The sequence below is a fragment of the Cibotium barometz genome, chromosome 37, assembly GCF_041138505.1.
Source record: "Cibotium barometz isolate CiBa-2024 chromosome 37, ASM4113850v1, whole genome shotgun sequence".
Classification (NCBI taxonomy): domain Eukaryota; kingdom Viridiplantae; phylum Streptophyta; class Polypodiopsida; order Cyatheales; family Cibotiaceae; genus Cibotium; species Cibotium barometz.
In genome coordinates, this window is record NC_141082.1 from 38,383,870 (window position 1) to 38,528,048 (window position 144,179).

The window sequence follows — 144,179 nt, forward strand, 5'->3', positions numbered from 1 at the left end:
ATATCATCTTCCACTTCAATGCTATCAAATTTATATAATGTGGGAGAAAAAGATCATGAAGATTTGTACATGGAACACTTTGTAGCATGTGCTTGCTCCCATCCTTACAAATCTCTTTAGTAGAGCTCTTTGTGTGAAGGCTTTCCACTATCCTAGACTAAAAACACCATTGTGCTCATCTATAAAGCAGGAGACCCCATGGATCTGAATAACTATAGGACTATCATGATGATTGGCCACAATGGCCAAAATCTATGGAGCAATGACTCCCATGTAGACTTTTATCCATCAGTGGTGGTAGAAGGAGCTCTTTTTTAAAAAATTCTAGTTAGGTTAATGGCCCCATGGAGAGAGATGAACCTACAAGATCAATGGCCCCATGGAGAGAGATGAACCTACAAGATCAAATGAGTTCATAAAACTCTCTTTCTTTGCAAGAATGGAAAAAACAAAGCCTTAGCAGAAGCTAAAAAGGAAGCTAAGTGTGCCTTGCAAGAGAGCACTTGTGCTAAAGACTTTAAACAAGTGCCTGAATATTTCAAAACAGAAAATGTGGGTGATCTCTTTGTACACTTTAAGAAGGCAAAGAAAACCCTTGATGGGAAATTTACTGACATCAACCTAGCAGGACCTAATGAGGATCCCAACCCTGTATACATTGGGAAGGACCTATCGCTAGAAGAAGAAAAAGACCTCATTGACCTACTCACACTAAATTCCAAGACTGATTTTCTTGGAAATATATAAACATGAAGGGCGTTGGAAGGTGCACCACCATCAAGGCATATAGGGCCTACCAAATGAGTCCCTTCAAGTACTCCAAAATGGTTAAGGACAAGATTGAAAAACTCATCAAAGCTAGATTCATTTATGAGATAGAGCACTCAGAATGGCTATCCCCCGTAGTCATAGTCATAGTGTCTAAGAAAAATGGGAAGATCTATGTTTGCATTAACCTCAAAAAGGTTAATATGGTGAAGGACCATTACCTTTTACCATTCACTGCTGAGAATGTGTTAGAATGAGTAGAGACAAGGAGACCTACATCTTCCTTGATGAGTTCTCGAGCTATATCCAAGTGGAAGAAGACTCAAATGATCAATATAAGACTGTATTTGCCATAGAGTGAGGCACTTATGCATATGGAGTTATGCCTTTTGTCCTATCCAACACCTTAGGAACTTTCTAAAGGCTTATGCGTACAACATACAATGAATACCTTAGGGAGTTCCTTGAGGTTTTTATGGATGACCTTTGTATCAATTCCAAATGGAAAGCACATCTCTAGTGCCTTAGAAGGTACTCAAAAAATGTATATTATTATATCAAATATCCTTAACCCACTCAAATGCCAATTTGGATGAGGCATACAGTCATACTAGGCCACATCGTTTATGAACACAACATCTCCATTGAGACGACATGTGAAGCTGATTCTTAAGCTTTTGCCACCCACTAACTTCAACGGTGTCTATCATTTCATGGGACATTGGATACTATAGAAGATTTATAATCCTATATGATGACATAGCAAGACTCTTTTATAGGCTACTTGTATTCTTTAAGTCAATAGATGAGTGTTAAAAGGCCTATGAAATCCTCAAGAAAGCTCTAGCAACAAGTACACCAATTCTAAGATCTCCCAATTGGGATAGTGTTTTCTATGTGCACATAGATGGCTTGGCTTTCGCAAATGGTTGCATTTGGGCATAGCATAACATGGATTTCCTTGTTAGATTTGATAGCCGCCCCACTGCTAGTTGAATAATGCCAAACAAAACTACACCATCCCCATGGAAAGAGGACTCTCAATGGTCTACGCTATAAAGAAGTACCACCACTATCTGTGCAAACAAATTCTATCTTCATTAGACCATCAAGAACTTCTCTACTTAGTCAGTGTTGCCATATATATAGGCAGTGATGTGTGTGAACACACTTAGGACCGCCGGGGCACTTTTTCCCTCTTTAGGAGGTTTTTTCCCCCGGCTTGTACATACGCCCATCCTTCTAGGGCTAACTTATCTTTGTACATTGACACAATCTAATACACTTTGTGTTGTGTGCATTCTTGCTTCTTCTTCTCCAAGCTTTGTGTGCTTTCCTGCAACCCTAATTCCAACAATTGGTATCAGAGCAGGGATCGGCTCCCAGGGCAACACCGCCAGCACCCTCCGACTCACGTTCTCCGATTGAGGTGAGTTTTCACGAGCACTTGCAGGTCCCTATACTCTGCAAAAAAGCCCGTAGGGCCTATGTGTTAACCCATGGCGGACATGGCGACGTACTATATTTTACGTCATTAATTTAAATATTCTGAGTCATGGGCCGGGCTTGTCGGCACCATATGTTAAGGATGAAGGGATTGGGTGATCGCCGATGAGAGGCGCACCTTGGATATCAGTAGGATAAGGGTTAGGGTCGGCCGGCCATGTATGGGCGCCCAAGTGTGAACGGCCAAGTCACCTATATGAGTCAAATGTAACCCTAAAATCCTCATTCTCATGTGTTGTGAATAGAAGAGTGCTCTTGCCTTATCTCCTTGTTTTCCTTCTCCTGCGTGTGTGAGAGAGAGAGAGAGAGAGAGTGAGAGAGCGATCGAGCGCACTGTGTAGCGGCACGGCGAGGCGGCGGAGAGGCGGTAGAGCGGCGACGGCGGCTCCTCCTTCACGGCTGCGACGCGGGAATCCTTCAAGGCAGCAGTTAAGCGGTGAGTGACACACCCTTTGGCATTCTGTTTGAGCTTCCTTCCCTGGTTGTATGCTTGTAGCCATTCGTGGCTCGCATACGGTGTCTGGCAAGTCCCCAGCTACGACCTGTGCGGCAAAAGCGCACATTTTTGGCGCCGCTGTCGGGGAGTTGCCCTGCACCAAGCTCCAGTTTGCAGCTCGGCTGCTGCGTGAAGTTTAATCTACACTATAGGAAAGGCGTCTGTGTTGCTGTTGAGGTGTTTCTGTGGTTTTCAATCTCTGTTTCTGCAATTTGTCTTCTGTATTCCTGTTTCTTTTGTTATATTTTCACTCCGCGTGTGGGCGTACGTTCTGTTATCTGGTTTCTGCGTGTGAGAGGGATTTCTGAATCCCCAGATCTGTGCTGTGTGTGCGAACTGCGACGCGGCCAAGGTTGAACCGTAAGGAAACCCTAGAAAACTTATCCCACAAAAAAAAAACAGAAAATAAAAAATAAGAAAATTATAAAAAAGAAAAAAGAAAAAATTAAATTTTATTTTCAAAGAAAGAACCAAACGTGTGGAGAGGAAAGCTTTTCTAATTGGAGAAAAAATTTTTGAAAAGAAAGAACCCCAATTGACCTACGACCCACGACCCACGACCCACGACCCCGACCCCGGCCCCGGTCTCGGTCTCGGTCTTTTGATATATATATATAGGAGAGTGAGCCTCCATAGCTTTCTCTCAAGTGAGAGCTTATGGGAAGTCGTGCCCTATATGTAGCCCACTCCCCAAGGAGTAAAGTGAGCATGTGGGATAAAGCCCTCACCCTTTCCTCCACAAGCAAATAGGCTTTTGCCCCTTTCCCCCAAAGGAAACGGACTGTTTTGAGGACTACAAGAGCTCTGGATAGGCAAACACGGTGCTGTAAAGCATACTAGGACCCTTTAAACGATACGCTCGTTTCGAGCTATCACACGCCCTAGTCCAAGTTCGACCGTAAGTAAGGGGGTCAAAAACGGGTTAAAAACAACACAAAAACAAGTAAAAACGGGGTGCGAAACACCTAAGAAACTACTTGTGTGAGTTTCAAGGGTAGTTACCAACGCACGTAGGGTACCCACGTCACATGCATCTACGCTCTGGTCGGGTGCTAGAGCCTGAACCACTAGAAAGCGTTTCAGTCTACGCAGGCTCACACCATCCCTCCACGTTGGCATCTTGGCCTTCGGCTGGAACCCAAGGGAGTGCAACCCAAGATCCACGAATAGTGGATAGTGACTCGTCCTCTGACTCAGAAGCCATGGAAGGACACCCTACCAAGAACCCTGAGGAGACAAGCCAAAACATGCCAGTGTGGGCCCCACAACCCGGATCTAGCATGTTTAGTCGTCTAATAGAGACCTTTAGTAGAGCTACACGCTCTGAACATGCGACAAGCGAAGTAAATGAGGAAGGAGGGGTAGTAGATTCGCCATTCACATCTTATGTAGACCCTACCCTCCCAAAGAGTGTCCATGTGGATATTCTACCCACTTCGTTTAATGAGGGCCCTACTGAGCTACCACATTCCGATGCTCTTCCTAAAGTAGAGGTCCCTAGAAGCCAATCCATAAGAAGTGACATTGCGTCCACTTCAAGAGAACCGTTTGGCACACCAAGTCTAGATGGGACATTTCTCAATGAAAATTGGGAATATGATCTACACACAGAGACTCTAACGGACCTATACACGGGTTACACATACCATGTAGGTTGGTTAGAAGTCCTACGATCTACATCTAGCGCCACTAATCTAGAGGAGCAACAACACATGATATGTGAGGTGATTCATAGAATTATCCAAATTGAGAGGAAAAATAGGGGAGTGAACCTAGGTTCCACTGGCCCTATGAGATTTTTGGATACGGGCAAGGCCAAACAACCAACCCTATCACAATTGGAGACTCCCTCCGTGAGTCCCATAGACCCTTCATATGTTGTTTCGCCTGGAGTCTCAATGCAGGTTGAGCCCACGAGTAGTAACTTTAGCTTTCCAACCTTGGCTCAACTTTCCATTAGGGAATCCGCAATGCCTACCCCAATGATGAGCATGACAGAAAGTGCACCTGTTACCACTGTAGTTAGTACGACACCACTACCTAGTGGAACAGTACCTACAACAGTGCATGGTAGTGCCTATCGGCCTTATGTACCTATTGCTACTCATGCCCATGTAGCTCCTACGCCTCCTAGTATGCCAATGGCGTATGCTCCACGACCGCCTTATCACCACCCTTATCCAAGAGGAGCTAGGCCTAGCCACATATCATATCCTACGTCATTTGCCAACCTACTCAGACCAACGCCAACTCCTATCAGCCAGGCTATCCCAGAAGTGCCTCCACCAACTATGCCTGCTCACTTAGGTGATCTCGCAGCATTTGCTCAGACGATCGGACGATCCATTGCGGAAAACATGCGGGGCATGCCTGAGAGAGAACCTAGAAGCAAGGCAGTACAAGTGGCTAAGCTCACTCAAAACTTCAGTGGTAACGAGGATGTTAGGAAGCACATTGAAGTCTTTGAACACGTGTGTGATTCCTTGGAAGAGCACAATGAGCTCCATAAGTGTAAAGCCTTAGGCTTAACCTTAAGTGGGAAGGCCGGAGATTGGTATCGAACCTTAAGGGTTGAAGAGCGCACTCACTACCCCACTCTCAAGAGATTGTTCTTGAAAGAATACATACGCGAGGGTGTGCTTTGGGGGGTAGCATCTCAACTCCAAAAAGCTGAACGCGAGGAAGGGGAGTCAGTGAGAGACTTTATAAGTCGATTGAAGCATCTAAATTCTCGCTGCACTCCCGATGAACGCTTCAATAACAACCAACTCCTCGATAGATTCATCCGAGGATTGCGCCACGAGGACATTTACAATGGCCTAGTCATTAGAGGTCTTACAACGTGGGAAGCAGTCACTGCCAATGCAATCCAGTTAGAAGACAACTTGATGATTGCAGGTAAAAAGGTGTCTTCAGAAACAAAATCCGTTAGTTCGCAAGTATCTGGGCACGAGCCAATGACGGTAAAACCAATTGCCAAGGAGCCCAAGATATCTGAAATGTCTGTGACCGACCTTACTAAGGCTCTCCAAGAATACTTCAGGGGTAATCGAGCTCCTCAGAATAGCCATATGTACCCAAGGAGAGAGCAACAATGGTGTTCGGTGTGCTTAGGACCACATAGCACGAGTGAATGTCCCACATTCAGAGTCAAATTCAATGGGAATTGCAATGCATGTGGTAAGTATGGCCATCAATCTAAAGATTGCCTAACACTTAAGCGAATGTTGGCAAACCAGGCACCACTAGCTTGGTCAAACACACCTCAAGTACCCGCGCTAATGCCTGCACAACCTATCGAGCAACCATCACAGCACATAGTTCCAAGGAATCCGAATGTAGTCCAGTCTGTGCCGTTACCACCGCCAGTGCTAGGACCACAACCTCCACATCCAAGGATTACCCCAATAAACCAGGTGGGTTGTGAGTCACATAGTGCATGTGGGGATTATGAAGAGGAGATAGACCCTACTGCTCCATATGGGATTGATACGTTTGAAATGATTCCCCAGTACTACATGGAGGATCATTTCGGGCAAGTCAAGCCTGTATATCAAGCGGCTGCTCTTGCCACAAGAGGGCAAAACCTTAATACCTTGGCAAGGAGACCACCTCTTCAATGTTACGAGTGTGGTGGACCGCATCGTGTAGCAGAGTGCCCTAATAGGCTACAGAAGATCTCTACTCAGATGCAACCAAATCAAGCGAGCACATCGGGAATGCCGGTACTTACATGCAATCGTTGTGGCATAGATCATTTGATCGCACAATGTCCACATAATCCTAATGCACCCAAGATTACGCCATTGAATTTGGTTGAGGTCACCAACCAAGCACGAAGAACCACACCCGTTGTACCCGCGAATGTAGTTACACGGTCAATGCTTCAAAATCAAAACTACATTCTTGAAGAGAGGGATACTGCATCAATCGCTCAGGCAAAGAAAAAGAAAACACGGCGAAAGAGATCGCTTAATGCCACAAGCTCCAAGCCCAGTTCAAAGACTAACATAGGGACAGGAGACGACCCCGTGTATATGAATGATCCTGAAGACGATTCTGATTCAATAGAAACCATGGGGACCAAAGCCACTACCTTAAGGGAGGAACCCACACGAGAGCTCAATGAAGGAGAATCAAGCGAGTACATAAATAAGGAAAAACAGAAGGAAACTTCCTCGGCCCCACAACCAAGTCAGTTAATGCCCTCTCGACCACCCAAACTGACTGAGACTCCCCAAGACAAGCCACGTGGGCCAAAAACCCTCAAGAAAAAGATTGGAACTTACCCAAACCCAGTTGAGGAGATTGAACAAGTACAACACTTAAGGGGTTTGGTGGAAGAAACACAAAGAGAACTAGAGCCAAACCCGAGAAAAGTCAAAATTTCAGACACAGTGTTTCCTACGCAAGTTCAGCCTCACCGGAACCATAAACCGTTAGCTATACCGAGTATCATTCGGGAAGAAAGTGAGGATAGGACATCCGGAAGTGGGCAAACACCCTTCTTGCTGGAAAGAATGTTTAGTGAGGGAATGCCTGACCCCATCGAAGAGGAAGTGATTCCATCTTCACCAGTCCCTAGTCAAGGGGCGATGTCTCGAAAAGTACCATTGAATGTGTCCAAGCTAATGGATTTCATGTCCTCTGAGATCAGAACCACGATCATATCCAAATTATACGGAGATCCTGAGCTATTCTTAGCTCTTCGGGCATTTCTCAATGGAGAACTAAAGGCGGGACTACCACAATTTGCAAATATGGATAGACCCGACACGCTTCAAGATGAAGGAGAACATTGGGATCTACAACCCAACTTTGATGAAGATTCGGTCGTGGAAATACCTGTGAACAAGTTGGGACAGTACTTTGAAGGTGACGAATCTAATGCCACCCTCCCCATTACTACCAAGGGATTAACTCTAAAGGGAATCCTTGATGGTGGTGCTGGAGTGAGCATCGTGACTAAAAACTGTTGGGAATCTATGGGAAGGCCTCACCTCGAAGTCACAAACATAGTGGTTAAGATGGCAAACGGAACCATAGCTAAACCTATTGGAATGTTAAGGGACCTTAAGATCAAGGTCCTGGGATACAAGGTAAAACATACCTTCATTGTAATGGATTTCTCCAAGCATCCTATGTCATATCAAATGATCTTAGGACGTCCTTTCATGAGGGAAGCACAAATGGTGCATGACTGGTCGAAAAACCATGTCTACCTACAATTCCAGGACTCTGTCATTCGAGTTGATCTTGAGAATGGTCGTGCACATCCTTTAGGAAGCAAGGTTATCATTGATAATCGATCGGATACCACTATTCACTCCGCCCCATTAAGGTATTGCTATACATGCAAAAAAGAGACTGATGATGGGAAAGATTCTCCTTATATGGATGTCCTACCGGGTATGACTGAGTCGGATATCGTGGATTGGGTACACCTAGCGGCAACCATAGACACATGGGGAAATAGAGGCACAAGTTGGGTAACACCTGAGGGGCAAGATATGCCACCGTTAGTGCCAATAAACATGATAGGTGTTATGCACTTGACTCCTGATGGCGAGAACGTGGCAAACTCCACCGACACTGAAAGTAGCGAAGACTCTGACCAATGCAACTCTGAGTATGAATCTCAAGAAGAAACTGACCCTGAGCCTGATGGGGAAAATGAATCAAATATTCACCCAAAGGTTGAAGCAAGGTGCTCAAGGCCTAGGACAGTGACCTCTTGCAGTTCATCCGAAAGTGAAGATCGACCAAGTGAGTTTGAATCTGATAGAAACAAAAATCAAAAACTTGGTAAGAAGAAAACGAGACATAAGCGTCAACGCTATCGAGCTAAGGTACGAACTGCAATAAACAAGGAGCGATCCACTGCAGAATGGCTTAGTTATGTAGGAGCCATTGATGCTCATCGGAAGATAGCGGATAATTGGGGACAATACCTCCAAAGTGTCATGTGGTGTATTCCGCAACCTCATGACGTCGCCCAATTAGAAATCGAAGAGAAGCCAAAACTAAGTCGTACTGCAAGAAGGCGACAAAACCAAGAGTTGGCTCAGCAGCAAAAGGAAGCGGAATTGAAAGAAAAAAGTCTGGCACAACAGGAACCAGTAGACTTACACCCCGCACCCGAGCATTTCAAATCATTCACCACAGGGGAACGTAAAGTAGTCTACACAAAAGCCCAACGAACGCCTACCAATGGGAGTAGCGGTGTCTACGATGGCCCTGCGGTAGTTAAGGAGATAGACTTAGCAGATCCGGGTGAGGAGTCTAAACCAGTTTATATTGCTCAAGACCTCACCAAGGCGGAAGAAGCTGCACTTACGAAGCTTCTTAAAGAATTCAAGGACATATTTGCTTGGACATATCATGATATGAAGGGTGTTCCACCCTCGGTGGTGCAACACACGATTCCAATGATTAGCACTGCTAAACCAGTCCAGCAACGTCCCTACCCAATGAATCCTAAGTACGCAAAGATTGTACAAGAGGAAATTGAAAAGCTGGTAAAATGTGGATTCATATATCCTATTGAGCACTCAGAATGGGTTTCTCCGATAGTCATCGTACCAAAGAAGAATGGGAAACTCAGAGTGTGCGTTGATCTCAAAAAGGTTAATGCAGCCACCAGAAGGGATCATTACCCCTTGCCGTATTCTGAACATGTGCTTGAAAGAGTGGCCGGCAAGGAGGCATATAGCTTTTTAGATGGGTACTCGGGTTACAATCAGATCACAATTGCAGTCGAGGACCAAGCTAAAACAGCATTTATCACGGAGTTTGGAGTGTTTGCCTTTCGCGTCATGGCTTTTGGCTTGACCAATGCACCTGCAACATTCCAACGATTGATAAACACGGCCTTTAAGGAATATCTAAGGGACTTCTGTGAAGCTTTCTTAGATGATCTTTGTGTTCATTCCTCTTGGGACGAGCACTTGATGTGTTTACGAAAAATATTTGAAAGGTGTAGATTATATCGCATCTCCTTGAATCCTTTCAAATGCCAATTCTGGGTTAAACACGGAGTTATCTTAGGGCATATAGTGTCCAAAAATGGGATTTCCACTGACGAGAGTAAAATCAAGGTCATTCTGGAATTACCCCCACCCACCAACTACAAGGGAGTCCAACGCTTTATGGGCCACGTTGGTTATTATCGAAGGTTTATTCTCTTCTTCGCCGAGATAGCTCGACCATTGTATAAGCTTCTCATCGAGTTTATTTGGACCGAAGAATGTGACCGTGCCTATGAGCTATTAAAGAAGGCCTTGGCGAGTGCTCCAATCTTGAGAATGCCTAACTGGGATTTACTCTTCCATGTGCATATTGATGCATCAAACTTTGCTATTGGGTGTGTGTTAACTCAACCTGGAGAACACAAGCTAGACTACCCCATTAGCTTTGCCAGTCGCCAGTTGAACGATGCTGAGATGAACTACACCACTACGGAGCGAGAAGGGTTGGCAATGATATATGCAGTAAGGAAATTTCGTTATTACCTCCTTGCCACCAAGTTTGTTTTCTATGTGGATCATCAAGCATTGTTGTATCTGGTAAACAAACCATGCTCCACAGGAAGAATCACACGATGGCTATTGATTCTTCTTGAATTTGATTTCACGGTTGTTGTGAGACCTGGCAAGAAACATGTTATGGCTGATCATTTGTCTCGCATACCTAATGGTGAAGCTCCTACGGGGGTTGATGATGACTTACCGGACACTTCCTTGTTTATGGTGGAGACAATGCCTGAATGGAGTGAGAAGATTGTTAACTTTTTGGTTAATGGCTTTCCACCCAAGGAGCTTCGTAAAGATCTAGCTCGAAAGCTAATCAAAGAATGCGAACCCTATTGCCTGATAGCAGGGACTCTTTATAAAAGAGGAAAGGATGATGTTCTTAGGCGTTGTGCCCGAGAGGATGAATATCTATACATTTTGCAAGAGGCACATATGGGCGTAGCCGGTGGTCACTTCTCAGGAGACTTAACTGCGCGAAAGATCTTACAATCAGGGTATTGGTGGCCCACTATGTTCCAAGATGCATCACTCTTTGTGAAGGGTTGCGATGAATGCCAACGATATAAGAAACCCCAGAGGAAAGATCAGATGCCCCTACATCCGATCAAAGTAAACCAACCATTTGAAAAGTGGGGTTTAGACTTTGTAGGTCCAATTAGTCCAGCGGCCCGAAACACACAATCTCGCTATATTATTGTGGCCACTGACTATATGACCAAATGGGCTGAAGCGAAAGCAACACGTAAGGCAGATGCGAGGACAACAGCCAAGTTCCTCTTTGAAAATATAATCACACGATTCGGTTGTCCTTTTGAACTTGTGAGCGACAATGGTACGCATTTTATAAATGAAGTGATTAAGGAGCTCACAACAAATTTCATGATATCCCATCGTAAATCTACTCCTTATTATCCGCAAGCGAATGGCCAAGCCGAGAGTACCAACAAGACTTTAATCTCTATTTTGACAAAGACAGTTGAAGCTCATCGCACGGATTGGGATCTAAAGCTTACGACAGCTTTATGGGCCTATCGTACTGCGTACAAAGTGGCTATTAATTGCACACCATTCAAAATGGTATATGGCCAAGAAGCAGTCATGCCGTGGGAATTTGTCATTCCTAGTCTTCGTGTTGCTACTCAAGAGGGATGGGATGGTAATCCTTTAGCAGAGCGTCTGTATATCCTTGAGCGGCTAAACGAAGAAAGACAATTGGCTGTATACAATGCCCTTGTGGAGAAGGATAGAAGGAAAAAATGGTTTGATCGCCATTTAAAGGACAAGGACATCAAGGTTGGGGATAAAGTCCTGATGTATGGAGTGCGAAACGAAAAGAAGAAGCTCAAATATGCTGGTAAGGGACCGTATAGAGTATGTGAAATTACACCGCAAGGTACCATCAGAGTGGAGACTCTCGACGGAGTTGAAACCATTGGATTCCTTAATGGGAGTAAATTCAAAAGATACTATGACCCCCTGAGCCAGGAGGAGTTACACGCAATCCATCAAAAGAAGGCAGCTAAAGAACATGCTGAGCTTAAAAAGATACAAGCAAGAGTCGAAGCCAAAGAACGTCAACAGCGTGCTAGGAGACAACGAGAAGCCAACTTGGGAATTACGCAAGTATTTTTCGAGGAAGCAGAGGAGGATGCACTGGAATCTGACCCACCTCTAAGATACCCAATTGAGTTACAGAGTCCTTACGGGGAGGTGCTGTATAATGCATTATTGGATACAGGAGCTCAACACAATTTGCTATCATATGGCGTGTGGTGTCAACTGGGAAAACCACCTTTAACCAAGAGTTCTATCCAAGTCCAAGGAATCAGCAAGAAGAAAACCCCTGTCTCAGGAATTCTGCACACTCCGGTTGCTTATGACAAGGGAACCATAATTCAAAGCTTTTTGGTTATGCCTGCTGGTACCATGGAAGGGACTGTAATCTTAGGGCGTAAATGGATGATGGCCACCAAGTGCAATATCGATTGGGCAACCAGACAAGTCACAACGCAAGAACCAACACTAGGTCTGACCGCTCAAAATCCCGCACCTAAGTCATCCACTCAAATATTAGATAACGAAAAATCACAAAGTCCAGTGGCAAAACCATCTTCGATTGTTGACCACCCCTCTAACGCTTCAACGCCAAGAGTGGAAACAGGCAAGGTGGTCCCTAAAGCTTCGCTTACTATGCCAAAGAGTACATATAAATGGGTCCCCAAAGCTTCGTTAACAGCTACTTCCCCTGCTCAATCTCGTTCAGCCACCAAGAAGCCTCGTAAAAGGAAAGTAGCTACCCACCCGAGAAAGGGCAATGTAACATTGCGGTGGATCCCTAAAAAATTATTAGTAGCCCAAGGGTACTACGAGGGGAATGACCAGATTTGGGTTCCTAAACATAAGGTGAATCCCTCTACATCACCTATAAAACCTTGCAAACCAATTGTTGCCACCCCAATGACAATTCAAGACCGTGGTAAGGGAAAGGTAACAGAGTGCTCCGCACCACTTCCAGAGTTAGTTTGGATTCCCAAACGATATCGATCATTACCACCTAGCTCAGGAAGGGGAGAGCCACATGAAGCTTCTAGCTCCTCATGCCAGGCACACAATCATATAGAAGTTTCTACATGCTCTACATCTACTCTTGTCAACACCCAACAAAAAACCGATGAGTCTACGTCTCCCCTTGTAATAGTATCGTCGGAAACCATTTCCTCCATTCGTCAATGGGAGCGTACACTACCATCTCTACAATTGGATGTGGCCACAAGGGTCATAAAAAGCTATTTGCCCACATCACAACCTATGACCCGCTGGACAAATTGGTTCCAAGAGGCTGCAACATCATTGCAAATAATATGATCTACCCAAGGAAAGGGGGAGCATGTACTCACGCTCGACATTCTAATGCTTCCTCCTTAACCTTCTCCCCTGACCATGTAATTGCCAAATTCAAGGGGATGTATATATATAGCTTCATACATTTTTAAAAAATAAAAAAAAAACAAAAACAAAGAAAAGAAAAACAAAAAATAGTAAAAAGAGCAAGAGCACAAAAAGAGGATAAATATCTGTATACAATCAAGAACTAGATTGACCTGTCTCACAAACCTACTGATGCTATATCTGTGTTTGCAGATATGGCAGATGCACGATCATCATACACTTCATCCACTCCCGCCTTTGATGAGAGGTATCATCTGTACCTTTCTCAGATATTTCACATGTGCTATCCTGTTATTGAAACTGAATGGGATCATATAGATGTACTGGCCAGAGAGAAAAATGTTGAAGAATTAGAATGGCTAATTCGCCTATTGACCATGACTGACCCCTACTCCGTAGAGGAAATATCCCCGATAGCCCAATGCTTTCCTTTTCCACAAGATGACTATCCTCGCATGGTTATATTCTTGATGAGTTTATGTGGATGGGAAAATGAAAAGGAAATATCTGACAATGATGAATGGACGGATGAAACTCATGGCACTACTGAGGTTGACTTTATTTGTTTGGATGATGCGGATAGAGGCTTAGCCTTAGGACTAGAGCCAGGACTCTACAACATCCTCTTACCGTATTCTCAGTAGTAGTGTGGTGACTGGTAGGTAGGTTAGTGTTTTCAAGTTTTTTCTAGTTTAGATTCCTTAAACGAGTCTTGAAATTTTCACACTGATGTGCCTCTCGAGGTATAGTGCTTGTTAGTTGATTGTACAGGTTAAAAAGTTTGAGGTGGGTTCGCTTCCATATCTTGAGACTGCCGCAACGATCATCAAAATATATCTACATCACATTGCAAGCTGTCTCATCAAATCAAGGAGATCTCCAATTTCAGGTGTAATTCTTCCATACCCACTCTCTTTCGTTTTTTCTGTTCAATTAATTTCATAAACTATACGGCATGACCACATGGAAATTGTCATTGTACTACTTAGTTTTTGAAGTTGCTTGCATGCTAGTGTAAAATATTAATGAGCTTAACTTTATTGGAAATATTCCTAGGCAGCATGATGTCTTTAGTTAACCTTGGAATACGATTGTCTTAGGTCTAGGGTCAAACCATCTTAATGTTTGACACCTGGCCATGTGTGTGTTGACCTCTAGGACATAGCTTTTACCCCTTGTCGAAAGGATGTAAGAACACATTTTAGTTCAGGAGCAAAGATCAAAAGAAATAGATTAAAAAAAAAAAGCCTACAATAAATGGCAATACAAGGGTTAGTGTGCTTTAATGTTGGCCTATCGCCTTATTGATACTTGGTAGGCGAGGAGTATTCTACTCCAGACCGATGCCTTGGTTGGTAGGGGGTAGCCTTGCCTAAAGTGAGCTAATAGATTCCTGGATAATGCCTTGTGTTAAACATGGTACCAGGATCGATGTTAGTTTTGCCTTAGGAAGGTCGCCATTGTGTGTAAAAATTGTCACGTGCATTTAAAAAAAAAAAAAAAAAGAGGCAAAAGGCTCCTGTAACTGTGATGTTTCTTGTGTCCCTAGACGTGTGGTATTAACTTGTTCTTAGAGTAGACACAGTGTGGTCATCTGTTTATTTATTAAGCTTGGTTATTTTCCTTGACTTAGGCCAGTTATAAACCTTGATTAACCTGTGACACCTTGCTAACTCTTGAATTCCTTTCAATAATTTTAAACTCCTATTAATTTGCTACACTAGCTCACTCATGTGACTTTTAAACTAAGTTCTCATAGCAACATCCATTGTGGTCTCACATGCTTGAATTTATACACTTTATATCTTTTGAATTCTAGCATACCTTCACTCTATTTCCCTGTTTTGCAGACGGTCTACCACAACAACCCTCTTGAGCTTACCATACCATAGCTTCCGAGGACGGAATCTACATCAGGAAGGGGGGCATGTTAACCCATGGCGGACATGGCGACGTACTATATTTTACGTCATTAATTTAAATATTCTGAGTCATGGGCCGGGCTTGTCGGCACCATATGTTAAGGATGAAGGGATTGGGTGATCGCCGATGAGAGGCGCACCTTGGATATCAGTAGGATAAGGGTTAGGGTCGGCCGGCCATGTATGGGCGCCCAAGTGTGAACGGCCAAGTCACCTATATGAGTCAAATGTAACCCTAAAATCCTCATTCTCATGTGTTGTGAATAGAAGAGTGCTCTTGCCTTATCTCCTTGTTTTCCTTCTCCTGCGTGTGTGAGAGAGAGAGAGAGAGAGAGTGAGAGAGCGATCGAGCGCACTGTGTAGCGGCACGGCGAGGCGGCGGAGAGGCGGTAGAGCGGCGACGGCGGCTCCTCCTTCACGGCTGCGACGCGGGAATCCTTCAAGGCAGCAGTTAAGCGGTGAGTGACACACCCTTTGGCATTCTGTTTGAGCTTCCTTCCCTGGTTGTATGCTTGTAGCCATTCGTGGCTCGCATACGGTGTCTGGCAAGTCCCCAGCTACGACCTGTGCGGCAAAAGCGCACACTATGCGTTCTCAGAATTTGCATTTGAGGTCGTTTCGGGCTCCGTTTTTGCATTTCAAGTTCTGCACAGGTGTTTTCGTCATTTTCTGCAGAAATTTCGACAGTGCAGTTTTCTGCAAAACAGGCATACGTACTCTATTGTGGACCGTGCTACATAGCACGAGTTGTTTTCTGTTCAATCTTTGCTTCATTACAGGCAGCTTTTGCATCAGTTTCAGTCAGTGGCCATGGCTGATAACAGCAATGATGTATTTCGCATGTTGTCTGCTGAAGACAAACTGGATGGAGATAGCAACTACCCACTTTGGGCATACATGATGCAGCATGTTTTGGTTGCAAAAGGAGTGTGGAACATTGTGCAGGGTATAGATGTACGTCCAGGTTCTGTGGATGTAGGATCTGTTGAGGATGTTGCAGGTTCTAGCAGCTCTACTGTTGCTGCTGTTTTACCCACTGCTGAACAAGCTCGTTGGGATGGTAAAGATGCGCAGGCTCATGCCTTGATTGCACTTTCTGTCAAACGTAACATCACCCCACATATTCGTTCAGCTAAAACAGCAAAACAGGCTTGGGATATTCTAGCTGGTTTGTATGCAAGTCGTAACGAGGCAAAAATCGCTTACCTGCGTAAAGAGCTAGAATTGAAGATTATGCAAGAAGATGATGACATGAATGTTTTTCTTGCTGAGATTAAAGATCTCAAAGAGCAGTTGATTTCTGCAGGTGAGATTATTCCTGATCATTCTCTTGTGCAGACTGTTCTTGATGCTTTACCTGAGACATATCAGACTTTTGCTTCCACGTGGAGACTTCTTAATGAGGACAGACCTGATGCTGTCAAGTATGATACTTTAGTCAACAAGCTCTTGCAAGAAGCGCAGTCCAGGCAAAATAGGGCCAGGCAGCGTGCAGTTGATCAAGCATTTATTGCTGCCCAGCAACAGAGAAGAAGTGGTAAGGCAGCCCCTTCCACTGTTTCTTCTCCTATTAGTAGGTCTGCAACTTCTTCTCCTTCCACAGGTAGCAACAATAAGTCTGAGAAGGCTCTTGATAAAGGCAAGAAAAAGACCAGGTGCAACTATTGTAAGGCAAATGATCATGTCATTAAGAATTGCCCTAAGCTAAAGGCTAAAGAGGCAAAGAAGAAAGAGTCAAATGCAGCCACAATAGCAAATGCTTCTACAAATGCAGATTCTGCAAATGTTGTGCAGGATACAGAATGGGCGTTTAGCGTGTATTGCCAGTATGACCCATCTGTACATGATGCATGTTTGGCAGTTTCTGTTGACTCTCATGTTTGGTATTTTGACAGTGGTGCTACAAAGCACATTACCTCGCATCGTGATATGTTCACTTCTCTTGAGGCTGTCCCTAATGGGAATACTGTCACATGTGCCAATAATGCTTCTTACCCAGTGAAGGGCATTGGTAAAATTATGCTTACTGCTGCAAATGGCAGCGCTTTCACACTTTCAGATGCTTTGTATGTGCCAGGGATAAAGAAGAATCTATTGTCTGTCTCTGCGCTTGCTAGACTTGGATTTGTAATCAAATTTGTGGATGACAGATGTACTGTTCATGATTTGTCTTCTGGTGATACGATTATTGTATCTGGCACCTTGTTTCGTGGGCTGTATAGGCTCAATTCTTATGACAAGTGTGTGGAAGATTCAGCAAATGCAGTTTCTGATAGATTTTGATTTCACAATGACCATGCCGAAAGGCTCACAACATGTGCATGTCGATTACTTGTTTCCTATCCCCAATGGAGAACTGTTGATCAGAGTAGAGGATGAACTATTGATGCCTCGCTCTTCAAACTATGTGTGGTTCTATAATGGGCCAAAGAGATAGCCCATTATTATACAATGGCTTTTCCCATGAGAGATCCCTCAATCACGATAAAGATGACACCTTATCAAAAAGTTAGCCCTTACCAAACTGATTGTGGGGCAATTATACAAGGTAGGCCAAGATGGGATCATGAGGCATTGTCCTCATGAATTCAAATACATCGATATCCTTGATCAAGCCCACTCTGGTGTAGTTGGAGAACATTTCTTAGTAGGACACCACTATCAAAAAAAAATTAACTATATCAGGCCTATGGTGGCCCACTTTATTGGGAGATGCAGCATAATTATTTGTTAAAGGTTACACGATGAATGTCAACAATTCAATGGTGTTCATAACCGTGATAAATACTTCTACACTTTGTAGTGTCTCTTCAACCGTTTGAGAAGTGGGATGTTAACTTTGTTGGACCAATTAGTTTAGGAACTCAAGGGACTCAAGCACAATTTATCACTGCTGCACAATGAATGCATTGACTTTGTTGGATTAATTAGTCTAGTAGCTTAAGGGACTCAAGCATGATTTATAATCGTGCCACAAACTATTATACCAAATGGGTTGATGTGCATGCGACCAAAAAGGCTGATGCAAGGGCAATGCTAAATTCTTTTAATTATAAAAATATAATCACTAGATTTGGGTGTCCTCTTGAACTACTAAGCGACACAAGAACCCACTTCATCAATGATGTAATCAAGTTTTTGTTGAGCAAATTCATGGTCGTGTATTGCAAATACTCACCCTGCTACCCCCAAGCCAATGTTCACGTAAAAGCACCAATAAGATGATTTGTGCTATCCTGACCAAGACTATGAAAGCCTCATGCAATGATTGGGAAAAGAAGTTACCCGGTGCTCTTTGCGCTTACAGAATGACCTACAAAGTAGCCATCCACATGACACACTTTTTAACTTGATTATACGAAACAAACACTATCATGCCCATGGAATTCTTAGTATACCAAGCAACTTAAGAATTGTAGTCAAGGAAAGGTTAACAGGGAACGTACTAACTAATCAATTGTTTGAACTTAAATGCTTGGATAAAGCCAAACTACATGTCGTCTATGGAATGATAGTCAAAAAGCTAAGGTGCAATGAATGGCTCGATGAAAATCTCAAGGACAAAGATATCAAAATTGGGGACATGGTTCTCATGCACAAAAAACCAAAAGCCCAAGCTAAAGTATAAAGGGATGGCACCATTCTTTATGTGCGAACTCACCCACCAAGGATCTGCACGCATTGAAACACTTAGTAGTGTTGAAATGCAAGGATTCTTTATTGGTAGAAAACTAAGATAATACTATGGCATTTAATGCCATTCATTAAAAAAGAATAAAAAATAAAACAAGATGCAATAAAACGAGAAGCTAAGGCTAGACAAAAAAGTTGCACAACCACCACATTTCAGTTATTAACATGGCCCAAGTTGTTGACCTAGAAGAGGAGGGCTAGGAGGTGAAGCCCACCAGACTTTGGCTAGGCATGATTACAAAGACTGGTCTCAAAAACAAGCCCACACTCGTTTTGACACAGGTGCCAGCCATAACCTCATGTCTCACATAACTTAGTGTACACTAATAACCATTGTTGACACCCACAAATGCACAAGCTGAAGGAGTAGATATATTCAAAACCTCATGCATAGGTTGTTCACTACTATGTTTAACATTGGGAATAACCCCTTGTAAGGGAAACTCTATGTTATGCCTATAGGTATCATGCATGAAGAAGCGCTCGTCGGATGAGGGTGGATGGGACACAACTAATGCCAAATAGTTGTGTCATGCCTATAGGTATCATGCATGAAGAAGCGCTCGTCGGATGAGGGTGGATGGGACACAACTAATGCCAAATAGACTGGGACTCACAAACCACTACCTTACAGCCAAGGTAACAAAAGCATTTGGGTCCCTAAGGTCACACCATCAGTTCCCCCAGCCTGAAGAGTCACAACAAAAAGCACCAAGGAGCGATGGCAATGGTGATGGCAATGGCAATAACAATGGCAACCCAAGGTTCCCAGCAACATGGAAACACTCGCCAAGGGCAAGGAAAAAATTAACCAATTCATGGAGCAACAAGAACCTCTCCAAACATACCTAGGGCATGATATTCCTTCCACCTCAAACATAGCAGCCTATAATGCAATAGAGCACCTTGCACCACCCACTTTCGTACCACCACCACCACGTTCCCTCCCAAGCCCCGCCAAGTGGGCTAAAAACAGGCAACTCACCCATGCCAAATAAAGAGGGGTATACCCACCATCAGAAAAACTCATGAAAAATGTCGAAGAAAGAAAAAAAATAGATTTAAGGACAATAGTAAGAAGGAGCAAAGAAGAAAGCAAAAATAGAAGAAAGCAGAGAGAAGGACACTCGTGAAGGAGAGTCCACCCCACAATGCCAACACTTGGTTCTCTAATCACTAACCTTCTCCGTACATCTCCAGATGGGGGGCCATGGTGGGTGAAAAGCTAGCCCATGATATGGCCCATCACCTTGATTGCTAGTGATCAGAATACCCTCTACCTGAGGCACTCACCAAAAAAATATAAAATATAAATATAAATTTCCCTATTCAAGATGCACATGCACGTTTCCATATGTGCATATGGAAATGTTTCTATCTATGCATGTATGTTTTCACATCTCCACATGTTTTCATCTATGCACACATGTTTTCACATTTTTTGTGCACACACATTTAGCGTTTTGAATGCACGTACACCGTTCTATGTATGCACTTATGAATGTACACACCCACTGTGTACAAACATTCCCATGTAAAATACTATAAAAACAGAGGGCCCTCTTGTCATTTTCCACTATTCCCTCTCTAGCTACTCTTGCCAACTCTCCCTGCCTTCTAGCCCTCAGCATTCTCCACTCTTGTCATGGTGATTTTTGCTGCTGGGCCTCAAAGACTTCCTTGGACACTATGCTCCTTACACCCACCAAGAAGAGGAAGGCCACCAAAGTTGCCAAGCTCTTGGCAAGTAGCTGCCACCATCGACTTCTCCCCACTCGGAGTGGAGATTCTCCCTGAAGTCAGTGGCCATCTGATCCACAGCCACATCCAATCTGATATAAATGTTAAGCACAAGCTCATTTACCACACAACTAGTTTGCTTGGAACCTTGAGATCATAGAGCACCACCACAAGCTTGGACTTAGTGGCATGGCTAATCTTCCCACTTGGAGCCCTAACCTCACCGCCGCTGGTTTTTGCTTCATCTCCTCTTACGATACCTTAAGATTATGGAGCACCTCCACAAGCTTGGACTCAGTGGCTTGGCTGCTCTTCCCACTTGGAGCCCTAACCTCACCAACTATTTCCACTTCATCTCCTCTTATGATACCCACCTCACCCCACTAGCACTATGTATGTGATGCCATAGGTACTAACTTGACCCTGGTCTTCACCACCACTGACGTGGCCCATGAGGCCTTGCACCTGTCCCAGGATATAAAACCTTACTAGAAGCTGAGTGGCTCACATGGCATGGTCTGCTAATGATATCAAGGGCCCGTTCAACAAAGATGGTGTCAAATGGGAGGATATCTACCAAGACCTTTACACCCCTGCTCGCATCCTCACCATGCTGACCAATGTCCACCGGGACAGACAGGTACAACCACTACAACCTATCCCTTCTCACTCACCTCAAGCAAGGTTAGGAAGTCAACTAGGCTGACCACCTTCACCATGAGCTCCACAGTATCAGCGTCAGCCTAGCCGGCAAGTTTGGGGCCCCTATGATCCTCACCAAAGTCCTCTACTATGCCACAGAAGAGCTCCCCAAACCATACAATTACCAAAGTGCCGCCACCCCAAGCAGGCCCTCTCCACACCCAACCCTAATCACTCCTTCCTAGCCGACTCTTTGAACCACAAGAAGTAGAAGCTAGACCAAGGGGCCACTGCAAGTGAGAAATTTGTGGACTTTTTGGAGACCAACCTCTTGGATAGCCCCACCAGGCTAATGACGCACATGCCCAAGTGCCAGTCACAACCATAGTGGCCCATCCCACAACTCTGTCCCTCTTGCACCAAGAACATACCTAGAAGTACCACAAGGGTAGTTCACTTCGACACAGTGGCCCCTTTTTCACATCTCACGGAGGCCCACCGTTGGATCTAGGAAGGAAAGTTTCTCTACCAAAAGCTTTTCACAGGTCCTTTTCACTCATAGAGATGCCTTTCAAATTTTCCTGTTGCTTTCTCCTCGCTACTCCAAAACCCAGCAAGGAACATGACAACCTATATGGCTGGAAAAAAGGAGTAGACCAATGTGGTGCAACAAGCCCTTCTCTTAGCACACGCCAACTTTGCCCAACTAGAGACCCAAAAGTAGTGGCCACCATCACCCTCATAAAAGGTTATAGGTCTAAGCCCTAGAGGCTGACTCCACGATCATCTGTAACACGAGATGGAAGTCCTAACACGGAGGTCAAAGGGACCTGAGCCACTAGAGCCCAAACCTAGGAAGAGCTCATCCGAGCCACTTCCACACTTCAACAAGCTGAGATAATGGCATGAAACCACTAATATCTTGTGGATAAAGTCCACAACCAAATGTCCAAGCACTAGTGGCAAGGACTTTTGGCAGAGGGAAATTGATACCAAGGATGCAACCATTGCTCAGCTCAAGAATCTTTATCATAGCTCAAGGCGGGACCCCAACCAACAGATCAGTGCAGCCACTGAGAAGAAGGTGGATTGCTTGATGGATGTGGCCACCAGCCTCCCAAACCTTGCCGTCTCTCCCCAACCACCATCCTTAGGCCTCCAAGAGCTGTAGCACTACACCCTTCAACTAAACCTCCTCCAACACATCTTCCTTGACGAGGAAATCCCCACCACCACATTTTCCACCATCCTCTCCAAAGTCTTGCATGTCTCCCACACCACCCTCATCGTGCTCTTCTTCCAAAATACCATCTCCCTTACCGAGTCCTCCACCATCTTCCGCTTCCCCCACCATGTCCTCCTTAACCTCCAAACTTGGTGTAGAGTCCTCACTTTCTCCAACTGCCTAGACAAGGGGGATTTCATTGAACTCTTTGTTCCCACAGAGTTATGCCCATACCCTACCTTGACCGACATCATCAGTCTCGGGAAATCTAGTGGATACACACACATGACTACTGGCATGTCGTCAATGAAGCATCGAGGCCATTTCTGAGGCCAACACCACTTGTGTCCCCATTGGCATCCTTCTACTATACCATCACATCTGGAAGCAATGACAACTGATGCACAATAGCAAGCACCATCTCTTCAACATGCTTACCCCCATGACATATCTTATAAAGAACATCAAGAGGGCCTAGAGTTTTGTCAGTCCATGAAGCCCGCACTTGAAGTCAAGGATGAGGAAGAGGACACCACGGACACTACCAAAAAGGACAATGCTAATGATGATGCATCTAGTAGCAAAGACCAATCCCCAAGGCCCCCCAAGTAGCCACAATAGGTGGTCCCAACTTACCTTTAACATCATCATGAGGCCCCTCTTCAGTTGCATGTACTTCAAGCACTTCCACCAAAGCCAAGGAGAAGGAATAGGCCTTGATGACTTTCCCTTGGACCAACCCTCTACATTAGCTACCCCTCTCCTTGCCTTAACTTCACCACTTGTTGTTGCCAGTCCTCCCTAGATATCCCCACATGCCTCTCTAACTCCGCTACCCTATCACCAACCTCTCTCGGCAAGTGACGTCCTCAATGGCCTCAACCTTACAAGCCAACCACCCCTTTCTCCAACCACCCCTTAGAAGAAGGTGAGATCCCCGAAGCCCCCATCAAGCAAAAAAGTAGCAGATGCGCCCCCTGACTGGCATGATCCTCTCAAGACAGGATCGATATCGACCGAGCACTCAGCATAGCGGTAGCCCCAGGACCCTATCCCCGACACTAATAGGATCACTGATCGCCCTTGATATAAGCCTCATCAAGTTTTATCTAGAGCATAAGTTCTATCAGTGGTCCTTATCTCATCATAGGGGGTATAAACAACCACGGGCCCAATGTAGCCTCAATTACGAACTTGTGTGGTGGCATCCATACCTTCTCAAGAGGCCAGGTGTTAGAAGGAGTATTGCTATGCCCCGAAATATCTCAAGAATAGCTCCCTTTATTTTGTAAGATGGGCCCGAGACCTTTTTGAGCAGGAGGAGCTAGAGAAGGACCCCAAGCTGTAGTTTACCTTCCCATGGATCCTCCAACTTGACCACCCCTCGTCCCTCCATGAAGAATGGATGCTGCACACCATGCACAAGTTCATCAAGGATTATGATGCTATGCCAGATCCTGATATAGTCACCACCATCTACTTTTCAGACTCATCATTGTCCTTTTGGTGGAATTTCCCAACTGGCACGCATTTAACGAAGGTCAACAAGGCATGGCCTTTGACATCAACAAGGGTCCCACACTTTGCCAAATACTTAGCTATTAGAAGTGAGCACAACGGATGCAAGGCTGACGTATGCTCACTTTCAAAGACATACTCGAAACCGCCTTTTGGACATCCTATAAAGCTTTCCATCACACCATCCAATACACAAAGTCCCTGTTGAGATTTGTGGTGCCATTGAGCACATGGTAGTGAGTAGAGGACCAAGATTAGGAGCATGTAGCCACATCACACTTGGACATTATCCCACATGACCACATTTGTGAGGGGTGTACCTCCCTCATATAAAAAGGGGTCATTTTTAAGCAATGAATACAAATTGCTCTCAAGTCTTTCTACGAGTAGAATTTTCCATCTTGTAACCTAACTAAACTTGATTCAAGCTTGATTAGTTCAATTAGCTCTTCATTATGTTTATAGCTAAGCTTCATCCTCCATAGGATTAAATTAACTTAATCAGTGTGACTAGGGTTAGCTTCCATAGCCATTGATTAGGGTTTCATAAATTTCATCATGGTATTAGAGACACCCCTTTACTTTTAAGCTTCTCTTGTAGTTACACACTAGTTTTCCTCTGCCCATTAATCTCATTGCATTAGCACTAATCATATCATTAAGCATGCCTTGTCTCCTTAACCATTGTTGAGATTTACAAACTCACCATTATCATTCCACTCTTATTGTCCTTCACTTCAAGCTTGTTGTACATCCATTCATGACTCAATATCTTAATCTATATATAAACATCATTAAACTCATCACTAATCTCACTATTGTACATCCATTCATCACTCAATATCTTAATCTCTACATAAACATTATTAAACTCATCACTAATTCCAAGCTTATCTATAAGCTTGGGAGAGTGGCTGAGATTTCAAGGCTAGCCATTCTTTGCACCATTGTAAAGCCCTTTATACCACATCTCTCCCACACCTAGGTGACCTATTTCACCAAAGGATTCCGTCAAATTTGCACCGTGATGCTACCTAATTTTGTCACTTTCGTCACAACTGGTCTTTTGCTCAGTGTGCCAGGTTTACTTCAAATTAGGGCAAGTCCTCTTAGGTGTGTGTTCTACATTCTATAAGGTGTCTATAAACCAAACGTTGAGTCAAATGGTTGATTGTGCTGGTGCAATCTACAAAAAAACAGTCGCATGTTGTAGGGCAGATTTGGAAAGATAAAAGGTGTTTGAGTGGGAGATCTTGCTTGTGCCACTTCCTCTCATTAAGGGCAAGAGGGCTGTGCAAAAAAGCCTAATCACTATAATTAAGACATAATCTTGGTAATTAGCAATCAATCAACTGATCTGAGCAAAAATTGATATTGTACTGTTAACCCATGGCGGACATGGCGACGTACTATATTTTACGTCATTAATTTAAATATTCTGAGTCATGGGCCGGGCTTGTCGGCACCATATGTTAAGGATGAAGGGATTGGGTGATCGCCGATGAGAGGCGCACCTTGGATATCAGTAGGATAAGGGTTAGGGTCGGCCGGCCATGTATGGGCGCCCAAGTGTGAACGGCCAAGTCACCTATATGAGTCAAATGTAACCCTAAAATCCTCATTCTCATGTGTTGTGAATAGAAGAGTGCTCTTGCCTTATCTCCTTGTTTTCCTTCTCCTGCGTGTGTGAGAGAGAGAGAGAGAGAGAGTGAGAGAGCGATCGAGCGCACTGTGTAGCGGCACGGCGAGGCGGCGGAGAGGCGGTAGAGCGGCGACGGCGGCTCCTCCTTCACGGCTGCGACGCGGGAATCCTTCAAGGCAGCAGTTAAGCGGTGAGTGACACACCCTTTGGCATTCTGTTTGAGCTTCCTTCCCTGGTTGTATGCTTGTAGCCATTCGTGGCTCGCATACGGTGTCTGGCAAGTCCCCAGCTACGACCTGTGCGGCAAAAGCGCACACACATGTACTCATAAGGGGGGATTGTATTTGGCACTTAAAAACTTTCCCATGCATTCAAATCATATCATTATGTGTGGTTGTACTTAAAAGTTCACTGCATTGCCAATTTGTAAGCAAATAGACACTACCAAGAGTCAAACTCCGATAAGACCTTTGCAATGGCATACGACACTACCACAAATGTTGAGAAGTTCTCTCACTTGGCCACAAAAATCAATTATCTTCTCATGTACAAGAAGTTATGGCCACACCTACTAATCCAACTAAAGATTGGAATGAAAAAAATGAACAAGCATTATCGTTAATTGGATTGCACTTGGACACTAACCTTATTCATCACATTGACTCCAAAATCACGACAAAACAAGCATCAGATGAGTTAAATTTAATATGTGGTTCCAAGGCCAAGAATCAAGAAATCCATTTAAAAATAGAATTTTATGGCTAAGAGATAAAATTTCATGAGTGCATAATGACCCAACTGGATGGCATTGATGCAAAGATAGCTGAAAATGATGAACTTGCCATACTTCTAAAAAGCATGCCTGAGGAATATAGTGCACTAGTGACCACTCTAAAGAATTTATCCAAACCAACATTTGAGGGTTGTATTTCATCCCTACTCGAAGAAGAGAAGTGGTTAAAGAATGGAACACGAGGTACCACAAGAGGGACACAAGCACTCTACACCAACACAAAAGAATGCTACCACTGTGGAAGGAATGGACACTTCAAAAGCGAGTGAAGACTCAAACACAAGCCCGAATGTGGACATTGCAACAAAATCGAGCACAAAGAAGAGGAATGTAGAATGAAGAACTAGGAAGCCAACTACATGGAGTATTCGTCAAGCAAAGAGAAGACCCCCAACGAGCCTCTCTTCTAAAACCAAAGCTACATTGACAAGCCTCACCACCTTAGCCCATGATTATAAAAGGTCAGCAAATGAGTAGACCTAGTTTTTTGTTTTCTAACACCTGACCACCAGAGAGTAGCAACTTATGTACCTAGGGGGGGTGATGACACATTGTAATACCACACTTGAACACCTTAAGTAGCATGTTGCACTAAGGGGGAGTCGTGGATCTTTTGTTACTCACATAAAACCACCATGTAGTAGCCTATACATCATGGCACCAAGGGGAAGTGTTGAGATTTGTGGTGCCATTAAGCATAGGGTAAGGGAAAGGCATGAGTAGAGGACCAAGATCAGGAGCATGCACCACATCACACTTGGACATTATCCCACATAAGCACAATTGTAAAAGGTGTACCTCTCACATATAAAGGGGGTCATTTTCAATATAAGATTCTCTCAAGTCTTTCTATGAGTACAAGTTTCCATCTTGTAACCTAACTGAACTTAAGTTAACCTTGATGTCACGGATCTAATTTTCTAGGAAGATAGAATTTAAAGAAAACTTGCAAGAATTGTTTAATTCAAATAACTCATCACATACCATATGCCCAACATATTCAATAATTGAGAGAAAACAAACAAATAAAAATACTTAGCTTATAAAGCATGACTCCAAGATTGGGTGCAATCTCCTCCCTCATGTGTGTAGCTCCATTTCCGCGACATGAGTATTTAGAGAATTGTATTCATAAAAATAGCCTAAGGAGCTAATAATAGTTGTGCATACAAATTAGGCTTGCTTTTCCCACTTTTGGGTATTTCTTTACATATTATTAACCATATGAAAGTTCCTAAGTTTTGTACATATAAAAGCCTTTGCCCAAATATAAATACTATTGGGCCTTTACACATGAAATACCTTTGTGCACACTCGCACATATATAATAACCTTGTGCACATTCGCACATTCCATTAAGCTGATTTCTGCACACATTAAATCAAGATCATTATGCATTCAAAATATGATAAAATATTTACCTGTAACAATCCTCTCATTTGAGGAAGCAACTATCCTCAGTTATGTAGAAGAAAAATGCTACAACAACAAAAACTCGTGCAACACCTAATTGGTGATCCTCGCACCCATCATCAAATCACAAATAATAATACAAAATAATATGATATAGACAAGATCCCTCATGTGCGACACACACACATTGCTCATCACCTATTTCTGTAAGCATATCCCAATTAATTACCTTCTGTATAATTAATCCCAATATGAAACATTAATAGGCATAAACACAACATATATTCACCACTTGTTTCACTATGATGAGTGTAACGCCTCCGCTACGGCTGTGTCTTCCTCAAGCCGCCATAGCCTGGGCGTGGAGAAGAAGAGAGGGTGGAAGTCGGTTCACCTCCCAACCATATAATGACGAGTTAGGGTTTCTCGTTGGGTTTTATACCAAAACCCTGGCCTGTGTCCACACCTCCTAGCCCGGTCGCCCATCTTACTTAAGAGCCGTGCTAACTTAGATGTGTACACACATCGACCAAACCCTAACGCCCATTAACCCCTGGCTAGCACTAATAATACTCTCGAGACTCCGAAAGCTATTAACTTATGCTAGGGTTCGACTTCCGTAGGACCATAGCCCTGACATTACTCCCCCCTTCGAAAAGAGTTTTCGTCCTCGAAAACAAAAGTGGGGAAACGTTTCCTCATCACACTAATGTTTTCCCAAGTGGAGCCTTCCTCTGGACAGTCCTTCCACTTGATAAGAGCTTGTTTCCGAACTTGGTGGCGAGTACGTAACATGTGGTAATCCAATACTCTTTCTGGTTCATGAGGCAGTATTGGAGGTTCCACATATTCTACCAAGAAAGAATCATCCACTGGCCTTTCATGACCCATAAGGCGTTTCCTCAAACGGCTTACGTGAAAGATGGGATGAACCTTGGAATGTGCTGGTAACTCAAGTTTATAGGCTACTGGGCCCACCTTCTTGAGTATCTTAAACGGTCCACAAAATCGGGGCGACAATTTTGGTACGGGACCCGTTTTTAAACTGGTGAAGTTTTCTGGCACCTTCAGAAACACCCAATCACCTTCTTGAAAGTGAAGTGGCCTACGTTTCTGGTCCGCAAACTTCTTGTAACGATCTTGCGCTTAACGAACATTTAATCGTGCAAGGCGCAACATATCCATATGATCTTGGATAAAATCCTTAACCTGACTGATTTTCTCATTCGCCAGTCCCACCGACACTGGTGAACGTGGCTGAAAACCATACATCAACATGAAAGGGCTAAAGCCTGTCAAGACATGCTTTGCACTATTGTAAGCAAACTCAAGAATAGGCAAATAAGACTCCCAATCAGATTGTTTTTTGCTGACATATGCCCTAAGCATATCTTCCAGCACTTGATTAACCCGTTCAGTCTGACCATCTGTCTGCCGATGATCAGCTGTACTAAGGTTCAACATAGTACCCAGCTTACTGAATACTGCTCGCCAAAAATGGTTGTTAAACTTGCGATCGCGATCACTGACAATATTGGACGGTAAGCCATAAAGTCGGTAAACATTCTCCACGAAAAGGCGTCCCAATTCTGGAGTTGTAACTGTTTTCTTAGTAGGCACAAACCTACAAAGCTTGGTTAATCGATCCACGGTTACCCAAATGGCATCATGTCCACGATTCGTTGTGGGCAAGCCCGTTATAAAATCCATAGAGATACTTTCCCACTTTCCGTCGGGAATCTCTAATGGATGCAGTAACCCGCCAGCTTTAAGACGTTCTGCTTTGTTCACTTGACACTTATGACACTGCAGAACATAGTCAGTAACATCCTTGTGAAGTCCAGGCCAATAGAAATGCTTTCTTACGAGAGCATACGTTTTGCGAATGCCCGCATGACCTGCACTTGGACTATCATGACACTCAAAAAGAATTTGGCGCCTAGTGTCTAAGTCCAATGGAACACAAACTCTCCCCTTGTGGAGTAAGTATCCATCATCGATGGAAAAGTTTTTCCATCGCTGTAGTTCATCTTGTGATAAAGAAGAACCATGTGTGGATAAAGAAGAACCATGTGTGGAAGAACTAGGAACACTATCGTTTGAGTGAGAGGGACCCCTCATTTGAACATGATTCCACACCTTTGAGTATGTTGAATCCTGCTTGCATTTGCCTCGTAAAGATTCTAACAATTCGCTTTTCAACTCTGTGAATAGCAGCGAATTAATCTCCGGCATACGACTCAAAGCATCAGCTACAATATTGTAACGTCCTTTGCGATAGCGTAGCTTGCAATCATACTCCTGAAGGATCTCAGCCCATCTGGCCTTTCGACCCTGCAAATCTGTTTGGTTCATAAACCACTTTATGCTTTCGTGATCAAAAACAAGCTCGAATTGCGCACCATATAAGTAATATCGCCATTTTCGTAAGGCATATATGATGGCAAAGAGCTCACGCTCGTAAGCTGAGTAGTTTTGTTGAGCACGATTGAGCTTCTTGCTCTCATAGGCAACAGGATGACCATCTTGAATGAGAACCGCACCCACTGCCTTAGCACTGGCATCCGTTTCAATCACAAATGGTTTTTAAGGATCCATAATTGCCAAGATGAGAGCTGTAGCCAAAGCAACTTTAAGCTTATCAAAGCTACGTTGTTGCTCCTCATGCCATTGAAAGGTAATTGTCGCACCTTTCAATTGATCGGTCATGGGAGTGGCAATCTTTGCATAACCGTTCACATATTTGCGATAAAATCCTGCCATTCCCAAGAAGATTTGAAGTTCTTCCTTACTTCGAGGTGTTGGCCATCACATAATAGCATCAACCTTACTAGCATCCATAGCAATTCCGTCTGCAGAAATTACATGACCTAGGTATTGTATGCTATCCTTGAGAAATTCGCACTTACTTTCTTTCGCGTAAAGTGCATTCTCGCGTAGTAACTGAAAAACTTTTCGTAAGTGTTCCAAATGCTCTTCTAAAGTCGAACTATAGACCAAAATGTCATCAAGAAAGACAATGACAAATTTGCCTAAGTACGGCCTTAGTACGCTATCCATAAGCGTCATAAACGTTGCCGGGGCATTAGTAAGCCCAAACGACATAACCAAAAACTCATAGTGTCCAAAGCGAGTCCGGAACGCAGTCTTGGTTATATCATCAGCGTTAATACGCACTTGATGATATCCTGAACGTAAATCAATTTTAGAAAAATACTTTGCACCTTTGAGTTGATCAAACAACTCATCTATCTTAAGTAGCGGGTATTTGTTCTTAATGGTTACCGCATTCAAGGAGCGATAATCCACACACATGCGCATAGATCCATCCTTTTTCTTCACCAAAAGAATGGGCGATGCCCATGGTGAAGCACTATGGCGAATGAAGCCCTTACTAAGGTAGTCAGCAAGCTGACGTTCCACCTCAGTTGCTTCAGTCACACTAAGCCTGTACGATGGCTTACTAATTGGTTTGGTGCCCGGAATGACATCAATGCGATGAGGCAAAGCTCGTTCGGGTGGCAAACCCTCAGGCAAATCATTATGAAAAATATCTTTAAATTCTTGTAACAGTTGTTGCAAAGACAAAGCATTAACTGGTTGCTTAAGATTATTTAAAGAGATTTTAGAAGAAGGTAAAGAGAAAGAAGGCATCACTGAGGAAGATTCATTTGAAGAAGAAACACCATGCACATCAAACCCACTAGTTTGCGACACACAATAACAAAAATAGACTTCTTCTATTTGATTACTATGCTCCAAAAAAGAGAGTTTGGCATTACATATGAGTGGTGTTGGGGGTACATCACATTCCTCAATAAGTAAAACATGCTTACCATTGGCCTCAAACGTAAACGTATTATGTTCATAACTCCTTTTGAGTGATGACCCTAACCCATACAACCACTCCCGTCCTAAGATGACATCCGCACGAGACATATTCATCACTTGGAAGTCAAGAACCATAGTGTGTTCTTGCACAAACACAGGCACTTGCCGTACTAGAGTATCCCACACATCGTGATCATCCATCCCCCTGAATGGTGGACACCACATAACGATGAGAACTCTTTGTCTCCGGTAACTTTAATTTCTTAACTAATGCATAGTTCAAGAAATTGTGCGTGGCGCCATCGTCAATGAGAATACGTACTCGATGACCATAAATGGAGCCATGCATACGGACCAAATCATGTGGTCCAACTGTCTCTTACCACATAGATGCAGTGAGATTACACTCATGCATCTCAGCAATGTGCGAAACCTCTACCGCAGAATACTTAGGATCAGCATCCAAGGGAAGCGTTTGCACCATGTGTACAGCCTTCTCCTTGACCTTATCCTTATTCTTGCGAGGCAACTGTGGATAATTTTTCTTCTCATGATCACTACCTAAGCAATGATAACATAGTTTCTCCTTTTTGGCCCGTTCATAGTCTTGTGGAGACAACGGACCACTTGACCCTTTAGACTTCTTTGTGTTTTCAGTAGAAGTGCTGGCAAGTTTACGCTTATTAGCATTAAATTGCGAGCCATTGAATTTGGCCGGTCTATCCATGCCCTTCTTATCCATGGTGTCATCAAAGATAAGGGCACTTTGGATAGCCGCTTCCAAAGTTTTAGGATACTGGGTTTTAACCTTTGCCTGATATTCTTTATCAAGGCCTCTAACAAACCCACGAACCTTTTGAAAGTCATCCAAACCGTCTAGCTTGAGAATGACTTCACGGTATTTGGACACATACTGATTAAGTGTAAGACCTTCCATCTTACACTTGTCCCAGGCTGTCCAACTTCGATCTTTCTCGTTTTGCGGTAAGAACTCCTTTTTAAAAGCTGCCTCAAACTCCTCCCAAGTCTTAGGGCGAGTTCCAATAGGTAGACTCATCCACCACTTGTAGGCTTTACCTTCAAGTGTGAGACTCGTCTCAGTGGCCATAACAGCAGCGGGAGTGCGGCGTAAACGATGCAAGTCCATCCACTTGTGTAAAAATGTATGGACCGCATCCTTGTTACGATCGCGCTCCTCTCCCTTAAACACAGGCGGCTTCACGTTTTTCAACATAGCCCCTTCTTGCGTTGCAGAGGGTGCAATAGATTCTACTGTAGGATTTGGAACAAGAGGAGGCATAACTATCGGAATAGGCCCTCCACTTGCCGCCGATCCACTTGCAAAACGTGCCATAAATTCAGTAAAAAGCGTACTCATGTTTGTGAGATTGGTATTGATATTTGTTATAGTGCGCTCAAGTGCAACTACCCTTGAAGTGAGATGCCCAAACTCTACCGTGTCTACCAAACCATAATCGTCTAGTGGACTCGCACCCCCTTCGGCATCGGTCATGTTGGCATCCCGATCAGGCGCAACGGCCTGTCGCGAATCACCCACACCACCACCCAAAGGGCGTGCCTCACTAACATCAGGCATATCATTCTCAAAATCGAAGTGAACATGAGACGGTTTCGCTGAGGCCATGGTATGCACGTGCTTACAAATAGAGAACGGATTACCTTCAAAAGCGAACTCCAATTGAAGCGTCGTAGAAGAATTCCTCTTGCATGCACGGAAATCGAGAAGAAATCACCACTTGAGTCGTCAATCAACACATGCATGCAAAAAAGTGTGTTGCATGTAGCATGTCGTTGAAGATCCGTCCACCAAAAACTTCCAAACTTGGAGCATAGAAAACTCCTCTCACAAATTGAAAGAAGGAAAGTTGAAGGTGAAAAGGTCACTTTCCTTGTAGTTTGTGTCACTTTCCTTGTAGTTTGTGTCCTCCCTTGAAAGAATAAGTAGAGTTCTTTTGAAGAGAAGAACAACACAAGTGAAAAGGTGAAGTGGCTAGCACACTTGCCTTGGAGCTTGAGGTGGTGGGTTCAAAACCCCACTTCTTGGATGGTGAAGCCTCCCCCTTGTGCCACTCAACGTACGGTTGCGGGCTGCACTCGTGCAGGTCACCGTACGGGCGGCGGCTGCGCTCGTTTCTTTTGCTGCAGCGTCGAGCTCTTTCTCATGCAGGTCGCGCCTGCCGCCGCTGGCTCTGATACCAGTGTAACGCCTCCGCTCTACAGCTGCATCTTCCTCAAGCCGCCATAGCCTGGGCATGGAGAAGAAGAGAGGGTGGAAGTCGGTTCACCTCCCAACCATATAATGACGAGTTAGGGTTTCTCGTTGGGTTTTATACCAAAACCCTGGCCTGTGTCCACACCTCCTAGCCCGGCCGCCCATCTTACTTAAGAGCCATGCTAACTTAGATGTGTACACACATCGACCAAACCCTAACGCCCATTAACCCCTGAACCCCGCTAGCACTAATAATACTCTCGAGACTCCGAAAGCTATTAACTTATGCTAGGGTTCGACTTCCGTAGGACCATAGTCCTGACAATGAGAGTATCATTATGCACACATCATCTAGCATGGTGTGAGTTACCATTTGTCACACTCCAAGAGCATGAACCATCAGTTGCATAAACCACTTGTTTCACTTTGACCGTGTGCAGTTGTCAAGCATAGTCCACTTGTTTCACTTTGACCACAATACAGTTGTCAAGCATGGCACTACTTGTTTTACTTTGACCACAATACAATTGTCAAGCATAGTCCACTTGTTTCACTTTAACCACAATACAGTTGTCAAGCATGGCACTACTTGTTACACTTTAACAACATACACCCATCAAGCATGGTCTCAAGCTATGCCAATACCACTAGGTAAGCGTCCCCGTACAGCTAAAGGGTGGTCATTATGTAACATCCCTCCTGCTTGGATAAGCAACTGACCTCAGATGCGTGTTTGCTTATTGCGAGCAAAGGAGATCAATTATTGTATACTATATAAATTCAAGTATGTTCTCTAATTTATAACAAAAGACATTGTATCAAGGACTTCTATGTGTAATAAATTTTAGTGTCCCATACCACTAGAAATTATTATACACAAATCTAGAGATAAGTATGCATCGGAATCCTTCACACAGGATTAAGCTTGTGTCCCATACCATAAGATAATACATAGCAAAAATTTCATAAAGTATAATTCAAGATGGAAGGGCAAGTTCCTTCAATAAATTCTACTTTTGATGCATAAAACTCTCCTTGAAATTTACTAAAAAGTGTTAAATGATCAAATGCAATAAATATGTTATCTCAAGAGTCTAAGTAGTCGTTAGGTATTCTTCTTCATCATCATCATCATCAATCATATTGAGTCCTAATGAAGTAAACTTTGACTTCTGTGATAATTTGATGCAATATGTCTAATCTCGTTACACCTGTAACGCTTCTTTGAATCATGTTTATTCGCTTTTTGTGAATCATCTATCAATACCTGTGTTATGGTCATTAAGAGATGTATCAATTGATTTTCGAGAGGTGTTAAGCTTTAAAAATGTTGATGTCGAGGTTTGAGGAGTCATTGTTTTCTCAAGAAAACCATATTTCTTTTCACAATTCAAGGCTAGAGAAATATCTGAGCTAAGAGAATGTGGTCGAAACATATTTACCTCTCAAATCGAATTGTAGGTTTTAAAACTGCTATGAACTTTTTTCTTTGATCCTTGGTGTGAACCTTCTCGATTACCTGCATTTGTAATAAAGTTTGCAAAAACTTGTCCACGTAAATTAATATATTCTCTCCGTTAAGCTGTCTAAATGTAGACCATCGCTGTTGAGACTTAGCTTTGTATTGTGAAGGTAGGAAATGTTTCTTTAAGAGTTTTTGGAACTCTTTCCATGTTGAAGATCTATGTTCACCTTGTTTGATCACGTTCCACCATAAGGCAGTACTTTCGATCAAGTAATTACAAGCACATTTAATTTTATCCTTTTCTGATAAATTTTCGCTAGAGAAATAGTCATCTAGTTGGATAATCCACACAATGAGAACTTGTGCATCCTTCTTGCCATCATAATTTTGGAAAGTGAATGCCTTTCGACGGCTGATTCGTGAGTCTTTCTGAGAATTTTGAGCACGCAAGGTAGCTTTAACAGCGCATCTAACATGATCACTTTCCTCCTCATCTGAGTCGAAAGAATTGAAAAAATCATGTTTACGTTTGCAACGCTTTACTTGATGCCCTAATTTGCATTGGAGTTCTCGCTCACTAGCAATTTGTTCTTGAAGTGCTAAGATTTGTTCTTGCACCGTGGGTGGTGTGAGTAAAGTAGCCATTGCAATTTAATAGTGCAAATGAAGACGGAAGATTTAGTTTCTAAATTCATTGTCCACTAGTTGGCTAGATATCGTCCTCCAAAATTTTTGAGAAGGTCAATATTTTCTTGATGCCAAAATTTTTTATAACAAAAGGTTTCCAATATCTCAAAAAGGAAAGATAGCTCTTCTTTTTTTTTCTTTAAAAAAAATGCAATTTCGTACATCTTCGGAAGATTCGAATTCTCCTCTGAAATCTTCTCTTTTTGGCTAGGCCCTTCTTCTTCTTCTTCGAATCCCCTTAATTGCTTTGAGGGTAGGTTGTATAGGCTTTTGATAAACTTTTTATAAGCTAAGCTTTGCTTCTTCTTGTTTACTTTTTTTTTTTTTTTTCCGTTGGTGAAAGCTTAAGCTTTGTAAAGTTTACAAAGAAAGCGCCACAAAAGGAGAAGGGACATTTTTTTTTAGTTTTATTGATTTAAAGATTTGTTAAAGCTTTATAAGGCTTTGAATATATAAGCAAAAACAGGGAAACCCGCGCAGCGTGGTTATAGGAAGGAGAGAAGAACTTCAGGCCGCTTTTCGCAGTGCTGCCGCCGTGAGAGAGAGAGAGAATGAGTTGAATAATTTTTCTTTAAAAAAAATTTAAGCCTTGCTGCCTCCCGATTGAAGAGAAAGTGGAGAAGAGATTTTAAGCTTTAATTAAAGAAGGAAATTTCAGCTTGCAAAGTAATTAAAGCATCTTCAAAATAAACTGATTTGAAGATAAACAAGGGCATGGATTTCTTCTTGTTGGAGTGGTTTAGCAATCCAAAAGCTAAGCAGAAGAGGTTAAGAGTTTGGAAAAATCACTTTTCATGGAGAAGGTGGTTTTATGAAGAAGAAAATCACTTTTCATGGAGAAGGTGGTTTTATGGTTTTCTTTAGAGTGGTTTGCCACCCTCCCCTTATCCTTTGGTCTTTGCCCCTTGGATAATAGTTCCAAGGACCTTTGAATTAAGCTTTTAAGCTTTCAATTCTTGTCTCCATCTTCCTAGATCTAGCTCTAATACCACTACTGTCTCACAAGATCTAATTTTCTAGGAAGATATAATTTAAAGAAAACTTGCAAGAATTGATTTAATTCAAATAACTCATCACATACCATATGCTCAACATATTCAATAATTGAGAGAAATAAAAAACAAAAAATACTTATCTCACAAAGCACGATTCCAAAATTGGGTGCAATCTCCCCCCTCGTGTGTGTAGCTCCACTTATGCGACATGAGTATTTAGAGAATTGTATTCATAAAAATAGCCCAAGGAGCTAATAATAGTTGTGCATACAAATTAGACTTATTTTTCCCACTTTTGGGTATTGCTTTACATATTATTAACCATATGAAAGTTCCTAAGGTATGTACATATAAAGCCTTTACCCATATGAAAGTTCCTAAGGTATGTACATATAAAGCCTTTACCCAAATATAAATGCTATTAGGCCTTTACACATGAAATAACTTTGTGCACACTCGCACATATATAATAACCTTGTGCACATTGCACATTCCATTAAGTTGATTTTTGCACACATTAAATCAAGATCATTATGCATCAAAAATATATACATGTAACACTTGATTAGTTTAAATAGCTCATCGTTATGTTTGTAATTAGGCTTCATCCTCTTTGTAAGATTAGATTAACTTAATAAGCTTTCATAGCCACCATTGATTAGGGTTCAATAAATTTCATCTATGCCGCTTTGACCTCTACTAGAACTTAAGCGACTTTTACCACTAGCCTCCCATGGAGCTTCATCACTACCGATTCGAAGGATGGAACCGTGCTTAGGGAGGAGGGGGTATGTTAACCACATTGGCTAACATTACTCCACGCATGACAACTTATTCACGCCATGTTTTTATACTGTGCAATGTGTTTCATGTAAAATGATTATGGAGAATCTCCAAGCTTACGACTTGTGTAATGCCAGAAGATGGTCAAATATTGAGCTCACAACTTGTATAATGTCGGTGATGTACATTTATTTAGGCTAGGAAATTAGCCTAGACTAGCTTAGTAAACCCTCATACATTAGTTGGGCTAGGCATTATATAAATGAGTATTATATATATAAGACATTTTGACTAATAAAAAAACACATAATCCCATTCTCTCAATTGAGTTTGAGTTTCTTGTGTGCTTTTCTCTTCTTCTTTGTTGCATGCATGCTTAGGGATTGTGTGGGTGAGTGATAGTGTTGATGTATGCTATCTTCTCCCTCTCTCTTTCTCTTGTCTACTCTCTTATGCTTTCACTCACCATGGCATTAAGTAGAAGTTGAAATCTCCATAGCTCTCTCTCTCTCTCTCTCTCTCTCTCTCTCTCTCTCTCTCTTTGCTTCCCACACATTTGCAAAGCTCCTTTGTGGTGATGACGAAGGAGGCAAGGTTGAGGAACCTAGCTCTCTACAAGAGAGAGTTACTCTACCAAGAGTGGCTTGCGGTGCAAACCGGTATGACACTTGCATTCTTCTCTCATTCTCTCTATTTTGCAAGGCTTAATTGTTCTCTCCCATGAACATCTTGCAAGGCTTGAGTGTTCTCTCATGTGAACATCCTTGCATTCTCCTCTCCTTCTCTGTATCTTGCAAGGCTTGAGTGTTATCTCCTGTGAATATCCTTGCATGCATCCACCACTGAAAAGGCTCTTAGTTTAAATTTTCCTATGATGCTGTCATATTTCTACTATATGCCTTCTTTCAAGCAAAGCACGTGGGGTGCAAGCATAGAATGACTCATCCCTTTATTGGTTTGTTTGTGGAACTTTTATGTCCTCTAGATGGATGTGTACTAAAGATATGATGCAAGACAACTCTACACATCACACCTATCTTTCTTGTAATTAATCGTGATTCTTAGGTCTTTAATGTTTATGTCTACCCTTTTACTATTCACATGAACATTGTCATTGATGTTCATGGTACTTCTTCAGCTATGAAGAAGAGGCACATGATGTTGACATATGGGGTTGTGCTCCTATGACAAGTATGTAAATTTATTTGTGTACTTATTATGTCTACCCTTTTACTATTCGTATAAATAGATCCACATGAACAATGCCACTGATGCTCGTGGAACTTCTTCAACTATGGAAGAGGTAGAAGATTTTGACATGGGGCCGTGTTCAATCCACATGTCTAACATATTTCACTTCAAAATATATGGGTGCTAACTCATAGTTTGATCAACATCTAATTCCTTTATACAAGCCTTTTATCATCACGAGCTTTTTCAAGCATTGGGGGAATTTGGAACACCCATGTATCCATATACTTTATACCTTGATACTAACCAATATTAAGAGAAAAAGGGGAATGTAAGGGGCTTAAGTACATACATTAGATTCAAAACTTTTTATGGGTGTAGAATTTGACACTTTTGACATCAAAGCTCATAAGGCCCACAAATGGTAGAATTGACTGTAAACACACCTATGTTTTGGCCATTAATGTTCAAGAAAGAGGGGTGCTGTTAGCCCTATCTTTCTCTAGGTGATGTTCAGGAAAGGGGGGTGCTAGCCATCGCTAAGGATGGCAGCACCCCCCTTTCCTAAACATCAGAGATAGAGAAAGGTGGTCAAAATATAAGCATGTTTATAGTTGATTCTACCATTTTGGGGCCTTATGAGCTCATTTCTAATGTCAAAAGTACCAAATTCTACACCCAAAAAAGTTTTAAATCTAATGATGGAATTTTGGGACTCCTTGAGCCATCCTTTTTAAAAGTATGCTTCTTCTTTCTTTTAAATGTTTATAGATATGGAGACAATACATTGAGGTAGTACAATGGATCTACAATAGATCATTGGTGAGGGTCATGGAGATATCGTTCTAAGTGCATGTTGGTTTGAACGCAAAGAAGCATAGGATGTTATTGATGCTAGAGTTTCTCTCTACATTGGTATCATAGAGTAGGCTACCCCATATTGGTGGTGTAGATTAGGCTGCCCTATATTTCTCCATTTGTAACTCATGTCTCTTCATAGAGATGAGAGGCAAATGAAGCAAAGGATTGAGGAGATACCGACCACCAATGGCACTAAAGATTTTACCTTCCACCCCAACCAAGGCTAGAATGTCACGTGTTTTTAATGTAGGAGCTAAGAGGAGGAGAAAAAGATAACCATGTCTCTTCATAGATGATGAGGCAAATGAAGTAAATTATTGAGGAGATACCCACCACCAATGGCACTAAAGATGCTACCTCTTACCCCAATGAAGTCTAGAATGAGATTGTAACTATTGTTGGAAACTTACTTGTTATAGACATCGAGCCATGATTGAAAGGGAAACTTTCATTTGGTTGCTACTCTCCTCCACATTGGCTTCACCAATTTATCACTCACCGTGGTTGCTCAACTGGTGTGTTGTCACTCATCTCATTGGGCCACTTTGTCACTCTAGCTCACTCACTTCATCTCTCTCACAGGTAAGAAGAAGCAAGGAATAAGAGGTGCAATGCCTAATCTAATCCACTCTCTCTCCCAAGCACACTATTTAGCTAAGAGTTTTGCAATTATGCACTTATAGTGAAAATTCTCTTATATACATGGCCATCAAGTTCACACACTTGGTCCGTCCAAGACTTATAAAGGCTAGAACAAAGTGTCAAAAGTGGTTTAGTAAACTCTAAGCATTATTATCATAAGCTAAAGTTAAACTTATGAAAATCTTAATAGAGGTGTATTGATGCCCTTGAGTGTGTTATAGTTGTATAGGTCTTATAAACTTAAAGTTTCAAAATAGAGCTTGGTAAGAAAATAGCAATAGTTTTCCCCCCTCTTATATATTGCACCACTCATGTTTGGCTCTACTTCCATTGGGTAATGGTTTACTAGTTTAAAACTTGTTTTTCTTCCTTCTACTCTTAAGCAATATCTTTTGAAATTATCTTGTTTACTAGTTTAAAACTTGTTTTTCTTCCCTCTACTCTTAAGCAATATCTTTTGAGATTATCTTGTTTAAAACTTGTTTTTTAATATTTTAATTTCTTCCCAGATTATCATTTGAGATAGCTTTAACCAACATTAAGCTCTTAGCCTATTTCTTTTCACTACACTTACACAACCTTTTTAATAGAATGGGCCTATATTATTGTGTGTACGTTCTCATAACATAGCTTTGAGCTAATGATTAATGGGTCTTGTTGTAGTTAAAAGGTGAAATTGGGAAATTAATAGGGGGAAATATAAGTGTGTGGGTGTGTGCATAGGTTAGTGTTGAGCTAACAATGTGGGGGTCTCACTTTAGTCTAGCTCAAGAGGTGAATATTTCATTACCCAATCCCCCTAATGGTCACATAATCTAGTATGTCGTGTTTTAGTTTTATACTGTAAGTGCAATGAGAGCACAAGAGATCAATAATGTCCCATTTGGCAATATATGCAAAGTTTGAATCATACATTCACCTTGTAACTAGGGATTTATTGTTGCAAGGTTAGTAGCTCTAGTAAGCTTTTTGACGTGTAATCGTGAATCGATTCGCAAAGTCAATAATGCCATTACATTTGATTGTTATAGATATTTTGAACTTAGATCAACTTTGGTCCTTCATGTTCAGATTGAAGTAAAGAGTTGTTTTTAGCATTATTTTTTTTGAAACTAGGGAAGACACTTAGTTTGTTTAGTGGAAATTGAGGTCATCATAAACTAATATGGGTCCCAAATTTTGTTTGGGAATTAATCAATTTGTTCAAGCGGCACAACCTTAGGAGTGAGAAATGAAGTGACCTTAGAGTCTAAGGTGTGGATCTAGATGGGATGTATTTTTTTTCTTTCGAATTGTTAGGTTTGTCTCGATCCTTCTTAACCGCCTCAAGTCGGAATAAAGAAACGAGAGATGAAGTCGCCATTTTGAGGCTGTGGCCTCCAATGCGCGAGAGAGAAAGAGTGTATGTGATGTTGTCTGTGAGAGTGAACATGCGATGGTTGTCTGTGAGAGGAAGCTTGGTTTTGAAATCAGATGGAGAGTGAGAGTGTGCGAAGCAAACAGAGAGTTTAAATTTTTTATCGAAAGCTTAGCGTATGTGTGTGTTTTAACGTTAGCATATGCTTTATTGTAAAAATAATAATAATCGAAAGCTTGGCTCTGAATCGCATGGAGAGAGATTATGCGAAACAGACGGAGAGTTAAAAAAAAAGTTCGAAACCTTAGCATTCATGCATTTTTAAACGTTAGCATATGAATTTGAACTTTAGAACATCAATTAATTATCGAGCTTGTTATTAATTTTGTAGCTAGGCCTGAATATGTAGCTAAGGGTCTTTGATGAGATCACATTTCATACAAGGTTCCTTTTCATGCAGATGTCTAAGGGTGGGTTGATAGGACAGGATTAGAGGCGGCATGTGAAGGGCGCCACCTTGTTCATGCCTGATTGGAAGAAAAATGAAAAATGAAAATAATGATAAAATAATAATAATAATAATAATATATATATATATAAAATTTATATTACACAAAAGTGCACATACAGAGTTGAATGCAGGAGAGAGCCTGCTTGCCCGGCCACAGCTCGGCACCATCAGAGACGCAGGGGGGGAAAACAGAGCTTGCTTGTGTGCTACGATCACGTACACCATCAACGGCGATAGCTTGGTACCATCAGCGCAGCATCCTTGCATGCCTCCTCCGATCGGCTACCTAAACTGCTGCCTCCAGTTCCTGCTTTCCGGGTACGCCCTCTACTTGCTTTTTTTCGATGTTATTTAAAAATGGTTTTTGCGGCATCTTTCTCTCTGTATTGCATCATAGTGGTCCTCTGATCGTTAATCAGGATCAGGATTATGCCCTAGCGGACCTTTGATCGTTTCCTTGGCATCAAATATTCCGTTTTTTCCCCATCAATATCCGTGGTTTTTTTTTTTGGTTTTTTTTTTGGGGGTTTTTTTGGGATGTGAAAAGGCTACCTGAATGATTGGGGGTGGGATGTTTGGGAATATTCGTGACATTTATTTAGAAAAAAAGGAATGGAAACCTGACTGGGAAGGGGTTTGGTGGTGGTGTCCATAAGATCACGTGCAGAATTAAGGTTTTTTTCATCAATGCAGGAATTGGAAACAGGCGGGTGAGAAACGATGCGTCTTCGGGAAAGAAAACATGTTAATTATGATGTCGATGACAGTGAAGAGGAGGAACGCCTGCCGGTTAAAAGAGACTTTGCGGATGCCATAATTGAATCATCGGACTCTGATACTTCTGATGAAACTCCAGCTGTAGATGAAGAGGAAAATTGGGGCAGTGATGAGGGAGTGAAGGATCCACAAGGGTCCCCTTCCCATGGTAAAAGGGCCAGCGCAATGTTGGATAAGGAGGAGGATGGTGGTGATGATGGTGACAGCGATGACGATGACAATGATGGTGATGATGATGGGCCAGCTGATCTTCATGTCCAGCATCATAGGCATAGGGGAAGATTCCAAAGCAGGAATATGATGTCTACAGACCACTATCTGTCTGCATCATTGTCTCTCAGACCACGTTCTACGCGTGCAAGAGTGAATTACAATGAAGATTCCTGTTCTGAAGGCAGTGGTAAGGAAGCGATTACCATACACACAGGGGAACGATATGATAACCAGTCATCTGATGTATCCTTTCTACAGCCCAATTCACGAAGTGGAGGTGACAAAGGCTGGAAAGGGGAAGACTTAGATGGCTCTTTGATATCCTCAGATATTGCTATTGAGGACGACATTGAAATGGAGGAGGATGTTGTGAAGGAAAAAGAATCAGGTTTAGCAAAGACAGGATCAAAATCTCATAGGAGGTTGATCAAATTAGCAGACCGTTCCAAGGGATCACAGAAGTGTGACGACACAAAGCACTTGCATGATAGAAATGCATGGTGCTTGCATAGGCCAGTAGAAGTACAGGCTCCAAATGGAGGTACAAAAGACAGAAAGAATAAGCAGCGACAAGGGGTAAGCTTAGAACATAACTCAGATTCCTCGAGTGAAATGCAAGTCAATGCAAAGGCCATTCCTGGTACTAGCAATGAAATCGAGTTCTTGGCTCATGTATATGTGAGAAGGCGGAGTCGTCCCGGAGGTGCTGCAAAGACCAAGTCCGAACCAGCAGTCCCTGCACAGACAAAAGAGGAGCCCAAACCATTGCCAGAGCTGAAGGTGGATGTGTTTGGACCATACTTGGGAGGAGATGAGAACCGGCCTGTAGTGAAAAGGGTCGGGCTGGTGGAAAAAATTATCTCAGTTAGAAATAGGGGTACGGATGCAGCTGTTTACTGTGTGAAGCTAAGTGGTAGAGGGTACAGAAATGCTGTGTATGTGCATGAAAGTCTGCTTGCAAGAGATTATTCCCAGTTACTGAGACACTTCTTGAGGCGCATGGATGATCTAAACAGGGTTGATGGAAATGTTGGAGAGAAAGCAGACAGTCCTGCCTTTAATCCATCGTACATTCAAATTGACCGGATTGTGGCAGCTGAGCAGAGAGGTCGCAAGAAGTTTTATCTGGTCAAATGGCAGGGACTGCCCTATTCAGAGTCGACTTGGGAGGCTGAAGATGCTCTTGTTGGTGAGAAATATGCGCTAAAGCGCTTTCTGCAGCTCTCTACAAAAGGGGCACCTGGAAGTAACACATTGGCCTTCAAAGATGGCCGTGTCTTGCGGGACTATCAGAAAAAGGGCTTGGCTTGGATGGACCATAACTATCGGAATCGTGTCAATTGCATCCTTGCAGATGAGATGGGCCTAGGAAAAACCATTCAGGTCAGTGCAATTATTTGATTGAGACAGATTTTAAATTGTGGAAGTAAGGCTCTCTACAGAACCATCCTAGTGCAGGGTGTTGGACGGGCTAGATTGCCCATCCCTCCCTAATGGGGGTTTAGATTGCCCGTCCATCCCTAATTGTTTTGTGGGGGAAGGGGGGAGGGGGGGATGATGGGCTCCCCTTCAAAGGGTAGAGACGGTTCTGTAGTTTAAAATCTAAATGTTGCATTTTGAAGATTTGCTTAAAATTTGTGCTTTAGGCCCCGTATGATGTTCTTTGGGTATTGGATGTGGTGCCATGAGTACTTGGTCTGTGAATTGCTGCATGACAAGTCTCCTATGGGTGGCCTTGATGTAAGCTCCGACTAGTGTCATCTGTCTGACATACTGTACCTGCATATATAGACTAGATTCTCTGCTAGTCTAGAGGGTGCCCGGTGAAAAGAACCAACAAAATCAACTACTTAGTCTATGTAGATGCTGAACAGTGCAGCGGATTGGACATGCAAAAAGAACCAATAAAATCAGTTTCTTGATCTATGTAGAGGCCAAACACTGAAGCTGAGTGGACATCCGTGTTTCAATCGGATGGTGCATTGTATTTCCTTTAAAAGTTTCTTAGTGGTGTGTATGACCTACTGATATGGCGTCATGATGGCCTGTATCTCTGGATCCCCAACTTCAATTTATTGGTCAATTAAGCTTTTTAGAAATCTACAGAGCACCATAATAATTCTGCCTTTATGCTTGTCTTCTTCAATGATTGTGACACCCCTACGAGTATGCAGGGCACAACCGAACATCAGATAGCAGCTGACAGGCAGAGAGACAGCGCAGGTAACACGTGGCAGTGATTACGTGGTGGTGGTGACATGGCAGTGATGATGTGGCAGTCAGGTACAGGTGGCTGACAACAATACTATTGGCCGACTAGGAGCATTGGTGCATATATATATGTGGGTAGCCAAATCGTCATATCCATCTGCCTTCCTCAGTGTTGGACTTGAGAGAGCGTTTCTTTGTAGGTGAAGTGCTAGCCCAGGAATGTACAATAGGTCACATGGCTGTGATTGGACGTCTTCATTCTTATCCACATCTTGTACTTGAATTTCAGTTATATTACTTCCTTTTTGTACATAATACAGAGTAGTAGCTTGTTTTTGCTGAATGTGATTTCGCCGCACATTTCTTTATATCTCTGGAAAACCCTAGCACATAGGCACAATTGTCCTACAATGGGTATCAAAGTAGGGGAATCTGCAAATCTTCTTTCTTTTTTGGCACCTGTGTGGGTTGACTGGTTGGATAGGGTAGAGCACTTAGATTCCAAGAGTGCACAAGTTCGGGTTTGGGAAAAGTGAATATTTGGGTTCTCTTCATTGCACTTGGGTTAGTTGGGTATATTGTGCTTTCGTGCCTCACCAAACCCTTACCTCATTGTGTAGGGTTGAAATCCATCACCTAGTCCTTGATCACTTGATGGATTCACGATTCATTGATTTGCTTCTCAGCATGAAGGATATCTGTACTTCAAATACATCTTGACCAACCACTTCCTCAATGCTTATAAGCTCGAAGTATATTTGGATAGTCCTAGAAGTACTCCTCTGGCATCCATTTCACGTCTAACAGCAAATAACTCTTGAATTCCAAGAGGAACTTTTTGACCACTGTCTTTCCTCCTTTTTTCACATAATGAAACACAATCTGTTATGGCTCTTCCACCCCTAGTGGATTTTTCAAAACAAGTTCCTCTGGGGATAACATGTACATGGTTTCAATAAACTGTCACGGAAAACATTATATATCTTCCAATGATTTGAAAGGTCCAATTGATGACATACATGGTTGATCTTCTTGGTATCTCGAAAGGGCCATATACCATTACTCTGGAGCAGTACTACACCTCTACAACAGCCTACGTTTAAAGTACTTCAGCGTTTTACATCTACATCTCAGATTTGGGACAGCAGACCTCTCTGCTACACTCATAGGGACAGCAGTCAGTCCTCTCTGCTAGACATCTTTGGGACAGGAGCCCTCTCTACTCATTCGACACCGACTGTGCTTCACCTCACATCAGAGAGACTTTGTACTCGATTTCATTCATTAGTATACATACACTCACTCATCTCTTCCATGCTGTATTGATTTGCTCCGATCTCATACATATGATCTTTTCGTCCTTTTCAGAACTCTAGCAAGATGTCATCAGCAACGATTTGTTCATGAACAAAGTGCCTCTGGATGACTATGGGTTCCTCCAATGGAATCCCAAACCTGCAATGTAACCTCCTCTTGCTCCGTAAAACTGCTCCTGGGCCATAAGCAGATCTCCTCGTGTCCGGATCTCCTCCCCAAACCGAGTCACTCCAACCGTGGAGTTGGACTCCATCCAACAATTCCCCTCCTGTGTACAAGAGTCCATGATCCTTCGCATGCCGCAGAAACCACAGGAAACGCAATCCTGCCTCCCAATGAGACATCTGCAACCATGAGCTCTACCGCCTCATCAGGAAGCTCCCGTCCAATCCGGTGTCCATCAACCAGATCAATGAACCATACAGCTTCTGAGTCACAGAGACATCACACTGCTCACAAGGATCAACACCTGTTACGGTGCACAAACAAGTCCTGGAAACCTGATGAAACCTGTCAACCACCCCCTCTGAATTCGGAACCACAAAGCCTGGAGAAACCACCTCCTTCTGCAAGTAAGCACCTGCCACCTGCTTGGCTTTCCGAAAGGTCCCCGTGGAAAGAACATCCTCAACTACTGGAAGTTCTATGTCCCGAACACGACGAGACATCAGAGCATAAGTGACCTGTTCAGCTTCCTCTGACTCACGAACACAAGAACTACCAACATCAGTACTGGAAAGTTCCTGACAACTGCTGCCATCTACTGGTAAGCTATCCACCATCTGGTCCCGGAAAGCCTGTACTTGCAGCGTATCCACACTTGAGTGACCATTACCAGACTGCCACTCATCACAATCCTGAGGACCTGGGAGAGAGAGTGCTGAAAGCCTGTAAACTCCATTCTCCACTCCGCCTTCCCAAACCACTTGGCCTGTTGCTTTGTCCTGGAGAGCAACAAAATGCTCATCAAACTCCACCCGTACGCCAGTCTTGCAAACCTGATGCACTGACAACAGATGAAAACCAAGTGCCGGAACATACAACACCTGGGAGGAATGCTTCCCCCCTCTGCCATCGGGAACTATCTCCATCCTGCCCTCACTGTGAACTGGGATAGTGGACGTATCCCCAGTAAGAATATGACCAGAAAGCCTGCAGAGATCCTGTAAACCGGAATGGGAAGGAGTCATGTGCCTGGAAGCACCACTATCGAGAATCCACTCCCGAGTATCCGTTGCGGAGAGTCCTCCAATCTCCTCCCTGCCTGAAGAAAATGAAGCATCGGTGTCCATCACCTCCAGGTGCACAAAAGCCGGAGTCTTCATGATTGCTGCTGAGGAGTCTTCACCCTTCTCGGTCTTCCGCTTGGGACACTGCCTCCAGTAGTGGCCTTTCTCGCCACAATCATTACAGGTCGTCTCTGCCTTTAGTTTCTCGCGGTCAGCGTCGGACTTCTTCTCAGAAGACTTCTCCGATGAAGTACCTCTGGCCAGCGTCATGTGCTTTACATGATTGATTACCTGTGGTGTGAAGTTGAGGAAAATAAACGAACGGATCCTGGCGTTGACACGATCCCACATCTGTGTCTGGGCCTCCCGGTCCTTTCGGGTCGACGGTAACTGCCCTTCCTCTACTTCCAGCCGTGGAACACCAACAACGACGAAATCGGCGAGGTCGTAAGACTCCAGAACGGATTCCATCATCACCTTCCATATGCCGTAGTTGCTCCCGTCCAACTGACGGTCCACCGGGAACGTGGGGAGTGTTGGGATCTTCACATGTCTCTTGGCCATCTCAAACAGATCTGCCATAGCGGGGATGTACTCTGAAAAGGGTGGGTGGGTGCGAACAAAGAAGAAATAAAACCTGCGAGTGGCTGTCCAGCAAATCAGCCCGCCTTTCTCTTGCACCTTCTCTTCCCGATCAGCCCAAAACAGTCCACCAATCAGCCACAAAACAGTCCCCCTCTTGCTCACACAAATCCCAAGACCTATCTAGAGCCTAGGCTCTGATACCATGTCAGAATACGCAGCGGAGATGATGACCAAGTCTGGGAACACACGAGCAAAAAACGTAGGCAGAAAAACAGCACAAGAGAGAGAGAGATGTAGGCGTGTAACTCTGCTCTATATACACAAGAAGATCCCGAGAAATGATACAAATAAGGTATGGGGGTTGGGGTCCTATATATACCTCCCTGGAAGGGCAGTCGGCCAGCACATGAATGCCCACGACTGATGAAATCCAGTCGGCCAGCAGCCCAGTAGCCCACGACTGATGAACATACAGTCGGCCAGCACTGGAGTGCTCCTGGCATCCTCTGGCAACCCTCCCAAGCCTCAGAAAAATGGGAAAAAATAGGGGAAAAATGCGGGGAGTGAGGAAAAATGATAACACACCTGATAAGGGCGGGCACACCCACAACAAAGGCCTTGGTGTATAAATCTAGACAGGAGATGACTTCTAACAGTTTTTCCCCTTGGACATCAAGTGTGAAAGGACACATATAATATTTTGTACTTCTATATTATATGGATGTGGCACACATGCAAGGGTTGACTTGCATTTTGTGGATACCACACTTTTGGCTCTCTCTCTCTCTCTCTCTCTCTCTCTCTCTCTCTCTCTCATTTCTGTGTGTAAGCTTCTCTACCCTGCACCTAACCCTAATGTGTAGGTTTGTGTGTGTGAGTGTCTGAGTCCAATACCAACATTTGGTATCAGAGCTGGGAGCTGGGAGCTGGCCTTGGAAATCTGCAGCTGGAAGAAACCTTGCGAAATTCCGTCGAAAACAGGCGTTTCGTCTGTCGCTTGCATTTTTCCGTCGACGCTGTGTTTTTTCCGTCGCCGTCCGTCCCTGGTTTCCGTCGCTGCTCCACCGTCCGGCCGTCGAAAACAGGCGGCACTAGTGGGGAGCCCACCGCCGCCGCCCAGCTCGCGGGCAGCACCGCCGTTTACAGCCGGCGTTTTTCCGACAGCGCCCCCCCTTCGGCTGCCCAGAGCCGTCGACCGCCAGCAACCTGCAGGTGGCCGTCCGTCCACGCGCCGTCCGTCCGTCTGCTGCTCCGACCTCCGCACGCAGCGCCGCCTCCGACAAGGTCCCCTCGCACCTGTCGTCCGGCGCGCCCCTGCTCCGTCCAGCCACCGTCGCCGTCGCCCAACTTGCTCGTTTGCCGTTCCGACCGACCACGTCTGGCACCCACCTTCGACGTTCCACTCCGGCCGCCCGTTCCGACACCAGCGACTCCGGCTCCAGCGCCCAGCGCTCGCCCGCCCCTGGCTCGCCCGTTTACAGGCCATTCGTGCTGGCCCACGGCTGCCGCCTCCGCCTGCTCGCCTAGCGACTCCAGCACGCCTGCTCGCCTAGCCGACTCCAGCTTGCCTACGCTCACCTGGCTGCCAGCTACACGCACCTGGTTCCACCTGGGTGCCAGCTACCCGGTTCCACCAACCTGCAGCTCCTCGACACTCACGCCTCCATCTTGCTGCCCGGTACACGCACCCGCCTTCTCCACCTGCAACGACTTGGCCAACAACGTTCATTCTCCAACTGCAACGACTTGGCCAGCCTGCTGGCTCCCTCTATTCGACTGTCTGCTCCAAGCCTGCTGCCCTTGCAGGAAGGTATTTCTCTGTACACATTTTGGGTCAAATACAAATACAAGATTTTGCAGCCATTCCAGTGCAGGTCATATGCAGATTTAGCAGACACTTCTGTGCAAATCATATTCACAGGAAAATTGTAGGTCCGATTTGGGGAATTTACCAATTTCAAGACAAATTGAAAAAAATTGGGCATTTTGCTTTGCCTGCAATTTGGGGGTTTTCAAAATTGAGGTCAAAATTGGCAAATTGAACCTCTTACATTTGCAGAAATTTGGGGCTTTTGTGGAAATTGGCCAATTAGATGCACATTGAAGCGATTGGAGTGCATAAAAATTAGGGATTTTCAGATTGGAGCATGTAATTGGGCATTACAGCCGCGATTTGTCGCGTATGTATACACATTGTGTGTAATTGGACAATTTGGTGCAGGTTTACACTTGCTTTGATTTGCAGGCATACATTTGCACAGGACATTTGGTTGCCTGGCAGTGCACATTGGTGCTTGGTTTGCTTGTAGATATATTTTGTTGACATGGCACAGAATGCTACAGATGTATTTGGTGTGCTCACCCAGGAGGACAAGCTGGATGGATCTAACTACTCCCTCTGGAGTTTCATGATCCGTAATTTGCTGGTAGCCAAAGGGCTTTGGGGCATCGTGTGTGGTGATGACACACGCCCACTTACCATACAGCCAGCCACGCCTCAAAGGGGAGGTGCTCAAAGAGCTCCTGATGTAGATCCTGCTCCCACACAAGAGCAGAAGAGATGGGACTCTAGAGATGCACAGGCCATGTCATTGATAGCCCTTTCAGTGAAAAGGACTATTATTCCGCACATTCGTTTGTGCAAGACATCGAAGCTTGCATGGGACACATTGGAAGCAATGTATCAGGTACGCAACGAGGCAAGAGTTGCCTACTTGAAGAGGCAATTGGATCTTCTTTCTATGGATGAGGGTGACTCCATGGCAGATCATCTCACCAAAGTGAAAGATTTGCAGGAACAATTGCTCAACATTGATGAGGTTATCCGAGACAGACAGATGGTCACCAACACTCTTCATTCTTTACCGCCTTCCTACTTGGGCTTTCACACCTCTCTCAACCTCTCAATGAGAGGAGGTGGTGATCCCGTCACTTTTGAAGAGCTCGTGGGCTTACTCTTGCAAGAAGAGCAAACAAGAGCAAACTTATCGAGCAACCGTGGTGGAGAAAAGGCATTTACAGCCAAGGATAAGGGTAAAGCAAAGAGCTTTAGGCATGGGGGACAACAGTCTAGCAAGGCTGGTCATGGATAGTCCTCTTCTAGTGGTGAAAAGTCTGATAAAGGGGATGCAAACAAGCCCAAAAAGAAGGGCAAATGTCACTACTTCCATAAGCCTGGACACTACATCAGTGAATGTAGGAAGCGGATTGCAAAAAAGAAAAGGAAAGAAGCAGGCAATGCAGTAGCAGACTCTTCTGATGACAAAGCACAACAATCAGCTAATGTAATCCAGGAAGAGTACACTTTTTTGGTCACATGCACTAGTGACACACCAAGTGCTTCAGACACGGATATGTCTTGCATTGCATCTGACAGACAGAATGCATCATGGTATTTTGATAGTGGTGCTTCGAGCCACGTCACTTCATGCAAAGATGTATTTCAGCACTTGGTTTATGTTTCAAATGGCCGCACTGTATCATGTGCAGATCATACCACATATCCAGTAAAGGGAATTGGAAATGTCATACTTATTGCAGCCAATGGTGCCAATATAAGTATGAAAAATGTATTGTATGTTCCAAGAATAAAGAAAAATCTGCTCTCCGTCTCAGCCATAAACGACCAAGGTTTAAAGGTTGAATTTGAAGATGGGAAGTGTTTGGTAAAAGACCCATCAAAGGGTTATGAAATAGTCACTTCTGGAACACGATACAAAGGCTTGTATAAGCTAGACAGCTATGACAAGCGTACTTATGATGCAAATACAGTGGCTGCCCACACTCCTGCTATGCATGATGCATAGCTATGGCATGCTCGTTTTGGGCATGTAAATTTTCAGAGTTTGATGCTTTTGCAGAAGCATCATATGGTTGATAATATGCCGCCTCTTGAGTCTCCACCAAGACATGTATGTGAGGGGTGTATTTTGGGAAAGATGCAACGGAAACCATTCCCCAAAGATGGAGCTGTTAGAGCTGAAAGTAAATTACAGCTCATACATAGTGATGTATGTGGTCCAATGCAGACACCATCCATAGGGGGGCATCTTTACTTTGTCACATTCATTGATGACTACTCCAGGTTTGCTTGGGCTTACCCTTTGAAAGCGAAAGCAGATGTGTTTACATGCTTTCTCGACACTTTGTAGCAATGGCTGAAAATATGTGTGGATGTAAAGTCCAAACACTCCGCTTAGATAGAGGTGGAGAATACATGTCAAATGCATTCAATGATTATATGCTTCAAAAGGGCATCAAACACCAATGTACTGTGCCTTATACACCGCAGCAGAATGGTGTAGCTGAAAGGAAAAATAGATCTCTCATGGAGATGGCAAGATGCATGGTGAAAGCACAAAAGTTGTCTCACAAATTTTGGATGGAAGCTATAATGTGTGCAACTCATGTGTTGAACAGGTGTCCAACAAAAGCTTTGAAAACCATAACACCATTTGAGGCTTGGTATAGCCGAAAGCCAACAGTGGATTATATGCGTACATTTGGGTGTTTGGCATATGCACATGTGCCAGAACAACTCCGAACAAAGCTAGATGACAAAGCAATTAAATGCATTTTTGTGGGCTACAGCAATGAGAGCAAAGGACACCGTCTTTATAATCCAACTACACGAAGGATTTTTGTCAGTAGAGATGTGGTATTTGCTGAAAATTCAGAACAGCCCATGCACAGCTTGTATAAAAGCAATGATACACGCTTACAAGACATGTTTGATGGACTTTTACCCATTGCAATTAGGGGGGATTCAGATCAGCCAGCCCCTACACAAGAAAAGCCACATGTAAAACATGTGGACCAGCCAGCCATTCAGCCCCCTTCTATGGAAGAAGTGGAAGATCTTGTCAGGGAAGAGCAAACAGCCATAGACACAGCCAAGTCAGTGCCAAGATGGTTGCTGAAAACTTTGCAAGAAAGCAAACTTGCAGCTCCACTCACAGGTAGAACAAGGGCTAGTTCCAGCCATGCTTTGAATGTACATCGTGGGGAGTCTGCATTCGCAATGGGTGGTCTCTTTGATTCAGAAGAGCCTTCTTCTTATGAAGAAGCACATGAGAATGAGCATTGGTTGCAAGCTATGCAAGCTGAAATTTCTTCTATCATGAAGAATAATACATGGGATCTTGTGGAATTGCCTAAAGGCAAGCATGTAATTGGAACAAAGTGGGTGTACAAAGTCAAAAGAAAGTCTGATGGTACTATTGACAGGTACAAAGCAAGACTTGTGGCTAAAGGCTACTCCTAGAAAAAGGGAATAGATTATGAAGAGACTTTTGCTCCTACTTCGAGAATGACCACAATAAGATCAGTGATTGCATTGGTTGCCCATAAAGGATGGAAAGTGCCTTCCCTTTGCCCTTGTTGTTATTCCGACCTTTCGGCCGTTGGCCAATTAAGGCCTCCAAACCTCCGCTGTGAGGAGGGTTCGTAAAACATTCCTCCTGGTCTAGGACCATGGGCACAAGCTCCTCCCAGGTAATGGTGCTGAGCCTACCACTAGTAATTAAAGAGGAGTAGAAAGCGGAATACTGAGCAGGCAAGTGGGATAGCAAAGTAATGGCCATATCTTCTGATGATATCTCCTTCCCAGCCTGGAGGACTTCCTGCTGAAGGGCCTGCAGCTTGTTAATGTGCTCCCGCATCGTCGACGACTTTGCAGGGTTCATAACCCGCATCTGCACTTCCAAGGAAATCCTCTTCATGGGCGATAACCTGTTATAAAGAGAAGCCAAGTGCTGCCATATGCCTCTGGCCAGCGTCATATGCTTTACGTGATTGATTACCTGTGGTGTGCACTTGAGGAAGATAAATCACTGGACCCTGGTGTTGACACGATCCCACATCTGTGCCCGTGCCTCGCGGTCCTTCTTCATTGACAGTAACTCCCCTTCCTCTGCTTCCGGCCGTGGAACCCCGATAACAATGAAATCAGCAAGGTCATATGACTCCACCACAGACTCCATCATCACCTTCCAGATGCCGTAATTGTTCCCGTCCAACTGACGGTCCACTCGGAACGTGGGGAGAGTTGGGATCTTCACATGCTTCTCAGCCATCTCTAACAAATCTGCCATCGTGGGGATGTAATTGAAAAGGGTGGGTGGGTGGGAAAAAAAAAACTTTAAACCTGCAAGTGGCTGTCCAGCAACTTAGCCCGCCTTCCTCTTGCTACTTCTCTTCCCGAACAGTCCCTAACAGTCCACTAATCAGCAACGTAACAATCCCCTCTTGCTCAGAAAACTCCCAAGATCTTTCAAGAGCCTAGGGCTCTGATACCATGTCAAAATACGCAGCGGAGATGATAACAAAATCTGAGATCACAAGAGCAAGTAGAGTGCAGAAAATAGACAGCACAAGAGAAGGAGAGAGATAGGCGTGTAACTCTTCTCTATACACAAGATCCCGCAGTGAAAACAAGATACAATAGGTGGGGGGCCATGGGGCCATTTTATATGGCCCCATGAGTGCAATCGGCCAGTAGATGGACAGCCGACAGGACATGAAATGCCCACGACCAGAAAAACATCAGTCGGCCAGCATATCAGAGTCGGCCCTCACACGTGTGGAGTCGGCCAGCAGTGGAGAGCAACTGGGACTGCCTGTGACCAGTCGGCCAGCATCTGTGTTGGTGTTGGACTCACACACTCACAAACACAAACCTTCACATTAGGGTTAGGTGCAGGGTAGAGAAGCTCACACACAGAAATGAGAGAGAGAGAGAGAGAGAGAGAGAGAGAGAGAGAGAGAGAGAGAGCCAAAAGTGTGGTATCCACAAAATGCAAGTCAACCCTTGCATGTGTGCCACATCCATATAATATAGAAGTACAAAATATTATATGTGTCCTTTCACACTTGATGTCCAAGGGGAAAAACCACATGGGAAAAAGTGCCCTTGGTTAAGCCCTGTTCACACATAGCACTACCATAAGTGAGCATATGCCTACAAATCCCCCCTGTAGTGGAAGTGTGAACCGTAGCAGATCACTCTCTGTATGAGAGTAAGCCCAAAGCTTTGCGGAAAGCTTCAAACTTTTCTCGAGGTAAAGCCTTTGTGAATAGATCTGCAACATTATCCTGTGTAGGGCAATAAGATAAACTGATCTCCCCTGCATGTAGCCTCTCTTTGACATAGTGATAATGAATCTCTATGTGCTTGGTGCGTGCATGAAATACTGGATTTCGTGCCACGGCCATAGTACTCTGGCTATCAGTGAGAATGGTGGTGGGTGTCTGCTGACACTCACGAAGATCAGCCAATAGTCTCCTCAGCCATACACAATCTACTGTAGCTGTAAAGACTGCCCTGTACTCAGCCTCACAAGTAGATGTAGCAACAGTGGGTTGCTTTTTACTCAACCAAGATATGCATGAGCTGCCAAGAAAAAAACAATTCCCACTGGTGGATTGCCTGGTATCATAATCACCAGCCCAATCTGAATCACTGTATGCATAAAGCTGCAAGCTTCCCCCCTTGGGATAGAACAAACCAAGATCCAGGGTACCCTTAAGATAACGAAAAATGCGTTTGATTGCTTGTTGCCAATGCTTTGTGCCTGGGCTGTGCATGAATTTGCTCAACAAAGACACTCCAAAAGATATGTCTGGCCTCGTGTTACACAAGTAAATGAGGCATCCCACTGCGTGGCTGTAAATGCCGGCCTCAAAAGGCTCTCCAATATCATGCATAGTAAGCCGTACACCTGGTTCTACCGGAGTAGAAATGGGCTTACATTCATCCATGTGAAACCTTTTTAGCAAACTTTTTATGTACTTAAGTTTGCTGCATAACAATGCCATCATCTGTATGCATAAACTGTATGCCGAGATAGTAGTGTAAAGACCCCAAATCTGACATATCAAATTTAGCTTTCAAATCAGCTTTGAAATCTGAAATTTGTGCTTTGCTTGTACCTGTAATGAGCATGTCATCTACATACAAGATGACTATGAGAATATCGGCATCGGTTTTCTTCACATACAATGTGCTTTCAGCTGGACTATTCTCATAACCTTGGCTGGTTAGATGAGCATGTATCTTATCATACCAAGGCTCTTGGAGCTTGCTTTAACCCATACAATGCTTTGTGCAACCTGCATACTTTATGTTCCTCACCAGGAACTACAAAACCAATGGGCTGATTTACATATACTTCCTCCAGTAAATCCCCATTTAAGAATGCAGTTTTGATATCCAATGGGCATTACAGCTGTGATTTGTCGCGTATGTAAACACATTGTGTGTAATTGGACAATTTGGTACAGGTTTACACTTGCTTTGATTTGCAGGCATACATTTGCACAGGACATTTGGTTGCTTGGCAGTGCACATAGGTGCTTGGTTTGCTTGCAGGTATATTTTGTCGACATGGCACAGAATGCTACAGATGTATTTGGTGTGCTCACCCAGGAGGACAAGTTGGATGGATCTAACTACTCCCTCTGGAGTTTCATGATCCGTAATTTGCTGGTAGCCAAAGGGCTTTGGGGCAACATGTGTGGTGATGACACATGCCCACTTACCTGTGATATGCAGCGGAAGTCTTTGTATTCGAAGATCCTGTCACACAAATGCTCACACCGTCTTCTGTATCCTGAGTTTCGTGAGTTTAGCAATCCATTTCAATACTTCAAACTTTAAAGAGATGAGAGAGAGAGATATGAGAACTGTACACCAGATTGGGTCCCGAATTACCCACTGAAGGGTCCCCTATCCCGATAACGAGATAGTATTTGCTTTATTTCTTTAGAGAGAATGACTTTGGACTGTAGATAAGCCGAACGCAAGATCTCGGAGGATCGGAGAGCGGCTGATCTGTACACTGCTGTAGAAACACCTCAATGACTTGATCTCGAGCCTATGCACTCTTCCCAAGGGCATGAGGAAGGGCTGCACACCTGAGGCTGAGAGAAGAAGAAGGTGGACTGTTCTACACACTGTTAGAATGCTGAAAACACATATGAATGCTGGGTTACCTTCACCAGATGACTGCTGAATGTGTGGATGATGCACAGAAGGCTGAACACTGATGCAAACAACAGATTCAGGGCTGGAAACTGCTGTAGGCTGAACCTTCAGGGCTGGAAACTGCTGTGGACAGAAACGCTGAAGTGTAGAGGATGCTGTGGACTGAAACGCATGAGAAACAGGGGACTGCAGGGCTGCTGCTGTACGGTTGGAACAGAAACGCAGAGAACTGCTGTACGGCTGTGCAAAAACGCAGGTATGTGCAGGCTGAATCTGGCGTTAAACTGAACTGAATGGGGTGCTGAGTCTGAGCCTGAACTGAGTGCTGAATTCAGGGCTGAATGATGCTGAAGGCAGGCGCCTAGGGCTGGGCTGAAGCTATGGTTCTCAAGGGGCTGGAGAAGAAAGCTTATGGGCTCTAGGGCTGGATTAGTCTTGGGCTGAAAGCAAGGAAGAGGAGAGCTCTTAGCACAATGAAGACTGAATGAGGAAAAGAGGCTCTAGGCAAGCCTATTTATACTAACTGGAGGTTGGTCATTTAATAAAGTTAATATTTATAAATGCCCAATAATGCAAATAATGCTAAATAAATACTAATAAATATGGGAAAAATACCAGATAAATCCCAGTAAATTCCCTAAGGCTTTGGGGATGTTCTAAATGATGCACAGGCATATGTATGCATATTATGCAAGATGCAGAGTGCTTTCTGATGCAAACCCTAAGGCTTCTACTGACTCTACATGCATGAATGATTCTCTCCAAGTGGGTTAAGGGACTTGACTGACTGACTGACCCACTAAGGCTGAGGAATGATCTACGTAGCTCGTGCCTGACTTATCCTGGACTGAGGATGTACAATGGGGTCACGGCGTACGACAATTATCATCCTATTGGGTTCTAAAACTGTACAACTGCTGCACTTCTGATGATGAGCCATCTTGTCACCATGCACTGAGTGCAGAGTGCATGTGACATTCCCTCCTGATTAGCTTGGCTGCAGGTTCATGGCTTCCAAGTAGTCCGCCAATAACTGGGGTACTCCTGGAAGAACTCCTCGTCGAGCCATACGGCTTCGTGGGTGCCTCGATCTCGGAATTCCGTATAGAACTGACGAATCCGTCGACCGGAACCATGCTTCCATCGATGAAGAAGGATCTGCTCAGGCTCAATAACTTCTGCCTCGTCTACCACGTCTGGCTGCTGTTCATCTGAAACATCAAACACTTTTGGACCAACATATGGTTTTAGCCAAGAAACATGGAAAACATCATGCATTGTCCAACTGGGAGGCAACTTTAACTTCATTGAGACATCACTTATCTTCTTAACTATTGGAAAAGGGCCAAAAGTACGGAATGAAAGCTTGGGACAACGTTTGCCCACTTGTTTCAATCTCTACTTCATGATACGCAAATAGACCCAATCCCCTTCCTTGAAGTGGACATCTCGTCTAGATTTATTTGCCTGTCTGCTATATGCTTCCTGAGCTTTGGTCAAGCGGTCCTTGACTGACTCAATAATCTCGGAAAATGCTTCCGTGGTTTTATTAGCCTCTAAAGATGGAGACACCATTCTCGTCAAAAGAGAAGAAAAACGGCGACCAAAGGCTGCTTCATATGGAGTCCGTCCGACACTGGATGAATGAGTGTCGTTCAAGATAGCCTGGACCAACGGAAGATAGTGCTCCCATTTGGACTGCTGGTCATGACAATATTACTTGAGGACATCAAAGGCCAACTGATTATAAATTTCTGTCTGGCCATCTGTCTGGGGATGGAATGCACTAGACAACTGCAACTTAGTTCCAAAATTTTCAAATAATGCCCTCCAGAAATGCGAGGTAAACTTGGAATCTCTGTCTGATGTTATGGTGCTAGGCAAACCACAAATTGGATACCAATGCTTGAGAAACAGACGGGCTACGTCCTCAGCTGTGGCCGTATGCTTGCATGGGATGAGCATGCAGAACTTACTAAAGCGATCCACAATGGTAAAACACTGAGTGTTATGGGATCCAGTGGATGCTGGTAGAGGCCCTACAAAGTCCATAGATATGTCGATGAAAGGTCTGTCGGGGATAGGCAAAGGTTGAAGTAAACCTGCCTTCTTTGTATGGGGAACCTTGACTTTCTGACAAATCTTACAGGCTTGTACATGTGCATAGACATCACGCCTCATCTTTGGCCAATAAAAGGATCGTTCTAATTTCTCGAGGGTACTATTGATACCCCTATGTCCTCCAACTAAGGAGTCATGGGCATCGTGGAGAAGAGCGGAACGCTTTTCTCGAGTAACACAGAGACGGTTCTTGTAGAACAACCAACCGTTCTGTACTGAATAGTGGCCAAGCTCAGAAGTGAGGGCCAAACTATACTGAGTACCAAACTCAGGGGAGTGGACATATTGGTCTTTCATACTATCCAAGTCCTTCCCCGTGATTTCGAGAATGGTATCTTCTTGGACTGCCTGGATGCTGGACTTTCGACTGAGAGCATCTGCTACTGGGTTATGCTTACCAGGGATGTATTCAATCATACCTCCAAACTGTTGGAAGATTTGACTCCACCTGGCCTGTCGATCACTCCACTGGGCACTTGGCATAGTCTGAAGCCACTTAAGTGCTTGGTGGTCTGTTTTCACTGTGAAAGCCTGTCCATAAAGAAAAGGCTTTCAATGTTTGAGCGCTGTGATCACACCCAAAAGCTCTTTGTCATATACCGAATAATTCTTTTCGGCGACACCCAACTTTCTGCTGTAATATGCCACAGGTCTATTGTCCTGCTGGAGGACTACACCTATGGCTACATTGCTGGCATCGGTGATGACCTCGAAAGGTTCGTCCCATGATGCTAACTTTAATACAGGTGCTTCTGAGGCAGCTTTCTGGAGTGCACGGAATGCATCAAGTGCCTTACCTGTAACTGAGACTTTCTGCTTGCGAGTCTTCACCCCCTTGAGCAAGTCGGTAAGAGGTGCTGCAAGGTTGGAAAACTGATGGACATGTGTGCTATAGGTCTGACAAAGACCTACGAATGAACGGATTTCTTGGGCGGTCTTAGGAATGTCCCAATCTAAGATCTCCTGAACCTTTGATGGGTCCAGTCTAATCCCATCGGAACCAATGATGTAGCCCAAATATTGAACTTCTTTAACACCAAAGATAGACTTTTTGGCGTTTATGTAGAGCTGATTATCTCGCAAAAGTTGCAAGACTTTCTCCACATCTTTCTCATGCTGCTCCGCAGTGGCTGAGAAGACTAGTATGTCATCAAGGAATATGAAAACACACTTCCCAATGTGGACTGCGAAAATCCTAGACATCATCTTATTGAACGTTGCAGGTGCATTTGTAAGCCCAAAAGGCATGACTACGAACTCGTAGTGACCACGCTCTGTCCTGAAAGCTGTTTTTGGAATGTCAACTTCAAAAATTCGGACCTGATGGTAACCACTCTTGAGGTCGATCTTAGTGAAAAACTTAGCACCGTCTAAACGCTCCAAAATGTACTCTATCCTGGGCATAGGAAACTTATTCTTGATAGTGAGTTTGTTTAATGCCTTGTAGTCTACACAAAGGTGTGCAGACTTGTCCTTCTTTTGGACAAATAGGATAGGTGCAGCAAATGGGGAGGAAGAAGGCCGAATGAATCCGGCTCGGAGAAGCTCAGATAACTGCTTTTCCAACTCGCCCTCTAAAGTCTTGGAAAGACGATAGGGAAACCTGGTAGGAGGATCTGATCCAGGGACCAAATCAATGTGATGGTCCTCAAGGCGAGAGGGTGGGAGACTGGGGGGGAGATCGTCGCTAAGCATAATGTCCTGGTGTCTGGATAGGAGGTCTGCTAACTGAGGGACTGAAGATGTAAGGGATGCTACTACTGAGGGAGGCGCTGTTTGAGCACGAACATAAAGGAGTGCTCCTTCTGCTCCCTTGCGGATAGCTCGTCTGGCCTGGAGATGTGAAATCAATGGGATGCCAAGAATGCTTCTATCCCCACGAATCATGACAGGCTCAGGAAAACCTTTACAAATAGTAAAAGTGTCCTGCTCCCAATCGGGAATAGGCTCATACTGACGGAACCACTGAATTCCTAAGATCATGTCACACCCTAACAGAGGGGAGACGATGAAATCTCGTTGAAATGAGGCCTTTTGAACTTCAAAGGCAAATTGCTGTGCCTTCTGGGAAATGTGGGTGCGAAGACCAGGTGTAAACCCGTCCACATCCAGATGATATGGGACTAAAGTGCAGTTCAATTTATTAGCCAACTGGGGAGAGATGGCGTCTTCAGAACTGCCCATATCGAAAAGGACTACAAACTGTCGGCCTTGAGCAGAGCCATAAGCTCGGATAAGGCTCTTCTGAGCAGCATCGCTCTCACCCTCCTGCTTAGCATCAAATACCACGGATGGCATAGGATGCATGGAAGGTAAAAGTTGAACTGCATTTGAGGTAGTAGGCAGGGCTGGAGGAGCTGGGGAGGCTGTGGCAACTGTGGCAGAAGGAGCTTTGGCAGCTTGTGCCGCTTGCCATTTGTGGCAATCCTTCTTACCATGCCCTATAATATGACAGAAAAAACATCTATTTTCTGACTGGTACTTCCTTTGCTCCTCTGGAGGAAGATAACCTCCAGTAATGCCTGCTTTAGCCTTTTCATCAGGGGTTTTCTTAGGTTCTTTATCCTTCTTACCCCCTGAACTGGAGCTATTACTACTGTCCTTCTTAGCATCTTTAGAAGATGCGTTACCTTTCCCTGTCTGTGCAGCTGATTGCTGCTGCTGGGGTTTGGTACTGGACTGAGATGTCTGCTTGGGCTTGCCCCCGTTGAGCTTCATTTCTTCATTCTGAGCGAGAGTCAGAGCCCGGTCATATGTACTTGGTTCAAAGTTACGAACTGTGAACCGAATGTTGAAAGTCCAATCCACGAATGAATTGCTCCATCTTGGCCTGCTCAGATAACCCTAACTGCTGTGCTAAAGTAATAACCTTACCGGAAAACTGAAGCACTGGGGATCCGTTCTGTCTGAGTCCATAGAACTCGTCTTTCAGACCGGTCATGTACTGGGGCGGGAGAAATCTGGTCTTCAGGTCATGGACAAAGATGTCCCAGTCAAAGGCTGTGACACCTGTGGCCTGGTCCGTATGAATACTAGACCAATGCTGCCACCAAGTGACTGCCTCACCGGGAGCCGCTAAGTGGACTTTGTCTTGTGGGTCTGTGATCCTAGCTAATGGAAAATCAGCATTAAACTGATGAACAAATTGATTAACTGAAGAATGATCACACTTACCATCATACTTGCTGAAATTTGGTTGACTGCGAATGATGGTGGTTGCTGCTGCGGGCTGCTAGCTGGTGACACCTATGACTGGGGAGACTGAGGAGAGCTGCTGATACCTCAAGTGTATGGCCTCCTTTTCCCGTTGGTGTTCGAGTAACATACGTTCTCGATCAAGCTCACGTTGGTGTTCCCGAGCGGCGAGTTCAGCCTGACGCCGGTCTTCGTCGATCCTGCGTTGGGCTTCCTCATAGTCCCGTCTTTCTTCTTTTTCTCTCCTCCTTCGGGCCTCGTCCTCTCTCCTTTGTTGTTCCATCTGAAAGAAGAGGGAGATGTAGTCGGGTGCTGCTGGAGGTGTAGAAGGACGTGTTGCTACTGCCTCCAAGAGTTGGAGATGCTCCATGAGTAGCTGGTTCTGAGCTCTAAGAAGAGCTATGGTGTCTGCTGTAGGCGGAAGAACAAGGTCTCCTTCGGGGAGACGTCTTCCGGCTGATGAGTACTCTCTCCTGTAGACATGATGCTGAAGTCGGTGGTCGTGCCGGAACGCAATCTAACCATCCAAGGATGCCCCCACGCTAGGATACGGTGTGTGTGGACTATCTGAATCTGATACCAATGTGATATGCAGCGGAAGTCTTTGTATTGGAAGTGCCCCGCTTCTTCTGAGCATTCGGAAGAAGCTATTGTATTGGAGTACAGCTCGACTATCCTTGGCTGGGAGGGTGGTGGTAGCAAATCAGGTGCTGTTAGCGACCATGTGGTACATTACGTCTTGCTGGATTTTCTCGAGCTCTTGCATCAGCCAGATACAGAGGCTGATCAGGAACTTTCTGTGGTCTGGGCGGGACGGTCAGCCAGCTCGGGCAAAGGTTGCATGGGCAGTTATCACACTTCCGCTGGCTCAGGGCGGTTTGGGCATTATAGATCCAGTCGATCAGAGCATTATTGGGGAAGCTTATTGTTCGGGGGTTGCTTCCAGGCGCTGAGCCGTGGAAAGAGCTCCTCTTGCAGCGACTGCAGGCTCGGGCGCCCCCTGCAGGGGGTACTTGGGCACCAGAGATTCGCTGGATCTTCATAGAGATGAGGAGGACAGGCCTCAGTAGAGGATGGGAGGACAGATTTGCTTTGAGTATCCTGAGAGCTTGGGAGCTGCCGAGACCGGGGCTCTCTCAGCGGCCTCCTTCTTGTGTTGAGGAGCGGGCCAGGCAGCCGCTCATCTGGAGCCCAGCGGTTCGCACGGAGCAGGGTCATATGCTGGGTTCTCGGCCTCGTCTAGCCTGGGGACCTTTAGCGGCAGGCCCAGCTCGTAGTTTTGGAGACTGGCAGGCTTTCTGCAGTCTACCAGAGGAGATCCAGGTGGAGAGGCTGAGTCACTTCAGAGGGGGGTTGATTATGAGGGATGATATATAGGAGGCACTCACAGAGGAGTGGTTCACGCCTCTCGAGCCAGTGGCCCCACGGTGGAGGGGAGCCTTTACACAGTTGGAGATCTTGATTGCTGTCAGAGCTAGCACTGAGGATGGCAGATGCCTCTACTATGAGATTCAGGATGAGGGCAGACTCCAGAGAGTGGAGGTGGAGTCGCCTTTGGTTGCAGAGTGCATCTTTCAGAGGATTCGGGTAGTGGCTGCCGCTTCTCGGAAGTTGCATATTGACCCCGACCCTGCTGATGTGCTCCCGGATTGGCGCATATGGGCATATGCAGCGCGCCCCTTGGCCCGGCTACAATGGGACCCCGGGGAGTACGAGTGGCATGATCCTTATGCATCCCTTGAGGCCACAGAGATCACCTTTTTCCAGTATACTGTTCGGCTGGGACGGCATATTTTGACGGCGAGGAGGACGGTTTCTCCAGCGGCAGCGGGGCATTGGCGATTGCAGGGACTCTCACAGGAGTTCCTGGAGGATTTCTGGGCTCGGCTCTGGGCTAGTCGGCAGGCCCACAGGATCTCGGCTTTTCAGTGGCTGGTCGCCCAGCAGTTGGCACTTGGCTTGTTTACAGCGGTCTTCCGGCGGCCTGCGTCCGATGCGGCCACCCTATGGAGACACAGAGACATTGCCTTTGGGACTGCCCTCAAGCACAACAGATTTGGCTGCGGATGCTGCGTATTCTGGCCCCCCTCTCTCCAGAGGGTATGTTTACGTGGGGTGCCGCTGCTTGGTCGATTTCGTCAGGGCCTGTTATGGGCTATGAGATGGAGCAGGGCAGTCAGGCCATCAGATTTATTAGGGGCCAGCCTCGCCTGGTTCCGGCACCGGATTCCTCGTCCACCAGCTGGACACAGGAGAGGGATTTACGATGGGAGCTCCTCAGTAGCCTCACCATCTGGTTCACCTGGAGGGCCCGGTGCTTTACGGCCTTTGAGGGGAGATTGGAGCCACCAGCAGAGACTGTACGGGGGATTTGGCAGGAGTTGATCCACACCCTGCGAGGACAGTACGACCGCATCCGGGGAGACTCGGATGAGGCGATCTTACGGCGCCAGGCCTTTCACACCACTTGGCGCTGTGGCCCTTTCTACACCTTACACACGGGATCCCCCCGTTGGCACTACAGGCCACCTGTTTGGCTCTTCCCCCTCCCCTATTGTATGATTTAGCCGCTCAGTTCTTTGTACTGATGCTTGTATTTTGCAGCACCTAGGGAGAGTCTCCCGGGCTGCCATGATGTTTTCGCTGCTCTTCTCTCTCTTAGGAGCAGGAGAGATCTTTTGTAGCCCTACGGGCGTTTTTATATAACTAATGAAAGGATCTTTTCTCGAAAAAAAAAAAGTCTTTGTATTGGAAGATCCTGTCACACAAATGCTCACACCGTCTTCTGTATCCTGAGTTTCGTGAGTTTAGCAATCCATTTCAATACTTCAAACTTTAAAGAGATGAGAGAGAGAGATATGAGAACTGTACACCAGATTGGGTCCCGAATTACCCACTAAAGGGCCCCCTATCCCGATAACGAGATAGTATTTGCTTTATTTCTTTAGAGAGAATGACTTTGGACTGTAGATAAGCCGAACGCAAGATCTCGGAGGATCAGAGAGCGGCTGATCTGTACACTGCTGTAGAAACACCTCAATGACTTGATCTCGAGCCTATGCACTCTTCCCAAGGGCATGAGGAAGGGCTGCACACCTGAGGCTGAGAGAGGTGGACTGTTCTACACACTGTTAGAATGCTGAAAACACATATGAATGCTGGGTTACCTTCACCAGATGACTGCTGAATGTGTGGATGATGCACAGAAGGCTGAACACTGATGCAAACAACAGATTCAGGGCTGGAAACTGCTGTGGACTGAACCTTCAGGGCTGGAAACTGCTGTGGACAGAAACGCTGAAGTGTAGAGGATGCTGTGGACTGAAACGCATGAGAAACAGGGGACCGCAGGGCTGCTGCTGTACGGCTGGAACAGAAACGCAGAGAACTGCTGTACGGCTGTGCAAAAACGCAGGTATGTGCAGGCTGAATCTGGCGTTAAACTGAACTGAATGGGGTGCTGAGTCTGAGCCTGAACTGAGTGCTGAATTCAGGGCTGAATGATGCTGAAGGCAGGCGCCTAGGGCTGGGCTGAAGCTATGGTTCTCAAGGGGCTGGAGAAAGCTTATGGGCTCTAGGGCTGGATTAGTCTTGGGCTGAAAGCAAGGAAGAGGAGAGCTCTTAGCACAATGAAGACTGAATGAGGAAAAGAGGCTCTAGGCAAGCCTATTTATACTAACTGGAGGTTGGTCATTTAATAAAGTTAATATTTATAAATGCCCAATAATGCAAATAATGCTAAATAAATACTAATAAATATGGGAAAAATACCAGATAAATCCCAGTAAATTCCCTAAGGCTTTGGGGATGTTCTAAATGATGCACAGGCATATGCATGCATATTATGCAAGATGCAGAGTGCTTTTTGATGCAAACCCTAAGGCTTCTACTGACGCTACATGCATGAATGATTCTCTCCAAGTGGGTTAAGGGACTTGACTGACTGACTGACCCACTAAGGTTGAGGAATGACCTACGTAGCTCGTGCCTGACTTATCGTGGACTGAGGATGTACAATGGGGTCACGGCGTACGACAATTATCATCCTATTGGGTTCTAAAACTGTACAACTGCTGCACTTCTGATGATGAGCCATCTTGTCACCATGCACTGCATGTGACATTACCATACAGCCAGCCATGCCTCAAAGGGGAGGTGCTCAAAGAGCTCCTGATGTAGAACCTGCTCCCACACGAGCAGAAGAGATGGGACTCGAGAGATGCACAGGCCATGTCATTGATAGCCCTTTCAGTGAAAAGGACTATTATTCTGCACATTCGTTCTTGCAAGACATCGAAGCTTGCATGGGACACATTGGAAGCAATGTATCAAGTACGCAGTTGCCTACTTGAAGAGGCAATTGGATCTTCTTTCTATGGATGAGCGTGACTCCATGGCAGATCATCTCACCAAAGTGAAAGATTTGTAGGAACAATTGCTCAACATTGATGAGGTTATCCCAGACAGACAGATGGTCACCAACACTCTTCATTCTTTACCACCTTCCTACACGGGCTTTCACACCTCTCTCAACCTCTCAATGAGAGGAGGTGGTGATCTCGTCACTTTTGAAGAGCTGGTGGGTTTACTCTTGCAGGAGGAGCAAACAAGAGCAAACTTATCGAGCAACCGTGGTGGAGACAAGGCATTTACAACCAAGGATAAGGGTAAAGCAAAGAGCTTTAAGCATGGGGGACAACAGTCTAGCAAGGCTGGTCATGGATAGCTCTCTTCTGGTGGTGAAAAGTCTGACAAAGGGGATGTAAACAAGCCCAAAAAGAAGGGCAAATGTCACTACTGCCATAAGCCTGGACACTACATCAATGAATGTAGGAAGCGGATTGCAAAAGAGAAAAGGAAAGAAGCAGGCAATGTAGTAGCAGACTCTTCTAATGACAAAGCACAACAATCAGCTAATGTAATCCAAGAAGAGTACACTTTTTTGGTCACATGCACTAGCGGCACACCAAGTGCTTCAGACACTGATATGTCTTGCATTGCATCTGACAGACAGAATGCATCATGGTGTTTTGATAGTGGTGCTTCGAGCCACATCACTTCATGCAAAGATGTATTTCAGCACTTGGTTTATGTTTCAAATGGCCGCACTGTATCATGTGCAGATCATACCACATATCCAGTAAAGGGAATTGGAAATGTCATACTTATTGCAGCCAATGGTGCCAATATAAGTATGAAAAATGTATTGTATGTTCCAAGAATAAAGAAAAATCTGCTCTCCGTCTCAGCCATAAACGACCAAGGTTTAAAGGTTGAATTTGAAGATGGGAAGTGTTTGGTAAAAGACCCATCAAAGGGTTATGAAATAGTCACTTCTGGAACACGATACAAAGGCTTGTATAAGCTAGACAGCTATGACAAGCGTACTTATGATGCAAATACAATGGCTGCCCACACTCCTGCTATGCATGATGCAGAGCTATGGCATGCTCGTTTTGGGCATGTAAATTTTCGGAGTTTGATGCTTTTGCAGAAGCATCATATGGTTGATAATATGCCGCCTCTTGAGTCTCCACCAAGACATGTATGTGAGGGGTGTATTTTGGGAAAGATGCAACGGAAACCATTCCCCAAAGATGGAGCTGTTAGAGCTGAAAGTAAATTACAGCTCATACATAGTGATGTATGTGGTCCAATGCGGACACCATCCATAGGGGGGCATCTTTACTTTGTCACATTCATTGATGACTACTCCAGGTTTGCTTGGGCTTACCCTTTGAAAGCGAAAGCAGATGTGTTTACATGCTTTCGACACTTTGTAGCAATGGCTGAAAATATGTGTGGATGTAAAGTCCAAACACTCCGCTCAGATGGAGGTGGAGAATACATGTCAAATGCATTCAATGATTATATGCTTCAAAAGGGCATCAAACACCAATGTACTGTGCCAGCCATGCTTTGAATATACATCGTGGAGAGTCTACATTAGCAATGGGTGGTCTCTTTGATTCAGAAGAGTCTTCTTCTTATGAAGAAGCACATGAGAATGAGCATTGGTTGCAAGCTATGCAAGCTGAAATTTCTTCAATCATGAAGAACAATACATGGGATCTTGTGGAATTGCCTAAAGGCAAGCATGTCATTGGAACAAAGTGGGTGTACAAAGTCAAAAGAAAGTTTGATGGTACTATTGACAGGTACAAAGCAAGACTTGTGGCTAAAGGCGACTCCCAGAAAAAGGGAATAGATTATTAAGAAACTTTTGCTCCTACTTCGAGAATGACCACAATAAGATCAGTGATTGCATTGGCTGCACATATAGGATGGAAAGTGCATCAATTGGACATCAAAACTGCATTCTTAAATGGGGATTTACAGGAGGAAGTATATGTAAATCAGCCCATTGGTTTTGTAGTTCCTGGTGAGGAACATAAAGTATGCAGGTTACACAAAGCATTGTATGGGTTAAAGCAAGCTCCAAGAGCTTTGTATGATAGGATACATGCTCATCTAACCAGCCAAGGTTATGTGAATAGTCCAGCTGAAAGCACATTGTATGTGAAGAAAGCCGATGCCGATATTCTCATAGTCATCTTGTATGTAGATGACATGCTCATTACAGGTACTAGCAAAGCACAAATTTCAGATTTCAAAGCTGATTTGAAAGCTGAATTTGATATGTCAGATTTGGGGCCTTTACACTACTATCTCGGCATACAGTTTATGCATACAGATGATGGCTTTGTTATGGAGCAAACTAAGTACATAAAAAGTTTGCTAAAAAGGTTTCACATGGATGAATGTAAGCCCATTTCTACTTCGGGAGAACCAGGTGTACGGCTGACTATGCATGATATTGGAGAGCCTTTTGAGGCCGGTATTTACAGCCAGGCAGTGGGATGCCTCATTTACTTGTGTAACACGAGGCCAGACATATCTTTTGGGTTGTCTTTGTTGAGCGAATTCATGCACAGCCCAAGCACAAAGCATTGGCAAGCAGTCAAACGCATTTTTCGTTATCTTAAGGGTACCCTGGATCTTGGTTTGTTCTATCCCAGGGGGGGCAGCTTGCAGCTTTATGCATACAGTGATTCAGATTGGGCTGGTGATTATGATACCAGGTAATCCAACAGTGGGAATTGTTTTTTTCTTGGCAGTTCATGCATATCTTGGTTGAGTAAAAAGCAACCCACTGTTGCCACATCTACTTGTGAGGCTGAGTACAGGGCAGTCTTCACAGCTACAGTAGATTGTGTATGGTTGAGGAGACTATTGGCTGATCTTCGTGAGTGTCAGCAGACACCCACCACCATTCTCACTGATAGCCAGAGTGCTATGGCCGTGGCACGAAATCCAGTATTTCATGCACGTACCAAGCACATTGAGATTCATTATCACTATGTCAAAGAGAGGCTACATCCAGGGGAGATCAGTTTATCTTACTGCCCTACACAGGATAATGTCGCAAATCTATTCACAAAGGCTTTACCTCGAGAAAAGTTTGAAGCTTTCTGTAAAGGTTTGGGCTTACTCTGATACAGAGAGTGATCTGCTACCTTGTACAGGTTCACACTTCCACTACAGGGGGGATTTGTAGGCATATGCTCACTTATGGTAGTGCTATGTGTGAACAGGGCTTAACCAAGGACACTTTTTCCCATGTGGCACTTTTTCCCATGTGGTTTTTCCCCTTGGATATCAAGTGTGAAAGGACACTCTACATATAATATTTTGTACTTCTATATTATATGGATGTGGCACACATGCAAGGGTTGACTTGCATTTTGTGGATACCACACTTTTGGCTCTCTCTCTCTCTCTCTCTCTTTCTCTCTCTCTCTCTCTCTCATTTCTGTGTGTGAGCTTCTCCATCCTGCACCTAACCCTAATGTGCAGGTTTGTGTGTGTGAGTGTGTGAGTCCAACACCAACAATGATCACACAGAGTTCGCGGCAAAAGCAATACAGTGGAGCTTCTTCAGGTAAACTATGCTTTGATGTCTCGTATTATGCGGGACAAGGAGCCCACTTTCGTGAACGAAGCCCTTACAGAGGATACTTGGAGGAAAGCCATGCAGGTGGAACTTGATGCCATTGAGAAGAACAAAACATGGGAGTTGGTACCGAGGCCGTCGAAACGGTCAGTCATTGGTGTCAAATGGGTCTTTAAGACCAAATATGCGTCAGATGGGTCGGTGGACAAACACAAAGCCAGACTTGTGGCTAAAGGTTGTGCTTAGTAGCTAGGCATCGACTACGAGGATACCTTTGCACCGACAGCACGGATGACCACGATTCGGACCGTTCTTGCCCTTGCTTCTTCACAGAGGTGGCCAGTGTATCAAATGGATGTAAAATCTGCGTTCCTTAATGGTGACCTGCAAGAGGAGGTATATGTTGTGAGCAGCCTCCAGGCTTTGTTGTTCGAGGATCAGAAGGGATTTGGCTGTTCCATGAACATGGTTTCAACTCAGTTCAAATACACATCCATTGTCCAATCTCTGTTTCCACCCTTCAACCTGCCATACCCTTCCTCTCACAAAGGGCCAGATGATACAACTCTGCAGTAGACATAAGCCAGTGGAAAGAAAGAAAGGTTGATATGTTCAGAGCTTACCAATTTTAATGCGTGGTTCTGCACCAGAGGGACTGACCGTACCAGTCTGTACTTGCAACAGCTTGTCTGTACTTTTCTCCCTACAGACCCCTTTCTCAAGTTTATCAAACTTACTAAAGGTCACTTATGCCTAGGGGCCACCCAAGGTTAAAACATTAAAAATATTAAAGTCCTTGGTCCCCCTTCACATTTGAGGATGTCCACACATCATACCATTTGTCCGGGCACCCCAAATATGAATCATTTAATATTTATCTTGCTCACCAACCACCATGCCCACACTTGTGCTGTTCCACTTTCACAGGGTCATGACAGACGCCATTGAAGTCTCATTGGGACGCAGGATTGCGGATCTTGCGGTATCTGCAGAGTACGAAGGATCCAGGACTCTTTTACACAGGAGGGGATGGAGTCAGACTCCAAGGTTTGAGTGACTCAGATTGGGGAGGAGATCAAGACACGAGGAGATCCACTTCAGGTTACAGTTTTACCCTCGGCTTAGGAGCAGTTTCTTGGAGCAGTAAGAGGCAGCCAATTATTGCCCTATCTTCGACAGAAGCAGAGTACCGGGCTGCTTGTGGTGCTGCTTGCGAGGTTGTGTGGTTGCGGAGGCTGCAAGGCGAGATTGGGTTTCCACAGAAGGAGCCCACAGTCATCCAGTGTGATAACCAGAGTTGTATAGCTATTGCTCGGAACCCGGTCTTCCATGCCCGGACCAAGCACATAGAGATACATTATCACTTTGTACGTGAGAAGATCTTGGCTGGTGACATCTTGCTACTTTATTGTTCGACGGAGGACAATGCGGCGGACCTCTTCATGAAGTCTCTACCTCAGGCTACGCTCAGGCGGCACTCCAGCTCCCTAGGGTTGATTTCATAGCCAAGAGCTGAGAGGGGGTGTTAGCAGTCATCTCCTGTCTTTATCAGACACCAGGGCCTCTGTTGTGGGTGTGCCCACCCTTTGTAGGTGTTTTATCATTTTTCATCACTCCCCGTATTTTTTTCCATTTTTCCCTATTTTTCCAGTGTGTGGGAGGCTGTGTAGGACCTGTCGGCTGTACCAGATGCTGGCCGATTGGTCATAGGCAGTCCTAGTTGCTCTCTACTGCTGGCCGACTCCACACGTGTGAGGGCCGACTCTGATATGCTGGCCGACTGATGTTTTTCTGGTCATGGGCATTTCATGTCCTGTCAGCTGTCCATCTACTGCCCGACTGCACTCATGGGGCCATATAAAATGGCCCCATGGCCCCCCACCTATTGTATCTTGTTTTCATTGCGGGATCTTGTGTATAGAGAAGAGTTACACGCCTATCTCTCTCCTTCTCTTGTGCTGTCTATTTTCTGCACTCTACTTGCTCTTGTGATCTCAGATTTTGTTATCATCTCCGCTGCGTATTTTGACAGTTATCCGGCATTATTGACAGACTATTTGGAGGCTATATAGCTTCTCTCAAGTTAAGCAGAAGGTGATGTCACGTCCATCTTGCATTTGGATGCCACATGGTCATATTTGTACAGTAGATGTAGGACCTAGAGTGGTAATTGGCCCCGTTGTGAGCCCCAATCTTAGACGAGTTAGCCAAGGATCCAGTTTAGAGTCCATTGTCAGGTGTACAAGTTCCGTATATGGTCATGGTCAGGTGTACTTGTCGTGCACATGAATGTAGTGCATGTCCAGCACTCTGGTGTCACCCTTTGGAATGATGTAGAGTTGTACCGGGCTTTGCTTGGGACACCAAATCTAGGTGTAAGGAACCTTGTTGCATGCATATTGATGTTTGTGGCAATGTAGGCAAAGGGGCAGCCCTATGGGACTGACCAGCATATGGTTGTAATATATAAGCAATAGGCAGGAATAGGTATTATTCATGTCATTCTTCTGCAAGTGCATAGAGTTTCTAGGGCCGGGACAGCCAAGGGATTGCTCTTTGCAAGGTGGATGAAATAGGTCAAGGGCAGAGGTAACACTCAACCAAGATCATCTCAGTAGAAGATCACTCCAGTCCGGGTATTTCCAGCCCAAGGCAGTCTTTTTCTACACATTCAATAAAGCAAATACACCATCCGTGGTGGGGACCCTTCAGAGGGTATGTGGGACCCAATACTGTGTATTTGTCTTCTCTCTCTCTCTCTCTCTCTCTCTCTGTTACTTTTGTACTCCCCCATATTCATGTATTCATGTATCCAGGTACTCATGTACCCCATTTTGACTAGTAGCATTAGCTTCCCACTCTCCCTAGTTGCTGCTACTGATGTATTGTAGGGCTAGATACTTACCTTCAGTTCTTTCTTTTCTTTTCCAGACAGTGTATCAGATGTCACATGGTTGTAACTTTGGTCTCATAGGTCACTTTGGCCTTTTGAAGACGTTAATATAACATTTCATTTCATCTCTCTCTCTCTCTCTCTCTCTCTCTCTCTCTCTCTCTCCTGCTACTGATGTATTGTAGGGCTAGATACTTACCTTCAGTTCTTTCTTTTCTTTTCCAGACATTGTATCAGATCCACCATGATGTAACTTTTGGTCTCATAGGTCATTATGGCCTTTTGAAGACGTTAATATAACATTTCATTTCATTTCATTTCTCCCGCTTCGCTGCCTGCCTGTAACCCCCTCTCTCCCCCCCCCGCTGCGCCCCCCCTCTCCCGCTGCGCCCACCCCTCCCGCTGCCCCCTTCGCTCTTCGCTCTTCGCTCTCCCCTCCCGCTGCCTGCCTGCGCCCCCCCCCCCTCCCGTTGCGCCTACCGCTCCCACTGCCCACTTCGCTGCCTGCCTGCACCCCTCCCTCTCTCTCTCTCTCCCGCTGCGCCCACCCCTCCCGCTGCTCCCTTCGCTCTTCGCTCTTCACTCTCCCCTCCCGCTGCCTGCCTGCGCTCCCCATCTCTCTCTCTCTCTCTCTCTCTCTCTCTCTCTCTCTCATCTCTCTCTCTCTCTCTCTCCTCCTTTCCCTCTCTCCCTTCCTTCATCCTCCCCCTTTCCCTGCCTGTGAACTCCGATCACCATCCCTGGGCCCTAATGGGGACTTGAACCCCCCACCCTATTTCATCCATTTCTTCTCTTTCTTTTCCACATATCTACCTGCTCCTTTCAAACATTCCCTCCCTCTACAATGGGAGGGTGTGTAGATGACAAAATCAGCCAGCTTGATCATATCCTTAGGGATCTTATCAAGGACCAGAAGAAGACACTGGACAGCACCATCACCGCCATCAAGAAGGACTTATTGACGCGCATGGGGAAGCTGGAGGCCGAAGCAGAAATATGGAAGGAAGAGAAGCTTACCATGCAAGAGGAGTGGGAGAAGGAAAAGCTCGCCATGCAGGAGGAAATCAACCTTTTGAAGGGCGAAGTGGCATCCTTACGCGATCGTCCACGGGAGGAAGGAGAGACTCTTGAGGTGGACAAAGAGGCAATCAAAGAAGAGATCACCAAACCCCTCACCCACACAATCGAGGGGAAAATGGAGGCGGCCCGCGAAGGATGGGTAGAAGTGATGAAGAAGAACATAAAAAAGGAGGTGCAAGAAGATGTACAAGTGATGAAGAAGAACATCAAGAAGGAGGTACAAGAAGATGTACACATGATGGAGTCTACTCTTGATGAAGAGAAGATGCGACGGATCCGGCGCCTCAACATCCGAGTCACAGGGATACTAGAGAGCACTGCCTCCACGCCCGAGATTGACGGGCGGAACCTATGTACCAAGCTGGGACTAAAGGAGGATGAGCCGCTCCCATTCACTAGAGTATGGAGGACAACCCCAAAGGACTCCACCAAAGGCAAGGCCTTAGTGCTACAGTTCCCGGACGAGGAGAGTAGGATGAGCTTTATGAGAAGACGGGCTATCTTGAGGAGCTTGCCAGGGGATCCCATCTACTTCGATGATGACCTCACATGGATGCAGCTGGAGCACAGAAGATTATGCATGCCGAAGATCAAGGCGGCACGCAAAGAAGGGAAGAAGGCACATTATAGGGATGGTCACATCTACATTGATGGGAAGAGGGTCGAATAGCGCCATCTGGCCTATGAGACACGGAGGAAACAACATGAAGACAAAGAGATGCACATAGCAGTCTGGAACTATAATGGAGTCCTATGGACACATCCAGGGAGACTTGAGGAGGTGATGGAGGGCCGGGATATCATCTTGATGACAGAGACACATGAGAGCCCGGAGAGGGGCTTACCACGGGTTGAGGGTTATCAGTGGGAGTCAGCTCACCGACAGGGGATGAGACAGGCCACCTCCCGAGGTTCAGGAGGTATTGCAGTGCTTTTCAGACATGGGTTACATGAGCATGTTCGAGTCGTAGCACGAGACTTGGAGGCGAGATACATGTGGATTAGCTTACGCCTCTCGGAGACCAGATGGATTTATATCGCCCTTTGCTACTTTCCTCCTAAGGGGTCGCGGTTTGCCACCACCGAGGAGCCGGGTGGAGGAGAGGCTAGTGAGTCTCCATACTCTGTCTTATCTGAGGAGATCTCACACTATTTGACACTGGGAGAAGTCTTCTTGATGGGGGACTTCAATGCACGGACTCAGAGCAGACAGTGCGAGATCTATGACTTTGAGAATCCCTTGAGACTAGAGCCGCTAGCTACAGAGGATACAGGGACCACTCGGATCTCCGCTTACAGAGGAGCTGACAGCACTGGATATGGGCAACATTTGCTGGAGCTTGGGGCCCGACACCATCTCGTTTTTTACAACGGGATGACTCAGTGGCCAGATTCAGGTGGGTTGACTTGCTTTCCAGTGGGAGGCGGCAGTAGTACAGTGGACTATGTGATGGGATCCCGGGAGGCAGCAGATATGGTGTCTCACTTCACCGTACCACCATGTCCCATGGGGCGGATCATACATACCTATCCCTCACTTTCAGGAGCTTACTGGAGACCCACCCACCCATCATACAGCCACCACGCACTATTTTCCACTACACTCAGGACCTAGCCGATGTGTACGACTATCATGTTCATGATCAGCTATTTGCCTTAGATCCATCGGCACCCATGGCTATGCTCACCTCCCAGCTCTCACATGGACTGCACTTTGCAGCCGCGAGGAGTTCCCCATACCACATACAGACCGGACAACCACCTACATCTGGGAGCATGCCCTAGAACCGATGGTATGATGATGAGTGCAGAAACCTTTACCGTAGTCTCCGAGTGCAGAGGGCTCGCGGGGAGATCACCCAGAGGCAGGCAGGCAGGAGGATGCATACTCTCACACGCCGTAAGCGGCGAGCTTATGAGGAGGCTCAGTACTGGGACACATCACACGCTCATGAGCAGAGATGCTGTTGCTGCTTGGAGGAGACTCAGAGAGCCCTGTCCTACCACACCTTTTATCGATCCTCAGACCTGGCAGACATATGCAGAGAGACTTTATGATGTGCCTGCACAGCCCCCTATACCACAGCCCACAGAGCCATGCTCCACAGTCTCCACCTTCTTCACCCCACCTATGGTTAGGAGGGCCATATGCCGACTCCAACATGGACGGGCGACAGATCATACAGGGTTACAGGGAGAGCATCTCATCTATGCTATTGATACATTGGCACCATTTCTTGCTCATCTCTTCAACAGAGCTCTGTCAGAGGGGTTTGCGACTGAGTGGACGATGCACACTATTGTGCCGATCCATAAAGCGGGAGATATACTAGACCCCAAGAACTACAGGACCATCATGATTGGCCATATATTGGCCAAACTATACGGGGCAGTTTTGGAGGCAGAGCTGAGCACTCATGCAGAGGTTGGGGGATTGAGAGCAGCAGGCCAGGCAGGCTTCCGTCGAGCCTTCTCGACCATCGACCACATTTTTACATGGAGGTGCTTGATTGATCAGGCCAAGGCACGGAGGGAACGGCTCTATTGTTGCTTTGTGGATTTTCGCAAGGCATTTGATATTGTGCCCAGAGAGCGCCTCTTTCGGTGACTACAGACACTAGGCATACCTTCAGACATGATGTGGGGCATATACAGGCTATATGAGCAGGTCTTTGGGAGAGTCCGATGCCCAGGAGGCTTGTCTGACACAGTTGCTAGCACCATTGGTGTGAAGCAGGGGTGCCCGCTCTCCCCCACGCTCTTTGGGCTCTATATTGATGAGGTGGTCGATTACATCACACAGGGAGGAGGCTCCGGGGTTGAGCTATCAAGTATTACTGTCCATGTTATGCTTTATGCTGATGACATCGTCTTGGTATCCGACACGCAGGTTGGGCTTCAAAGACACCTTGTGGCTCTTGATGACTTCTGCGCACAGCAGGGTCTCACAGTGAACCTTGGGAAAACCAAGGTTATGATCTTCCACACCTCACCCGCAGTCAGGAGCCACACTACTCTCACATTAGCAGGAGGGCGGGTCGAGGTGGTGAGCTCTTATGTTTACCTTGGCATCACATTTACTAGCTCAGCTGGACGCTTCTCCATGGCTCAGGCAGTCCGAGACAGAGTGACCCGGGGGTATGCAGCTCTTGCTGGCCTTGAGTGTCAGTGTCATCAGGCACATTTTCAGGAACCCCGCACGAAGGGGTGGCTCTTTGATACATAGTGACACCAGCCTTGATGTATGCAGCAGCGGTTTGGGCACCAGGCCTTGCAGCCTCCACATGGGTACAGCTGGAGAGACCACAGATCTTGATGCTCTCGAGGATGATACGCAGCAAACCATCCGTCCCGCACGACATTGTTCGAGCTGAGTTTGCTGCACCACCTATGGCAGTGGAGGCATTGTTCCAGACGATCTCCTTTATATACAGGATGAGGGAGATGCCCACGGAGAGATTATCCCGCCGAGAGCTTTTGAGGCATCCAGACAGCTGGCCGAGGCTGGACACACTGGATCTTGGTATGCACAGATGCTACAGTGGTTCTCACATCATGGGATAGACATTGAGCGGTTGCCACCTTTTCAGTACGATCAGTCTGCTCCACGGGGTTACCTCTCTCTCAATGAGAGGAACGGAGTGATGAGATAGGACATATGGCAGCACTACATACAGGAGACATGGACAGCACCAGACAGCCCACTACCACCGAAGATGCTGTATTACAGAGACCACTTTATGAGCATCTCAGGGGATGGGTTTATACATCGACCGCGGTACATGGATGTATACATGCCACACAGCTCTCGCGTTGCTATTGGACAGCTACGAGTCTCATCACATCAGCTAGAGATAGAGGCTGGGAGAGCGGCACGGGTTCCCAGAGCTGAGCGGATATGCAGATTGTGCTGCGAGGAGGTGGAGACTGAGGATCACTTTGTATGTAGATGTAGAGCCCACCAGGGGGTCAGAGATAGGTATGCAGGATTGTTTGAGGAGCACTCTTTCTGATGCTATCTGACTCAAACCTGACTCAACATACTTTAGATCTTCACTCTCAAGTGTTTTTACAGTCTTACTAAGATTATTAGAGTCTTTTTGAGTTTTGAAAGTCTGTTTCAAATAGTAACATGGGCCATTGCATGCTACATGCATCATTCCTCTCATATATATAGAGATGCATGTGTGGGGGTGTGGGACAGGGAAGGAGTAGGATGCTGCTATAGGCAGAAAGCACTTTGACCACAGTGAATTTTCAAAGAACTATATGCAGGAAATGAAATGATGGTGTTTACAAGAGAGTCTCAGCTTTCCTTTATCTTGGTCTGAGCAGCATGTTTGGGATGTAAATCAACTTGTTTAGTGTGTGTGTGTGTGTGTGTGTGATGGGGTGGGGGCCCCACTGGGAAGGTGTAAGTTTGACTAATGTGAAAAAAAAGGTTGGAAAGGTAGTGTCACATGCGTGCTGCTTTCTATCTCATGGTGTGATGGGTCTATGTGCAGTCGGTGTCCATGCTTCAGAACCTCCGGGTGAAATGGAAAATCAAAGGACCCTTTCTGGTGGTAGCTCCTGTCTCAACTCTAGGGCACTGGCAAAGAGAGATCGAGTCGCTCACTGACATGAATTGTCTGGTCTATGCTGGAAGTATGGAGGATCGGAATGTCATGAAAGATTGCGAGTTTTATACTTCTGGCAGCAAGAGTAGTGAATTGAAGTTCAATGTGAGCAAGCCTTTCTGCGACCTTTTGTTTAGTGTTAATTTCAAGTCATCAGGTGCTATTCCTCTTTCTGGTGTTGTTAACAAACTCTTGTGTTCCCCTCAGGTACTTCTTACGGGGTATGAAGTACTAATGAAAGACCATTACTTTCTGTCCAAGCATGAATGGCAGTATATAATTGTTGATGAAGCTCACAGGTTTGCATTCTAGCTTTCTGCATGTTATTGATCATGCAGAGGTCGGAGTTTCCGTTTGTCTTTCTCAATCATATCTGATTTAATGGTGAGATGTTTGTGATGAGAACATGCTTGAGATAAGTTTGGGGCATGTGCAGACTGAAAACAAAGCAGTCCAAGACATCGCGCACATTGAAGGAGATGTCGGTTAGAAAAGGAGGCTTGCTACTCTTGACGGGCACACCTGTGCAAAACAACACTAAAGAGATCTTGTATTACCATCTACCCTCTCTTCTTTTTCTTATTTTTGCTAGTACTATCAGCAATTTGTTATACAGAGATACTTGCTTTACACATGCAGTGAGAATTCCAAATGGATGCTGTGGGTGGTCAGCCCTGCCCCCCGTCATTCCCCTATGCTCGTCTAGTTGTCACCTAGGAAAGTAGGTGTAATCTGGGTTGATTTTCCAATGCTCCTCTAGCTGTCACCTATGACAGCTTACTGCAGAAGGCTGTATCCCAGGTTGATGCGGCTGGTCAACCCTGCCACCTAGGAAAGTAGGAACAGCTTAGTGCAGAAAGGTTTCTTGGTTTTTCCAAAATTTTGTGTCATGATGTGGTGCTATAATCTGTTTGCAAATGGGTGTATTCATGGCGTCATGATCTGGTGCAGTAATCCTGTTGCAAATGGCAGATAGTGACCTTCACATTTATGTATGCTTGAGTACATGCAGTAGCCTCTTGAACATTTTGGATCCTGACCAGTTCAAATCTGAAGATGATTTTCTGTCAAAATACGGTGATATAAAGAATGCAGAACAGGTAATTTGACATGTTTTTTTGTTTTGTTTTGTTTTGTTTTTTTTTTTTTGGGGGGGGGGGGTTAGAGAAATATAATGGTTTGTTATAATAAACATAGTGCATCCAGTGGGTGTCGGCTGGTGGTGGCGGGTATGGAACCCAGGTTCCCTTTACCACCAGGCTTGAGCTCTGTATGACAGTTTCCTGACTGCTGCTGATGCCTTGGCTTCAAGGTGAGAGATTTGCAAGAGAACATTCTAAAGCCGCGGCTTCTCCGACGGATGAAAGAAGATGTTGAGAAAAGCATCCCTTTGAAAGAAGAGGTGATTCACATCTTCATATTTGTAAGAAGCGTTTATAGGGTTTTGGTAAGGTTGCTACCTGCCTAGCAGGTTTCATTGTTTTTATCTTCACAGACTATCATCTGGGTCGAGCTTACGAAGGACCAACGTTCCTACTACAGAGCAATCTATGAAAACAGAATTTCAGATCTTCTAAAAGGCTCTCAAACCAGCAACATCCCCAATCTTCGTAATGTGGTGTGCTTTCAACTTCTTATTTTTCTTTTAGCGTAGATTTTTCTGCTGTTTGCCATTGGCCCTTATGCTCTCGAGTTTGTCTTTAGGCTATGGAGCTCCGAAAGCTGTGCAATCATCCATTTCTTTGTGATGGGTTGGAAGAACATTTGACTTCAAAAAGCATCCAAAATGGCCAAGAGGTAACTTCTCTTGTGGTATTATCATATTATTAGATATAACTATACAGGTGCATGTGCATGCGAGCTGGAGCCATGCACGTGTGATGTGCTTGTATGCGTGCATGGGTGGGAGGTGTGGTTGGTTTAAATTCATCAAGGCCATCTCATGTGCATATGTTCATTATGCGCTTATCACGTGTGTGTGCATGTGTGGGAGGTGTGTTTTGCTTGAATTCATTCAAGCATTACACAATTGTGAGTTTAGGGTGCTCTATCAAGGCTCAACATTAAACCACTTTTTTTGTAAGTTTACATGTTTTTCTATGCACACCATTTACAGATAGAGCAGAGGGATGAAGGTTCTTGTAAAGCACTCTGCCAAAGTTCCGGTAAAATGCTGCTACTGGACAAGCTGTTACCCATGCTAAAAGATGCTGGCCGGCGGGTTTTGATTTTTTCTCAGGTTAGATACTTGGCTTCTACTACCTTCCCATTGAGAACCACTCAATACACCAACTGCAAAGCTGGTGTCTGACCTTGTATTGGACAACTAAACTTTATTGATGTGGTGACCATATATTTGATTGTATCTGTACCAGTTCACTATGATGCTGGATCTTCTGGAGGATTATTTGCATTCAAAGAACTATTCATATGAGCGGATTGATGGGAAGATACGGGGATCTGAGCGGCAGGTTCAGTTCACTTTTGAAATCTGTATCTTTTTTCCAGTTTATTACCTGCTGGAAATTTTCGTTTATTACCTACTGGAAATTTTCTTATTTGAGTGATTTTTGGTCAAATCTGCAGGCTGCAATTGATAGGTACTCTGCTAGAGGGAGTGAAACGTTTGTCTTCTTGTTGAGCACACGTGCTGGAGGTTTGGGGATCACGTTGACGGCAGTAAGAGTCCGACCTCGTCTCCCGTCTCTTTCAGATGCAGTTACCCTTGTATTTGATGTCTTAATGAAGGTTTTGGCTAGTTGTCCTGAATCTTGCGACTAGGACAATTCTTAAACAGGTGCCCATGATGACTTCTACGTGGCTTAATAAGCCCGAAGGGGACGTCACATGCAGGCCTACCAAGGGATGCATGTGTGCATACTAGACTAGGGCTATATGAGCCGTAAAGAGAAGAAAAAAAGCCCTGGAGACTAGGGAAGGGTGATATATTTCACTTGGATGTTCTTGCCATAGGAATTCCTGACTGCAAGCAGCTTGTGGATCTTCTACCAAAGGAAGAAGGGTGACCTTGTGTGGGGTGGTAACAAACGCCTTTAGAACTCTTAAGAGAAGCTGGCTTTTATAGCCTGAGCCATCGAATGGGACTGATTGCTTGGGATGTGGCCATGTTGGTGCCCCAACCATGCTGGAATAACGGGGTTATAAGTCTTCAAAGGTAGCCTCCAGCCTGGGCCAATGGGAAATACTACTGGGCCATTGGTGAACACTTGGTGGGGTAAAGTGGGCTTGCTAGCCTTGCTAAGCTGTCCTTGACTTTCCATATCAAGGAAACTCAAGCATGGCACAGATCCAGGCCACAGGCCATCAGTAGCATGTTTAGAGAGAGAGAGAGAGGAGAGAGAAAGAAAGTTGTATTAATGTCTACGGAAGATGGGGTCTATGAGACCATAAGTAATACACTGGTACCACAGAGTGAGAGAGAGAGAAAGAAAGAAAGAAAGATATATTAAGCGTCTACTAAAGACCCAATGGGCCTATGAGACCAAAGTGATACAATAATGTCCATGGCATATCTCATCATGGAATGGAAAATAAAACAAAAAGAAAACATAAACATCACTATCTCACTGGGGTGATACAAAACTGTCCATGGAAACTCATCATGGAATACTAAGAATATAAAAACATGGGAGCAACATCAGCTCCGAGTAGATGGTATACCACTCGCCAAAATGTCAAGCATGGGGCTGATGAGTATGGCCGAGAGGTCTCCCTCAGCTATGTCACGTGGAAAGGTAGCTCGATGGCGGTGGAGCATGTCCTGGATCTGGAGTTGATGAGGTGATTGTGGCCGACAGGGGGGGTTGAGGGTGTTGGGCACGCTGGAGTGCAGAGGCTCAGTCTGAGGTAACTCCTCTCGGGCGAGGTAGGTCTAGAGTAGCTCATGGAGAGTCCACAAGATCTGCTATGTCAGTGCCCTCCACCTCCTGGGTCCGGAAGAAACTGGTGATGGTTGGCTGGCGAGGGAGGGGGCGGGGTGGCTGGGGCCGAGGCTCTCTGAAGAAGGTGTCCCTGTGTCTGCGGAGCTCAAGCAGGAAGAGGCTCAGGCAACGCTGGTCCTGGATCCTTAATGAAATAGAGAGTGAAACCTCCCGCGGATCTCATAGTATACTGGGCAGCGGCATACGTAACGCTCCTCCGTCTCAACCTCTGTGGGGCATAGTCGGCAGATCCTCTCCTCTCTAGGTCTCCCTATGAGCTTCTCGGCTTTGAAGATGCACTCAGCTCTACCTGTCTCCACTTTGAGGCGGTGGGATGAAACCTGTATCTGGCCAATCGCAATCCGCATGGCATGGGACATGTGAACACTCAAGTAGCCCGGCTGCTGGATGAATCCATCCTCAGTGAGTGTGAGGAAGTGATCTCTGTAGAAGTGCATCTTCGTGGGGAGCTCTGGAGGTGTGATCCATGTGCAATGTGTGTAGAGGCTGAGAAGATCTGACCGGATAACCCGGTTGGTATCCTAGTGAGACAGCCGGAGAAAAGGGGAGTCCAAACTGTACTGAAGGGAGGGTAGGCGGTCCATGCAAAGCCCATATACTGAGAACCAAGTGGAAACTAGTGCATACCATACTCCAGAGTGCCCCTTAAGTGCTAGCTGTCTCGAGGACTCCAGGGCAAGCCTCGGGTACTTGTGGGGATCCATGTGATTGATGTGATGGAGGTATGTGACTGTCTGGAAGAGTGCCTCCACTATCATCGAGGCTGTAGCAAACTCTGCCTGGATAATCTGGTGTGGGACTGATGATTTGGTGTGGATCATACGGGAGAACATCATGACCTGCGGCCTCTCAACTCGCTGCCAATCCTCATCGGATAAATTTGGCCCCCAGAAAGCTGCTCCATACATCAAGGCTGGTGTGACGAGGGTGTCAAAAAGCCAGCCCTTCGACTTGGCTCCAGGAAATGTGCCTGGAAGCATTGCCACTCAAGTAAGCTCAAGGCTGCATATCCCCGCGTCACTCTGGCATGTGCTGCGGGAAGCATGGTAAAGCGTGGGCCATTGAAAGTGACACCAAGGTGGACATAGGATGAGAAAATCTCCACAGGATCCCCTCTATATGTGAAGCTCAATCTGGATGTGAAGGGGTGAGAGGTATTGAAGACCATTACCTTGGTTTTACCAAGGTTAACAAAGAGGTCCCGCTGAGTGCAGAAGTCATGTAAGGCATCCGACTGTCTCTGAAGCCCTTCGGTTGAGTCTAAGAGGTCATCTGCATAAAGTAGTATGGGGATCAATATGCCTGCCAGTGTGGGACCAGCCCCGCCTGATCCATCAATGAAGCTCAAGATCTCATCAATGTAGAGGCCGAAAAGAGTGGGTGATAGAGGGCAGCCCTGTTTCACCCCAATAGTGCTGGAAATCTCCTATGATGTACCTCCTGGGGCTCTCACTCGTATGGTGACGGACTCATAGAGGGCGATGATGCTCCAAACCATGTCAGATGGGACTCTGATCTCCTGTTGACGGTGTAGGAGGCGGGCTCGGGGTACAGTATCAAAAGCTTTTCGAAAATCCACAAAGCAGCAGTACATCCTCTGATGTCGTGCTCTACCCTCCTCAATGATGGCACGAAGGGTGAAGATGTGGTCAAGGGTAGAGTAGCTCCTCCAAAAGCCAGCCTGTCCTGAGGCTCTGCATCCCTGGCTCTCTGCAAATGAACTGAGCTCCGCCTCTAGCACTGATCCATAGAATTTGGCCAATGTGTGGCCAATCATGATCGTCCTGTAGTTATTAGGATCAAGTGGATCTCCGGCTTTGAAGATGGGGGTGATGGTGTTGGTGGACCAAGAGGGTGGAAATCGTTCACAAAGGGCTCTATTGAACATGTAGGTTAGTAGGGGCGCCAGGGTATCATGGGCATGCGAGATGTACTCGGAAGTGAGTCCCTCATGATCTTGGGCTCGCCCATTGCGTAGTCTACGAATGGCCTTGAGGACCATGCCCTTTGTGAAGAAGGTGGAGGCGGTGGGGGTAGGGGTGGCTGATGGGGGATATGATAGAGGGAGCGTGCATAGGAGTGCCATGTGTCTGGGCAGGTGATAGGTGTGGGAGGGTGATGTTCTCGGAGTTTCCTCCAGGCCTCTTTGCAGTTCGGCCCTAAGAAAAGTCGGTATAACTCATCCTCTTTCTGAGCATAGAACTCCCGTTTCTTGCGTTGGGTGAGCCGTTGAGAAATCCGTTGCGCTTGGCACTTTGTGATTTGCCCAATCCGTACCTCATGCTTAAGACGGGAGCGTGTGGCCCGACATTCATCATCATACCAACAGTTCTGGGGCATGGAACTGCAAGGTGGCTTGGCGGTAGACCGCTGTGTGCAGATGAAAGAAGCAGTGGCGGATGTGTGGAGTATGGTGGTGAGTTGTGTTGTGAGGGTGGATAGGGGGACAATAGGTTCCACATCCTGGAGTTGGCGGTAGATGTGGTTAGAGTAAACAAGGTCAAGCTCGTGATCAAAAAGGACCTGAGTGTAATGTGAGATGGGGGGGGGGTGGTGGAGGGACGGGTGGTGTGCAGGTAAGAGTGAAAGAGAGGTAGGCATGGTCAACTTCAAAAGGGTTTGGCGGAATGGAGAAGTCGGGGATAAGGTGTGCCGAAGCCGGAGATCCCATAAGGTAGTCCACAGTGCTAGTATCTCTCCTGAGTGAGGGAAGGAGGTGAGGGCGCCAGAGGAGGGCGCCAAAGGAGGGCCATCGGGACATCCCGTTGTAGATAACGAGACCATGTGCAGCTCCCAGCTCTTAAGAAATATCTCCCATACATTGTGACCTCCTCACGGTCCTGTGATGATCGTTGCAGCCCTGTGTCAGTGATGTCCAGCTCCTGAAGTTTGATAGGGTCGTCTAGATCGAGTAGTGGGAGCTGCTGACTTCCCGTCCTGGCGTTGAAATCCCCGAGCAGGAGGAATTCCCCCAACTGTGAGAACTCCATGATATCCCCATATAATGGTAAGTACGGTGATTGGCCATGCTGTGCGGCGTAAGGGGAGTGGCGTGGTGCAAAATAACACATAGCAATGTGGATGACTCTGTCATTGCTAAGCTGTAGCCGCACCCAAAGATATCGTGCATCCTCGTTCTTCTGGACAATGCTGAGAATCTGTCGGAGATGGGATCTAAAAAGGACAGCTACCCCCCCCCCCCCCCCCCCACCCCCAGAGCCACGTACTCCTCTTGATGTGCGGGTCTCGCCTCGAAAAGCTTACTCCCACTCATACCCGGCTATGTATGGTAAGCCCCTCTCAAGGTTCTTATGAGTCTCTGTATAAAAGATGACATCCGTGCCTGTGAGAATCTCGCTCAAGCCTCCTGGATTTGACCACAGCATGCCATTGCAGTTCCATACTGCCAACCCCAGGTGTTTGGTCTCATAGACCCTGCGTCCCTATTTGGGACGGCGCTCAGTGATAATGACTCTACCATCTCTGTAGATAGCCCACTTGCCTGCTCTGCGGGCCTCATGAACAGTCACCATCGCCTCACGCCGGTGTGCCACCTCTCCCATGTACACCTGTGTGCCCTTGAGGGCAGCCCGCCTGTCTAAGAAGGCCTGTTTGCTGGTGGCATCAGGGAATCTAATGATGAGGGGTCGCTCTCGTGTCATATCCTTTCCTGCCCTCCATGTATCTGCAAAGGGGGAGGCGATCTCGTCCACTCCTAGCATCTGGCAAAGTGTCATGGCATCCTCCTTGGGGGAAGCCCCCGCCTGTAGCCCCCGTACTCGCACATGGAGGGCCCTATCCTTCCCGCGTTTCTCCTCCTCGAGAGTCTCATGTATGATGCTCTGTGGGGGTTTGTGCTTCTTCACCACCTCCACCCAATCTTTCTTAGTGGTGTGCAGTTCTTCCCGCAGCTTATCACTCACAGCTTTCAACTGCTCCAAATCAGTCCTTAAACCCTCCTGAATATTCAGTTCCCCTTCCTCCACTGTATGGTCCTTGACCGTAGCCTTTAGGGCTTCCATTTCTGCCCGGATGTCATGTGAATAAAATGCCATGGAGGTTCTCCGATGCTGGTCCAGAAGAGGCATCCAGAAAAAGAGTATAAGAACCAGATAGAGCTAGGACTTGGAGCAGAAAGTGCTGTTTGGCAAGGTGGACTAGGAGAAGAGCAGGAAAAGGATGTTGTCGTCTGCTGGAAGGAGTCTGTTGGCTGATCCAGGAGAGCCGGCTGTACCAAGACAAGGCAGCTGGAAAACGCAGCATTAATGGATTTTAATGACCAGTCGGCTGGCCGACTGCTGGTCGGCCAGCACTCCAAGGAGTCCCAAAGGCTATAAAAGGGGCGCATATAGGTAGAATCATTCATTCCTCTAGGGAATGGGTCCTTAGGGTCCAAGTAGGGACTAGATTTTGGGTGTTTATCACCTTTTGTATGAGGCAGCCTAGGGCTGTAGAAAAGTACCTCTCTGTACTATATGAAATATACTGAATTTCCAGCCATATCTCTCTCTCTCCTCTCCCTTCTATCTGCGTTTTTGCATCAGCATGTTCTCAGTGGTGTTTAGGGCTGAAAGAAGACCCCCAGAGCTTCCGCGTGTTACATTGGTATCAGAGCATCAGGCTCAGCAACGCTAAACACTGATTTAGTCCCATATGATGGTGCACAGGTCCAAGGTACATGAAAGTACACAGACATGAAGCCCAAGGCAAGGAACACAGGAACGGGAAGAGCTCCCATGAGGTTTGTTGGTGGTGTTCCACAAAGCCAGAGGGGATGGCAAACCTGTGAGCCAGATAGGTTCTTGGGCAACGGTCCCAAGGGAGGATTATCCTCCAAGGGGTGATGTGATTGCCAAACTCATTTCTCAGCAATGAAGACTAAGACAGTGTTCAGAGTCAGGGCGGGAATGGATTGGGGATTGGAGGGAACAGATGCATAGATCTTATTCAGAGTCAGAGTGGTTTTGGAGACCGGGCCGGGTTTTCAGTGAAAAGGGTTGCCAGAGTTGGATGGATGACAGAGGGACTCTGGGAATAGAGTGGGATGATATCAGTGATCCAAGAACAGGTTGGAATCCGGTCATCAAGTTTAGCAGAGGGGGATGTCATGTGCATAAAATGCTATGGACGTTATCCGATGTTGGTCTAGAAGAGGCAGCCAAAAAAAGAGTATAAGAACCAGATAGAGCTAGGACTTGGAGCAGGAAGTGTTGTTTGGCAAGGTGGACTAGGAGAAGAACAGGAAAAGGATGCTGTCGGTTGCTGGAAGGAGTCTGTTGGCTGATCCAGGAGAGTCGGCTGTACCAAGACAAGGCGGCCGGAAAACGCAGCATTAATGGATTTTAATGACCAGTCGGCTGGCTGATTGCTGGTCGGCCAGCACTCCAAGGAGTCCCAAAGGCTATAAAAGGGGCGCATATGCTCATAAGTAGAATCATTCTTTCCTCTAGGGAATGGGTCCTTAGGGTCCAAGTAGGGACTAGATTTTGGGTGTTTATCACCTTTTGTATGAGGCAGCCTAGGGCTGTAGAAAAGTACCTTTTTGTACTATATGAAATATAGTGAATTTCTAGCCATATCTCTCTCTCTTCTCTCCCTTCTATCTGCGTTTTTGCATTAGCATGTTCTCAAAGAAGACTCCCAGAGCTTCCGCGTGTTACATCGGTATCAGAGCATCAGGCTTAGCAAAGCTAAACACTGATTCAGTCCCATATGATGGTGTACAGGTCCAAGGTACAGGAAAGTACACGGATATGAAGTCCAAGGCAAGGAACACATGAACGGGAAGAGCTCCCATGAGGTTTGTTGGTGGTGTTCCACAAAGCCAGAGGGGATGGCAATCCTGTGAGCTAGATAGGTTGTCGGCGGGCAACGGTCCCAAAGGAGGATTATCCTCCAAGGGGTGATGTGAGAGTGCCACACTCATTTCTCAGGAATGAGGACCAAGACAGTGTTCAAAGTCAGGGTAGGAATGGATTGGGGACTGGAGGGAACATATGCATAGATCTTATTTATAGTTAGAGTGGTTTTGGAGACCGGGCCGGGTTTTTAGTGAAAAGGGTTGCTAGAGTTGGATGGATGACAGAGGGACTCCGGGAATAGAGTGGGATGATGACAGTCATCCAAGAACAGGTTGGAATCCCGTCATCAAGTTCAGCAGAGGGGGATGTTATGTGCATAAAATGCCATGGACGTTCTCCGATGCTGGTCCAGGAGAGACAGCCAGAAAAAGAGTATAAGAACCAGATAGAGCTAGGACTTGGAGCAGGAAGTGCTGTTTGGCAAGGTGGACTAGGAGAAGAGCAAGAAAAGGATGCTGTCGACTGTTGGAAGGAGTCTGTCGGCTGATCCAGGAGAGTCGGCTGTAACAAGACAAGGTGTCTGGAAAACGTAGCATTAATGGCCAGTCGGCTGGCCGACTGCTGGTCGGCCAGCACTCCAAGGAGTCCCAAAGGCTATAAAATGGTGCATATGCTCATAGGTAGAATCATTCATTCCTCTAGGGAATGGGTCCTTAGGGTCCAAGTAGGGACTAGATTTTGGGTGTTTATCACCTTTTGTACGAGGGCTGTAGAAAAGTACCTTTTTGTACTATATGAAATATAGTGAATTTCCAGCCATATCTCTCTCTCTCTTCTCTCCCTTCTATCTGCGTTTTTGCATCAGCATGTTCTCAGTGGTATTTAGGGTTGAAAGAAGACTCCCAGAGCTTCCGTGTGTTACATCGGAGTTTCCCTATCATTGGGGCAGCCTTTGGCATTCCTGTTTGTTGCAGCTAGGTCTCTTTCAACATCTGAATCACCTCTTCCTGGTGGTTCACCTGGTTGTCAGTTCTTCAATCTTCTTGTTCTTTCCCTGAATCTCCTTGCGGAGGCCTTCCAACTGTTTTTCATGTTGGTTCAGAACCCTATCCAGCACCTTCTTTTGTTCGCCCAGTAACTTCTTGGTGTTGTCCTCCACTGTCTTGATGTATGCCTGCAGCTCGTGTAGGTTCATTGTGCTATTTCCCGCTAGTTGTTGCCTTCGGGGCCTGAGCAAGGGCGGGTGGGAAAAAGGCACAGCATGACGAACAGGTGCAGCAAGGGTGGAAATGAAATGTTATATTAACGTCTTCAAAAGGCCATCATTATGAGACCAAAAAGTTACATCATGGTGGATCTGATACAATGTCTGGATAAAAAACCAGAAAATGAAAAATAAAGATGATACTACTGGCACCTAGAAAATGAAACTGGAACTGGAAGGTAAGCATAAACCCTTATAGGGTGTGAATATAGTGAGGGGGAGGGTACGCTATGGAGGTGAGTGGAGTACAGTGAGGGGATACAATATCATGTGGGACGGGGGGTACACTATGGAGGTGCCTCCATCTCATAATATGTGCCGCATCGGACGCTGGCGGATCTCCTCAATATCCTCTGTGGTCAGCACCCTATGTCTCGCAAGAATAATCCGAATCCGCCGCTGCAACCTCCGTCTATGTTGGGATGCCCTCCTCCGTAGTCATGGGCGTCTGGACCACCCAAGCTCAATCGCACGATCAATCAGTGTACCGATGGTGTGGGCGGTATCCATGTCCTGCTGGTGCTGCTGTGGTCCATCTAGCGCAGTGATGGCTGGACTAAAGAAGTCTGTAATGTGTCTCTGAGTCTGGCTCTCTGTGCGCCTAAGCAGGCTATCTCTATGTCTCCGCAGCTCAATCAAGAACAATCCCAAAACACCTCTGGTCCTAGTACCTCATGACTCTGGAAAGCGGAGAGAGAGAGAGAGAGAGAGAGAGAGAGAGAGAGAGAGAGAGAGAGAGAAAAGAAAAGAGAGTTATATTAACGTCTTCAAAAGATCCAAAGGGTTCGTGAGACCAAAATGATGTATACATAGTGTGCATGAAATCTCGCCATGGATGAAAAAAAAAAAGCAACAGTAAACTAAAATTGAAAACTGAAAGCTAAGATCTCAGACTATGAGATTATAAGTTGAGAGGAGTGTTGGGGGTGAGGATCGGTGAGTAGTGACTTTGTGTGTTGGCCGAGCTCCAGTAGGAAGAGTCTGAGGGCACTGGCAAACATAGTGCTTCTCCGACTCAACCCCAGTCCGAGTCTACCTGTCCTGTCCTCTTTGGGTATCCGCTCAGCTCTGCTAGTCTCTATCCTTAGTCTATGGGATGATACCCTAAGCTGGCCGATGGCTGTCCTCATAGTATGGGACATGAAGACATCGAGATAACTTGGTATCTGTAGTCCAAGTGCCTGAAACCAAGTGAGTACTGTGCCATACCAAAATGAATGCCCTCTTGTGGCTGCTATCTACTGTGATGTGACGGTAGTGCAAGTCGGGGGAGTCAAAGTGAATCCATCTCCCTCACCCTCGGGCCTTTGCATATAAGTGACTGTTTGGAACATGGCCTCCATCAACATAAGAGCTGCAAACTCTACTTGGATGATCTGGTGGGGGGGGAAAGGATGGTTTACTGCGTATCATCCGTGATTACATCATGATCTGAGGATGCTCTATGTGCTGCCAAGCTGCTGGGGGTGAATCTGGTGCCCAGAAGGGAGCTGCATACATTAGTGCAGGGTGTCAAAAAGCTAACCCTTCGTCCTTGGCTCCTAAAAGTGTGCGTGGAAACATTGCCTCTCCAATAGGGTTAGATCTGCATATCCTCTAGTGACTCTATCCTCTGTTGCCTATCTCACATAGAAGCATGGACCAGTGAAGGTAGCTCCGAGATAGACATATGAGTGCATCACCTCAACCCTGCTATCCATGTAAGTGATCTCTGCACAGTGTGCAGTTGGATAGGAGGTGTGGAATACCATAACCTTTGTTTTCCCAATGTTGGCTGAGGGCCCCCTCTGTGTGCAAAAATCTTGTAAAGCATCCATGTTTATGTAGCCCCTCCTTAGAATGTGCAATGAGTACAATATCATCAGCATATAAAAGGATGGAAACAAGAATACTTCCCAGAGAAGCGCTTCGCCTCCGGCTCTATCAATGAAGTATGAGATCTTATCTATGTAGAGTCCAAAGAGGGTCGGAGATAGTGAGCATCCTTGTTTCACTCCGATGGTGCTAGAGACCTCCTCAGAGAGTCCTCTTGGGCATCTCACCCGGCCAACTGACTTGTATAAGGTACCCCAGATCGTGTCAGACGGGACCCCGAGATGTTGTAAGCACCATAGGAGATGGGCCCAAGGTAGTTGGATAGGTGGTGTGGAATACCATAACCTTTGTTTTTCCAATGTTGGCTGAGGGCCCTCTCTGTGTGCAAAAATCCTGTAAAGCATCCATGTTTATGTAGCCCCTCCTTAGAATGTGCAGTGAGTACAATATCATCGGCATATAAAAGGATGGAAACAAGAATACCTCCTAGAGAAGCTCCTTCGCCTTCGGCTCTATCAATGAAGTATGAGATCTCATCTATGTAGAGTCCAAAGAGGGTCAGAGATAGTGAGCATCCTTGTTTCACTCCGATGGTGCTAGAGACCTCCTCACAGAGTCCTCCTGGGCAGGAGGTGTGGAATACCATAACCTTTGTTTTCCCAATGTTGGCTGAGGGTCCCCTATGTGTGCAAAAATCCTGTAAAGCATCCATGTTTATGTAGCCCCTCCTTAGAATGTGCAATGAGTACAATATCATCAGCATATAAAAAGATGGAAACAAGAATACGTCCCAGAGACGCTCCTTCGCCTCCGGCTCCATCAATGAAGTATGAGATCTTATCTATGTAGAGTCCAAAGAGGGTCGGAGATAGTGAGCATCCTTGTTTCACTCTGATGGTGCTAGAGACCTCCTGGGCATCTCACCTTGCCAACTGACGCGTATAAGGTAGCCCAGATCGTGTCAGACGGGACCCCGAGATGCTGTAAGCACCATAGGAGATGGGTCCAAGGCACTGTATCTAAAGCTAGCGGAAGTCCACAAAGCAGCAATATAGTCGGCGGCCATTTGCCTTGGCGTGCTCGATAATAGTGAATATGTGATCTAGCGTGGTTAAGGTCCTCCTAAATCCTACCTGCCCTGGTGCCCTGTATCCCCCCCCCCTCCTCTCTCTCTCTCTCTCTCTCTCTCTCTCTCATGTCATGTCTTTTGGTCCCATATGCCTTCAAGGCATTCCGCGGACGTTAATATGACTTACTTTCTTTCTTCTTTCTGTGCCAGTGTGCTGAGCTCAGACTCAAGTATAGATCCATAGAGCTTGGTCAAAATATGGCCGACTATAGTTATTAGGATCCTTAGGGTCTCCCGCCTTATGGATAGGTGCAATATTGTGTGATGACCAAGTGGGGGGAAAGCCCTTTGAGAGGGCCCTATTAAACATATGGGTCAGGAGGGGTGCTAGGGTGTCGCCTGCATAAGAGAGGTGCTCAGCCATAAGCCCCTTGTGATCTTGTGCTTGGCCGTTTTGAAGCCTACGTATAGCCTTCACCACCATGTCTCGTATGAAGGTGGATGTGGTGGGATGTGGGAGGGGTGTTAGTGGATAATGAGTGTACAATGTGCTCGTTTCTTGCAGCGAGCAAGGTACTGGTTAATCCGTTCAGCGTCACACTTTTGGATTTGGCTGGTAGCTAACTGATGCAAAAGACGTGCATGTGTGATACGGCATTCGTTGTCGTACCAACAATTTTGAGGCATGGTACATGTGTGGGGTTTGGCAGTGGATTGGTGGGTGAGTGGAAAACTGTCGATGGCAGATGTGTGGATAATTGTTGAGCTGTGAGGTGAGGGTGGTCAGAGGTGCAGATGGGTCTACATCCAAGAGACGACGGTAGAGATGATTTGCATAAAAAAGATCACAAGAATCGGTGAAATGGATCTGGGTGTAGTGTGAGATGGGCGGTGCTTGTGGTGGGGTAGGTAGTGTGCAGATGAGGGTGAAGGCAAGGCATCTGTGGTGGGCACCAAGTGGGCATGGTGGGATGTTAAAGTCAGGTATCAGCAAGGCTAGTTCGGCTGTGCTGGAGCCCTATAGGGAAAACTAGTAAGCCCTCCTGACTCATTGACTCATTGGTTAGACAGGTCATCACCATCTAGGTAGCCGATCTCCCATCCTTCAGATTTAGAGTGAGGTTAAGAGACTATCCGTCATGATGATACTCCCACGGCTCATATATATATATATATATTTTTCCGAGAAAAGATCCTTTCATTAGTTATAAAAAAAACGCCCACTGGGCTACAAAACCCTCTCTTGCTCATAAGAAGGCAGAGCAAAGAGCCAATCAAGGCAGCTAGGGAGACTCTCCCTAGGTGCAAAAAAGTACAAATAACAGGACAAATAACTGAGAGGCTATATCATACAATAGGAGGGGGGAAAATCCAAACAGGTGGCTTGTAGTGCCAGCGGGGGGTACCCGCTGTGTAGAGTATAGAAGGGGCCGCTGCGCCAAGTGGTGTGGAATGCTTGGCGCCGCAAGATCGCTCGATCCGAGTCGCCCCGGATGCGGTCATACTGTCCTCGTAGGGTGTGAATCAACTCCTGCCAGATCCCCCGAACAGTCTCTGCTGGTGGCTCCAGTCTCCCCTCAAAGGCCCTGAAACAACGGGCTCTCCAGGTGAACCATATGGTGGGGCTGCTGAGGAGCTCCCATCGTAGATCCCTCTCCTGTGTCCAGCCGGCGGACGAGAAATCCGGTGAAGGAACAAGGCGAGGCTGGACCCTAATGAATCTGATGGCCTGGCTGTCCTGCTTCGTCTCGTATCCTAGAGCAGGCCCTGACGAAGTCGACCAAGGAGCGGCTCCCCACGTATACATGCCCTCTGGGGAGAGGGGGGCCAAAATGCGCAGCATCCTCAGCCAAATCTGTTGCGTCTGTGGACAGTCCCATAGGCAATGTCTCTGTGTCTCCAATGGGTGGCCGCATCGGACGCAGGCCGACGGAAGGCCACTGTAGACAAGCTCTAAAACCCGGGTCTGGGCTCCATGCCGGAGCGGGAGCGCTACTGATCCAAAAAGCCACTGTCTTGCACCAATTGATCAATGCTCCCGAAGCCACACCAAAAACCTGTAGCGACTGCTTTGCCCTCTGTAGATTGGCCTCCTGGCCATGGAGAAACAATCCCGTGTCATCAGCAAACTCAGAATCGAGCAGGTCCTCACCCCGGACTGGGAGCTGGAGTCCTCTCAAACCAACCTCCTCTGCTGTCAGATACATGCTCATAGCCTCTGCAAAGAAGAGAAAGAGGAACGGGGCGAGAGGGCATCCGTGACGGACTGATCTGGTCAACTCAAAACTTGGCCCCCGTCCTCCTGCCATCAACACCTGGCTACGAGCTGTGGAATATAGAGCCGCCACTCCTCGAATCCAGTCTGGCTCAAAACCCAAGCGAAGCATAGTGCCCTCTAGAAACCCCAATCGACTCTATCGTATGCCTTCTCAAAATCGAGAAGCATCACGACCAAGTCCTCACCGAGAAATCTAGCTCGGGCCGTCGCCTCCCAGAAGGTGAAAATGTTGTCAAGGATACTGCGCTCCTTGACGAATCCTGTCTGGGTAGCATGAATCAACTCCCCAAGGAAGGGCTTGATGCCTCCAATGCCGAATATCATCTGACACTCCCTCCCCCTTGGGGATAAGAAAGTTCAAGCCCTCTGAAAAGCTCTGTGGCATCACCCCAGTGTCCAAAACATACTGAAAGCCCCTGCGGAGGCCTGGCCCCAAAAGGTCCCAATAGCGCATAAAAAAGGCAGGCGTCAATCTGTCCTCCCAAAGGCAACTATGACGCGGAAGGACCCTCAAAGCCTCAACAAGCTCATCCTCTGAAAGGGGCTCACCCAAAACTGTGCGCATACGATCTGTGACCCTCCTCTGCACATGGGCCCACACAGTCTGTCTGCAAGCATCACGTGCCTCTGCGTCCACTGAGAGGCCTGGCGATGATAGTAGAACTCATGTCTGTGCTCCTCTGCCTCTCTAACCTCTTGGCGTGCTTGGCTCAGCTGGGACGCCACCCACTCACATGTAGGTAGCTGCTCCTGAAGACGCTGGAGCGAAGCAAGGCTACGTCTCAAGCGACGCTCCCGCTCTCGTGTCTCTCCCAGGCGTGTCGAGGCTGTACCGTGCAAAAAAGAGCTGAGCTTGATGATTCCCTGGGCACACTGGCCTGCTGCATCCAGGTCAGAGCTCTGGCTATCATGCCATATCCTCTCAATGTCCTCATAAAGACTGGGATCTGTAAATATCCTCTTTGGGATCCTCAACTGCAAGTTGGTCTCCCGTGTCCTCTCCTCAAGTGTCAAAATAACTGGCGCATGGTCTGAAAAAGAGGTGCCAGCGAGAATGCCCACGGAGCCACCACGCTCCCCGAACCTGTCGCCCACATAGAAGCGATCAATCCGTGATAGATTAGTCCCTCCCTGTAAATTATCCTCCCAACGTGCTTTTTGAGTGGCTGTCAGTTCCTCTTCCCACTGCTCCATCACTTCCATCGGCATTTGGACCACCGAGAGTTCTTCATCAGCCTCCATGGCCTCCTATATCCATAGCTTGCCCTTCACGAGGAGTATTTCCTTGTGGCCTTTTTTACTGCCATCTCCACCAGAGCTTCTTCTGCAGGTTGCACTTTTAGTACCTTTGCTAAGTACTTAGACATGATCTTTTTTATATCCAATTGGAACAAGGATATGAGCTTTGGATTTTCCTTGGGGATTCTTTCCTCCTCATCCTCTTCAATCCCTTCTAGCATGTTTAGTCCTTCTACATACAGTGGTCTGATAGAGCGATTCGCTTTCCTTTTGGGGTTTGTGGAGATCTTTGCTTTCTTTCTCCCCTTTTTGATCGTGATTTGATGCCTGTGCCAGTCATGCTTGATTTTCCCTTGCCTTAGCCAAGGTCTTCCTAGCAGCATCGAATATAATCCCTCATTCTCCATTCAGAGAACTAGAAATATGATTAGGAATTTATAGCCATCAATCTGAATGTGTTCCCCTCAGACCAATCCTAGGGGTTGGACTCTGCACTGATCTGCCATCTTCATAGCAAATAGAGTATGGTCATATTTTGTGAGGCCTAGTTCTATTGCTCTGCATTCTGACAGTATATTGACTCCCGAGCCTCCATCCAACATTGCTCCTTGGATGGGCTTCCCCTTTAACATCATTATTATCTGGGGTACATCATTATCTATTATTGGTGTTTCTATTGTCTCGATTGACTTGGAATCGGCTTCCGACTCACTGTTGGAGGAATCAAACAAGCTTTTTTCCTGTTCCTTGGGACCTAGCAGATTGCTCAATAACTTTCTCTTGTAGTTGGGCACTAAGGGCAGGAGTTGATTAAGTGATAAGCGCAAGAGTTTTAAACCTTTTATATCCTCCCATATGTCATATTTTTCCACCTTCTCTCCTGTGGCCAGTTGTTTCGTTGAGGGACTTCTTTTGTCTTTTGCTACTGTCTCTTTTTTGCTACGCTTGAGGACTCTTGCCTCATTATTGCTTCTTGTTGCTGCTCATCGTGCATCCTCAGAATAACATACTGTGCTCTACCAGGCACAATGACCCCGCGATCCACAATGGCCTGCCGCCATACATCCGCAATGACCATACATACTCCTCCCTGCCCACCCAAGGGGCCAAAACTTGCAGACCAAAGTGTGTCCCATCTACCAGGCATCACCGAACCATATCTCCGAATCCTGCTCTCACTCAAATGGTGCTCCTGCATCATCAGAATATCAATACTGCCCCCAACCAGGCATCTTTGAAGCTCCTGCCTCAAGCAACCACGATAACGTACATAGTGTGCGCCGCCAAGGCCCTGTACATTCCATGCGATGATCCTCATGGATGACCTGCTGAGGTGGAGGTTGTCTGAGCCATATGGCGGGCCTTCGCAAGCGGCTTGGATGGAGAGTAATCCCCATCCGAGCGGCTACGAATCTGCCCACCCGGTGTGCTCCAAGAGTCTCGGACCAGGCGCCAGTGGCTATGTCCCATAGCGACTGCCTCCCGCTCAGAGAGAGAAACCTCATGTATGCATACATAGCCAGGGTCTCGTGCTAGGTCTGCCACTATGCGAACCACCAAATGTCGAATCCCGGAGGCATCCGCACTCCCGGTATCAAAAAATGTGCCAACTCCCAGAGTCGGCCTATCACGTCTGTCATCTCCAGATCGCTCACATGGTGAGAAAACTCAACTGCCTGAGTCTTCAAAATACTAAGAGCGAGATCCAAAGTCCACTCCCGGTCGCTAGTGCCGCAGAGAGGGAAGGAGAAGGCCACCGCTGAATCAAGTGCCACCTCCCCTCGGGCCGGAGGTATCACCACATGAACTCTGATGGGTGCTGGCTCATGGGGGCCCTCTGCTCCAAAAAGGCGTGTGAAGGAGTAGTCGAAAGCCTCCGAGCGCTGTCTAGTGTTGAGACTACTCAGCCGACTGCGGATAGAGGATATCTATGAAGCACGAATCGGCATGGTAGGTCTCCTCTGTGGTGCTCGAGCAAGGTCGGTGCTCAGAGCCCGCCGGACTGCAGGTGAGCGCCAGGGTACCGCCAGTGCCTCCCGGGGAGCTGAGGCGAGCGGAGGGGGGGGAGAGGGGGAGAAGGGGGTGGGGAAGGAGCCGCTGAAAAAGCGGGAGCGGAAATGGGAGGAGGCGAAGGTGGAAGCGAGGCGGGAGGGGGGGACGGGGGAGGGGGGGTGGGGTCGAAGGGGGGGGTGCTGGCATCTCCTGATCCTCAGTCTGCGCTGGGGTCTCCTCCTGGAGGGGAGCAAAGTTGTTCCTCACTGGAACCCAGTGATACTTATGCTGACTGCTGTTGCGTCGGTCTCTGGGCATGCTGCTGTGGCTGTCTCCCTCTACGGCGCCCCTGTCCAGGCTGCCAATCCGAGGTCTCTGTGGGCTGAGCAGGTGTCCTGGAGGCTGCCTGCCGAGCTGCATCTGTGCGCGGGCCATCGGGGGTCTGCTGTTGCGGTGAAGGTCGGGGTCTCCTGCGAGGGTAGGCCTTGGCCAGGTGGCCGACCTGCCTGCATATAAAACACTGGTTCGGGAGCCCCGAAAGCTCCACTCTCTGATCGATCCATCCCCCCCCCCCCCCCCCCTATCCTAGGTAAGTGAATGACCTTCGGAAGGGAGGAGATGTCAGGAACCAAAACTCTGACCGAAGGCAGGCCAGCTGCTCTAGCCACCACTGAAGCTGCTGTGGGGCCAGTCTCAAGCACCGAGCCCACCAATGATCCTATCCTAGAAAGGAGCGGAAGGTACTCGCGGCGGAGTCCAGGAAAGCAAACTGTGACATGGAATAGGCGCTCTCCCTGCTCGGCCGCTGCATGGGTCAAAACCATGCTGCCAAGGTCTGAAGAAGGCCCGAGCGCCCCTGATGTCAAGGGGACTCATGGCTAGGACCTGGGCCACACTCTGGGCTGTCTCGAACTCAATCTGGTAGTGTCCGCGGCCCAGTAACTGAACGTCCAGGATCTTGCCCACATCTGCAAGAAGGCGGGCCTGGAGAAGATCCCGGATCTCCCCTCTGTTGGGGCGAGTGCCAACTATTCGGCAGATGGTGGAATGTGCCTAGAGGCGTTCCACCTTTGCGGCAAGGCTCGCTTCCTCTTCTGGCGAAAGAAAAAGCCTGATGGGGGTATCCTCAGGGGCGGGCGAGGGGGGCTGCGGACGAGTCCCTCTGAGGTGGGGCGGGAGGAACCTCCATCAGAGTTTGAAGTTGAGTCGAGGGCGAAGCAAAAAACAGAGGGTCCTGCAAGAACCAAGCTGCACAAAAAAGGCGGAGCGGGGAGGGGAAGAGGGGGAAGGGCGGAAGACAAAGAGGGAGGGGTGGAAGACATAGGGGAAGGGGCGGAAGACAGAGGGGGGGCGGAAATAACAGAGGGGGGGGGCAGTGGGGAACGAAGGGGTGGGGGGGGGGGGGGAAGCGCGAAAGGGGGGGGGAGGGTGGGGGGCGCGAGAAGCACAGGGGCGCGGAGGGGGGGGTGCGACCAGGCGGGGTGGGCAGTCACGAGGGCGGGGAGGGGGGGTGCGAGCAGGCGGCAGCTCGAGCAGGGGGGGGGGGGCGAAAGCTTCAGCGAGCATATATATATATATATATATATATATATATATATATATATATATATATATATATATATATATATATATATATATATATATTATACACAACAAACACTCCATCTCAGATCAGATTACACTAGAGGTTGCGACCTGCACACAGATGCATCTTGCAACTGCCTCTTATGGCCTCGCCAGGATAATTCAGAAGGTAGGCAATAGCCATGGTTGGTCTTGGCCTTGTACATGATTTATGCTTGTAGACATTTTAAAACACATGGGGCAGCCACTAAAGCTACTAATGTCCATTTTTTGTTTTGCAGGCCGACACTTGTGTCATATATGACTCTGACTGGAATCCACAAAATGACCTGCAAGCAATGGCTCGCTGCCATAGGTGACTCTTGAGTGATTCACAATGGCTCTCCTGTCTGTGTTATGTTTTGGATGGCCAACTTCTCATGTTGAGTTTTTTCGATCTTGCAGGATTGGTCAAACAAAGGATGTCAAAATCTATAGATTGATAACAAGGAATACATATGAACAGCATCTATTCGAGTGCTCTTCACGAAAATATGGACTTGATGAGGCCATACTTGGAAATATTTTAGGCTCAAGTGTGGATATTGAACACACCAAAAACATTGAAACCTTGTTAAAACGGGGGGCCTATGATATTCTAAAGGTTAGGAAGTGACTTTGTATACACAATTTGAGTTTTTTGAAGATTAACTAACTTTTGTGTTTTGTGTGTGTATGTGTGCACGTGCGCGTGCATGCGTGTGTTACACACGTATGTGTATATATATATATATATGTAAAAAAATACTTTTGTGTGTGTGTGTGTGTGTGTGTGTGTGAGACACCCCCCCCCCCCCCCCCCACCACAAACTCTCACACTTACGTATGCACACACACACATTTATTTATTTCCAATAACTAGCTTTTTAGGGGTATTGGCAATTATTAAGCTATTATAGACATTCTGTCTGGAGCACAGGATGATGGAGAAGCCGAGGCTGCAGCATTTCATGCTCAGAACATCGATCAAATCCTGGAGCAACGGACACAACAGCGTCTCATTGGGGGGTCAGTTTTTGCTATTGTGTTGTAAAAGAAAAGCATTTTTTAGCTTCAGAAAATATATGGTTGCCTTGTAAATCATGTGCACACGCATGCATGCACATGTTTGGTATCTTAAAGTTTGTAGGTTCATGCTGTTCTGCAGTCGCGGCAACAATACCTTTTCCGTGGCAACATTCATTTCCAATCCTGAGATTCAGTCAGATGAGGTTGATGACAAAGAAAAAAACACTCATTCCAGTATGGAATCTGCTCAGTTCTGGCAAGAGCTCCTCCCTGAGGCATGTCAGGCAGCTCTTTATACTGAGAAGCCTCAGGTATTTACCTCAACAGGACCCAGGAGGAGAGCACAGGTGAACTACAAGGAAAAAGGTGAAATTTCAGATGAAGGGTCTTCAGGTGAAGAGAGAAAGTCTGACAGCAGGAAACGCTATGCTGCCAACAAACGCAATAAGGATGTTGATGTGGAGGATGGCTTGAAGCACTGGTCCGAGAAGGACCTGAAACGACTCGAAAACCGCTTGATCATGCTTGGCAAAGGGCGAGAAGGTAAAAGTGTTTTTGGTATCAGTACGCTTCATGCACCTTTAATGGCAGGTAGACCAACAAGTGACTTACACTGTATGGATTGGTGGTGCTTGACTTCAGGGCAAGCCATGGTTGAAGCTGAGCTGGAGCACCGTGGTCTTCTTGAAGTACAACAGGTTGCATATACTCTGATTCAGCTCTTCCATTTTTTTGAGGAAAAAGAGAGAAACACAGCAGAGTCAAAGAGTAAAGAACAGGACACCGGTGCAAAGGTCGAAGAAGGTGTCAGTAATGCTGACTGCAAGATCCAGGATCTTAAAGCTGTGGCAGACATGCCTTCCAGTCAATATACACAGGATCCTGCGTGGCCCAAAATACCACCATTTGTTCAGAAAGCATTGAGTTCCCAGTATTGTATGTTACGCATACAAAAAAATGCTTCCAGGTGAAGCTTTAAGCTTTTCTTCCCCATGTGTATTTTTTGTGCATGCTCTGAAAAGGAAGGATTGGGATATGTATAATCTTACTCACTACCACATATGTATAATCTTACAAATCCCCCTCCCCCCCCCCCATGTAGTGATAGTGTGAACATGTACAAGGTAGCAGATCACTCTTCAAATGGGAGTAATGTGCAAGGGTAGTGGATGATGGAGAGAATAACGGGGAACTCCTTATATAGTGCAATAGGGACCTGGCCGACTGGCCCTGGACAAAATAAATAGGAGAAAATGTATAAAATACCAAATAATAGGTATAGCCCCAAAACACAGAGATGCACAAATTCTAACATCCCCTCTGGAGCTCAAAGTATGCAAGAGTCGGAAAAAGATAAGTCGATGAAGATGCAACCATGGACCCTCCAGCTTCACGAATACTGGAATCACGGAGAGAGCACCCGCCAACTTGTTTCCTCAAAACAAGATGCCACCACGAACAACAAGGAACTTTGCTTGGCCAGGAATTCCTACACAAGTGTACAGTGAACTCCAAGAATAGATGATGAGCTGTTGGACACACCGCACCCATATGCTGAAAATGCTTGAATAATGCTTAAATGTCTTGCTTAATGTTTATGGGTGCTTAATGATGCCATGCCACTTGTACACCTGATGGGTGTGCGCGTGACATTTCCCTTTGCGGGTGGTATACCTGGCAACCTTTCAACTCCTTTGTTGATCCTTCTCCACTGAAACCACTTCCTCCTTCTGACGACTTCTTACGGGATTGAGGTTGATTGTAGGAGTTGAATCCTTTGAGCCAAAGACTTGTCTCTGCAGGGATTGAATGTCAAATGCTGTTAAAACTGCTTGGAAATACCTGAGTCACCCTTGAACTGTCTGTGGAATCCTTTCACACACCATCTCTGTCGTTCCTGAACCTCTGAACCTCCTAAGGCAATGTTGGAGCAAACCTCCGTCTTCTTATGTGGAAGAGAACTCCCTGCTGTTGCCAGTTGAAGCCCAAAACTTCATTTACTCCTTTGATGATGGATGTCATTCTTCCCTAGAGAACTCATGGACAAAACATGTAAACCTTGCAGATGCAAGATTGACTGCTATGCAAGCCATGTGCAACCCTATATTTGTGCAAGAATGCAGATGGATGGGTTACTAATGCATGCCTAAGGGGAAATCCCTAAGGATGGCCTGCAAGATTTTGAGAACTGGATTTAACTATGCGGAAGCGATTAACATGAGGACTTACTGAATGAATGATGGAATGAAAATGATCTAAGGCTGGTTACCCTGTAACAACGCGGTGATACCAATGTGACATGTGGGGGATTGATCGTAGTAATCACAACCTTAGGCTAACTAAACTTCACTTAATGATGCTTAAGAGATAGACAAATAGTGTCAATGCAATGCAATGCAGCTATATTAGATGAATGGGTTACAATGAGATCTAAATAGATCTATGATGCTGTCCTAGATGAAGATCCTTCTCGGGATGAGAGAGAGAGGCTGAATGCTGATGATAAGGACTGTTCCTTGCTCCAATGCTGAGGTCCACCAATTGGCTTCCGGCTTCCCTTGATGTAGGAGGAGGAGGATGACTGAAATACTGCTGAATATGCTGGTTAGATGACTATATGCTGAGTAAACTGCCGTCCCACTGACTTCCCTTGTCTCCCAAGAAGGAAGCGCTGAAGAGAAGCTGAGATGCTCATGCTGAAATGATGCTATTGCTTATATATGGCTAAGTGCTGCTGGTTGGGCAGACAAACTACTGTCGGCCAGGTATATGGACTCCACGACGTGCAATAAATGCTCATGGATGCTGTAGAGGTGCTGTCGGCTAATCATAACAGTCCCGACTACATGCCATAAATTCTCTAACTGCCTTTATGTGCTGAAGATGGCTAATGTACTGATGTTGGTGCTGAAAACAGCCCCAAACACATGTTCGCATATGCTGAAGATGCTTGAATAATGCTTAAATGTCCTGCTTAATGTTATGGGTGCTTAATGATGCCATGCCACTTGTACACCTGATGGGTGTGCATGTGACGGCTTGGAACTCCGAATCACGGTCCCCATGCACCAGTAAGTGGAGCTGCAATCAGCCCCCTCTCCCGCCCACAAGCCTTTTCTGGCTGGAAGCACATGGGGGGAAACTGCATGTGTACTAGAGAAGTACACCATCTGGGTTCTCCTGAGCCGGAAGCGCCGTGGGAGCCCTAGAAGTGGTACAGAATCTGTATCACTATCTTGTGTCGTGTCTTTGCCTTTTCTCTGAGATGAAGCCTTGCCCTTGGTCTTGTCCTTCTTCTTGGACAAACAATCTTTGGACAAATGGCCTCTTTTTCCACAAGTAAAGCAGCGACTCTGACCTTTCTTTTGAATTGAGGAAAGTGCTTGGTCAGAACTGTTGACTGACACCTTCAATTTACCCTATGAGACGAGAACGGACTCCTCCTCCAAAAGTAGGGAGAGCTAAGATCATCAAAATCCAACTGAGTGGATGTAGCTTGGCACACCGCAAAGATCGAGAAATCACATCATAGTCTGGAGGAAGCTTGGTGAGGATAAGAGCAGCTAGCTGAGAGGAGGACAAAGTAGCACCCATAGCCAGTAACTGATCATGGATAACCTTGGCCTTCATGAGAAAAGACTACATGGAACTGCCTTCAGGGAATAACAAATTGTAGAGCTGCCCTTTCAAGGTAACTGCCCTCATCGACGAATCTCGAGCAAAGAGATCCTTCAATTTAGACCATACGTGATGAGCACTGGTGAGAGTTTGCACGGCTAGTGAGACCTCCTCTGTGATGGTCCGCACAAGCACAGAATGCGCCTTTGAGTCCCGATTCTCCCAGTCTTGTAATTCCGCAACAAATTCATTCTCTTGATCTTGAGTCCACCTCTTAGAGTTTTGAGGACGCTCAGGCTTCCTTTCAGTGTCTTGAACAATGTCCCACAAACCTTTGTGGATGAACCAGATCCGCATCTGAAGCTTCCAATGAGAATAGTTGGGTCCTTTCAACTTGTCATCCTTGTTCAAAAGGGGGGGAGCCATATCCACACTAACAAAGAACAAATCTCAGCTCAAAAACACTTCTCTCAAGTGCTTTCCAACAAAGCAAGGCACTAGGAACAATCAGCCGCCTCTCAAACGTGAGAGAAAAAGAGGCTAGACAGCAGCAAAACAGTCCAAGATCCATCGGGAACCTCCTACTGGAAGGGCAGGGATTTGTGGAGGAAGAAGACAATGTAGGGCCACTTGTCTGGCAACACCAAATGCAAAGAACTCACCAAAAACAGATGCCGATGCAGAAAATACAGCCACAACTCCACCTTTTGCCTTTGTAGGAGAAAATGCAGCCAAGTAAACTGGCCGACAGCAAACAGGAGGCTGGCTAGACCTGAAAACGTAGCACAGTTGGGAAACGCAGCCACTTGTTGTCACGGACCTGCAGCCGGGAGAGAGATGGAGGAAAACGCACAACAAAGGAGGGAAAGGTGGGCAGATTTGCAGAGTTTGTGGAGCAGCCTGGTCCTAAGCGTATGATACCATGAAGGAGATAGCACAGGCGGAAGCATAAATAGTAAACTTATGAGAGAGTGCAAAGGAGATTGAGAGAGTTGGACAAGATCACCTTTTATAATAGCAGTAAAGCTTTACAATGGCAATAGCCAGCAACTGAGTGTTGAACAATGTGCATGGGAAGTGGATGATGGAGAGAATAATGGGGAAATCCTTATATAGTGCAATCGGGACTTGGCCGATTGCCTCTAGGGCTGGTTGACTGGCTCTGGACAAAATAAATAGGAGAAAATGTATAAAATACCCAATAATAGGTATAGCCCCAAAACACAGAGATGCACAAATTCTAACAATGCCTTCGTGTGAACAGATCTACAATGTTGTCATGTCACATGTGTAAGACAATAGATTAGAAGCCGATCTCCCTCGCATGTAACCTCTCTTTGACATAGTGATAATAAATTTTTATATGCTTGGTGCGAGCATGGAAAACTGGATTCCTTGCCAAAGCCATAGCACTTTGACTGTCAGTGAGAATGGGAGTGGGTGTTTGCTGACACCCACGAAGATCTGCCATCAATCTCCTCAACCATACACACTCAATTGTAGTAGTGAAAGTTGTCGTGTACTTAGCTTCACAAGATGATGTGGCCATAGTTGGTTGCTTTTTGCTTAACGAGGATATACACGAGCTGCCAAGGAAAAAGCAACTCCCACTTGTGGACTCTGGTGTCATAATCACCATCCCAATCTGAATCATTGTAATCAAGTAAATGACAATCACCTCCCCTTGGGATAAAACAATCCAAGATCTTGGGTTCCCTGTTGTAAGTACCGAAGCAACTCGCTTCATAGCTTGCGAATGCTTTGACCTTGGGTTGTGCATTAAACTCACTCAATTAAGACACCCGATACTATATGTCTAGCTTTGTATTACACAAATATATGAGGCAGCCCACAACTTGGCTGTAATATGTGCTATCAAAAGGCTCTCTTGCATCATACATGCTCAGCCTAAGTCCGGGTTCCAATGGAGTAGAAGTAGGCTTGCAATCCTGAAATGTAAACCTTTCACAATGCCCTGGACTGTCTACATAAACTGTATGCTCAAATAAAAGTGCAATAGGTAGAGATCTAACATCTCAAATGAGCCCTCCAAATCATCCTTAAATGCTATGTTTTTATCCTCATTTGTCCCAGTGAGTATCATGTCATCCACACAGAGGATGACCACAATCAAATCCTCTTCGTCTACGTTGACATATAGAGTACTTTTAGTCGGACTGTTTTGATAGCCTTGGTTGGTCAAATAAGAATGTATCTCCTCATACCAAGCTTGGGGAGCTTGTTTAAGGCCATACAATGCCTTTTTCAATGTAGATACTTTTCTTTCTTGACGGTTATGCAAATCTCTCTCTTTATTTGGGCATATTCTCTCTCTCTCTCTCTCTCTCTCTCTCTCCCCACTGCATGGCTCAAGATGAGAGAGCCTCGCCCTCGTACCCCGATTGAGGATCCACACACATGGCACACATGCAAAGAGCCTCTACCATATCGCTCAGCAACCGCCCATACCACAGCCACAGGAGCCCCGCCCACCACCACCACTACTTTCTTTACCGCCCCGATGGTAGAGAGAGCTATCCGCTGGTTACAGCATGGGAGATCGGCTGACCACATAGGTATACAGAGTGAGCATCTTATTTATGCAGCTGACACACTGGCACCCTTTGTTGCTCACCTCTTTAATAGGGCACTAGTGGAGGGCCTACCAGTTGAATGGACTATGCACACCATCGTGCCTCTCCACAAAGCGGGAGACATGCTAGACCCCAACAACTATAGGACTATCATGATTGGTCATACATTGGCCAAACTTTATGGCGCAGTGCTGCGCTCGAGGCAGAGTTGAGCTCATATGCAGAGAAGGAGGGACTGCGAGCACCAGGGCAGGCTGGATTCCGACGAGCTTTTTCCACTATTGACCATATATTCACTCTTAGATGTTTGATTGATCAGGCTAAGGCGCAGGAGAGGAGATTATACTGTTGCTTTGTGGATTTCCACAAAGCATTTGACACGGTGCCACGGGAGAGACTCTTCCAGCGCCTCCAGTCATTGGGATCCCATCAGAGATGGTCTGGGACATCTATGCTTTATATGAGCAGGTCCTCCGGGCGCATACGATGCCCCGGAGGGCTATTTGATGTTATTGCTAGCACCATAGGTGTGAAGCAAGGATGCCCACTTTCTCCTACACTATTTGGGCTATACATTGATGAGGTGGCTGACTTCATTGTTCACGGTGGTGGGGACGGGGTAGACATCTCAGGTACCACAATCCACATTATGCTATATGCAGATGATATCATTTTGGTCTCTGAGTCGCAGATGGGACTACAACATCATGTCCATGCACTCGCTGACTTCTGCACACAGAGGGGACTTACAGTGAACCTTGGGAAAACCAAGGTCATGATTTTCCACACCTCAGGGCCGGTTAGACAACAGGCCCTCTTCACACTAGCAAGAGGACAGGTAGAGGTGGTAGACTCATATGTGTACTTGGGGATTACATTCGCGACTCCGCCAGGAAGATTTACTATGGCACAGGAAGCTAGGGATAGACTCGCATGGGGGTATGTAGCTCTGGCCATGCTAGAGAGGCACACTTCTAGGAGCCCCGCACGAAGGGGTGGTGGTTTGACACACTAGTCACCCCTGCTTTGATGTATGCTGCAGTTGTATAGGCACCTGAGCTCGCCACCTCCACATGGTCCCAGATAGAGAGGCCTCAGATTCTCATGCTCTCACGGATGATCCACAACAAACCCTCCATCCCACATGACATTGTCCGAGCGGAGTCTACTAGTAGAGGCCCTCTTCCAGACGATCTACTTCATACAGAGGATTAGAGATATGCCATCGGATCGACTCTCACATAGAGCTTTTGAGGCGTCTAGGCAGCTCACAAAGAGTGGAGATAGGAGATCATGGTATTCACAGATGATATAGTGGCTCACTCAACGTGGTCTCCACATAGATCACCTGCCACCTTTCCAGTATGATATACATGCACCACACATCCAGCTTTCTCACAGTGAGAGGAACAGAGTCCTTCGGCAGGATTATCTCCGAGGTACTGGTTGGAGCTGGACAGATCTGCATTGCATTCTTGTATACCCTACGCATATAGGTTGTATACTGAGCCTCTAGCAGTAGTGCTGCATCCATCACACCGCCCCACTAGCTCAGCACTTTCATAGTTTATTTCATATTAATTTTGTGCTTTTTCTTTTCTGGACATCCAGAGGACATTGACAGTTGTACATTGATTTGTCTCATAGGTCGAGTTCGGCCTCTAGTAGACATTAATACAGCTTTCTTTCTTTCTTTCTTTCTCTCTTTGCTCCAATGCCATAGCCATGTTTCAGTACAAACCACCATAGCCTTGCACACATGAGCTAATCCTAAGGCTCTAGTTTAACATTCACATGTCCCATGCCATGCTGATTGTGATTGGCTAGATATTGGTTTCATCCCACCACACTACCTCAAAGGGCAGAGAGGGAGAGAAAAGTGTGTCCTTAGAGCCGAAGAGCTCATACAGAGACCTGGGGAGGAGAGAATTTGCTGATTATGCCACATAGAGGTTGAGACAGAGCACTATACTATGAGATCCGCGATAGGTTTCACTGTCTTTTCATGAGGGATTTGGCCCTTTCTCCAGGATCATGTACTTCTTAGATCAGTGTTGCCTAGGGCTCTTCTTGCTTGAGCTCTGTAGACACATGGACGTTTTCTTGAGAGAGCTTCGGCCCCAACCAACCCGACCCCTCCCTCACCAGCCAACCATCACCAGCTTTGAGGAGTTACGTGGGACTGGGCCTCCACATTCCAGTGCGCCCGATGGCCCTAGCACCCCGGACCTCGGCCACGATCCCCTCACTAGCTCCAGATCCAAGACATGCTTCATCGCCATTGAGCTACCTTTCCACATGACGTAGCTGAGGGAGACCTCTTGGCCGTACTCCATAAGCCCCATGCTTGATATTTTGAAGAGTGGTATACCATCTATTGGGGGTTGATGCTCCTCTCATGTTTCATGTTCCTTGTATTCCATGATGAGATTTGAATGGTCAGTTTTGTATCACTCCAGTGAGATAGTTTTGATTTTTTCTATTTTATTTTCCGTTCCATGATGAGACATGCCATGGACATTATTGTATCACGTTGGTCTCATAGGCCCATTGGCTGTGGGAAGTTCTGCGAAAAGTCATGGCCAAGACCGAGTTTAAAGAGGAGCTCGTGAAGGTGGAGGACAAGCTCGGCACAATTATCAAAGAAAACAAGAAGATGGTCGACTCTTCTGTTACCGCAATCATAAACCGCCTCTCCAAACTCGAGAAGGGATTTGACAAAATCCAAGAGCTCGAAGAGAGATCTTCCAAGCAAGAGGCTGAGATTTCAGCCTTAAAGGAGGAACTAGTGGAGGCCAAATTGCATGCTAAAAGTCAAGCGGCTGAAATCTCATCCCTCAAAAAGGAGTTGGAAGCCACTTCAAAAAGCAAGCTTGAGGATGGAAAATTTCAGCCTTCCTTTATTGAAGAGCTGAATACCATCAAGGAACAAATGAGGATCATTCAAGAGGAGGAGGAGCAACATAAAGAGAAGACATCTTCATGGGTGGAGGTGATCACAAAGACACAAAAGAAGATGGACGAGGCGGAGAAATGGATCGAGGTCGCCAAGAAAGGGAAAGGTAAAGAATCGCCACCCATCCCCACTCCCACCATCATCAACATGACCCTTGAAGAGGAGCAAAGGAGGAAGACCCGGGCCTTACATGTACGAGTGTCCGGTCTAAAAGACCGTGTGATGCGGAAGGGGAAACCAAGGAGCTCTTCTCTATGATGGGCATTGAAGCCACGCACACAAAGGCATGGAGAGTGGGAAAGAAGAGAGAAGGTAGTGGTGAATCTTCTAAGGAGAGAGCACTTATCATTTGTTTCCCCTCCATGGAAGCGAAGAAGGACTTCTTGAAGAGACGTCCTACACTCAAGAAGACGGGAATATTTCTTGGAGATGACCTCACACTCTCGCAACTTGCCCACATGAAAGAAGTTATGCCCGAGATAAGGGCAGCCCGAGAGAAAGGGAAAGTGGCCTTCTATAGAGATGGTAGAGTGGTGATTATGGAGAGGCGCTCTTCATGACGGCGCGAGACCTATGGGACTACACTCAAAGTTGCTACTTGGAATTGTAATGGATCTCTACGCCTTGATGTAGGGGCTTTTGAGGATAGTTTCACTGGGAGGGACATCATCTTCTACTGTGAGACGCATCAGGCTCCTGGACAGTCCATGCCACATGTTAGTGGATATCGATGGGAGACAGCTTGTAGACAGGAGACTCGTTCAGAGCATAGAGGACGGGGCTCAGGAGGAGTGGCAATATTGTTTAGAGAGGAGCTACAGCCACTGATACATATAGTCCGCAGAGATGAGCAGGCTAGGTACATGTGGGTTAGACTGAGGGCAGAGACGGGCAGATATCTCTACATTGCTATATGCTATTTTTCTCCTAGTACATCAGGGTATGCATCACCTAGCGGGCAGTCTCCCTTTTCTATTTTGGATGATGACATTTGGGAGTTCTCCAGGGATGGTGACATCATTCTCCTGGGGGACTTCAATGCCAGGACCGCCCATAACCAGACAGTATTTTATGATATACCTTAGAGGAGATGTTGAGGGAGCTTGATGTCAGGGATATGGGCCTATCTAGACTCTCACAGGATGAGGAACATACAGTGTATGGGCGGTATTTGATAGACATGGGGACTGCACATGGATTGGCCATCCTGAATGGCCTACAGAGATTCCCTACATCGGGCGGTTTCACTAGCTTTCCACATCGGCATGGTGCTAGTACAGTGGACTATGTTATGGCTCAGCCCAGTCTCATTCCCTCTTTTCAGGATTTTATGGTAGGCACTAGGCCGGTTGGAATAGCAGTGGATCATGCTATCTTGTCCTTCACTCTCACATTTCAGTTTAGCACCGCTCCATTGGGACAGGTCTCCACACACACTCGTTATACCTTTACGAGGGAGACTGACACTGTGTACACGGATGAGATATACAGACACTTATGTGCCGAGGAGCTGGGGCGGCCATTAGATGAGCTCACTCAGATATTGATAGAGACGCTTCATGCTGCAGCATCAGAGGCATATCCCCATAGTCAGCCTACACGGAGACGATCTGGGAACATGCCCCAGAACAGTTGGTATGATGAGGAGTGGAGAGAGATGAGGATCAGATTACAGAGAGAGGGTGCTCATGGGTGTTACCACTCACAGACAGTCACGGATTACCTTCCGGCACCTAGTGCGACGGAAGAAGAGGGCTTATCTTGCTCAGTTAGAGAGAGATTTGTATCAGTTATTTATGAGTCAGGACTCAGGCGAGGCATGGAGACTATTCCATGAGCATTCACCATCACCAGCCATTACCTCCACAGAGATTTGGGGTGAGTATGCAGCATCCCTGTACACAGCACCAGGACAGCCGCCCCTGCCAGACCCATCGGAGCCATGCCCAGAGACATGTGCTTTCTTTACTGCTGAGATGGTAAGGAAAGCTATTGACAGGATGAGGACTGGGAGAGCATATGATCATGATGGTTTGGTAGCAGAGCACTTTATTCATGCCAGAGATATGCTTGCAGAGCTTATTGCTATGATGTTTAACTGAGCCATGTGTGAGGGTTTTCCTGAGACTTGGAATATGTCCACGATTGTGCCTATCTTCAAGTCAGGGGATCCCATGCTTCCTGGGAATTATCGTACCATCATGATTGGTCACACATTGGCTGGATTATATGCATCTATTCTTGAGCAGGAGTTGAGTAGATGGGCAGAGAGAGAGGGCATACGTGCATCAGGGCAGGCAGGGTTCAGGAGAGGTTTCTCCACTCTTGATCATATCTTGACACTCAGAGCTATTATTGAGGAGGGCATATTATATGGCAGGAGGATTTATTGTTGCTTTGTGGATTTCCGCAAAGCTTTTGACACAGTACCGAGAGCCAAACTGATGCGCAGACTACGGGAGATGGGAGTGCCCACAGAGCTGATTTGGGGAATCATGGCTTTATATAGGACAGTTGTGGGGCAGGTACGTACTACTCAGGGTATATCTGAGATGGTTCACTCCACTATTGGGGTGAAACAGGGCTGCCCCCTTTCTCCCACCTTATTTGGGATGTATGTGGATGAGGTTTCGGACTATGTAGAGCAGGAGGGTGACAGAGGAGCACAGCTAGCAGGGACATGTTGTTATTGTATGCTGATGATATTGTGTTGATCTCAGATTCTCCAGAGGGGATGCAGCGTCATTTGGATGCATTGCACACGTTTGCACAGGACAGTGGATTGTCTGTTAACCTTGGTAAAACCAAGGTGATGGTGTTTAACACCACAGCACAGTGGGTTAGGAGGTCAGTACCCACCTTTACATATGGTCAGGACACAGTGGAGTATACAGATGCATATACTTACCTTGGTGTGGTTTTTAGTGGCCCACTATTTTCCTTGAGGAGAGCAGCGGAGACCAGATTGACGAGAGCTTATGCAGCATTGGGGAGATTAGAGAGGATGTGTTCGCAGGTTCAGTTTCAGGAACCTCGAACAAAGCTCTGGCTCTTTGACACTTTGGTCACTTCAGCCATGCTGTATGGAGTGGAGATATGGGGACCCTCAGTGGATCACCACAGCCGAGCTGGTAGCACTGATGGATGGAGACGTATGGAGAGGCCCTTGGTTTCTATGATTTCCCGGATGATTAGGGCCAAGGCCTCCGTACCACATGATATTATCCGTGCAGAGATGGCTGCCCCCCCATTGGTAGTAGAGGCACTCACTCGATCAGTCTCCTTTATACATAGCACTTGGGCTCTCCCTAGAGACAGATATGCTCACTTAGCCCTGGAGTCTTCACGACAGTTGGCATCACAGGGAGACGAATCATGTTGGTATGCACAGATGATAGCTTGGTTCCAACTGCATGGCTTTAGTATGGACAGGCTACCTCCATTTCAGTACTCCTTGGATGCACCCTCCCTCTCTCTCACACGGGCAGAGATTACCAGACTTATCAGGCAGGACTTGATTCAGCTGGACACTAGGAGGACATGGATACAGCCGACACACGAGCTTGGTACGAAGATGGCTTTCTATAGAGATCATCTTCTCCAGCTCACGGAGGATGGGTTTGTGATTAGACCAAGCTACATGGATACCTATCTTTCTCATGGGGTACGGTGTGCCATTGGTCAGATGCGCACATCCTCACACCAGCTAGAGATTGAGACTGGTAGATTCAAAGGAGTACCAGCTGAGGCTAGGATTTGTCAGCTATGCCAGATGGAGCCAGAGACAGAGTTACATTACATATGTCACTGTCCAGTATATTATGAGATACGAGGCCGTTTTCACTGCCTGTTTAGAGAGGGTTTCGGACCACTTTCTAGAGTCGTGAGATACCAGGATCAGAGATGCCTCGGATTATACTTGCTGGAGCTTCGTAGACATAGAGAGGGACTCTTGAGAGGGAGGGGATCAGAGAGGGAGAGACACCTACAGAGGCAGATTACAGACTTCTTTCGACCAGAGATTGAGCAGTCAGGCCAGCAGGCATTGCAGATAGCCCCAGAGCATAGTCGCACCAGAGGTACACTGATTGATCGGGCTATAGAGCTAGGGCGGTCCAGGCGCCCCAAGATGAGAGGCCCATCTCGACATCGGCGGAGACGACAACAGAGGATCAGGACCATACTAGAACGGCATGGGAGACGTCCAGTCAGAGTACTCACCATGGAGGACATTGAGGATATCCGCCATCGACCGATGAGAGACATCTTTGGATAGATATGTGTATGATGCTTACCTTTGTTGCTGGAGTTTTCCTCCCAGATGTTATCCATTAGGAGCTCCTAGTACCGTACTTTTCCTCATAGTTGTTTCAGTTTTAGTTAGTTGTTTAGTTATTTTTAGCTTTTCTTACACAGACATTGTATCAGATCCACCAATTGTTGTAACCTTTTTGGTCTCATAGGTCATTTTGACCTTCTGAAGACGTTAATATATCATTTCATTTCATTTCATTTCTCTCTCTCGGCCATACTCATTAGCCCCGTGCTTGATATTTTGGAGAGTAGTATACCATCTATTGGGGGCTTCAATTACTAGGTTTCCAGTTTCAGTTTTCCATGATGATGATATTCCATGGATACCTGTAATCATCTTTTGTCTCATAGGTCCATTGGGCTTATTGTAAGACGTAAATTTAACTTTCTTTTTTTCTTTCTTTCTCATGTTTCATGTTCTAGGTATTCCATGATGAGATTTCCATGGACAGTAGCTTGTTTTGTTTCTATTTTATTTTCCATTCCATGATGAGATATGCCATGGTCTCACAGACCTGTTGGTTCTTTAGTAGATGTTTAATATATCTTTGTCTCTTTCTTTCTTTCTTTCTCTCTCTCCGTACAAGCCATGGATGACTTTCATCCTCCCTAGCCACTATCGCAAGCGTAAGAGGGCTTGGGATGCACTGGGCTATGACTTATGGGTGTCCCTGTGAGGTTGGAAGATACTTTCTGGCAGATCTAGGCTTTTGCAGTTATGGTCTTATAGACTTGAAATCTCTCAAGCTGAGTGATAACGAGAGAAAGAATACTGTTTAAATTGTGGCCGCAGTGGGGGGGACTTTCTGTGTATGATCTTAGGTTTATTTGTATTTTGGCAGTTAAAGTGTTGTTCTTTCCCTTCTTTCCCTTCTCTTTATAGCAAAGTAAGTAGTTGCCAGGAATGGAAACAGAGACCAAGTGGGAAGCCAATTTTTTATTGAAGCATATGCAGAATCGGATATTAGAGTCTGTAGTTTGTGAGTTGGCATTGCAGATAGGGAAAACAGCCTTTGTGGGTTGTTCCCGCATCCCTCCCCCCTCGTCCTCCTCTTCCTCCTAGGTTTTTGCATTGTCCTCATGTTTAAAATGATGTTTATGACACCTTTTTTAAAATGTGTGAAATAGTCACATTTATCAGGATGCATACTCCAGGTATTTGCAGACTTTACATGAGCGTGATGTGCTGTCAAAGGCTTTGTCTGATGTCAACTTCTCTCTGGTTTCTATTCCAAGGTATTTGTGACAGTTATTTTTTGGGCTGGGCTTCACGTTCTTTCCAGTTATTGCTCTCTAAAGACCAAATAAACATTGGCGTAGGCCTTTATATGTTGCACCTGTTGTGCAGGTCAAAAAAATTGCCTCTGTGGTGGGGTGATGTTGAAGATCTGCATCTAATGAAAGGTGCTCTAAAGCACGGGCAGAAGGAATTTTTGAAAATTAGGTAATGTATATTCATTTCAAACTTGTGTGTGAAGCCTGGATTGTGACTTTACATGGAGTCTTTTCTCTCTCTATTTTGTGCCCTTCAGGAGGGTTGGAAATGCTTGCATCATAAAATTCTGTTGGTTTTCCTACAGAGAAGATCCAAGTCTCTGCTTTTTAGCTAGGCTCAATGCCAAAAAGCATAATGAGGTAGCCCTTGCAGAGCAGGTGAGGCTGGACAGAGGAAGTATTACTTGATAACACAATCAAAGTCATTCAATATTTCTAAGCTATTTGCTCTTGTGACTGGCTTATGGCAGAACTTGACGTTTTCAGCTGAGCTTTGCCAAAGTGCAGAAGCCAAGGATCACCTGCAGGAAGATGGATGGCCTCACGACTCTGTCCTTGCCATGAGACTTAAGAAAATAATAGAGTGCCTGCCAAATGGGCTAAGTGATAGGGAAATCAAGCGCAGAGCTGCAGTAGCTGAGGCTGCCAGAAAGCGGTGGTAAGAGTCCGAGTGTTCTGTGTATGTCTTGCACTGCATTCCTTTTGTTACCTAGGGTCAATTCAACTGCTTGCTTATTAAAATGGCTATTGGCAGGTTGGCAAAGCAATTCCAAGAATCATCTATGGCACCTTCTCAAGATTCTGACAGCATACAAAGGGGATTTGTAGTTTACATAGATGGTTGCAGATATGAACAACCGGAATTTAAACTTGTACATAACAAGGCAGGTGGTGATATGGACTGCAATCTTCCAGTCACGGGCTCTATACCAATATCAGTACAAGAAAATGCTCATCTGATGCAGAGGCCTGAGGTCTCTCAAGCTTGGAAAGCTGGGCCAATCCAAGTTGATAGTATTGGCAGTTGTCGTGCTCCCGAGCAGCTACCGAGTGGTGGATCCTCTGCTGCAATGGTCAGAGAACCTTCAGCATCTGCCAGCGGTGGAAGAGCAGATCAAGCTTGCAAGGGGCTCTCATGTATGCAGTGGACACCTGATGAAGTCTCTCCAGAGCCCAATGAAGGTGACATGCAGGTAGTAAAGGAAGCTGTTATCACATATACTTTGTGTAATGTAAGGTTGGATACATAACCGTCGACGGGCAGGGAGTTGGAAGGGTTTGTCCATCCCTGACAGCCTGCAGCCATGATGGACCCCAGTTGACGGCCGCTGGAACGGTTATGTATCCAACCCAAGACCTGTTTGGGTCCATGAAGTGCAATTATAGGGTTTTGATATTCATCTATGTCAGCAGGTTTTAGGTTCTGCAAAGCGAATGGCTGGTTCTCTTGTACCCAACTTTAGCAAAAAGCAGAGGGTTGAAATGAGCAAGCAGGAGGTATGACCAGGAATGCTTTGCAGGAAGCTCTCAAGCTCATTCAGAAACAATTTGTTTCTTCTTGCATCAAAAGAGAGGTGTACCCAGCCAAAAAGGTAGTTGGGTACACTAATTTTAAAGCTCTCAATCATCATTTTTACTATTTTGAAGGAAGGCGAACTTCTTACCCGCCAGGCTAATATGGCTGGGCATTGTAAAGGGTTAACTTGGTGGATCATGGCAGTTGGAGATCTTTCTTTTGTGGGGAGGTAATTCTTTTGGGGGTGGATAAGTTTCACCAACTTGTTTAATAAGCGAAGTCTGTCTCTCTCTCTTTCTTTCTCTCTCTTACTTGGCACTTTGTTTCTTATGGGAGGGAGAAAAAGATACAATCATTAAGTTGTCTAAAACCACCCAGTGGATCAGTGCGCTTGTAACCTGACTCATTCTACCTTCTATACGCATGTGAGCATGCTTAATTTATTCTTGGATGAAATCTCTCATGCACTATGCCTGAGACAACTTTAGGTAGGTTATTAATTGATTTCCTATGCTTTTTGTAGGCCCTCCTTAGAATTTGCAATGAGTACAATATCATAAGCATCTAAAAGGATGGAATCAAGAATACCTCCTAGGAAAAAGCTTGTTCGCCTTTGGTTTTGTCAATGAGATCCGAGATCTCATCTATGTAAAGTACAAAGAGAGTCAGAGATAGTGAGCATCCTTGTTTCACGTTGATGGTGCTAGAGACCTCCCCAGATAGTCCTCCTAGGCATCTCACTTTGTGAATAACTGACTCATATAAGGCAATGATAACCTAGATCATGTCAAATTGGACCCGGAGATACTGTAAGCGCGTTGTAGGAGATGGGCTCGAGGTACTATATCAAAAGCTTTGTGGAAGTCCACAAAGCTAAGCGCGCTGTAGGAGATGGGCTCGAGGTACTATATCAAAAACTTTGTGGAAGTCCACAAAGCAGCAGTATAGTTGATGGCCATTTGCCTTGGCTTGCTTGATGATAGCTTGAAGCGTGGATATGTTATCTAGTGTGGACAAGGTCCTTACGAATCCTACTTGCTTTGGTGCCCCTCTCTCTCTCTCTCTCTGTGGTGAGCCTAGACCCAAGTATACATCCATAGCGCTTTGCCAAGATATGGCGATCATAATGTGTGAAGACTAGGTGGGGGGAAAGCCCTCTGAGAGGGCCCTATTAAACATATGGGCTAGGAGGGGTGCTAGGGTGTCACTTGCGTAAGAGAGGTGCTTAGCCATAAGCCCATCGTGATCTTATGATCGGCTGTTCTGAAGCCTACGTATAGCCTTCACTACCATGTCTCTCGTGAAGAAGGTGGATGTGGTGGGACGTGCATGAGGTGGATGTGGGAGCTGAGGTTGGTCGGGTGTATGGTTTAAAGCGTGTGCATACAAGTGCTAATGGGGTTGGGTAAGTTGCGTTCCTAGATCCTACACCAAGCCTCGTTAGAATTCCTGCTCAAGAAGAGTCGGTATAAGTCCTCGTGTTGTTTATGACAATGTGTTCATTTCTTGTAGTGGGTAAGGACTCCATTCAGCTTCAAGCTTTTGGATTTTGCTAGTAGCTAACTCACACAAAAGACATGCACGTGTGATGCGACATTCTTTGTCATACTAACAATTTTGAGGCGTGGTACCTGTGCGGGGTTTGGCGATGGATCGGTGGGTGTGGGGAAAATTGTCGACGGTGGAGGTGTGGATGATTGGTTTGAGCTGTGAAGTGAGGGTGATGAGGGGTGCTGATGGGTCTACATCCAAGAGACCATGGTGGAGACGATTTGCATAGATAGGATCACAATCATGGGTGAAATGGAACTGGGTGTAGTGTGAGATGGGCAATGCCTATGCTAGGGTAGATGGTGTGCAAATGAGGTTGAAGGCGAGGTAGTTGTGGTCGGCACCAAGTGGGCATGGTGGGATGGTAAAGTCAGGTATCAACAAGGTAATCTCGACTATGCTGGTGCCCCCCTTTGTATGGAAACTAGTAAGCCCTCCTTATGCATAGGCCATCATGCCATCTCATTATAGATAGCAAGCTTGTGGCATGAGCCAAGCTCTAGGAGGCATCTCCCATAAAAAGGATGTCTCCATGTTCCTATTAGATCCGTTGTAACCCTATGCCATCTTGGTCTATCACCTGCAAACTGATAGGGTCCTCAAAATCATACATCTGTATCTGCTCACTCTTGGTCCTAGCATTGAAGTCCCTAAGTAAGAGGACCTCGCCTAGTCCCAAGAAGCTAGTGATATCCTTGGAGAGAGCTGTGTATGGATACTCTCTTTGCTTCTATCGAGTATATCATGAAGAATCTGGGAAGAAATAGTATATTGCCACATAGATGCATCTCAAGGTTGTAATCTGTAATCGAACCCGCATGTAGCGGGCATCATCATCCCTCATGACTATGATAACCATGGGTTGTAAGTGTATTCTGAATAAAACTGCTACTCCTCCTAATCCCATCACCCCTCTTGTTGTTTAGGTCTCCCTCTGGTCCTTCTGGGCACTAGATTCATCCCCGATGGATTGGCAGTGCATAGAGCTTCCTCACATCATGATGCTATCACGGATGATAACGTAGCAAGCCATCTGTTCCCCATGTAGAGTTTGTTTTTGTTTGAGTAGCATTTCCTCTTTCAAGGCACCTACAAGCATGCCAAAAACCTTACATGACCAAGGGTTATTTCTAGTGAAAATATTAACCTTTAAACTTCTCAAGTCCCCTATTGTTCCTACGTGCACACTTTTAACTTTGGTTGGTGTTGGCTCCAACTCTAGCTGCTTCAGTTTCACCCATGTTTCATATGAGAGGAAGTTGTGACTTGCTCCCAAGTTAATCATTGCAAGAAGATTAGTTATTTTTCCTTCCATAGAGAGTTCAACTTTGAGTCACGAGCAGGCTCTATCTCAAGGTCCTCATTCTCAATGAGGGTTAGAGTAACCATGTTGATTTGAAGTGTAAACTTACCCTTGCCTTAGACTCGTCTTGTGCTTCCTTCTTGAGTCTTTCTTGTTTTAGCTTTTCTTGATACTTTTTGTGTGATTGTTCCAAAATGTCTTGGGTTAAGGGTCCATAGTTTTCTACCATTAAAGGGGAGAAGAATATGTCTTGTGGATTAGTTAATACTAAGTCTCCCTGCAAAACTCCCATTATTATGGTTGGGTCAGCATCTCTTTCAGTATTTTGTTTAATTAGGGTTAGTTCTCCTAGATCTATATCTTCAGATAGATTTAGGTCATATTGAAGTAGAGAGAGTGTTAGTGTAGACAAAAACAAGGTAAGAGTTTGAGGAGGGGCCCGAGGAGTTACTGGCAGCTGACCCAACTCGGAGGCACGCTCAAGGAGGAGGCGGAGATCATCGTAAGGCTCCGGTCATCGCTGACTTCTATCTTGGACCGCCAGTCGTCGACACTCTAACTCTTGTAGGCGGGAGTCAGTGTTGCCAACGGAGGTCTGAAATTGTTGTTTCTCAGACCATCCTAATTTCTCAAATCTTCTGGTTGCGTCTTCTTGGGCCCGCCTGGCCGTTGCTTCTCTTTCCTGAGCTTTGGTGATTTGTTGGAGCCTTTGGGCAGCTAGCCTCTAAATGTCGTATAGTTGTTGTGTAAGTTGCGCCATTGCCTCTTGGTGTGCCAACTCTTTTCTTTGTACTTCGGCCTGGCTTGCACTTATTGTGTCATTAAGTGTTCTAATCTTTTCTGCATGGGCCTTGTTTGTTTGTTTCCTCTCGTGCTGTAAATGAGTTGCCCTTTCCTCCATTGCCTTTAGCTGTGCTGTTAGTTGTTGTTGGATTTGGCATTGCAAATCTTCTTCTTTGGCCTTGGCATTGGTTTGGAGCTCCTGTATTTGGTGTGCATGAAGTGTAGTGAGCTCATTTGTGTGGGTGACCTCTTTCTGAAGTTGCTACTCCTTAGCTTGTTCTAATTTTGCGTTGAGGTCCACATTTTCCTTGATTCTTTGCATAATTGTTTGGCTGAGGACCATGCTATTGCTCTCCAGGGCTTTATACCTGTTCTCTTACTCCTCCGTGGCCTTTAAGCTCTTCATGATTACATCCTTATGGGTAGATTCAGTTGCTACCAAGTTGTCTTTTAATTTTTGCACTTGTGTGGATGCATCGTTAACCTATTTTCAGAGGGCGGCATTACGGTCATGGAGCATGTGCGTTGTGAGGAGGTGGCACTACCAGACCTTTTGTTCTTGCTCTCGAATTGTACTTGTGCTTGCTTCTTCTTCCAGCCCAGTCTGTGGTTGGTTGAGCAGCTCATCTAGTCCTTCCATGGTCTCTTGCAAGAATTGTTGAGTCTATGTTTTGCAGGGAGGCCAGCTAGGGTATTCTTACTTCATCTTCCAACCTCCTTCTCTTGCTTGGACTGGATGGCTCTGGACTTCGTTGTCTTTTGCTTGCGTCAATTAGGGCCCCTGTTTCTTGTATTGGAGCTATGGCCGCCTCAATGCCTTGTCTTTTCTCTCAACCTGTATTGGTGCTTCTTGTTCGGGTGCTGTCTCTGTTGGCATGTCTACCAAAGTTGATTCTTTGAGGGGAGATAGATCTGTAAATACTAGTTGAGCCAGGCTTGTCAGAGGTAACTTGGTGCAGGGGCTCTTGTGTGGCTTGGCTGAGAGTGGTCTCTTGCAATGCCTCTTGGTATGCTTGGATTTCCTAGGCCATTTTCGCCTTTAATCTTTGTGACTTAGCAGCTATATTTGGAATTACTCCCCTCATCTTCTTATCTGTCTTCTTCCTTCTCTGCTTCTTGATTTCCTTCATGATTGTCTGGGTCTCCATCAAAATAGCCTGTCCCCCTTGCATATCTTCAGCTGCTATTAATTTGGGTTGTTCTGGCACAGCAGTGCCAACTGCAAGTGCTCCTTTGGTTCGAGCTCTGGGAAGGCCTTTTTGCTATGTGATTTAGAACTTGTGTGAGTAGGTACGGGTTACAGATTTTGGATTGGTGGGCCTTTCTCCATCTCTTTATGGACATAGTAGGCCTAGCCTTCTTCTTTCTCCTCATGTGCTTTTGCAATCCGGTTCAAGGTGACCCTGTTATATTTGTCCACGGGCTTCACCTACATCATTAAGGACATGGCCTTGCAAGCTTTTTCCATAGCTTCATCCTGGATGTTTTTGTACTTGGTCCCATTTGAGTTGTAAGAACTTTTCTTGAGCATTGCATCTAGAGGCATTTTGTTGATGGCGTGTGCGTGGACCTTGACTGCGGGTGGAAGCTGTAGAGCATCCCGTATGAGATCTTTTGTGATGAGGTGCCGTCAGCTTTGGTGATGGTTCCCCTTTTAGTGTCCTTGTTGTAGGTCTTGAGGTATTCAACGCAGAGTTCTGTGTCGATACTTCTTGGGAGTATCTGTGCCATTTTTCGCAAACTAACCTTGTCCAGCTTTGCTTTGACTTCGGCCTCCTCTAGAATTTGGAGGCATTTTGGGCTCTGGTAATGTATGGCTACCCGTCCATGGTCCATGAGAGTTTCTTTGCTGATGATGGCCCCATGGAAGGCCTAGGCATAAGGGCCCAAAAAGTTCAACTTTGGGCCCTGCGTTGGCCTCTTTCTCTGACTTGCTGGGGATCCAATGGTGCTGGCTTGAGTCACAGTTGGGGTCTCGAGAGATTCTGACTCTGAGGCCGACATCTGTACATGAACATCGCATCAGTCTACCGACTGGTGGGGTTGATATCATCTTTCTTTTTCTTTTCTTTTTTTTCTTTTTCTTTTTTTTCCCCTTAAAAAAGGGTAATTGTTTAGTTAAATTAAGGAGTTTATTAGTGTAGGAGCAATCATAGGGTATGTTAATAGACAGGTGAAGGTTGTGGCGTGAAGGTGCAGGGTTAGAGTGGTTTTGTGAATTTGCAGGCCGTGAAGTCAGGTTCCGTGAAAAAAATGAGGTTTCGTGAAAAGGTTAGGCATGAAAAGGTGAGGTTTTGTGAAAGAATGAGTTTTCGTGAAACTATAGGTTCCGTGAAACTATAGGTTCATGAACTTGAGTTCTGTGAAACCGCAGGGTGTTAATATTGTGAATCGTTTGTTTGTTTATGAGGGTTTTCATTTTTTCTTTTAGTGTAAAGATGAATGTGAGGATACCATGAAGAAATTTGTTTTAGAATAATTATGACGTATGTACACAAAGTAGTGTTAACAAGATTTTGATCAATCATGAATATCAATAAAAATACAGAAGAAAAAGAAAACGAAAAGAAAAAGGATCAAGCTCCCACCTCGAAACGAGAAATTTGGGGGATGGCGGGATGGGAGATGCAGAGCGATGAAGAGCGAAAGCGACGAGAATCGAAAGTGCAGGTCACACGTTGCAAAATGACGAAATAGGAAAACAAAATTGATTTTATAACGCAGTCGTCGGACAGGGCGGCTGCCTTAATGAAGAAAACCACGTGGCGCTATTGCTTGATTGGCCTGTGAGAAATTACCGTTTCACGGTGTGAACTTTTTTGAATTTTTTCACGGCATGAACCTTTGTGAATTTGTTCATGGCATGAACCTTTGTGAATTTGTTCACGACGCAAACCTTTTCGAAGTTTGAATGCATAAGATCGATACCTTTTCATTTTTTCCTTCATGTTCAGCAGAGTCAAACATGCACGTAATAAGTGAATGATACCTTGCTTACCTCGTACCCATTGTGCAACCATTGGACACCCTTCTGTCTTACTGCCACGAGAACTAAGGGTTCACCTGGGCACTTCGGGCGGGCATTTGTTGATGTAGTCGTTTTAGCTCTATGTGGGAGTTTTCAATTGTTCTTTCCACCCAACTGAACAATGTTGTCACTGTGCCTTGTGGTGGAGGGCTTCTATATCTGTGCCTCTTTGCTGAACTTCTTTGTTTCTATCTTTAGGTTTCCTGTTTAGTTCTGTAACCGGAGTGGGTACTTTCATTGCTTTGGTAATTCCCAACCCATTTAGCTAAGTTGTCTTTTTCCTCCACACAAGGGTTGGCGAGGTTCTTGCTCGAGTTGGGAGTTAATGCTGTATGCTCTTACTACTCTCTTTTTTATGACTTGAACTACTTGTGGTGTTGGCCATTGAGTGTTAACATTTAAAAAATCCCTCAGCTCTCATAGTTATCAATGGAACACTACGTACTTGCGCATCAGTGGGTTCGAGGTGTGGTCTATCTAATGCTACCCAAGTTTCATACGAGATCAAGTTATGACTTGACCCCGTATCTATTAATGCAATTCTTGTTGCATAGCCTTTAGCTGTAGTAAGTCCCACCTTGAGTCGTATTGGCTCAGTGTTTAGTTCCTCTTCGTCCAAGAGAGTCACAGAAGCCATGTTGACATGTATTAGTCTATTCTACAGTAATTGTTTGGCTTTGGCCTCCCTAGCCTTAGCTTCTTCTTGAGCATGCTGGATTTTTTCCTTTGCAAGCTGTTTTTGTTGTTTTAAGAGATGTTCTTGCAAAAGAATCTCTTAGGTCAGTGGTCCAAAATATTTTTTTAATTTACTTCCATTGACGTAATCCTCCATCTATATGTCGTCAATTGTCTCAATTCGAACAGACCCCTGAGGTGTGATCTCCGATACTCGGAATGGTCCCAGGCCTTGGTATTTGAGTTTCTTTTTCCTGGTGCTTCTGACACCATACATGAGGACAAGGTCCCTGTTTGTAGTTCTTTTTGCTTTAGATTTTTGTCAAACCAATGTTTCTTGTGTAGTTTTTCGACCATGAGTCCATGTGATGCGATCAGCCTAGTCTCATCAAGCTTCTCAAAGTCAATTAGCCTTTCAGCTAATGCACTCTCCGTCAGACGTTCTTGTACGGCAATCCTTAAGCTTGGAACTAGGTATTCCATGGGCATAACTGCTTCAACACCATAAGCTAGATGGAAGGGAGTGCACCCCATTGCTACCTTATATGATATTCGCGATACGCCCATAGGGTTGCTGTCAGCTTATGTTCCTAGCCTGTTCGACTTGCTTTCAAGGTTATTGTCAAGATAGTACACAAAATTTTGTTTGTATTCTCTGCTTGACCATTGGCCTGTGGATAATAAGGTGATGATTTTCGATGGACTACTAAGAATCTTGCAAAGTATATAATTAATCACCTCATTAATAAAATGTCAGCCGCCCACGAGATCACTAACTAATTCTAATGGGTAGCCGAATCTCGAGATAATTTGCTCGTATAAAAATTTTGTTGTTATTTGTGCATCAGCTCTCTTTGAGGCTCTCTCAGGCTTCAGTAATTTTGTGAAATAGTCCATGGCCACGATCACGTATCGGGCTTGGGATGGATGTGCTACTGGACTAATAGGTCCAACAAAATCTACTCCTCATTTCTCGAATGGTTGTCTTATAATAATAGGGGTGAGCGGCATCTTGTCCTTTTGTTGTGGGATAGCGAAACCTTGACATTCTTTGCATCTTTTGACAAAGTCTATGGCATCTCTGAATAACGTAGCCACCATAGTCCTGCTGTGCTTGAAGAACTTTTCGAGCTATGATCTCTCCAGCAACATGCTTGCCTAATACTATCCCTGAATGAGATTCATCCCCATTATTGTGAGACGAACTCATCTTCTCTAACGCATCTTCTTAGCACATTATCTTTTCCTAGCTTATATAGTTCTCCCGCAAAATCAGTTGATAAGGTGCAGCAAGCTTGATAAGCCACCACATTTTATCTTTGTTCAAAGATATTTCCTACGAAAAACCATAAGCTAGATAATATGAGATTTCCTCACTCCATTCGGGCACCATGTCCAACTTGAACAAACAAGCATCAGGGAGATCATCATCAACACCAGTTGCTAGTTCCCCATTTAGAATTCTTGACATATGATCGATTAACACATGCAGTGTTCCTTTTCTTACTATGACTGTAAAGTCGAATTCCGACAATAATAGCAACCATCATGTGATTCTCCCCATGGTGCAAGGCTTATTCACTAGGAATAATAAGGCTTGATAGTCCATGAAGAACATGAATTTGTTGACCAAGAGGTAATGTCGATATTTCTTTACGGCATAAACCATGGCCAATCCTTCCCTCTCTGTGGTGGTGTAGTTCATCTCCGCATCATTTAGCTTACGACTAGTGAAGCAGACTGAATAGTCCAATTTGAACTCACCATAACCACCTGAGGTAGTACATTATAACCTTGTATTGAAAGCTGGCTTGTGTTGGTCCTCTAGTGCTATGGACACTTAATTGTAACTGGAGAATCCATCCAAGAAGCTGTAAGCTTCTTCCCCATCCACTCTTTCCAAAAATGTTCCGTATATAGGGCAGTGGATAATGGTCTTTCCTAGTGGCACCTTTTTAAGATCACACATACCCTAAGTTTTCCATTCTTTTTTGGCACTATCACAATTGGTGACAACCAATCCGTATGTTCGATTTCATAGATAAAATCTGCAGCAATGAGCTTGTCTATTTCCTCCTTTATAATTGTCGCATACTTAGGATTCATCTTGTATGGTTTCTGCCTGGTTGGTCTCGACGCTTCCATGATTAGAATCATATGATGTACTACCTCAGATGGTACCTCCATCATCTCTTTGTAATTCCAGGAGGAACAGTCCTTAAATTCCTTAATGAGAGCGACGAGCTCATCTTCTTCAGTCGAAGTCAAGTCCTTAGCAATGTATACGGGTTGACCTTCGTCCCATGGTCCCGCAATATCCACTTCCTTGACTTTTGCTGCCAGGCCATTGTATGATGTGGACAATCCATCCTCCTTAACCCTTGTTTTCGTCACTTAGACCAGTTTAGATGGTTTGATACTCCAACCATTCAGTACAGATTTGTTACCCCTGTCTTTATGTAATTTTTGTTGAATTTATGCTGATAAATTTGTTGTAAACATCATTTAAACACCAGAAGTTGTAAAAAAGGGTAGACACTGCCCTTGAATCTTGAATTGGATCAAGAGGTAAGACCCCCTTCACATCATCTCATGAGCACGACACAAGAAATAGCTAAGTCTGGTTTGTCCTCATTTTCACTTTTGGTTTTAGCCACGATCACGTTCTGCTTTTGCCAAGGCTTTATTGCGTTTTTGGCACCCCAGCTTTTGTAAGCTTCGGTGTTTCTAGCTCTTGAAGGGTGACTTTCTCATTGTGTCTTCTCCAGCAATATCTCACTCAACTCCTCACCCTAATCCTTGGAGAACTCATCGTGTACCTTAGTGGCCTCAAGGTATCTCAGCCCCACTGGGCATCCATGGGTTTTCTTCGTAATAGGGCATTTCGTCGGGCTATATATTGTTTCTATTTTTGCCACCATCTGAGGCGTTGAGCATTGGTACGGCCTTGTGCTATGGTCCCTTCTGTACTCAATGTCTCCTCTTGTGATGCTTCATCAATGGTCTGCCAATTAACCATACAGATAGAGATCGTGGGGACGATTCCAGATTTCACATACTGGGTCTGCCTGGGTTGCATCACATCTATGGTGGCCAGCACATGCATCCAGTTTTCACTGAAGTCCAGGGGAGGAAGTGATGCATACATTTTCATTTCCTCTTCTTCTTTGGGATCTCCCACCGAGGGCTGGCATATTTGTACAGAGGTGGTCCGTTCCGTTGTGACCGAATAATTACCAAACAATTGCCCTTCCATGGGGTGTGCTTTCCATGTTCTTAGATCAATCTTTAAGATTTGTGAATCCCTATGTACATACACGTGATCTAAGGCCCAATCATGCACCAATTTGGATTCCCTCATGAAGGGTATCCCCAATATTATGTCATATGAAACAGGTTGGTGTAGGAAGTCCATGACCACAAATGTATGATGGTAGCGAAACATAAAGAGTTTGAATTTCACATTCTCTAGAAGTCCAATGGGCCTCGAAGATGTTTCGTTAGTCATTTTAATGATTAGATATGCTTTTTTTAGATCAGGTTTCTCCCAGTTTTCCCAGCAACGTTTTGTGATGATGCTAACCCCTGCCCCACCATCCAAGATAGCCAGTGCTTAGTACCCATTATGATGAATCGAGATTGTAGCATTTGTGTCGTCGCTTTCGTAGTAACGTCCCAGTTGATTAACTGGTATCTTAACAACTCGAGTTTTCCTTGTGTGTCTCAAGGTTCTTTCTACCGGAGTGGCAAAGCCTCATCTATAGTATCGGCTGGCTTTAGTTTGCCTTCTACCCATTCTTTTATGTCTGTCCATAGGGTTGGTGAATTGCATAACAACTGCCCTAATGGCATTTGTACAAGCGTGGACGGCACAGCCATGAGACTTCTATGTTTCTGGGTTCTTTAGAGATAGAGGGTTCTCCCCATGTATGTGCCTCGTATTCCTCCGTAGGGAAGGAATGGATGGACTCTCCCAACACATTTTCCTCAAACATTTTGGACAGTGTGTTTGCTTGGGACCCCTCTTCTGTTTCTTCCAGAATTGGGGTAGGCATGTCCAATTTCCTCTCCCTGGTTGGCTCGTTTCGTGGATGAACTGTATCCTTGACCCGGTTAGCACTCTTTGACTAAGGCCCTGGCGTCTTCGAGCTTTCTTATTTCCTCGTCGGCATTCGGGTATTCACCGACCCCTTTAGGAGTTGTTGGTTGCTCCCTTTGCTCTTCTTGGTCTGGCCCCTTGTGATTGATCCTTCGATCCCCTCTTCCCTCAGTTGGGTGGATCCGGTGTCGATTGTATCTTCTTCAGATCCATCTTGGATTGTGACCCTTGTGTCACCCTTACCCACTTTTTTCACTCTTCTCCTATGGCCAGTTCTAGAAACAATCGCATCCGCTTAGTTCTTTTCCTTGTCTCCTAATTGAGCTTGAGCTTTTGTTATTAGGACGTTGAGTGGTATGATATTTCCAGGTTGTACACTAATAGTTCGGATGGTGGCCTGATTGGTAGTAGAAGTCCAACCACTTGCGCAGTATGGACAATCCTTGATCCCAAATTTAGTGCAGGTGAGTACTCGCATGATGTCATTGGGCGTAGCAGCCACTTGTTGGGGTTGGTGCACATGAACCATATTCTTGTTTGGGCACTCGGCGACTCAATGTGGCCCTCCGCAGCCAAAACATTGTAGCGGTCCTCTTCTCAGGTTTGAGTTCATGTCCTTGCCCTTCCATTGTACCGTGGTTTGAAACACATATAATGGCATGTTATTCTGTAGGACATAATATTCAAGCGTGACCTTTGTCGTTTCCTCATAGTACTCTCCGCTAAATTCTACTTCACGCACCATATCAACATCTTCTGACGGCTCTTCAATCAATACTTGATTGATTTTAGCTTGTGGTGGTAGAACTGGTGGTGGCAGAGGTGAAGCATCTTGTACTTGGAACATCCCCCTAGGTAAGTAGGAAGATTTGGGTTGTCCAGCAGTAGCGGTGATCTGTACAGGTGGCGCAGGTAAAGCCAATGGGACTCTAAGTGCTGGTAGCTGTGCAACATTTTAAAATCTTAGATATCTACACATTGAAGTGTCATGATTTCCTAATTTTACACAGTGGGCACAATAGAGTAATGGCCTTCTTTTTTTCTCTTAATTGTGGACACTCGATGGTAGTGTGATTCAATCTGCACATAGAGCACTGCACCAATTCCCTGCGGGGGTAAAGATGATTATGCCCATGCCAAGATGTTTTTCTTCCCTCCTTTACTTTTAATTTCTCTTATATGGCATTACTAAGCTCATTCACTGTCATGTTTCCAACTTGCTTGCTTCGAGTTCCAATTTCTTGGTAACTCGAGACACACGAAGTCGTAGTTGCTGAAGATGTTTTGACATCTTCCGATTGCCAAAATCCCAACATATTATCTTTATATTCAATTTGCTAGTTTGCAACATGCATCAAGAGTAGCAGGTCGGGCAGGCAATCATGCATTTTGTGGTCTCTAATCCCTCTACGGAAGCAAGGCAATAACTGATCATCAATTAACCTCTCCCGTAATTTGCACCTTGAATTTAAGTGCTTAAGACGAGACACGTAGTCTCTCATTGACTTAACTTCCTTTTGTTTGATATTATGTAACTGTGCCACAGGGCTCCATTTGTCACCACTTCAGGCAAAACTGGGCACAAAAACGTTCTTGAGTCTTGTGAAGTTAACCTTATCCTCATGCTTGAGGGTTCAGAACCACTGATGAGCTTTTCCTTCCAAGGTCACAGCGAGAAGGCATGAATCACTGTCACATCAATGTGACAGGCCCGTAGGTTTCACATGTGGATTCAAAAATCTCCACATGTTGGATAGGATCTCCGTCCCCATAGAATTTTTGGACGAGTTTGGAAATGATATGTGGTTTCATTTGGGAGGGTCGAGATTCTAGAGTACTGCCTAGTTCTCTGACCATTCCTCCGTCCATCTATGTTGCCATATTTAGCAGGTTTGTCCTTGTGGCTGCATTAAGGTCCATGGTTCGATCCATCCTTGGCCTTTGAGAAATTGCTCCCCCCTCCTATATTGTCTCTTCTAGGTATTTCTAGTCCATGGGATAGTCTTGCCGCTATACCTTGGAGTGGCCCATTATTAGTCGCCTCCGTACGTCTTTGCAGAATCAAAAGTTCCATGTCTTGTAGGAACGTAGGGTGATTGATCATCTCCTCAATATCCTTTTTGGTGTACAGACGGTCCTCTACTTCGCCCGCCACTCTTGCTAGGTTATCCTCCTCTTCTATGGTTGTAAAACCTTCCTCCGCTTTGGATTCCTCATTTACGGGTTCCAAGTTTGGAATTTCTCCCTCACTTCTTCCCATAACCAATTCTGGTTCCTTACCTCGTGATTGAAGTGGGCTTAAACTTCCCGTTTCCTTTTGCTCAACTCTTGCCCTTCAAGTATCGAGCTCTTATTTCCTTAAGCTCAATTCTCGTAGCTATCGTTCCACCTCGCTCCTTTTGATATCTAACTCTACTTCCTCGGAGGTGGGAAATAATATTTGACCCATCTTGGCCACACTTTCCATGTCCTGTCTCATTCAGGGGGTGCCGATGTTTGATAACCTAGAATTCGACGTTTGGATGAGCACTTCTTATCGTGAACCAAGTCCAATGCTGGTTGACGGACCCATGTCCACAGATTGCAATTCTTCGTCGTCGTGATTGGTTTGGAGACCAAAAAATCCCCGGGCAATATCAATGATACCACTGGACCTGGTTGGGGAGGGTGGTTTCTCCTTTTCCCCAAACCCAGCGTATCTTATCCCTTCTTCCATGGACTCTTCGCTACTAGTTTCAACGGTGGTCAGGTTTCTTAAGACACTCAGGTGTGTGCTTGTTGTGGAATGTCATGACCCCACACTTCTTTGATAGGAAGATCCTGGGTGATTTGATGCACTATCGTCAGGTGTAAGATCGTCTCCGATGAGTTTTCCAGATCTCAAGTGTATGTATGTATAATTTGATAAGCTACTTTGTTGACCTAATTTGATTTTTCTCCAATTCTATCGCTTTGTTTCTGAAGCCGTGAAACTGCAGAGAATAGTTCATGGCGTGAAGTGTCAGAAAAAGGTTCACGGCGCGTGAACGTTCTTTTACACTTTTACGTGATCAAAGATTTTTGCTTTTAGGATCAGATCCCCTCTTCTTTGCTATAGGCGTCCCTCCCTTACCGACCTTCGTGGCCTTGGCCTCTGACTATTCATTGGATTGGACTAAATCGTGAGTCTACAGAAAAAGTTCACATTGTGAACACAATAGGGTTCATGCCGTGAAGATTTTCCATAGGTTTCACGCCGTGAAGAGTTTCTAATTGGTTTAGGCCATGAAGATTTTTCTGATTGGTTCACGCTGTGAAGATTTTTCTGAACTTTCACGTGATCAAAAATTTTGTCAGAATTCGTGGCGTCAGAGGTGTCAGGATAAGGTCACCTATTTTTGGCAAGGCAATCCCGTGATTTGCGACGCTGATTTCGGGAGTGATTCGCAGTGTGAAGTAGTAAAAAAAGTTCATGGCGTGAACGTTTTTTTTGCATTTTTACGTGGAACTTCCCACATCGAAAGTTATGTTTTTGGGTGTAAAATACTTATCCAACGGATCTCGAATTGATTGTGCCATGCCCCTAAGGAATGGAATGCAAGTTCTTGGCACAGTCAATGGCTCCTTATGTTTTTTATTTTTGTGAATTTTTGAAAAAGAAGAAAAATAGAACACTAACCTGTTCGTTCACGTTGGTGCTTCCAATGATGCAAATATCAAAATTAACAAGAAAAAACAGTGAAGCTCTATCCTAAGACTAGTCCACCACACACAAACACAACATCACATCCAATTTCTCACGATTTCTTCCTACCACACAAATCTTATCCATTCATTTTCTACATAATGCACTACCAGAATGCAAGGGAAATTATGAATCTTATGCAATGGGAGCTGAAACTCCAAGAGGATGGAAGAAACAAAGGTGTCTCCTCGGGGCAGCGACACCAAAAATGTTATGGGCTACCACACCTCCAAGAGGGAACTCAACACATTCACCTAAAGGATGAGCAATAGATCACAACTGTCGTAGGGCACTTACCAATGCTTCAAACTTGAGTCCCTTAAAGCCTCAAAGCTCTCTTGTTAACCTTCAACCTCCAATCTCCACCTCCACTCTGTTGCCGTAGAATCGCTCACACCGTCGCATAAGGCAATCACTCTCTCTCTCACTCTTCCACGTAAGCATGAATCACACAAGCATAGAAGAGGAACAATTCTAGAATGCTCTCTCTCTCTCTCTCTCTCTCTCTCTCTCTCTCTCTCTCTCTCTCAATCTCAATCTCTTTCAAGACACAAGGAAGAGCTCTCTATAGCACAAAAAGGAATTGTGTCTTTTCATTATGAGAAAATGCCTTATATACATTTGGCCCTTATTCACACTTGGGTGCTCAAAACTTACTTACTAGGCCTTGGGTGGCCAATATCTCATAATGTACAAATTTTATAGTGTTGTTTCATGAAACTTATTAATGTCCTCAATTGGAGGATCATGTTTGTTAATCCAGAATGTGATTAACAACAATGCTTCCCTTAACTTGTCATGGGTAGCTTGCCAACATCCAAGCTCGTATCTTTGAAGACTCCAAGCTATGCTAGTGGTAGCTAGCTCCACTCTCTTACCTCTTCCTCAAGCTTTCACCATGAGGTTGCCTTTGTCCATACAAAGACACTCACTCCTCCCTACTCTCACACTCATGAACACAAGCATAAGAGGAACATGCACCTCTCACACTATAGGCACAAGAGAAAAAGAAGATAAGACTAGATTCAATTGGCACAAAGGGGGAATGTGTCGCGTTATGAAAATGTTGTTATTTATATAACTGGCCTTTACTCACACTTGGGAAAACCTAAAACTTAATGAAAGATGAACTAAAAGATTACGAGATACATAGTCTTGTGGCATTGCTAGCCATTCTCATAACTTTAATGTTTATAGTGCCACTTATTGTGATATCTCTCTTATGTGATGACGGAGAGATGTTAACCTTAAAATGGGGTTAACATTGGAAGCAAGATAGATGGACATAAGAGCAAGATAATCAAAAGGCTAACATTGGAAGCAAGATAGATGGACATAAGAGCAAGATGATCAAAAGGTTAACAATACTTCAAGAGATGTGGAGTGGTGATCCAAAAGACATAGAGGGTACTCTTGTTGCTACCCTAGCTGAGGATGATGCTTTGAAACATGGCAGGTAATAGCTACTAATAAAGATGGAAGTGGTGGGCCAACATACATTGTCACTAATAGTGCATTGATGGATGAGAAAAACTCATGCAAATGCATTTAAGGGAAAGTATATCTTGGAAATGCTAAATACAAGAAAAGAAAAGGGCAAGCGCAAGAGGGAAAAGAACACCAGAAGCACTAATGTACTACCACTTGATGAGATAGATATTTTAGTGTATGACTTTACTCTTACGAAATAGGGCTACTTGAGAAAGTCAACCATTTATATTTTGCAAGAGAAGATCCCTTGCTTCAATAACTTTGAGCTTGGTAGCACATCCTCGGTGTGCTAATACGGCAGCAAACCCAAGGAGTCTTAGCTTTAGGTGTATACAATGAAGAGGATGCCTTGCCTACCTCCTCATGGAAAGGCACACCAACTAGTGATGGTGATGATATAGGCAGTAGTGATGAGGAACCATAACTATGCTATGAGCTATATGTTTAGAAAATAGCATTTTTAGAGTTGTATTAATTTCTTTTTTGGATTGAAGATGGCAATGACAAATAGTGTCTCTATTTTGATATATTTTTAAAACTTATTGTGCTAGATTTTCAATTGTAATCTCAAAAAGTAAGTAAAACCAAGTCTTTTTTTCCATCTCATTTTTTGTAAAAAAAAATGCAGTCTCATTTTTGGGCGGTGATGTATGCATGCATAAACCACTTTTCAAAAAGAGGTAAAAATGGGCCTTTTTTAATAGAATCTTTGAAAGATGCCAAATGTTTCTCATTTTTAGAAAAAGTTACATATTTTGCCCACTGTTTCAGGGGATTAAAACCTTTTTGAATCACTGAAATTACCATAGGAATCGATCTAAATTGAGACCCTGGATGATAGGGAGGTATATAACCCCTTTTGATTGGTCATCCCCACTATCAAGAATGATCTATGAACCATCCGATGTTGAAGAATGTTTTACCTTTGCACTGATTTCTTCTATTACCACACAACTCCAATTCTGCTTTAGCACTTTCCCTAGACTCCTTCTTCAAAGGCTTCAAAGTGCCATTCTTCTCATATGTTCCTTTAGTCTACATGAATTAACTACATGACTAGATTTGTCGCAATAGAAATACTTTACTAAAGGTTTCTTCTTCTTCTCAGAAGCAATGGGTACTAGAGCCCTTCCCCTTGCATTTGTAGAGAATGCAACATCACTACCATCTCTAAGTGTGAAATGCATCTCTTCCACCACTAAAATTGTGCTGAACTCCTTAAAAGTAAGAGGTCGGTTTACGTACCTACCTATTTAGTGAGGCCACCAATTTGTCATATTTTGGAGACAACACTTTGCCGTGTGCCAGTTCCTCAAACTGGTGGTGATCACTAAGACCATTTCCTCATTATTCTTAGTGATCCCCACTGTCTCGCCATCAGGTATTCAAACAAGCTTTGCCTTAGTCTATGCTTTAAAACCATGTAAGAATTCTATTATGGCTCATTCACAAAATTTCTAGAACTCTTGCTCGGCTTGGGCTTAATAGCCAAGCTCCACCAATGGGTGGTTGATAGCTCCAAGCTACAATGCCTTTCTCCTTGTTATTGTTGTCACCACCAATGAGATACTCCACATCCCTCGAAGGACTCACCTTTCTCACTCTCACTCACTCTCACATAATGAGCAAGAGGTAAATGGACCAAGCATCATAATATACTGTACTCTCAACTCTCTCTCTCTCTCTCTCTCTCTCTCTCTCTCTCTCTAAATAAGATAGAGCAAGTAGACATGCACAACTCAATTGGCACAAAGGGGGATTGTGTCTTTTCATTATGAGAAATTCACTTATATATAATTGGCCCACTTGGGCACCTAAACTTAACTCTAATCTACTAAGATTGGTCTTTTTTTAGCCTTTCTCATAATATGTATAACTTTTTGAGTGCCGTTTACATGAAACTTATTTGGCTACTTCTGTGTGTAGTAGGGAGTGCCTTTATGAAGCCTAAAATGGGGTTAACATCCCCCCTATGTCTTAGGAATGTTTAAGGCTTGAAAGCCCTATCTCAACCTGTAATGATTCCTTCTCGAGACTGCAGCTTCAAGAGTTCTTCAGAAGTATGGAAGGGGTGTCCAAAATTATGTATCTATCATGTCATAAAAAGTGATATGCATGTAACTTGGCAGGCAACAAAGACAATGATAGTAATACAAAATTTCCTACTCTTCAGCTCCCCTGTTCATATCAAACCATAATACGTCCTTATTAAATTTTCTGATGTCTCTTGATTTTGGTCTAACAAGACCACATTTTGAATTCTCCCTTTGGAGCTCTTTTTTGTGCTCTTTAACTTGAGTCTGCTGCTGCTGCAGTCAGATTCCTCTTCATGGGCCATAAGTTTTGCCACCTTTGTATTGAAATCAACTTTCATGGAGTCAATGTAGATGTTGATTTCGATCAAGGTAGTTTGATACACTTGCTTTGTGTTTTGGAGGTCTTGTTTCATTGCTTGTATTTTTGTGGCCTTTTTGAGAAATTTGTCTTGGTTTTCTAGAGCTCTGCCTCACAAGATGCTAGCCTCTATCTGTGGAGCTATTGGTTGTGGGTCAGAATGTAACTTGTTAGCATATGGCAATCTACCACTAGCTTCTCACTTTTCTTATCTTCATATAATTGACCTGTGTATGAACTCGCATCCTTATACCTATCACACCCTTATACCATAGCTATTGGTTGTATCCCATTAAACTCAGCTCTGTTTGGCGTGGAGACATAAACTGTATTATATCCAAAAAAAATTTAAGGCAGCTTACTAGTGTAAGATCCCTCAGAAAACTCCTTTGCATTTGGCCTTTAGCCTTCTGCATCTTTAGTTCTCTCGTGCTTCCTAGATGGGCCTACTTCTTCTGATGTTACTGGGGGTGAGGCTTTGTCTGATTGTGATACGGGCATGACTTTTATTGCAGTTTGCATTTCTTGACGTGTGAACCTCTAGCTTTTGCCTTCTTGTTCTTTGCCTCTCTGACAGCTTCTCTTCTTCACCTGGCACTTCTACTTCCACAAAGGAATTTTGAGGTGGGGGAGACACTTGTACCTCTTCTTCTTCTTCTTTTGTCTCTAATGACTCTTGTATTTCAATAGTAGGCTCTTGAACATGTGTGGCTTGAGCTAGTTTTTACTGTTGCTGCCTGTGAATGCTTGTGAGTTGATGGGGTTGATTTTCGAAGGAGACAAACTCTATCTCTTGGATATGGTGGCTCTATCAGGTCTTCACATGTATCCTCTTGGCTAGTTTGGATCTCTCTTGGCCTTGGCTTCACTAGAGTTGATTTCATCCTTGCCACTTTTTTCTTCTCTACATCCATCACCCGCTACAACTTCCTTGGTGTCGGCTATGAAAGTGAGCTTCCTCTAGATCCTCCAAGAGATCTTCTTGGGTGGCTTTCAAGGGTAATGGCACACCTATGATGTGGTTCAATACCTTTGTTAGGAGATATGGGTTTACCACCTTGTTTTGGGCCCAATCATCCTTTAAGTTCATATATATCTTTTGAAGCTTGTGCAGGTCAATCCGGTTGTCTGCCTCTATCGACTTTATTCGCATAATGTCCCTGCCTACTATCATTCCATCTACTTTGTTCCAAATGTTTGTGTACACCACCTCGTTGTTGTCCTGGAGTATGGTATCAAAGGGTAGGTCCTTCTTTTCCACACTTACATCTGGCAATGTCACTTGTCCTTTGTTATCTTTTCATAAGATTTGATAAATTTAGCACAGAGGGCGGCATTTGGGGAGCTGTTCCGCATATTGATTGAGGCCAATTTCTTGGAACTTCTCTCAAACCTCTGGCATCTCCAAGAAAAGTAGGCACTTGGGAGAGTGGTACTCAAAAACAACTTTTCCTTTGGTTGTTGTTACTTCCTAAATAATGATGATCCTAGCCGCATCCTATAGGTATGGCCCAAGGTGGGTAAGCTTCTAGGCCCATGACACTTTCTTTTTAGCCTTCTTCTTGGTGAGGGGAGCACTGGACCCGAGCCTCCTGGGTCAAAAGATGAATAATCTGAATCTTCTACTTCTTTGGTTGGAGGAGCCATCCTGTAACATTAGATATCAATTATGTCAGAGTTGTTAGGCTAGTAGGGGATCCTCTTAGCCTTTTTATTTATTTATTTTGTGTTAGTGAGTTAGTGCTTGGGGGGACCAAAAAGGTGCCTTCTTCCTTCAGCCATCTTTCATTTGCATTTGGATGGTCCGTTCCTTCCATTGTATGGAACAATCCAATGCAGCAATCCATGGTCTTCCTAGCAACACTTGCTCTTCCATTAGACCTACAGGCATGACATACCTTTCTAACCATAGGGTTATTGCCAACAAGAATTTGTACATTGAGAAACCCTTCAACCTTAACATGCTACCATTGAAACTTGGGGTCTTTACATTAGTCAGTATTAATTCTGGTTTTCCCAAGGATTTTCATGTTTCATGTGACATGAGATTGTGATTGGACCCTTTGTTGGATATTACTAAGGTTAGTTAGGTGCAAATTTCAAGGTGTAAAGATAGGCTATAATTAAAATTATGTGGTTTAAGTAGACAATTTAGAATAGTCATGCATGTCTTAGCTATTTTAGACTAATGTTTTATAAATAGAAAGGGATCCCATAACACATTACTTATTAAGCTATCTCGCGTCAAGTTGTAGCTCCTAATCTTAACTAGTGTGTAATTAGGAGTAGCCTTAGTTAATCTCTCAATGATTTTCTTTCCACATACATTAAGCTTAGCTTTTGCTTTACTAGTCAAACTAGAGTTATGGCCAATTAGTGTGTTGCAATAATAGGATTTAATTAGTGGTGCAATTTCAAGCTTAGACTCCCTTCAACAAGAAAACACAAAGAAGGCCATTTGTCTTCGTACATTTGTAGTTCTCATTAGGAAAGTAGCAAGCAATGAATCCATTAACAACCTCAAGCGCAAAAAGGGGGCAATATATTTTAGCTCATGTCCTCTATCAAATAGCCAAAAAATCAGAGTTTCTTCAAAACTCTTCAAGGCATTGGGTCGATGCATTGCCATCTTCTTTATTAGCCCTTTCCCTTCCACGTTATTTAGCTATTGTTATCAATTTTTCTGATGCAAATGATGATTTCCTAAGCTAAGCCTTTAATAGAGGCTCGTGTGATGATCATGATGGTTTCTCTTCATGCCTTCTTCCTTCTCACAACCATCTCTTGTCATGCTCTATGATCAACACTACTGTAGACTGAGAATGGTACAACAACTCCACATCTTTTTGTGATTGAACCAAGCAAGATAAAGTTGCCTTGGTGATCACAAGGAGCTTTTTTTCATTCTTTATATAGGAAAAAAAAGCATTCACTAGATAATTTCCTAGATATAAATGAACATATCTAGAAAAATTGTAAACTAGGCAAAATGGAACGTTTTCCTAGATAGGCTAACTAGGAAATACAATGTATGGATTTCTCTTTATAGGAAAAATTTCCTATATAGAAAAATGTTCCTATATAGGAAAATTTACCTACGTAGGAAAATATTTGCCTATATTGAGATATACTCCCTCCTCTTATGGGTGTTGACTTTAAGTCTTGTCAGTTGATTCACTATGTAAAGTAGTGTGAACAGCTCTCAGATTTCCTATTGTATACATTTGTCATAAATCTTCTCCAAATCTAGTGTTTAGAAGAACACTACTATGGCATTAAGTATTTTTCTAAACACTAGATTTGGAGAAGATTTATGACTTCTAAACATATTTGGAGAAGATCTCAAATTTGGATTATTCTAAACACTACTATGGCATCAACTGTTGTTCTAAACACTAGATTTGGAGAAGATTATACCTTCTAAACATTAGATTTGGAGAAAATCTCAGATTTGGATTGTTTAGTAGAGACACTCCACCTCTCCATTCATGATAAGCTCAAACACATAATGATAATGTATCTCAATGTGCTTCATGCAACCATGAAACACCGAGTTCTTGGCGATCGCCATGCAACTTTGATTGTGTCGCACAACAACATTGTCACTCCCTTTTGAGCAACAACCATGCTAAAATCCTTCTCGATCAGACTGCTTCAACATGAAGAAAAGCATGTTGTCTTGTACACAACCTCTGTAGAAGAAAGTACTATTATATGCTACTTCTTGCTAATCAAGGATATAATTCAAGACCCAATAAGAAATTAGTAACCAAAAACAGATTTTCTGCTGTCACAATCTCTTGCCCAATCTAAGCCATAAAATCCAGTCTAGGTATACCCGCATCCCTATCTTCATGTGGTTCTCTCAAGGTTGATTTGAGAAGCTACTAAAAGCACCAACTACAAAGCTAATGTCAAGCCATGTATTGCACAAATAAATCAAACACCCCACCAACTTCATCTGCATCTTTATATCCACAAGTGTGGAGAAGTATCTTGCATAGATTCGCATCAACCACCATGAGTGTAACCACCACTGACTTGCACAACCATGCCAAATGCCTTCAGAATTTCTCCTATATATTTTTGTAGAGAAATGAAGATTCCATTTGACTCCTACCAAACCTCAATCCCCAAATAGAAATGCATAAGCCCAAGGTCCGGCTACTCCTCATATTAGGAGACCTTACAAAATAGGACACGTTTGTCACCCTTATTAACAAGAAGAGGGTGGAGCATTGAGCAAATGCTTTTCCAACAATTTTCATACTTCATTGTTTTACCTTCTACTTGTTTGAACAAGATATTCTAAACCTAGGATTAATTTAAAAGATTTTGAATTTTATCATATTTCAAATTGTAAACTCAACCTTAATGTGTTTACAACTGTTCGGAGAGGACAATTAAGACATAAATTGTTAAGCATTTCTTGAGCCAACAATAGCGATAGTCTCAAATAAGACTTTCACACCAAAAAATAATACTTGGTAAGGACACACAAAAATAATTGGTAAGAAAACATACTCCTAATATCACACCTCCAAAGTTGCTTACATCTTCTTCAGTTAACAAAGGTTTCTTGAGCCAACAATGGCGATGGTCTCAAATGCGACTCTTTGACACACAAAATTAACTGGTAAGAAAACATACTGCTAATGACACACCTCCATGGTGGTAAGTTGCTTACTGATTACATCTTCTTTAGTAGGTTTACCTTAACTGTGAAAATGTCACCTTTTTCAAGAATGTCTCGTACTGCTGCAAGTAAGGCTGGGTTAAGAAAGAGGTGGAAGCCTGTCAAGCTTTCAATAAGGGAGTGGCGAGCTCTGCATCTGTGGGGCTGACTATATTTGTAAGTGGGCCAGAGTCTGGCCACATTATCCAGTTAAAATAGCTATATTAAAAATCCTTCACACAACACAATATCTCTGGTCCAAAATCCAAGATGTAACATTCAAACAATCTGTGTAGTCAACAGTCTCGTGTAAAAACAAGTACAGTCTCTCAATAGGCAAACATCACATGTTGTTTCAAACAAAAGAGGTCAGCATGGCATTCAAGTTCCATCTGCGTCTAGATACTCCTAGCTTGCCAGAGGTCCACGCAAGGACAAAGCTGATAACTCATCAATGGCACTATTAGGAGCTGTGTTAACTTGAGCCATCCGTAAGACCTCCATAGCCTCGGAAACCTTGGCTTCCAGTGCTTCTGGAGATTCAATCAAATGCAACACCTCTGGCTGGTCGAGTTCCAAAAGCATTCCAGTGACTTTGCCAGCATGATCATGCTCCAGCTGGTCTACAAGCGGATATAACTGCTCACCAAGCATCTGCAAATTGTCGAATAAAACTCAAAACCGGCTTTATTACCTCTTGCTTTGCACAATACAGCTGATACAGAAAAGATTTGATCAATGAAAGAAGGTAATACCACACGCTGTTGCTCTAGGGGAGCAGATGCCAGAGCAGAAGCGAGAGCAGTCACAGGTATAGGAAAGCCAATATCAGGAGTACTAAATGGCACGCCACCCATCTCAAAACCACTGAGCCCTTGTGAAGGTACATCAGCTGTTCTCGGGGGCTGGGAGTGTCGGAAGCTTCTATTGCCCACACGTGGAAGTGTCTGGGTAGATCCTCCAAAGAGATTCTTGATAAGTCAAATGGCAAAGTTTAGTAAAACAATATAAATGTGGGAAAAAAAAGTCACAAAAATGATACCTGCTGTGGCAGCTGTTGAGGCATTGGAGGAATGTTCGGTAACTGCTGAGGCATTGGAGGCATTCTCCGATTACCGAAACGCTGACCCTGCTGGGCAGGTCTTTGAATTACAGGCATATAGTAATTAGGGATTTGAGGGGCTCCAGGTCTCATACCAGGGACCATCGGTGCTTGGTACCCAAGACTGGTTGGCTGTGTCACAGAGAAATTGGGAAAACCAGTCATGACTGAAAATACAGGTATAACGTATCATCTCATGGAAAACTGTAACTGAATAAAAGCACGTAACAATATATGAAACAAGCAGACCAGAGAACCAAAATAAGTAGATAAGAGTGTGAGAACACCACACTAGGGACTATAGAAAAAGGATGAACCTATTTATAAGGCTGAATCTGCCCCCTTCCTTCTCCTGGTCAGCCTGTTGTACAACCTCCTACCGCCTGACTACTTGAACTGCCTAGTCATCCAAAACCTGTCCAAATGGGCTGTGCCCCGCTGCCTAACTGGGAAATCTTGCTTTTAGGCTCATTATCTACATGTCCAACACCCGGCACTGGCATAATATGCATCCTCAAGCAAGCAAGCCTCTAGCGGCCAATGGTCATGAATGATGCCAACAAAGAAGCAACGCAATGTGATGTCTGTCAGCAGGATCTCCAGCTCCTCACTTCGAGAGTTGCCTCTTTGGAGGCCTCCACCTTGGTATTCAAGATTGTGGGTAGCCGGCCAGTGCACCTCAAAAGATCACAGACATTCATCCTCTTGGGCGTGGCTACTACCACGTTGAGTTTGATTTGCCTGCAGCTTCGAACAGAGTCATATAGCACGGCTTCGACCCAGCATCCGATCCCTAGCTAGCGTCTCAAGCTTTCCTGTGACAATCTGCTTTCCAGGTCTCAGGAAGGAATACCTTCCTCCCCTCCCGGTGAAAGGTGGTGCTATCGGGAGTGTGATGGAATCCCCCCCACCCCAACCACCACGTCAGTTCTTGCGCGGATGGCTAGGATTCCATCCCTTCGTATCTGCATCCCCTCCCCAGACTCAGTGCCTCATCTCATTTCGCTCCCTAGTCTGTTGGGGGCCTGATTTTGCAGAGAATGGAGTGCTCTGGCCTCCAAAGCCAATGTTTTATCCGTCACACCAGATGGACATCTCACTCGAGTCTACCCTCGTCACAGTTAGTCCTGGAGGCCACTCAAGACAGGAGAGTGGCAGACCGTTGGCTTGAGGCGGGACTCGGGACCGCCGCAGCCCCAACGTCGACGGCCGAGCGGCATTGGTAAGCGTGCCAGGTTGGCGAGATCCAAGAGGATATACGGTTTTGTCAGAAAACCATTTTGAGCATTCATCTCAACAGCCCCCTGACAGTGATATGCCCCCCACAATTCCCTTGGAGGAACCCCCCCCCACCCCCCCCCCCCAGGGTGTTAGGACAGCCAGTCAACTACATTTTTTTCCGGTGCCTCCTTGTTGATGGAGTTGGCATGTTTGAGGACACAATGACTCTCGTCCAAA

The 144,179-nt window shown here is 45.3% G+C and overlaps 2 protein-coding genes across 6 annotated transcripts in view; one reads left to right on the forward strand and one right to left on the reverse strand.

Annotated features, from left to right (window-relative positions):
- The first annotated feature begins 42,502 nt into the window (after positions 1-42,502).
- Positions 42,503-118,343, forward strand: LOC147617257 (uncharacterized). Of its 2 annotated transcripts, none has more exons than XM_086776890.1 (23): positions 42,503-42,713; positions 43,089-44,768; positions 79,459-79,677; positions 79,780-79,871; positions 80,009-80,122; positions 80,585-80,672; positions 80,885-80,974; positions 81,068-81,190; positions 81,277-81,369; positions 81,689-81,811; positions 81,948-82,043; positions 82,159-82,251; positions 100,858-100,931; positions 101,021-101,219; positions 101,535-101,623; positions 101,763-102,166; positions 102,266-102,590; positions 116,261-116,341; positions 116,454-116,549; positions 116,686-116,758; positions 116,851-117,038; positions 117,135-117,573; positions 117,791-118,343. In XM_086776890.1, the coding sequence occupies exons 2-23, from the start codon at positions 43,116-43,118 to the stop codon at positions 117,881-117,883; spliced, it is 4,845 nt and encodes a 1,614-aa protein (XP_086633016.1). In that variant the 5' UTR covers positions 42,503-42,713; positions 43,089-43,115; the 3' UTR covers positions 117,884-118,343. The 2 variants fall into 2 exon arrangements, with proteins under 2 accessions (XP_086633016.1, XP_086633017.1); XM_086776891.1 differs by having other exon boundaries at positions 117,794-118,343.
- A 23,100-nt stretch (positions 118,344-141,443) lies between these two features.
- LOC147617258 (polyadenylate-binding protein 2-like) overlaps positions 141,444-144,179 on the reverse strand; it is a 54,087-nt gene continuing 51,351 nt past the window's right edge. For 2 of the 4 annotated variants that reach the window (XM_086776892.1, XM_086776896.1), the window contains 3 exons: positions 142,662-142,853; positions 142,375-142,590; positions 141,444-142,273 (listed from right to left, as the gene is read on the reverse strand). In XM_086776892.1, the coding sequence (XP_086633018.1) occupies positions 142,028-142,273; positions 142,375-142,590; positions 142,662-142,853 (654 nt within the window). In that variant the 3' untranslated portion in view covers positions 141,444-142,027. The remainder of the gene's footprint in view (positions 142,274-142,374; positions 142,591-142,661; positions 142,854-144,179) is intronic. The other 2 variants (XM_086776893.1, XM_086776895.1) reach the window with 1 other exon arrangement.

Excerpts from the sequence above, each read along its gene's own strand:
- LOC147617257 (XM_086776890.1), top strand. The coding sequence starts at position 43,116 with ATGCGTCTTCGGGAAAGAAAACATGTTAATTATGATGTCGATGACAGT. Across the intron at positions 44,769-79,458 it reads GCCTAGGAAAAACCATTCAG|TCGGTGTCCATGCTTCAGAA; the intron begins GTCAGTGCAATT and ends GTCTATGTGCAG. Across the intron at positions 79,678-79,779 it reads GTAGTGAATTGAAGTTCAAT|GTACTTCTTACGGGGTATGA; the intron begins GTGAGCAAGCCT and ends TGTTCCCCTCAG.